General features: G+C 38.4%; 4 protein-coding genes across 5 annotated transcripts in view; 3 read left to right on the top strand and 1 right to left on the bottom strand.

Annotated features, from left to right (window-relative positions):
• The first annotated feature begins 540 nt into the window (after positions 1-540).
• gabrb4 (gamma-aminobutyric acid type A receptor subunit beta4) lies at positions 541-53,376 on the top strand. The gene is made up of 10 exons (XM_072375363.1): positions 541-1,512; positions 3,010-3,104; positions 34,758-34,825; positions 36,273-36,493; positions 43,505-43,587; positions 46,513-46,650; positions 48,849-49,001; positions 51,358-51,614; positions 52,255-52,344; positions 52,653-53,376. Exons 1-10 carry the CDS (start codon positions 1,433-1,435, stop codon positions 53,004-53,006), a joined length of 1,539 nt encoding a protein of 512 aa, XP_072231464.1. The 5' UTR covers positions 541-1,432; the 3' UTR covers positions 53,007-53,376.
• A 20,264-nt stretch (positions 53,377-73,640) lies between these two features.
• tmlhe (trimethyllysine hydroxylase, epsilon) lies at positions 73,641-78,756 on the bottom strand. Its single transcript, XM_072375671.1, has 7 exons — positions 78,352-78,756; positions 78,083-78,259; positions 75,177-75,456; positions 74,944-75,063; positions 74,609-74,845; positions 74,173-74,311; positions 73,641-73,983 (listed from the first exon to the last, which is right to left on the bottom strand). Exons 1-7 carry the CDS (start codon positions 78,506-78,508, stop codon positions 73,852-73,854), a joined length of 1,242 nt encoding a protein of 413 aa, XP_072231772.1. The 5' UTR covers positions 78,509-78,756; the 3' UTR covers positions 73,641-73,851.
• mpp1 (MAGUK p55 scaffold protein 1) lies at positions 78,152-91,768 on the top strand. Of its 2 annotated transcripts, none has more exons than XM_072375669.1 (12): positions 78,152-78,288; positions 85,114-85,242; positions 85,334-85,412; positions 85,520-85,605; positions 85,695-85,763; positions 88,340-88,536; positions 88,647-88,750; positions 88,842-88,922; positions 89,140-89,220; positions 89,303-89,505; positions 90,344-90,418; positions 90,499-91,768. In XM_072375669.1, exons 2-12 carry the CDS (start codon positions 85,120-85,122, stop codon positions 90,673-90,675), a joined length of 1,275 nt encoding a protein of 424 aa, XP_072231770.1. In that variant the 5' UTR covers positions 78,152-78,288; positions 85,114-85,119; the 3' UTR covers positions 90,676-91,768. The 2 variants fall into 2 exon arrangements, with proteins under 2 accessions (XP_072231770.1, XP_072231769.1); XM_072375668.1 differs by lacking the exon at positions 78,152-78,288 and adding an exon at positions 82,120-82,484.
• Positions 91,769-94,095: 2,327 nt separating this feature from the next.
• Positions 94,096-102,020, top strand: part of vamp2 (vesicle-associated membrane protein 2) — a 10,790-nt gene continuing 2,865 nt past the window's right edge. Inside the window, exons 1-5 of the mRNA XM_072375122.1 lie at positions 94,096-94,458; positions 98,776-98,881; positions 99,115-99,273; positions 99,670-99,721; positions 99,896-102,020. The exon at positions 99,896-102,020 is cut by the window's right edge and continues 2,865 nt beyond it. Coding sequence (XP_072231223.1) covers positions 94,457-94,458; positions 98,776-98,881; positions 99,115-99,273; positions 99,670-99,721; positions 99,896-99,912 — 336 coding nt within the window. The 5' untranslated portion in view covers positions 94,096-94,456 and the 3' untranslated portion in view covers positions 99,913-102,020. The remainder of the gene's footprint in view (positions 94,459-98,775; positions 98,882-99,114; positions 99,274-99,669; positions 99,722-99,895) is intronic.

Consider the following 102,020-nt stretch of genomic DNA (forward strand, 5'->3'; position numbering starts at 1 on the left):
TCACCACAACTGCATCAATGCTGGCTGGGTTGCTTAGCAACTGGACAGCACAGAGATCCCTGAAGAAAACCTCCTCCTCTGTATAAAACAAGCTTGTGCGATTCTTGGATTGTGATGTGCGCGTGTTGGCAATCTCCAGAAAGGATGTTTATGTTTCCAATAGCCTACAAAAGAGCGAGTCCTGTTCAGTGATAAGGAATTAAGTGAATTAAATAAAAAGATTGTTCTTGCCCTGTGTGAGCGCCCTCGTGTCTGAATGTATAAGTGGGTGCGTAGGTGCGTGCCTCCATGTGTGTGTGTTTGTTTGTTTTAAAAGATGTGGCAAAGTGAAAGAAATGCTTGAAAACGCACCGGCACACACTCACAGAATCCTAATGGTTACAAAGAGAATACATAGACAATTCAGCGCATGAACAGCCTGTCGCTAAGGAATTCACCTTAGGTGTCCCCCCTTCTCCCCCCTCTGTGGGGCATTATTTTAATTTAAACTAAGACAGATCGAAAGGGGGGGGGAAAGAACACGAGGTCCCCTCATCATATCTCTTTGGACACTCGTTCAGTGATGTATGGAGAGAAAGACCGGAGCATATTAACGTGTCCAAACGCCATTTAACGTTGGGCAGCGGAGGCAGGAGTACTTTACAAACAGCCGAGCTTTGCATCTTTGACATGTAATCCGACGTGTTGCTACATGCTTTGGCATATCAGGGGCCATCCATATTTCTCGGCATCTAATTTTTTTCACCAGAGGAGTGATATAGCCTGCTCTGACGTCTGCATCAGATATTACCCAGTGCTTTTTCAATGTGCATTTTCCCCTCAGTGACTTTGCGCTGATCTACATCATCATCAGAAGAAGCAACGGGGAAAAATAGGGAATGAAGACTTCATTTTTATTTTTTTTTTAAACCCACCTCTCCCCTTCAGCCGACCAGCGTTTCCAGCTCAAACAAATATCTGTTAACAACATCACGTTGTGGAATAGACTGGCGCCAGGGCATCGCTGGAACCATGCCTCTTCTGCAGATTTGGACTGGGAAATTTCATCCACCAATTTGATCGTCGGGAGGCTGCTGCTCAGTCATTCATGCCAGTGTTTGTTTTTTTTAAGGAGAAGAATACTTGTCATCACTTTGAAAAGTATTGTGTGCGCTATTTTTTGAGCAAGATGTCTGATCTTCTGGTGTTGGTCGAGGGGCTCTGTGACCTGCACGGATTTCCATAGCTGGGGAAAACAGCGGGGGCCAAATACCAGATTTTTAAAATCGAGAAGCCCATTAAAATGAAGACATCGCATGCGTAGATGTAGACTATTTTATTCGACATTTTTAAAAGGCAATTATTTTTTGATTGCCAGTTTTTACTTTGTGTATTTTCCGGAGGACCACTGGACTGGTTGGATTATAGAAACTATATATAAGGATTTGTGGAGATGTTGGGTCGTCAAGAAGATAAATTATGTGGAATTTTCTCTGCTCTGGCGGCTTTGTTCCTCGCATGCTTTGTTCAAAGGTAAGAAAATGGCCCTTGGGAGAAAAAAAAAACTTTCACACCAATAGACGTGATTACCAATCAGTACAAGGCGGAGATGAAGCAAATCGCATTAACGGGGTACCCAGGCCCTACTTATTAGGGGCATTGCTGCCGATATATGCTCTATTAGAGGGTGCTGTGGCGTGCGCCAGCGTGAAACACGCGCGCCCACAAGCCTATTGTAACATATAACCTTTTCACAAAAATAAAAATAGAGATACACTTCTTGGACATGGAGACTTATATCACGCCCCCATATCAAATAACTACCCTCAGTATGGAACAGCAGACTTAAGCAGATATTAGATGATAAGATCAATCAGCCGATCATCAATTGATTACGCTATGATATGCAGTTAGATTTATACTCGGCGTACAAGTAATATATTTATTCCGATAATCATCTTAATTGCCCAGTTTATTGACCGGAACCAAATCAATCAAAATCGGAAAAATCATCCCTGCAAATCTTTCTCTGTTGCTCCCCAGATGGAAGGCAGACTAGATTTTAATAAATAAGCTTGTGTCAAGGCCTTTTACTGTTTACAGACTGCATTTCTGCACAAGCCCTCACTAACATCGTTGCAACCACAATCTCCTGTTCAGTTCCGTTATTGTTTTGATGTTGAAGACGCTGATGTACATCCCTTGTGGCCTACTCCTTGTCTGCAGCAACCTCCAGTGTCAGTTATGAGATTTAAGTGCTCAGTGACCCAGGCTGCACTTTTACACATTTTGAGTCCAATATACCTGACCAGCAAACGAAAGGGACATAATCTAGTGCGTGTTTGAGGTTGTGTTATTCATATTCCCTCTCACTGATGGTCTCAGGTGTCAGATCCACAGGTCCTGTAACTGGCCAGCTTGATGAACAGCTGCACTAACTATGAGTTAACTGAGGAGTGCTTCCCTGACAGAGCAGAGGGCTGGTGCTCTCTCCTTTTTCTCCCTTTTCTTTCCCCTGCATTCAGTCTGCATCCTTACTGTTGCAAGGAAGCTCGGGAGAGCTGGTCCAGCTCAACAAAATACAAAAGCTATATAGAAGCACATTTTGAACATTTCTCATTAAACTACATGACTCAGAATGCTTTTTGCGAGTTATTTGGAGTGTGATCACGCAGTTTTTTTTCTGGAAACTTTGTTCATGCCGTTGTGGGAAAGAATAAATCTAAAACTGACTAATACTGGGCGAGATTCTTGATGAATTAGTTTGTTCATGAGATATTGTTTAAAGCATTCCAAGTCCCATCTCCCTCTGTTAAAGCCTCATCATGTAGACATAATGGTTTCTCTCCTCAAAGGCTGCTCTTGTGGCATTAATGTTGAGAACACAGGGCACACGCAGAAATACTTTTCAAACTTAATCATACAGCAGGTGTGCAGGCAAAAAAAAACGTCTGTGACAAAAATATAATAAGTCTCATTTTGTTTCATTTGTTTGAAAATGGCCCCTGTGCTTATGCTTTCTGCCCTTAGCTCATCCACCGGAAGCACCGGAATGTCTGTGGCCAAGACTACCGTGGACAAGTTGCTGAAGGGATATGACATCCGATTAAGGCCTGATTTTGGAGGTATGTGTTGTGACTACATCTGGTTTTTGGTCTCAGGCTCCCTGTTGAGGGTATTAACGGGTCAAGGCTTCGATATGCCGATTGTAGGAGCCAATATTAAGTTAAAGAAAGTTGAGATTTTATTGTAGATAAGAGCATGTTTTCTAGTAGTTTGGTCGTTATGACATTATTGTATAAGTTTCAAATTTATATTGTGTTCGGTGCTGCGCGTGCGCTTTGCATGATTCTGAAGAACTTTGGAAAAGGTAAAAACATGGATTAGCAGTGTGCTAATAGGTACACGGAAAAAAAGTTTTTTTGACCGTCAAATTCAGATGTTACCGTTACTTTAAATATGTTGTGAACCGTTGTGAAAACCAATAAAAGCTTGGATGTGTATTAGTGGAAATACCTGGATTCATCAACGAGAAATAAAACAGCGAAACCACGACATGAATATGGTGGTTTGTGAGTAGTTTAAGGAACACAAAACAGTAATATAGTGTCGAGCCGGCTGTACCAGCCTACTGCTAATAAATAAAGTGGCTTTGGAGTAAATATTGAAGTTTGCCACTACATCAATACAAAAAACCTTTGTCTGACATCCACCTGGATTACGTCACGGGTTTTCAGGAATTAGACGGGCCCATCGGGTTGATATTGCCACGGAGGACAAGACGCGGGAATATAGAAAGGCTCTCATCTGTCAGCTGCGTGAAGATGACTTGGATAAACTTGGAATTATCCCCATGTGAAAGCTGAGCGGTTAATTTGCTGTCTCCCACGCTGCACATCATCACGTTATTATTATTGACACGTCATTATTAAACGGCTATGGCGGAGTCTCAAAGCGGTGACGAGAAAACTGCAGTTACCAAAGAGGATCACAAGGCGATCGTGCGTACAGAAAAAAGCTAAAATTAAAGCAATTAACTGCAAAATCAAACCAAATAGAGCGTCTTATGGAAGATTAGAATAATATGACACATATTGGTCAGAAGGAAATGAGGAGCTACGACAAGTTGTTTCAGGCGTTCATTGAACTTAACCAGTCAGTGACATTTTGTTAGAATGAAGAAAAAAGTGAATCTGATCAAACCTTTTGGTTTGAGCCCAAAATATCTAACTTTATATTAAAAGTGGAGAGCTGGATTGCTGAAGTAAAACTATGTGAAGACTTGATAGAGACAAGTGGAAAAAACATAACTCACATGGACAGTGTTTCAAATGTGTCTGCAAAGCGAAAGAGTGGCAAATCATCCAGAAGCAGCAGTCATACAAGCTCAACAGCATCGTCGGCTACTACAATACGCCTGAAAGAGGAGGCTAACAGAGCAGCACTCATTGCAAAAGCATCATCATTAAAGGAGAAACGGGCACTTGATCTGAAAGAAGCCCAGCTGAAGGCAGATAAAGAACAACTGGAGATTGAAACAGAGCTGGCAGCTTCTGCTGCACGGCTCAAAATGTATGCAGATTATGAATCACCTCAACAACAGTGTGGTGCCATTGCAACATCGCAGGCAGTTCAACAGGATGATGCTGATGGTCAATCCAGGTATGAAACATCACCACCCAGACTGAAATACAGAGACAGAATAGTGATGTCAACTAGTCTACCTGCAACTAGACCAAAGGTACGTGATGATCAAAGACAAAGCTTTGCACCTGCAGCTGAGCCACAGCAGCAGAATACTGACACGAACGACTTGTACAGCGTGATGAAACGACAAACTCATATTACAGAGTTGCTTGTGAAAAACCAACGGTTGTCATGCTTGCCTCAAAGAGACATTCCTTTGTTCCGTGGTGATCCACTTGAATTTCGATCCTTCATAAAGGCGTTCGATCATGCTATTGACTCCAGAACTGACAACGATGCAGAGAAGTTGTATCTTTTGGAGCAGTATACAAGGGGTGAACCAAGAGATTCGGTAAAGAGTTGCCAGCATATGCCAGCAAGTCGTGGATATGATCAAGCTCTGAGACTCCTGCATGAGCTTTATGGAAAAGATGTTAAAATTGCTTCTGCTTTAATGTAAAAAAGCATTCAAGTGGCCTAAAATCAAGTCAGAAGATGGCAAAGCGCTCAGTGCTTGGTCATTGTTTCTCTTGAGCTGTCGCAACACTATGGAGGATGTTGAATACATGGATGAGCTGGACAATCCCACTAACTTGAGGGTTGTGGCATCAAAGTTGCCATACAAGCTCATGGAGAGGTGGCGAGGCCAGGCATACGAGATACAAGAGCAGCGGAGGAGCAGAGCCAAATTTGCTGATCTGGTCAAGTTTGTGGAGAAACAAGCTAAAGTCACCACAGATCCACTGTTCGGCAGTCTGCTAGAGGGAACAGTGGATGACAAGAAGGACAAAGGAAAGCTTGACATCAAGCGATGCACAGAACCAGAAGGAAGAAAAGGAAGTAGCTTTGTCACTAATGCTACTCCAGTTACAACTGAGGAAGTTACTGTGCAGAAGACAAAGGCTGAAACGACTCCCAACAGTGCCTTCAGTGAACCATGTTTATTCTGCGAAAGACATCACACACTGGAGGAGTGTCAAAAGATGAAAGGAAGTCCACATAAGGAGAAAATTGACTTTCTCAGGAAAGCAGGATTATGCTTTGGATGCTTAACTAAAGGACATGTGAGTAAAAACTGTAAAAGAAAAATGATGTTTGTGCTTTGAAGCACCCTAGTATGTTACATTTTGAAAAGCAAGAGAGTTCCAGCAAGGTAAATGTATCAGAGGCAAAGGTGCAAGATGGTGCTGTCACACACTCTGCAGCTTCAAGCATGTCAGTGGCAGCCAACGTCGAAACAAGTGCGTATACTGGGGCCGGAGACGACTGCATTCTCTCTATTGTACCAGTGCGGGTGAAATCAAAGAAAGGCAGCATGGTAGTGGAGACCTATGCTTTTATGGACCAAGGTAGCTCTGCAACATTTTGCGCTGACACACTTGCCAGACAGTTGAACCTTCAGGGCCGACGTACTGAACTGGAGCTGAAAACCACGAGCTCTAAGCATCAGGTGGAAAGCTATCTGCTCACAGATTTGGAAGTCAGCAGCATCGATGGCAACAACTTCATTGTTTTACCCAAAGTCTGTACACAGAAAAGCATCCCAGTATCAACAGAAAACATTCTAACTCAACAAGACATAGAAAAATGGCATTATATCAGCGAGGTCAGAATACCCAGTATTAACACAGATGTTGGACTTCGCATTGGGAGCAACGTGCACAAAGCATTAGAGCAACGGCATGTGATCAACAGTAGAGGCAATGGGCCATATGCTTAAAAAATGTTCTCGGGTGGACAGTCAATGGTCCACTGAGAGCTCACACAAGCACTGACACAGAGAACTGTGGATATTCACAAGCTTCAGTAAACCGCATATCAGTGGAGAATGTGGAGCAACTGTTGTTGCAGCAATACAATCAGGATTTTCCAGAACGCATGTGTGACGACAAGGTGGAAATGTCACGGGAGGATCAACAGTTCATGAGCTGCGTAAGAAACTACATACCATGCTGATGGTCATTATGTCATAGGTCTACCAAAGAAGAAGGCTGTTGTCACAATGCCCAACAGTCACAGTGTTGCAGTACAAAGAGCTCTTGCACTGAAAAGGAAATTCAAAAGGAATTCTGTCTTCCATCAAGACTACTGTGACTTCACGAAGGATATGATTAAAAAGGGTTACGCCGTCAGAGTCCCACAAAACCAGCTAAGCCGTCAGGATGGTAAATTATGGTACGTCCCACATCATGGCGTTTATCATCCTCAAAAGAAAAAGCTACGTGTGGTTTTTGACTGCGGTGCTAGTTTTAAAGGCATCTCACTGAACAATGAGCTTCTGCAGGGCCCACATCTTGCAAACTCCCTGATAGGAGTGTCAACACGCTTCAGGAAGGAGGAAGTTGCTCCTTACAGGATAAGCGATGTGTTACCAGGTAAAAGTCCCCGAAGAAGACCTCATGCGCTTCCTGTGGTGGCCTGAGGGAGATATTGAACAGGACAGGGAGGAATTTAAAATGACTGCATTTATTTGGTGCTACTTCTTCCCCAACTATGCTCCAAGAAGGAGGACACAAGACAACTGCATCAAAGCATCATCAGAGGCTGTGGATACAATCCTCAACAATTTCTACGACAAACAAAATGTAGGGAAGAGCTTTGGAGTGCCCGCAACCACGTTATTAATTAAGTATTAACTTCTTGAAATGGACATTTATGGAGAAGAGAAATGAATCTAGCGTGATAAATGCACTTTTTTTTCAAACATGTTCTAAGTAGAAGTGTTTCAGGGCTACTTTGTGAAATTGCCCCATACATATTCCCCTATAACCTTCATTTAAAAGTGTACATTTGCTCAGTGAAATGTGTGATTTGACAACTGCTGAAAACAGACAGAATGGGCAACACGTTGCATGTGTATGCTGCGGTTAGTGCAGTCAGAAGCCATTTAACCACAGTTGATGTTGAGCAGTACAAAGTGCATCTGGTGCTATTTGTGTAGAATATAACTAATTAATAGGAAACTTCAATGTAAAATAACAGGTTGAGAAATTGACCATTTTTTTCTAAAATTCATAATCATCCCAGGTGCATTCCACAGTTGATTCAAGTCGGTATTGTTGTCCTGTACGAGTTTGTCAGATACTTCAGTGCAAAGACTCTTTTTACCGACTACATTTACTGATTCTGTGTACAATTAGAAACTGCGTGCTGTTGACCGTATGTTTTAGGTTGTGCTTGGCAACGATAACTCCATCAATGACTTACTGGCCTTTAACCACTGTTTTTGAAGAACAAAACATTTTTATGTTAGTTTTTTTAAAATTTGATTCTTTCATATAAGTCTGGCCGTGTTTTTTGTCCATAACACCAGAATATTTGATCCGTGACATGATCAGTTATGTATCAATCGTGTAAGGTAAATGTTTTTCTTGTGAAAATTGATCTAGAAAAGATGTTGCTCGCTCTCCCTGACATATGTTCACATTTTACTGAAAAATGTAAAGAAACAGAGTGGAAAACTTTTCAGTTCTAAAAGAGATATTTTTTTTGAATACCGTGCACACAAAAGAACCAAATTATGGCATGACCATCCCATAATGATCTTTTCATGAACTCAGGTATTTTTAAAAAATTTAACAAAGCTCTCAGTTAAGTCTGGCGTTTCTCCATTATATTGGCTTCATTTGTCTAATTATTGTCATATTTACAGATGCAAACTAGACTGTGTTCATTAATTCCACATAATTTGCAGTAGTTTTTAAATTTGCCGCAGGCAGCATGCTTGTCGGTCCTGCCACTACAGCACACTTGATGATGATGAGATCAAGCAGTGAAAAACGTATAGCAGGTGCACCTCCTCATATAACCTTCCTCTGGTCATGTGCTCTGCCAAAAGCAGATGCTCTGATCAAGGCTTATGTGCCAAGACGCGTTAGCCTGATGTTAGCCATTGTGAAAATATGTTCTGGTTGAGCTTACGTCTTAGTTGAGTGTTTTGGGGTGCTGCCATTCCAGAGCTGTTTCATATATTCAGTTTAAGGAAATTAGCGCCAACAGGAAGAATGAAGTGTCTTTTTTCACCAAGTGTTGAAACAAGCTGTTAATGCTCAACATAAGTTTTGGACATTTCACATTCAGTTATGCATTTTGCACCAGTTTTATTAGCTGTTAATTTAGTTTTAAACTCAGTGTTTTCTAACAGATTCGCATGTTCCTTTGTCCCATTTATGTAGCTCCATAGCTCTGTAGTGGGCGCTTTTAGGAATCTATTCAATTTCTTTTCGCTGTTTCAGTTGTGGGGGCATAACTTTTATACAGACTCATTTAAAAGTGCATGAAATAGGTTTTCTGGTGCGAAGCCATGTTCATCTTGCTCCTCACCAGCAACCCTTAAATAACTCACTATCCTTACAAGTCAGTAGCGACAAAACAGCTAAAGATCACCAAGATATTCTGAAAGTTTGGTGATTTTATTGATATTGTACTTTAAAATGAAAGATTCAACTTTTTAACAAACTGCTGAAAGAAAATTTTCACAATAACTCAAAACAGTGTTTCAGGACAGAATAATTGACTTCAGTGAATAAGAGACAATACATTTCTCATTGCTGTATATTCCTGTTGTATATTTTAGTTTGAAAACAAAGTGACGCATTTGTTTAGTTGCCTTTTTACTTTAGTGAACAAATACATGGAATCTTTCTAAATTCTCAGTTTAAACAAATCATTTTCAGCTTTGGTTGTATGTATGCGAATGAGCAGATAGGATCGAGGAAAGAGTCTCTTTTGTGGTTTCAGATTAGATGAGATTAGATTGTTATCTATGTTGGTCTTGGTTGCTTAAAGATTTCTTGGTTATTGTTTAGCAGGCTGTGAACATGCAGGAGTCAGCAGAGCAAGTTTTAAAGAGTGAGAATCCCAGACAGAGAGTTGCTGTGGTTGTAGTAGCCTCAGGCCGGGGAGCGGTAGTCCATCATGTCTTGATATTTCCAACATCAGTCAGCTACTTCTGCCGTGACACAACTGCTGACCACCCGCAGCAATCCAGATTCAACACAGAGGGTTTTAATTTTGGCACAGTGCTGGACACTGACTTTATCTCCCAACAGCCTGACCTACACCCATATTTGGAATAAAATCTTGTGGTTTAAGTGGTCCAGCAGGATGGCTCCTAGAAGTGATGCCATTTGGTTTGATGTGTGGTGGCCATACAGCCAGTATATCCAAGATGAAAAGCCCACTCTGTCTTTGTTCAGACACTGCACTCTTCTCCCCACTGATCTGTGAGCCAAAATGGAATACAAGGGAAGAGCTCTCAATTGCTCGAGTGACCTAAATGACATCTTTACTATCTTTCTGGATTACTCAGGATACACTTTGGGAATTTATGGTGGGGAAAACCAATTTACAGACAAGACTGACTCAAGATTTAAAATGCATGGTTGATGTTGTCATCAGTCAAGCAGCATCTGTCTGCAGTACATCCTTGCTGTAACCATGTTGACAAAATTGATCATCTCCCTTTTACTATTAAACCATTATGAAATAAGAACGAAACCCAGTTTCTCCCAGTTTCGCTTTCTCACTCACCAGTGCCTCTTGCACAAAATGCCACTCCTGCTGATCTATTTCTAATGAAATTCTTATCGACCTAAACAAGGCAGAAAATGTGAGAATGTATTTTAAAGAAATTGTGAGCATATGTAACCATCAAGACATTATTAACATTGTGAAAATCTGACATGACTTAAAATGGAAGGGAAAAAAGATCGATTCGAGAGGATGTGTGAGAATTACTTTAATGGATGGAAAAACAGACATTGTGGCAATGTGCCCAGTTGTGGGGAATCACTAAATTTATGGACAGAACTAAATCTTTGACATCGGATAAGAAGTAACTGGGCCACAGTGTTCTTCTTAATGGAGAGCGCCATTGTCTGATGTGCTTTGGTAGTCCAGCACCCTGTGATCAGGAAGCCCAATATTAAAAGGATAAGAATTTACTCAGACGCATCTAGTTGGTGCAGAGCCAGTCAATCGTGTGCCACAAAAAGCCAACAATCTGCAAGTTTTCCAGCAGATGAAGAAATCTTCCCACTGATCAGCACCCTGCGTTTTGCACAGTGAAAGAACTTATCGGTGAAATCGCCTGCAGAGGAAAATTAATTGCTGGCCTTCTGTGTGTGGCGTACAGTTGGCCACAGTTAGCAAAGTGTTTGCGGCGGTGGACTGTCTGCTGTCTGCCTCCTGTGCACCTTTACAGTATTGTGATTGTGATTTTGATGGCGAAGCACATTTGCAAACCTGCACCAGTGGCTGAAAAGTCTTTTAGATACTGCTCTGTGCCTGAAAAAGCAAGTAAACAAGGAGTTTGACTGGAAATACACAATCATCATATTAGGCTTGAGCCCAGTGTAGGATCACCGTTGAGAACTACAGCCATCAAAAAGCCAATTTATATCAATACCCTATTGAGCTCAGGTTATTTCTGCTCATAGTAAAGAACAGTTAAATTTTTATTATGTATGGATCTTTGTCACAGGAGACTTGGAGAGTATATCTGGTTCACAGTGTTGTGAAGTATAAGAAAGACTCTTCTCTGGAAACACGTGAAAAAGTGACGGTCATCCATTCAGCCCAACAGTGGCTTGGTTGTTGCTGTATGATGCAGACTTCTTACTTACTAAGAGATGCAGCCTCCAGTGGCATCAGTTCAATACATGTGACCGTACTCAGTTACACCCCGAGTTTGTTTCTTTTAACTAACTTACAAAACGTGAAGAGAAGAGAGCCACGTGGATTGCTCCAATACACTGAGAAAGCTGCACTCAAAGCTTGGACATGTGGATTTGCAGTAACTCGTTTAGTTCAGTATGTTAGATTTTTGAGTAAAAACCATAATTGACAAACCTAGATAAGCTCTTTAGTATTTCCCATTTAAAGTCCATGTAGCTTCAGCGATTTGGATCTGATGAAAAAAAGCATCAGATCACGTTCCTTTTGGTCATCATTGTGGATGAGGGTTCGACGGTAGTCATGAGAACTTAAGTATCCTAATGTCATGCCAGATGTTAATTTCTGTTGTTGCCAAGTTCCCCAAATCCAGAAGATTCCAGTCGAGACAAACCACTTTCAGTTGAGAGAATATTCACTTAATGTACTCCCAATCCCACGACTGGTGACATATTGAAACGTTTACCACTCTGGGGGTTTGTCTAGATGGGACAATGACATAGGTGCAAACCTTGTATAATGTGTATTAGATGGTTGCCGCCTATGGGAGACCAGAATGACTGTACCTCATCTGTGAATCATGGTGGACATACATAAGAGTAATCTGGATACCTATCATCATAAATCCATATCTCTCTTGTGATCCATGTCTGGTGGCCCAGCAAAAACACAGAGGTAGGAAAACTAAATGAAATCCAGAGTTCAGCACATCAAAGTCTGACTGCTCCCCATCTTTACACAATAAGACAGACTTGCATTTAAAATTGATTAGGAAGATGTTTCCTGACCATGGAATTGTAGATTCTCTCTCAAAGTGAATTACCATCACAGCAAGTTTTGCAGTCCATTTCTTGGATGATATTACAGCAACATTCCCATATCAAATATCAAATGTGACCAACGTAAGTTAATGGAAAAAAGTGGCATATGTCTTGTGGCACGTCTCTAAAGGTTTAGCTGAACATGCAGCTCAAATGGTGATGCCTGGCTTTTAGAATAATTATTATAACCATTACCAGAAGTTTAATGCTTGTGCTACAGTTGGGTCTCACATTAGTCAGGAAATGTGTGCTATATGTGACACCATGTATGCAAACTAATAGTTGATTAATCGGAAAACCCAAGGTGTACTGTATCTTTCAGCAGGAAATGTTCGTTTGTTCATATTATCATAGTCTTGCATCTTAAGTTTTTCTTATATTGCTCCTCTCATTTAGACACGCATGAAGACATACTTGAGTGCTTGAGACCATGCACATCTCTGCCAAGCTGACTTTCTCTTCTACAAACTTGATTAGAAAGTGCATCCAGAATAACACAGGCTACCATGGAGTCTCCAAATCCTTTGAAACACATGGACTCAACATGCTTTATGATTAAGTGGTTTTCATAAAAGCGATGATCCATAAAACGTATCTGAATACATTTATAAAGTAGAGTAATGAAATACATGACCTAGCTAAATCAGTTTCATAAGAGCTCTGTTTAATTATTAACCAGTCTCTCAAAAAATGTACAAATATGCTATTACCTTGATGCAGCTATATTATTTAAGCATTTATTGTAAATTGCAGCTATATGAAGGAAAACTGCTTTCAGTCTTATTTCGTTTAGATAGTGATTAAGACAGACATGCATACTAAGTGCCTAACAATCAGATATACAGCATGTTTAGTGTAACCAATGACAAGCTTAAGTATTTAAGTTCTTTATGATAAACTGCATTCATCCTACTTGCTGTACTCAGCCATTTCTTCTTCAATTGTTTGGAAGAAAAAGAAACTTACTCAACATTACGTACTTGGCCTTTTGCCAGAATTAAGAAAATGCTGCATATGGTTCTAAACAATTTATTTGCCACAACAGCAGTGATTGTTACGTATTCCTTATTGTAAAAACATTTTTTAATTAGCATGCAGTGATGTGTTTATCAGTTTCTGAATGTGATGTTGTAAGACTGTGTGTATCACTACCAGCAGGCGTCACGGACTGTGTAATTATAGGTTTGTAGAGTCGGTCGGAAGAAGAGCAGTCTGTGGCCATTATTGATGTATACACGGGGAGGGGAATCATGTCACAAACTGTGCCACCAGTGTGCAATCTCTGCTCAAGATTAATTTCATTACATTAATAGCAATATGTTATATCAAAAAGAACAATTAAAAATCAAGTTGATGTTCTGTCTGTTGGATGAGATGCTGTAAGAGCCCAAAGCTCAGCTCTTACCTCATTCACACATTTGTCCTTCTCGGGGACATATTTCAAATGAAGCTGTCGTGAAGGGAGTTTTATGATCTCAGCCTCCACCATTAACAAAGCACGAAGAGTGGCATATCATATGCTTAAAACATACTATTCTTCCAGCTGAGGTTTTTCCAAGTGCAGAACATTTCTGGACAACAAAGGGCCGAATTTGTTAAAACTGATTATCTTCACCTAACACTGCATAGCCAATGAGTGCGGGATTAAATATGTTGGGATCGAATGATGGACATTTATTATTTATTTCAAGTAGGCTGCATAAGGTCGGTGCAAAGCATGATGAAGCATGTGTGGAAATACACTTAGTGGGAGCATTCAAAGTTCAGCCACTTGTGACTCGAGATGTAGACATACATCTCTATGACAAAGCATGTCATAGAAAGCATCTAAAATATATACAGTATGAAACAAAAACAGTTTTATTATTTCTCTTTAGTTAAAATATTTAAATAGTTAATTAAGTTTGTACATAATCAGTTTAAAGTAAAAATGAAAGTATCTGATATGGCTTCATGGATGAAATTTGCAACTTGCATGACCGACAACTTTAAAGAGCAAATCACTCAGCAACGGGTTGAAGCTCCCTAACTGATTGAAGCACAATTTTGCTGTGCTCTCTTTACAGTGAAAATCAAAGTGTAACTGTTTGGTGTCTTATCAGTCAGCACAATTACGGATGCAGCTCGACTTGACCATTTAACTGGACCTTGCCTCATCAAACATAGACAGGAGGGGAATTGAGTTATTGACTGAAGTGTGTCTGAAACTGCAACACTGGACACTGTACGAGAAAATGTTCTGCCGTTTTTAACATTCTCTGTGGGAGATCATACATTTAAGTGTAGCAGAATTCACTGCACAGATGTTGTCTTTGAATTACTTGATAGTGATTTTATCAGATGAAGCTCAATTTATAAAATCTGGATTTTATTATAGCAGAATGACATTCTGGAAATGTTTTAAGTGACCATGAGTTGGCACACAGGCTACGTTCACAAAGCAGGTCTTAATGGTCAATTCCAATTTTTTTAATTTATTTATTTATTTTTTTTGCTGAGATCTGATTCTTTTTGGGTGGTTGTTGTTCACATTACAGTTTAAATGCGACCGCCATCAGACTCCAGTGTGTCTCCAGTCTCTGCCCCTGAATTGACCCACATGTGCAGAAGACGACATGACGGCACACTAGCACTGTGTTTATGGAAGTAAATGTGGATGCTACACGTGTCAACGTGTGTGTATCAGTTCTGAAGTTGTTGTGTAATTGCAGCCGACAATTATGAAGGTTTTCATTTGCTAAAACTTGATTTTCTTTCCACTGCCTAACTCCATCAAAGGGTGTCTGCCATGCTTGTTTCGTCCATTGTTTCCATTTGATCTTTCCAGCCTCCTGTCGTGTCTGTCTCAGTTCGGTGATGTAAAAGTTGGATGAAATGCAACATGACCATTCACACTGAGGTCACTTTGAAAAACATCAGCTATGTATCCAAATTAGGACCACACATGTAATGGCCGGGGTCTGGTTTGAAAAAATTGGATTTGTGCTGTTCAGACTGTCATAAGTAAATCAGACGTGGGTCACAAATGGGCAAAAAAGCTGGATTTGAGACACTTTTGCCTGCAGTGTGAACGTAGCCATAGTCTTAATGAGCTGCGGGACAAAAGAAACAAAAATGTGTAAAAGTTGTTCTTGAAAAACAGCAAAAGAAAAATTAGCATTTATAAATACACACACATAACATTTTCTTACAGGCACTGCCTGCTTCAAATCCCCAACATGTCAGTGGGTGTTAAATGTTGTTCAGGCCCTTCTATAAACCTCCATTTCTTACGCCTAAGCAATTTCTTCTCGGATTTGTTTCTGTAGATCTCATCAAGAGTTCTACTTCCAATTCATTTCCAGCTATTAGACAAATCACATCACGTTATCTTCAAATACTATTTCATGATGCAGATTTAATAGTTGAATCAGCCACTGCAAGTTGACCAATCTTTGAGACATTGAAGTAAATAATACTTCCATCACCATGATTCATAACTGAAAATCACAATGCTCAGAACCTTAGAGGACAAAGTTTTAAATGAGTAAAGTAAAAAAATAACAATCCACCAGACAGCCTATGAGGTGCTAATCACTGTCAAAACCACTGATTCTAGGTTTAGGGATTTAAAGGCGTGCTACGTGTGTAGGAGCTTTTATTTTTTCCGTCTGATGGATGTTTTTCCATTGAATTGATCCTTATCATGAAAATGACTATAAGTCTCTTTTGTTTGAGTGAATCACCTCTGTGCAGTGTTAATACATCACTTATCACAGTAAGTAATGAAATGATGGCAAATAAGATATGTTTTTCTTAATATTCCCTCATTAAGAATAAAGACAATTAATGGAATGGCACAGTGTCATATTTATAGGTCACCAGAATAGCGGTCATGAGCACCAGAAATTCCATATATTGAGCAGTAGAGTTAATACTGCTCTGGGATACATATTTGTAGTATACAATGTGTGATGCAGTGTAGTGAGTCTGTTTCATACTATTCAGCTTCTTTGCAGTAGTGGTTGATTATGTCAGCATTTTACATTGTCTTTCTGTCCTTTCTATACTGTACATGGAAAATAATTTAGATTATCAGCACAAATACAATCCTACGATGCTTTTCTAGCTTGTTTATTTGTCCTTGTCTGGTGTAATAAACTGTGATATGGGCTTAGTTTGTCTTGGATGTTTTTTTTTATTTATTTTTTTTGTCAGTTGTGCAGAACAGAGAAAATGAATCTCACTGAGCATACTTTAGATGTGCATAAACAGGCTGACAAAGAACCTAGAGAATCTATCAGCAGGTGCTGTACTGGGGTAATTTATTAAGGGTTGGCCCACTGGTGTAAATAACCCTGGAAATCTATTTTATGGATGAAAATTGCAGGTAATGATCCCCACTGTAATTATTTAAAATTTTCTACAAGTAATGTAATCTAATGTAGCTCATAAGGAACATGTTGTTAGTGTTTGAGATGTATTAACCAAAGCTGACTAATGTTCCTTTTGGGGAGAAAAGACAGAAAGAACACACCTTGTCCTAGGACTGTACTGTCACAGCAACATATAGCCTTCCTGGGAATAAATCAGAAAGCATTAAAAAGGTGACTGTGAGGGTCCCTGGGAGATTCTCTGGAGATTGTGGAGAATTTTATGTTTCACAGTGGTTATCACTGCTAAATGAAGAATATTTGGGTTGAAAAACTCTATGGAATCATTCCCCCACAATGTCTTGTGGTTGAGTTGTCAGTTTATTACCTCTTTATTTTACATAAAAACATTAGACATTGACTTATCTTTAAAGACAGCAGTTTGCTTACCAACAGTGAGAAAATTAAATTACCAAAGGTTTGACTATCATGGAGAGCATGGCCCAAAACACGCAGTGCCGTTCTTTTAAATGAACAGTTATTTTTAAAAGTTTCCGGCTATCAGTGGGATTTTGGATATTGTCCTTTTCCTGCTTTTCAGCTGGGGTTTTCTGGTGGGACAGAAAAGTCTGGCATTTTGGATTTTGGGGTGTAAACTAGTTGTTATCACAGTCACAAGGGTGTTTGAGGCTATGTTTGCTGGCTTGGAAAGAAGCAGCAAGATACACACTTTAGGAATAGATCAGTGAAACATTAATTTATTCATTCATTCTCCATACCTGCTTTATCCTGTTCAGAGTTATGGAGGAGCTGAAGCCTATGCCATCTGCTATCAGGCGAGAGGTGCGGTACACCCTGGGTCATTCAGCAGTCCATCACATAGTCAACATGGAGACAAACAGAACAAACAATGTTTATTTATATCGCATTTTTTCTAGCAAAATGCAACAAACCACTGCCCATGCTCACTCTAATACCTGCATTCAATTTAGAATCACCAATAAAGCTAATATGCATGTTCTGGTACTGTGGGAGGAAGCTGGAATATCCAGAGAAAACCCACGCAGGCTCAGTGTGAGCTGAAAAATATACCATCTAAAAATGTCTAATCCATATTATTGTAGGTCTTATATCTCCAGCTTATTGGGTCATGACTCCCACCTTATATGCAAAAGACACAAATATAATGTAGGCAATAAAAACTGTACATAAAGTATATACCTTTGGCAACTGCTGGGTCCATTTGTGTCCATCTTTAGGGCCAAAATGATTTGAATTTTTAGCAAGTTTCCTAATTAACAATGAGAGTGGGTTGAATGCAGAACTTTCTCACTTTGAGTTATAAGTGATAAACACTTAGTGCCCTTCTTAAGTCTGTTTTGTATGTCGACATCAACAAAACATGTTGCTTTTAAGAGGTAAGAGAAAACCTAATGTCATTATTGCAAACAATTAGCATACATAAACTAAATCTTTTACCTGTTTTTGTACATACTGGATACCTCAGTTTTGGACTGTTTATTTAATGTCAGCTTACTTCCATAGCTGCGCATAATTCTGTCAAGATTCACCACAAGAACACAGCTGTCTTTCAAAGCTCTTCACTGTAATTCTTGATATTGGTATTTATTACATGTAATGTAAAGGAAATTGACATGAGCCTTCACTTCCAAAATATTGTAAAACAGATTACATTCATGAGTTTAATGATCATGATCCTTAAAAGGTTAGAATAGGTGCCCAGGATCTCATGGGTTGTGAGAACTAGACTTTGTGCAGCAGCTTGTGTTCAGAGCTGTAAACACCTGATCTCTGTCTATATGCTGCTTTCATTTAACCAGTCCAACACAGCTAGGTGCCAGTTCAGCCTGTGGCCATGTTATCAAAGCATGGTTGCCTGTCCCTGTCTGCCATATGCAGCCTGGGTGTTTACAGATCTGATTTCCCATTGACCTAAATGAGACCCAGCTGCAGCTTTATCTTGTTTGTAATAGAGAAGCAGTAAATGTAGCCATGAAACTGCAGCTCAGTTGTAGCCAGACTGGTGAAAAGGACAGACACTTAACTGACAGAATATGAAAAAGAGCCAGTGCTTGCAAGTAACAGAAGGGGCTGCAGTCCTTTATAGCCACTTTGTAATGTACTTTACTGAAAGGTAAGGGTAATTGATCTGAAGCTGTCTTATGAGATAACTGCGTAAGTAGTGTACACATATGTGTCCAGGTATTTTCTGAGATTACTTCCCCCACCATTATTTTGCCCTGTGAGAACATGACTGCTGATTGATGTATACAGGACATAAGTAGCAACCTGCATTTTGGTAGCTGCAGCCATTAAATGATATATGGAAACAGTTTTATCAAGGCCACCGGACACGTTTGCAATACTGAGGACAATCTCTTAGTCTGTCTGTTGCCTCATGTTAAATGGAGGTCTGCTTTGCATACGGCTGATAGGAGAGGCCATCGTAATTCAGTCTCAAGGTAATGCCTATTCAGCGCAAAACAGGAGTGTGTTGTCACAATCGCAGGATGGATGTGGGGGCATGTACAAGTGATATCTATCCTGATGAGGAGAGAATGCCCAGTGATTTATTGCAGGAGAAAACACGGGAAAAATGCTCAAGCTGGGCGCTTTTTCCTTTTCCCTTCACTTAGATTTTCTATTTGAATTAAATGAGGTGTGTATGTAGGCAGGCAGAGGGGGAGTAAAGGTGGTGAGAGATAGCATACAGGAGAAAGGACATACTTCATCTTCCCATTCAAAGTGTTGTTTTCAGCAACTTTGAAATGAAGGAGAAAAATGCTGATAGAATTGCACCAGAATGCATCACAGAACAAGTACAAAAACCCCAGGTCAGGCACTGGTGAGGCATCCTGCATGCAGGGCATTTTTATCCCCTTTTTGATTCTCCACTTAAGGTCCCCAGTGATTCACTTTTTGAACCTGTAGTGACTGATGGGGGGTGTACCCTTGACAAGGCCAGGATGAGCTGGCCAAGGGCAAGATGCAGCTATCCAATTGTTTCACAGAGATAAACAAGGGGAGGGGGAAATGTCATTTACAGCATCTGGAGATAGATGCTGTCATCCTCACTACCAGGAACCACACTTAAGATCCCATCTCATTATTGAATTCCAACAGCCAGTCGTATAAAACGGGTTTACGCTGAAAAAATGTGTATCATACAGGGAAAACCAAGATAAGAGAGGATAGCATTGAAATATGTGAAATAGCTATTACATGGAAGGCTAATGATGTGATAATTGTTACAGTTTCCATTATATTTGGCCTTGTCACATTTTATTCAAGGAATTTCTATTGGGGTGGGAATAAATTGTGTCTTTATGACGGGTCAGCATAAATAATAACATTTTTCAAAATAGAAAAAAGTAGATGTAGTGTTTGTTCTAGTACTTCTATGATTTCAGTTCAGATGCAGTGTCATGTTGAAATAAAAGGTGGAACCTTCTTTGAATATTGCTCTTTCCAAAATATGGATGATGTCTGTCTATTGAAGTCATTTCTGTGCCTCAAACAAGTGGTAGCTCCGAACTGTGCTCAAATTTCACTTTTTTGTACACTGCATTTGCAATCTGGTATTCTGTTTGAGTATGTTCTGTATATTGTCCTCAAAATTGTTCTTTTAATGCAACAAAAACGTGGTGCCCACACACTGTCTGTTGTAAATCCCAGTGGGTACTCAGCCACATTTTGCACGTTTTCTAACATTATGGTTATGGTGCAACATGATGAGGATAAGCGAGTGAATTACTCAGCAGTAAATAGAGCTGTGATTTTCAGTTTCTGTACATTAATTAGAATGTTGTTCATGTCCCAGCAGTTTTAGTTGTCAAAACTTTAATACACTGCATATTTAAAGTTTAACTGACCTTTTGATTACGGTAAGTTGCAGGGAGACTGTTTACTCCTTCACAAATAATTAAAATATATTATTGAGACACCTTCAGGGCAGTCTTGTTGATCTTTTTTCTTAAATATGTTTGATCCCGTCCTGTGACAGACTGTTGACTTATCCAGGGTATACCCGCCCAGTGACAGTTGGGATAGGCTCCAGCCACCCCCCACCTCATTCAGAGCAACCATTATCTAGTTTGTGTCTGACCAAGGTCTTTCATCTCTCATGTAAGAAGTCTGTTGGTGGCATCAATGATGGAGGTTACTGTGCCTCAGGGCACTTTAAATATTGCAAAAACTCTCTTGTATGTTTCCTCAGATCCATGCCTGGACACAATTGTTAATTCTTTCTGCATTGTGGTTTGGTTTTCAATCATCCAGTGCATCCAGTAATTTATGTAGACAGGTGTGTAACTTCTAAATCATGTCCAAGTAATTCAGTGTTACACAGGTGGATTCCAGTCAAGTTGTAGGAGCATCTCAAAGACCACAGATAGCGTTATGATTCATGAAAGCTCAGGATCTGAGTACTTATGTAAATGTAACATTTACATCTTTTATTGTTCATAAGTTACCAGAAGAATCCATATGATTAGTTTGCTCTGATGTTGTGTGCTTTTGGAGCAAAAAGGTAGAAGGAATGTGAAAACCTTCCGCTGGAATATCATATCTTATAACAGCCCTGCAATAACAGCTGTGTTAGAAAATTAACCTAAAGAAAACTTGTGTAGATTGGTGTTTGCCTGCACCGATTTAGTCAATTCATATTCAAATGTGCGAGATTTTTGTGTCCGTTGTGGTTTTCACACAATATCTTCAGTTTTAGCTGCTCTTATAAATTCATCAATCAAATTTTTTCCATGGATATATGTGTTTATCTTTGTCAGGCTGGTCACAAACTGTTTTTAATAAATTGTTCTGCTATGATTTCCTGCCCCTTGAGGTAAAGTATAGACTTATGTATCAGCTGACCAATAAGCTAAACAGTTTTTAAATTAATTGAATTTGAATTTGACAATTCCCTTGTGTTGCCGTATGCCTTTTCGGTTTGTCTTCATCTCCCTTATTTTTCAGTGGAATCATGTATGTACATATCGTCGATCTCCCGTTTCAGTTTAGTTTATTACATTTATGCGGTGTGTTTTTGATTTGCCCCTTGTTTTTCAGTTATCATTCAAAGCAGGTTAGCCATCGCCGCAAGCTTTTGTTTGTCACATTTTTTGTGTCTCAGTTTTGTTTTTGATGTTTTGCTGAGTGTCCTCTTTGTTTAATCTCACCTTCACTGCTCTTTGGTAGTGCATCATTTCATGCACAAATCAATGAACTTTAAACTCTAGATGGCACTGCTGGAAAAGCAAAGAGTAGTGGTCGGATTCACTTGGCTGAAAAACACGTCCGATAAGAGAAAACACATGTTTCTCTGCCTCACACACAACTCTTTCATAAATCATATATCATTTGCAGGCCATATTTATGTAAAAAAAGACCCAAAACAAACTAACTTCAAAATATATTTTTTTTGTTTGTACAATGTTGGCATGCTCCCAGCTCTGTATTTTACATAAGGTCTGTGATTGTCTTTACTCCTTAAAAATGCTTTGTTTGCTGTAATAGTTTTCTTAGCAGCTTCACTAATACAGCAAAAAAGTCCCTTTTTAAAAACCTATTTGTGGAATTATTCATTTATTTATCAATTCACATATGCACACTAGCATTAGTGTGAGGACAGGGTTGCAAATTAATATGATATTAATAAAGAACAAAGTCATGATTCCAGATCTCTTGAGACATATTAGCCATGATCGGTGGGGAGGATCTACACATAATTACAGCAGGTTAATGTAATTACGCAGACAGCTTCAGCAGACCTTACTGATACATGGCATGCGACTGAGGCAATGGGATTTAGTGCACATGTAGGGTTAGTCATGAAATTAGCTGTGGGGCGCTACATCAGTTGAAACAGACAAAGACAGATGTCCTTTCCAGAAAAAAATGTGAAATAGCATACATAACCTACATACTGTACCATACCCCTCCATTTTGTTCACTTCAAGAAAACAACATAGGAATAATGGCATTGATTGTGATGTGCTTAATAAATCAGGCCTATGAGTAAATGAATAATAAGTTGGACCACAGTGAACTTTTAAATGAATGATACAGTTCTAGAGCCAATAGTATGCCGATGGCCTCGGGGAAGAAAAATCCTGCAGTGCACATACTTTGTCCTCAAGTACATGTAAATTTTCATGATGGAGAATTAAATTAACCCTGAAGTATATATGTTTACCCTTCTTTTTACAAACATTTATTTCAGATACAGTCAGGTCTTACATCTTTGTCTGTAGCTGTTGTTTGTTGAATAAATTTGGGTTAAACCAAACCTAAACAGTTATTAAATGATTTACTGCCATGATTAGATATTTTCAAAATATGTACAGAAAATGAATCAACTGTCCCAACACCATAACAATAACTTCAAGTACCTAAACAGTTTTTAACTCCACAGTCAAACTGGTTAAGCTAAAGTCTACTAAAGAAAATTAAATTAAATTTTCTAATTCAGTCTTGATCTGTCTGGAGCGCTTGAACAAATATCCTTATGGGACTGTAATTTATGTGTTAGAAATTCCATGTGTAAGACATCCAGTGGATCACAATTCACTGATTTAAATCTGTGCATGTAGGAAGTAGGAAGCATTGTCCCTTCTGATTTTTAGTGTGGAATCCATTTAGGTTTCATATATCAGGTGCAAGGTCTGTGACAGGATAGGACGATAAGAGAATGCCACCTTTACTTATCCTCTATATCGCTGACTTCCTGTGATGTACTGCCTCCGCTCTCCTGCTCTTCCTCATCATTTTCTTTAGTCCCCAGCTCTGTCTTTTTACAATCCTTGTGCCAAAGCTGTTTTAATGATTTCCCTTGATTCAACAGCAATCAGCAAGCTTCCAGTGCTCTCTCTTTTTCTTCAGTCGTCTTAAAAGTAAACTTGTGTAGTCTACACTTTCCATCAGTGTCAGAGCTGGCAATGCAAGACATTGTCTTTCACGACAATGATGAATCCTGCTGTGATATGAAATAACTTATTTTTTAGAAAATGGCCCAAGTATCAAGACAGAATACTCGTTTGACAACATAGTGATTATTTTCACGATAAAGCCTAGTTTGAATTTCAAACATGGCATGGAAAATGAAAAAATAACAGTGATTCTTGAATGAATCCAAGACTTTTCACTGGTCAAACTGATTTTGATACAACTATTTCTGGGTTTCAGGCCTACAATACTTTCCATAAAAATTTGAGTTTGTAGCAACTTAAAGTGAATAATAATGATGATAATAAAATGGTTTGAATCCCATCTGGGGCCTTTCTGTGGAGAGTTTGCATGTTCTCCCCCGTGTATGCATGGGTTCTCTCCGGGTACTTCTGCTTCCTCCCACTGCACAAAAACATGCTGTTAGGTCAATTGGTGACTCCTAACTGAGCCTAGGAGGGAGTGTAAGCGTGGATGGTTGTTTGTCTCGTTTGTCCCTGTGTGGCCCTGTGATGGACTGGTGACCTGTCCAGCGTGTTCCCTGTTTCGCCCAATGGTAGCTGAGATTGGCTCCAGCTCCCCCCCTTGACCCTGAGTTGGATTAAGCAATTCATAGACAATGGATGGATGATAATGTTATTTCAAAAAGGTGATTGGAATTATGATTTGGTATGAAAGCAGCATTCATCAGAGGCTGATTCTTAAAGGAGCAACAGTCGGCAGAGAATTTCCAATCTATCAAGGAATGTGTAAGAAAAGTATTCAACTTTTTCAAAAAATAAAGGTTCCTCAATGAAAGTGGATTAGCATGTTTTGCCTCGGTACAGTACAGAATATCATTGAACAAGTCAAGGAATCCGGAGGAATTTCAGTTCCAAGGGCAAGGGTGCAAGCTTAAATTGAACACCTGTGAACTTGGATCCTTCAAATAGCACTGTATCCATCCATCCCTCTCCCCAGAAACATCCTCCAGCTGCTCCTGTGGGATCCCGAGGTGTTTCAAGGCCAGAAGGGTTTATGATCTTCCAGTATGATCTGGGTCTGCCCTGGTGTCACCTTCCAGTTAGGTGTAACTGAAAAGATACCCAAACTATTGCATCTTACTTCGATGCGAGAGAAGCAGTGACTCTACTCTGAGCTTCCTTCAGATGGCTGAGCTCCTCATGATATCTTTTAGGCTGAGCCAAGTCACCCTCCAAAACCGGTTGTTTTTACGATCTCATTTTTGCGGCCAGTACCTAATTCTTGTGACCGTAGGTCAGAGTTGGTGCAAAGATCGACCTATAAGTGGATAGCTTTTGGCTGAGCTCCCTCTTCACATCAAAGTAATGATTATTAAAAAATGACATTGTGCCAAAAATATGCATTTGCTTGGAAAGCTTAGACTGAAAGATTAAAGTTGAGTATCTGACACAACTGAGTTAGGAATCAACATGAAGACATCAAGCAGGACTCCTGAATTAACTGTCTCATGTTTGTCTGTTTAGCGATTAAATCAGTAAAAGTGAGAGAATTCAGCATTTCCATCAATAATCACTAAGCTATAAGAGCTTCGGTTTGTTTATATCTAGATTAAAAAGTAAAAACTGAAACGCATTCCTTCCTTTTCAATTTAGTTTTGACTCTGTAAACAAGTAACATCAGCACTTCATCCACTCTATGCCTTACATCTCAGCTCAGTCACCTTCATTTTTGTTAACATCACGGCCTCATCAGTCACACAGATGCCTTAATTTGACAGTTTTAGATTAGGACGCACCTTCTGCAGGCCTTAAATACCACTGGCAAAAAATATCACCCAATTAATCAACATCTCTGTTTTTAGGGAGAGGAGGGAGAATAGTTCTAAGCCTCAGTAAATTTAGCATCAGAAGAGTTATGTGAGGAGTTTACATGTTCTCTCTATGTCTGTGCTGGTTTCAAAATGAAAGTTTACTCCTAGAGCCCTGAGAGATCAGCTGAAAAATCCAAGTTGCCTGTAGGTGGAAATGTGCAGGTCAGTCCGTGTGTGTTTTGTCTCTGTGACAGACTGCCGTCCCATCTGAGGTTTACCCACACATCTCTTCATGCTTGGATGTAGACTCCAGCTACTAGCAATCCCAAAGCTTATTTAGAAAATGGAAGGATGTTTTTTTTCAAGGAGTTGTTTACAGGGGTGTCTGCTTGTGCCGACCATTTCATCACTACTGGAACAATTAAATTTAGATTTCCTTATCGAACTACTTGTAATCACTGAGCCTAATTAATTTTTGTGTTCCCATTTTGTGAGGTTGTGACGATATTTAGGATGAATACATTCATCAACACAAGCCGTTATAGATCCCTGTTCATAAAGAACATTCAGCATTTACAACCTCATGGACTGATGGCAAGTTATCAAAACTGTAGAGTGAAGTCTTTCTCATGTTATTCTTTACTCAATGGCCGCTGGGATAGGCTTCAGCCCCCCTCTGACTTTGAACAGGATACAGCAGATAGCTGGATCACACAATAAAGAGAAATTTTCCTGACTGATCAGGCGAAAATCACCTCCTGATACGCAGTGGTCAAATAAGAAGCAGTACTACAGTGAGTTGAATTAAACATACCTCTTATAAACAAAGCTGATTTATCAAATTTGAAGGTGTTTTTGTTATTTTTTGATCTCCTTTTGATCACAGATTATGCTTCTCAAGACACCCTTTGGCTTTATGAGCAAAGGTGTGTGCTCTGCCGTTGTGGTTCATCTTTATACTGATCGAAAATAATCAAGGCCCCTTTATTGAATACAGGAAAAGCCTGGTGCGGGGCATCATATTGTTAGTTTCTCAAGGAAAAGGTTTCTGAATGAATCTGAATATTCAAACTCTCCATGTTCATGTGAAATGAAGACATCATTAGTGATTTATCTGGTGAACATTGGAAAATCAGTTTTTCTCTTTTTTATATAGGCCATTAAGAACCATCTCAAGCAAATAAAATAGGTTTAATCATACATTTAGCTCTGCAAGCAGAATTATATCAGCATTTTCAAACATAATGTCCTGAGTCAAATGTGCTCATTCAGGTCTTGTTTCATAAAGGCGGCTGTACAATGAGCTCCATGCTCATAGTAATTTGAACCAGAAATACAATATGTGGATCTATGCTATTATTACAGCAGTGCAGCATTGTAGTTTGTTAAGGTGAACTGTAGTTTGAGACTGTATTTTTAGCCATATGCAGTAATTAGATATGTAATCAAATAGACTTTTTATACACTCAGTCTTTCTTTTATAATGCTGATGGTATTTGGGCAGATTAGGGTTACATGATGATTTTTATACACTGTTAGAAATCCTTTGGAGTTCTCAAGTCTGCTGTCCATAAACATCATCATGACATCATACAGCAGCTGTCATGGTAATGCTTCCATTCAGTTTGCATTTCAAAGTGTTGTATTTTAAGAGAAGTCGGAAGCAAATCTGTCTGTCAGTTCTGGTCAAAGAGAGAAAAGGGCTGTTTGTGAATTTCAGCAGCACATCCATCAGCAGGACCTGCAAGTGAATCGCCTGGTAGTCACTTTGTCCCAGAAACAGATGTCTGTAGCTGTATGTCCCTTTATAAAGAATCATTTTCTTAACAATAAGACATGAAAATGATATAAATATTGTTCTGCACTTGATTGATATCATCTTCTTTCTGGCTGTTAATTTCCAATATGTGACACTGGATAGGATCTAGATATAAAGCAACAGAGGGAAAGGGTTCTGGAAAAATGGAACAGGAAAAGCAGCAATAAACATGCGCAGCAATGCCGTCACATAGCCAGTGCGCTTTTTCATTTACGTTGAGGTTTATGGCTTGGATTCTTTTTTAAGTGTGCTGATATATGTGATAACCTATACTGCAGTACAGCTGTATCTGTGTTGTTTATGATTCATAAGAAAATTCAGATTCCACTATAAAACCAAAGAACATTATCAGAATATACTGATTCAGCTTTGCCTCATGAATCAGTCACTTGTGTGTTTTCTGTTTTCAAAGTCAGCAATTCGTATTTTGCAGCCTGATGAAGCAAAGTAAAAGTAACAGTGGAAGTAAAGAAGAAAGGAATGGGGAAAGGTGTTCAGAAATACTGTATGCATGGGAAGAAACAGAAATTATTTGTAATAATAAAACACTGAGAATCAGTGGCAAACAAATATGTTCACTCCCTAAAGGCAGTTGTTTTAATTTCAGTAGTGGGTGTCAGGCATCAAGGAAAGTTTCTGCAAATATCTTTATTAGTGAGTCTCAGTTGTGGTTGTGCTGTAATTCCAAAGTTTGTGTGTATAAAACTCAGTCTTGAAAGAGCTGACATGAACAAAATAAATAGACTGTATGTAAGCAAGGTGCAGGCACCTTGGACATAGTATGTGGCAGTTTATCATCACAGTTATTTACAGTGATAAGGCAGCGTTTTATCCTCTATTTCCAAAATTCTTAAACTTGTGAGGGTGTAGTATGCAGGCATATTTGTGGGTTTGTGTTAAACATCATACACAACACAGTCATAAAGTGGTTGTAGTCCCTGGCTGTTGGTTACATGAGAGCAGTAGCCATTGAAAACAAAGGCAAACACAGATTTGACTGGATAAATCATCACGCTTCTCTTGCAACACTGTAGAGAAAATGCTGCACAGTTGCTATGGAACCCTCTGTTGCTAAGCAATGGGTTGATTATCAGAGTTTTTTTTATATAAGAGGCGGTGTTTTCTTTGCTGTCCAGCAAATTTTTTTTCAGAAGGCTTTACAACTGACAGGGTATGTGGAATAACACTGTCTTCATTTAAAATGAAATGTATTCAGTTTGAAATGTTTACTCTGAACTGAATATTCAAACACTATATCACATGTTCATGTGAAATGAACTCATCATTAGGGGTTTCTCTGGTGAACGTTGGTCTTAGAGAAAATCAATTTTTCTCTTTTCTGTATAGAACTACCTCTGTGCCTGTTCTCCTGAAGGAGAATTTTGATGGATTGTGATGGAGTGAGCTGAGATGACAATCTTTTCACATTTACCCTTTTTGAAAAGTTTATTTGTGTAATAATCTTTATTTCTGACAAAATTACAAAGTCCACCCTCATATGTGAGAAGAGTTATTTAAAATAAACCTAACATTTCCCATGTTCTTGCTATTTATGCTGCTTTGTTTACTATTTCGTAAGCAGTGGAGATGAGGAAGGGAAAGGGCAAAATTCAACCCTAACAGCTTCCAGAATAAATTAAGGCCTGATGTTCTTTCAGCTGTGGTTAACATCCAAAGTATAAATATAATCTCAAAGTTTAATTTAAAAGACTTATATTACACATAACCATATATTTCAGCATTTCATTTAGTAAAAGTATACTATTTTACAAACTGTTACAGTCTGAATTACAGTGACATGTTTTATACAAACTGGTAATTCTTTAACAGCCAATAAAGAAATTCTTGGATTTGAATCCGATGAGTAGCTAGGTTCACATCACATAAGGAAACTAGATTACCAGGTTGGAGATTTTTCGGCACACACTTCCGCGCTGCTGTCAGTGAAAGTCACGGTACGCTGCTTTTCATTCTTACAACCACTTCCCTGCAGTTAACTTGCACTGTTTTGATATGAACTGCCATTACCATGGAAAAACATTAAATAGGGCAGCCTCACTGCCCACTACATCAGTTGAGCTTGTCTGCCCCGGGGCAATATGAGACTGTTAGACTGGAAGCTAAATGTGGCAACACATTGTTGTAGTTAGGAGAGCAGCATACATAGATAATAGGCAAAGAAGAGAACAGAGCGGGCTAAAGAAAGAAAAAAAACTGTTGGCAAGGAGTGGAAACATGTTAAGTGAAACAGTAAGCATGGATGGTTTGTTTTTTTAATTAATTTTGTAATCTTCAGGACATCATGGTTGAATTGATTAATTTCGCAACCATGTTAATAATCCTATCAACTTTCTACAAAGCAAATAAGCTTCCTGTATACTTTACAGAACTGTGTTTCAGTTGAATGAATCATAGATCCGGAAATCTTTTTATTATGCTGCACACATATTTGTATTTTAGTAATGCTTAGTCAAGGAAATTTACCTCAGAAAATGCCACAATTTATAAATGATCCAGTTATTGCTGTTGGAAGTGATCTAGGCTTACTACGAATGAATATGAATGATGTCTATGTAGTTAGAAAAAAAAAGTGAAATATTTTCCCAACAGAAATCATGTGGGTTTCTGGAATAACATTTTAACAAGTGCATTTTTTGAAGGACCTAATTACCTCCAACAATGAGATATATAGATGAACCTTAAACTAGAAATGCTCCAATTTAAAAAAAAAAAAAAAAAAAAATTGACTTTATTTATCTTGTCTATAATTAGTGCTTTGGTGCTTTCCTACCATTAACTTTTTGCACCCTTTATAATCACATGGAAATGTTCATGCTGGTATAACAAGTGGCCAACACACTGCCATCCTTGTAGTCATCAAAAACCTCATTGAACACCTTTAATTTGGTTAAATTGAAATTCCTCTGAGTGCTGCTCCTGTTCCCAGTTTTGTAGGAAGCCACACATGACAAAGCTGGAAGTCAATTAAAGATGAGTCTATTTGTTTTTTTCCTCTGTTGTGTTTTAATGCAACACATCTATATCCAACCTTTCATCTGACATCTGCTGAAAGCTGTTCCTGCTGTGATGTTGGCCAACATCCTTCAGAAAACAAGGGCAGGTTGACACATTCAGTGTCTTCCTAGAAATGTTGTGCAGAAATGGTTTACACACTAGCTCGGTAATTGTTCACAGACAATATGCTTTGCCTCGGGACATTATGATGTCTTTCTATCAGTTGCTCCTTTATTTTGTTTAAAATGTGACTCCTGAAAAATCTGCATGAAGACATGGCTTCAATTTATGCTATGTTCATGAGTTATTTGTATTATTTCAAGAGAATTCCCAACTATACAGTGATGAGGAAAACATGTTTTTTCTCTGCAAATGTTGGGGGAAATGAACCAGAATCAGATTATTTAAAGGTCTAAAGGTCTTTTTTAGTTGAGGTATTGTTCTTCTTCCAACTTGCGAGGTACAAGTTCAAGTAATGATTTTAATTTGTGAAAGCAGTGGCAAAGTGATCGGCTCTTTGTGACTGAAGCAAGGTCAAAATATGCAGAGACACTTAGGTTGGTGCTTTCTGTTTTCATCTTGTGAATCTATTTACTTTGACATCTCTGGGGAAAACTGTTAGTGGTTGCTTTCACAAAGTGCGATGAAAAATGGTGCTGCCAGACCCCCCACTCTTCCATCCCACTTTTTTTTTCTTTTGCTGAGAGGGGTCAGGGAATATGACAAAGCTTCAGCGTATTTACCACAGTGGGGCAGGTCAGAGAAGAACAAATTATCACAGAGTATAGGAGCCAGGAGATGGGTCTCTTCAGTCAAGTGGTTTGCAGGTTAATATTTTAGAGCCAGCCTTGGAAAAGAACCATTATGTGCAGGAAGGGACCCGTTAAACGAAGGGATCTTTTAGCCATTTACCGTTGATGGGTCAGGTTACAGTAGATGGATTGGGATGCATAGAACAGCATCTGATTTTGAGACAGTGTTGTTTTTCTTTTAATTGTCTGGTGGTGATCAATTGAAGCAGTTTTACAACAGTTTTCATAAATCTATATAGTCAGGAACATTTCCTGATCCTAAAATCTTAAGAATGTGATTATATCAGAGGATATCACTGAAAAGTTCAATGTTTTGTTTGGAGTAGAACTCATAAACATTTAGCCTCCTCTGCATTTGTGGAGATCTTAGCGAAACTTCCAATGCAGTTAAGGTTTACTTTTACCAAATATGTAACTAATCCATGAAGAAGGCTGATATTTTTAAGTTCACTACAGTGTCTGTGTGCCATGCCAGAATGCTTGTATGAAATTAGTAAAATTATTGTAGTTTCCTTTGTGTGCAGGAATTAAAAACAACTAATGGTGAAGGAACAAAAGGATTTACCTGGAATAGGTCCATCAGTGTCTGTAACAAGAGTGTGCATAGTGGTGTGCAGTTCCCTTTGCAACCACCTGTTGATGCAGCAGTATCAGAGCCAGTAACTCAAACAAGCTGAACAAACTGATAAAGAAGGCTGGCTCTATGCTGGGCACATCTCTAGAGCTCCTGGAGCTGATAACATAAAGAAGAAAGATGCAGAATTTACTAAACACAGTGGACAACACTGCACAACCTCTACATAATATCTTGATCAAACAATAGTCGGTGTCTTCAGTCAGAGGCTTCTTCAGCTCTGCTGAAGTAGGGAGTTGGACAGGAGTTCATTCTTGCCCTCAGCTATAGTCTTACATTATGATTTTATATTCTGAATACTTGTTCATCTGCTTATTTATTTATTTAGTTATTTGTTTGTTTTATTGAAATAATCAATCATTTATTAAGCAGCAATAACACGACTTCCCTTCTGGGATCAATAAAGTATCATTCTAATCCAAAGCGAACAATCCTCGTGGCCTGAGCTGAGTTGGATCCTGGCTCTGTGCCCTGCAGGAGGTTGTCTGAGCCTGTCCAAGCATGCAAACAACTGCGTGTTAAGCTATTTTTGTGAGCCATATTCAACAGTGGTCTTGGCTTTCCGATCGCCCTGGGTCAGTGAACACTCGGTTCTAAATTGCCTTGGGTGCTTGGACCCTATACTTTTTTTCCGTTCTACTTTTTATTATTTTCTGGAGTGCGGGGATAGACTCAGATGTCCAAGTACTGTAAACAACTGAATATTTGATGAATGAAAAAAATAAAATAAAAAACACTGATAATTTATTCCATCAGTGCATTGCAATGTGATTTAAGCAAATTAAGTTTATCATACATCTAGCACTGCAAGTAGAATTTTATTAGTATTTTCACACATAATGTCCTGAGTCAAATGTGCTCATTCAGGTCTTGTTTCATACAGGGGGCTGTACAATGAGCTCCATGCTCATAGTAATTTAATAATTTAGTAATAAACCAGAAATACAATATGTGGATCTATGCTATTATTACAGCAGCGCAGCATTGTAATTTGTTATGGTGAACTGTAGTTTGGGACTGTATTTTTAGCCATATGCAGTAATTAGATATGTAATCAAATATACTTTTTATACACTCAGTCTTTCTTTTATAATGCTGATGGTATTTGGACAGATTAGGGTTACATGATGATTTTTATACACTGTTAGAAATCCTTTGGAGTTCTCAAGTCTGCTGTCCATAAACATCATCATGACATCATACAGCAGCTGTCATGGTAATGCTTCCATTCAGTTTGCATTTCAAAGTGTTGTATTTTAAGAGAAGTCGGAAGCAAATCTGTCTGTCAGTTCTGGTCAAAGAGAGAAAAGGGCTGTTTGTGAATTTCAGCAGCACATCCATCAGCAGGACCTGCAAGTGGATCGTCTGGTAGTTTGTGAGTCACATTGTCACACAAATGTGTTTACCTTATTCTGAAATATTCAAATTAGATCATTCTATTGCTAAAGAAAAAATAAAGAAAAACGAGGTGCTCACTAAAGACCCCACCTGCTAGTTGAACTTCAAAAATATTAAGGTTTTTGTCTCTTTCAGTAAATATAGTTTACAGATGTCTGTAGATGTATGTATGTCTATAAATGTATGTATATAAAGAATCATTTTCTTAACAATAAGACATTAGAATGTTGAAAGAGTGAGTAAAGCCATTTGATTCTGATCAAAATGATATAAATATTGTTCTGCACTTGATTGATATCATCTTCTTTCTGGCTGTTAATTTCCAATATGTGACACTGGATAGGATCTAGATATAAAGCAACAGAGGGAAAGGGTTCTGGAAAAATGGAACAGGAAAAGCAGCAATAAACATGCGCAGCAATGCCGTCACATAGCCAGTGCGCTTTTTCATTTACGTTGAGGTTTATGGCTTGGATTCTTTTTTAAGTGTGCTGATATATGTGATAACCTATACTGCAGTACAGCTGTATCTGTGTTGTTTATGATTCATAAGAAAATTCAGATTCCACTATAAAACCAAAGAACATTATCAGAATATACTGATTCAGCTTTGCCTCATGAATCAGTCACTTGTGTGTTTTCTGTTTTCAAAGTCAGCAATTCGTATTTTGCAGCCTGATCAAGCAAAGTAAAGGTGACAGTGGAAGTAAAGAAGAAAGGAATGGGGAAAGGTGTTCAGAAATACTGTATGCATGGGAAGAAACAGAAATAATTTGTAATAATAAAACACTGAGAATCAGTGGCAAACAAATATGTTCACTCCCTAAAGGCAGTTGTTCTAATTTCAGTAGTGGGTGTCAGGCATCAAGGAAAGTTTCTGCAAATATCTTTATTAGTGAGTCTCAGTTGTGGTTGTGCTGTAATTCCAAAGTTTGTGTGTATAAAACTCAGTCTTGAAAGAGCTGACATGAACAAAATAAATAGACTGTATGTAAGCAAGGTGCAGGCACCTTGGACATAGTATGTGGCAGTTTATCATCACAGTTATTTACAGTGATAAGGCAGCGTTTTATCCTCTGCATATTTCCAAAATTCTTAAACTTGTGATGGTGTAGTATGCAGGCATATTTGTGGGTTTGTGTTAAACATCATACACAACACAGTCATAAAGTGGTTGTAGTCCCTGGCTGTTGGTTACATGGGTACTGTGAATGGATTATCCTTGAAAGCCTATGGTCTGAATATTGAAGAGGGCTGAGTGTTGTTTTACAAGTAAGGAAGAAATTGTGCATAGCTGCTTGCATGTTGACAACATGTACTGTAATCATGTAAATGAGGCATAGTTTGCTCTTCCTCTTCCTTTACATGGGTTGCTACCCTAGAAATTAGTATGGATGAGTGCATTCTCTCTGTGTTGAGGGTAAGCTTCTGAGAGTAACTGATCTTTGCGCTGTTTTTCCTACACTCTCTCTGGCATACTATATACTTTAGTATCTGAGTCGTAATTGGCTTAAAATGTCATTTTATATACATGCAGTCGAAGCTAAATATTCTATCTAATGCTCATTTTTTAAAGAGTACTATTGGTGGGACGATGAATGAATTGACTCTGAATTGCAAGACAGTGCATTTCAAAGGGAAAACAGTTGCTCTCGTATACAGAATCTAGAGTTAATGGGTACATGGTAATGGTTTTATATATTTTTAATGTACGAAATTCAACTCAAAAATGGAAGAATGAGATAAAGAACAAGCTGGACCTAATAAAAGAAATGGGTTTTGTTTTTTTTGTGACATTTTTGGTGATATCAAGCTTTCCTTTGCTCCCTCAGGTCCTCCAGTCATCGTAGGAATGAGCATAAACATAGCCAGTATTGACTCCATCTCAGAAGTAAACATGGTGAGTTCAATATTTTTGGTTCTAAGTTGTTGTCATGTTTTCGTCCACCATCCAAAGATCACCCCCAGCCTTCATTTTTTGCCTCTGTTCTGTTTATTTCTGTTGTGGGGAGGGACTGTTCACAGGGGGCCTCTGCTGCACAGGATCAGTGGGACAGTAACACACAGGGTAACATTTATCCACACAGGCACCACAAAGTGCTGATGCCGACTAACTACAGGGAGTTATTAGTGCATCAGCAAAGACACGGTCACTCAATGGTTTCCTGAATAAAACTGTCACAGCTGATAGTCATAGTGAATATAACATAGCAGATTTTTTTTCTTTTTTTAGAAATGACTTTGCACTATCCAAATGCTCTTCTGCACCTCATGCAGCGATCCACAGATTCAGCCTCCTCTTACCTTTCTACAAAGTTTAAGCAATATTTTATAATAATGAATAGGAGCAGATGCAGTCTGAATATACATTATAATTTCTCTGTGTATGACCCCCCCCCCATCTTTAACATGTGATGATTAAATTACAGTACAATGGCTTTGACTTGAGAAATACAGGCTAAGCTGAGAAAAACGCAGTTTGGCTGATGTGTGAGCAATGACGTCAGTCTTAGCTCTTTCTTTATTTCACTCAGCATGACAGTCGCTCACAGTGCAGTTCAGTCCTGCATGCAGCAGCTTTCTCATTTTATGTTTACTTACTTTTTTCTTTCTTTCTGTTTAACTTTTGCTTCTGAAGTGTTCAGTGATTGTTTGTTTATTAGCATCATCATTAGGAATAAATCAAAATGCACAGGACATTTGTCTTTATATGCACTGTGCTTAAATGTGAAGTGTGGCTGGATTTGTTATTTATTTTCAATAATCTGGAATGTTTGTGTTTTGGATTCTATTTTTCTTTTTCATGACATTATTAAATGTGCAACACTTTGACTACAGGGAGAATTATCCATTAGCTAAAAAAACAGCATACTGTATCTCTACTTGAGTGCATTTGTAGATGGATACAGTGTTATATGTAGGTAGTAGCACAACCGCAGTGTCTTCATCTTATTCTGTCATGCTGTACATTGCTAAGCTGTCACAAACACTAAACAGTCTTACTGATCCATAGATCATTTAGGATTCATTAATAGATAATATAGTCAGATCAAAGTGGCCTTTTAGTCTGTCACTAGTTGTTTTCTTTTTGTTTTTTTTTACATCATTTGTTCACTCATGCCTACTGAAATCTGAAGAGGTCACTTGATTCTGAAAAGACCTTCACTTCTCTCCCTATGTATAGATTTTTTTGGTACAGAAAGTTGCAGAAAACACTGAATTAAATGGAAAACAGACAGCATCTTAACAGAAAGATACACACCGATTAGCATAGCTGACAACTTTACAGGTGCATATGTTTTTTTGGTAAGTGATTTCATGTTACTTTTCTCTGTCATTCTTCCCAGGACTACACCATCACAATGTATTTTCAGCAGAGCTGGCGAGATAAGCGTTTGGCCTATGGTGAGCTGAACCTAAACCTGACTCTGGACAACCGTGTAGCAGACCAGCTTTGGCTCCCTGACACCTACTTCCTTAATGACAAAAAGTCCTTTCTTCATGGCGTGACAGTTAAAAACCGTATGATCCGACTGCATCCCGATGGCACCGTCTTGTATGGACTAAGGTAAGAGCAGAAGGAATGCTGTTTCACACTTAACTGTTTGGCAGATGGTTTTACATTTTATTTTCTCCATTTCAATAAGTATCCACTTGTAGCAACTGACCTACTTGTACAAGTGTTACCATTTGTTTCAAAAGGAAATAATATGGCTGTTTATATTCTACACAGCCAATACATTCCTAATGCACATAAACTGAAGCAGATGATCAGCGTTAAATGTAAGTGCATGGCAGCAGTTTTATAGTACAATACTGAGGTGATGTAGTGTATAATTCTTTAAAGACAAGCTCACACATTGTTTCTCTCAGAGGTTTAGGTGAAAATGAATTCATAAGCAATCAAAAACATTGCTCACCTCATTACTTTTGGGATTTTTTGCTACCCCAGCCTGACATGTTCTGGTATGAACAGTAAGTAATGGCAGCATTAAAACAGCAAGAGCATATAAAGCTCACTTAAGATCACCTGTGGCTCTATAAAAGCAAGATTATTTCTTTGTATATTGGATTTTGTCCTGGGACACGATAAAGGACGACAGTTTTATTTTTGGCAACAAAACAATAAAAAAAGACTAAAGTTTCATTATCAAAGTAAAAGGTCTTCAAACGTGACTGAAGACTTGCAGTCAATATTTTGGAATAACAGAGAGGTACATTCAAGCTAAGGTTCAAGGACCCTGGGAGGCTAAAAAAAGATTTAGAAATATTCTCCACTTCCCTTGTCCCAGATCACTGTGACAAGCCAGACAATTCAGTCAAGAGTAAAAGTGCACCAAGGGACACATCTAAAATCCCCTGGGTCCTGCTAAAAGTGAGAGCGTATTTGTTCAAACTCAGAATGGATTATTCCATTTTTAAACACATACTTTTAAAAAAGTGGTATGATTGGAGGCAAAGACGCTTGTGGCATGTTTTGTTCCATGAATAAACCAAAATAGTACTGACAAAGTTTAGATCACATGAGGTAACAAATACTTAATGTGGCAATCAGCATTCAGAAACTCTGAATTACTGAATTGGTGCTGACAGAAAAGGTGATCGGGATGCTTTAGAAGTGGTGAATAACTATCTGAGAGACATGGCTTTATCTTTATATTTACTGACAATTGCTTAATTGGTGTGGCAAACGCTGGTTACCAGACAAGTTCAATCCATACTTGTACATAACAAATATTACTAAGAGGAATATATCATAAAATGGTAGAATTGGACGCCTCCCTCTGGCATTTGTGTGGTTGAAAAGTTGATACATGCTTCAAGCTGTTGTGGAAAGAAAGGTGCCAATTCTGCTTTGATTTAATGAAAAATGTTGCTTTTAAATGTGTGTCGTGTTTAAAGGTGAGTTTTAGATGTGTTCAAAATGAAAAGCTTTGCCACTGCCAATTAAAGCAGGTAGAGACTTTAATGCCAAAGTGGTGCTAAAATACACTGCACCATCTGATCTGAATAAACATTCCCAGCTGTCCCACTTGGCGCACATCAGCAGATGCAGGTTCCTCTGGAGCTGGAGAAGTACAAGCAAAGTAAAGTAGTATTACACTACACCTCTATTTGCATCTGCACTGGCTCAGTGTATGCATGAAACAGAGGTCTGCGAGGAACGGCAGCATCGACCATTTCTACACGTCATATTCAAACATAGAAGAGTTCATTGTTTTCAAGATCCGATTAGAAGAGATTACAGTTATATTAATTTGATTTTACTCCCAAAAACTCAAATGAACAAACAAAAGAACAATAGTCAAGTATCAGTGAATAAATAACTAAGTCGTATAAATAGAACTATTTTTTCTGGTGATCATTACCCACTGCAGTAATAGTATATGGCAGATGGCATCAAGCCCTTGAAACTGTCCTAGAGACCATTTTTTTCAGCAGTATACTGTAATTAGAGGAAGCACATAATCTGCATCCAGTGGTGATTCCAGGACCTTTACAAGCCTCCTTCAAGCATATAATTAAACTGCTTTGTTGAAATGTTTGACTTTGCCTGAGGGTTGTGTGGACATTTTTATCTTTTATTTTTTTACCCCAGAACAAAAGACACGACTAACAATAGATGTTTATATTTTCAGTTCAGCTCATTCCAGTGTTGTGGCATTGAAGTCTGACTGCTGGAGGTTTTTGTAGTATTAGAGGCATTTTAAGACTGGCTGTTTGAATCTGTCCCCTGTGCGTCTCGCATGCACAGCTGAACATAAACTGAGCTCAATCACTTTACACAGAATAATGCACCTTGTGCCGCACTCTGTCCACGCACTGTGAAATGTTCTGTTGTCTGTCTTTATTTTTAGCCTTGATTCATCTCACTGCTTACTGTGATTTTACCGATCAACCAGTTATATTTTTACATTTTGTTTAAGTAGAAGCTGACAGTCTTCTTGCGCTGATGTGTTTATCCTGTGAGATTAATATTCAGATTGTACTAACTGTATCAGATTTCATTGACTGTTATATAAACTGAAACTAAAAAATACAATCAGAATCTTTGACAAGAAACAAAACGCACTGCTTTTACTAACATGCTGATAACCAAAATTTAATCTAATTATCTAAAGTAACAGATCAAGTTTTATGACTGCCCGTATTTCTAAAATCTTTATATTTTAACTAATTGATTGTAAATGAAGGTGACAGATGGTACAATGATCAGCACTATGCAAATGAAGGAAAAGGCTCTGTGGTTTAGATTTTAATGCATTTCTTCCAAGGTGACTGTAGATTCCAGTGCCTTACATTGGTCTCAGTCAAATGACCAACAATTGGATTTTTACTTTTCGTATTTTTATGTTATGCCACTTTATACGCAGATGTCTTTGTGGCAAATGACAAGAAAGAGTGATATCTCAGTAAACTGTGTAAACATATCATTTGAAAACAGTATTTACTGCCAAAGTGGCAAAAAAGAAGTGAAAAAAGGGGGAAATGCCCCTGGAAGCCAGCATGTTTGAGTCAGAACCTTCTTGCTATGAGATAGCAGTGCAAACCACTGAGCCCCATTCCAATTAAGTACATATAAATTAAGAACGTAATCATTCTAATTGTGCTTGTATATTACTAATATCACTTTTGAACTCTTACTTTGGATTCTGAAGACAGGGCCTCTCCGTTAAAGTTTCCATCAAAGTCATACATAGAGAAATTATAATGTATATTCAGACTACATCTGCTCCTATTCATTATTATAAAATATTGCTTAAACTTTGTAGAAAGGTAAGAAGAGGCTGAATCTGGAGAGTGGTGCATGAGGTGCAGAAGAGCATTTGGATGTTGCAAAGTCATTTCTAAACATCAATCTTACAGTCAGTTAAAGAAGTCAGACTCAGTGAAAAAAATGTGGAGCAGGTTTTTCTAACTTGCCAGTAAAATGAGAAGCTGAATCATCACTAGCTGTCTGACAAGCTGGTTTGATAGTGTACTGGGTCCTGTGAGCATTGAGGGCTTTGTTGAGCTAAGCTCTCGCCAGATTGTGTTCTCTCTCTTCCAATTGCTGTGACTTCGCTTTCTCTTGTTCCTCTGTTTATTAAGCCAAGTGCTGTGATAGTACAGTGATCTTCTTTAGTAAGCGAGCTAACACAGAGAGGGATGCAGGAGTAGACTGCGTAGGCGTCAAAAGTATTGCTCACGAATCTAAAAGCCCCCGTGTCTGTAGTGGCGAGCCTCTGGGATCCACCTCCATATTGCTTTAGTTGTTGTCTTTGTTGGCATGATGCTTGGTCAGAAATGCAAATTGTTATTTCTGTTCAAAGAGTCCTGTGATGTTGTTTTTAATTGGCACTAGATTGATGAAACTGAATTGAACTGAATTAAATTAAATACGGTGACTGTAACTAATTGTCCTTTTACAACCTTGAGTTTGAGGGCTGCCAATCAGTTCATGTTCTGTTTACGTATTTTCTTCCTATTGCAAAGACTTGGATTTCACACACACCCAAAACATCAATAGATCCACAAAGAATACAGACTGCTGATTGATGGACTACTGTGCCTACTCAGGTCCGAGGCTGCTGATCATCTCTGGTGGGACTGTTGAAGTTGCTGACCTACATCTGCTGACATTTTCAAATCCCTCGCTATGAGCCGTCCCTGCCCGTGCCTACTCAAGTGATGACTCTCTCATGACTTGTTAACTGCCAAATATAAAGTCAATTTTATTTCAAGTGTGCTTTTTGCCAAAGGGGGTCAAGAATTAATTTCTGTCCATTACTCAAAGCTGCTGCTGCTGCTGCTGCTGCTGCCCGGCTTTCACTGTCACAGAGTGCGAGTGTACCTGAGATATTGTTTTTAAAAAACTCTTCACAGTTTCTTGTCTGGATCTAACGACCAGTTTATGATCATAGAGGACACATAACTTTGCTTTAGCGAGAGGTTTGAGACAGCACTTGATAGGTTCTTCCATATTTTAGTTTGGTTCCATTTTTCACTCCCTGAACTTTTCCACACCTTTTCAGTCTTTGGTGATGCATTTGTGGAGAGGAAAAGTGTGGAAGTGGGTGACGCTATCTTTTGTTTTGTGTTTTGTATTCCCCTCTGGGCTCTATAAGATAAGTAGATTATTTTCACACACTGACATAACATGGTGAACGACAAATGTAGAGCAATGCTTAGTGGATCTGGTGAGTTTCCAGATGCCCTTTGAATCTGCTGACAATTGTACTTGAAATTTCTTTAAAAGAAGAACCATTGCAAAGAAAAAATGCTTGTTGAATGAACATAGAAATACATGGAGCACATTTCCATACTATTATATGGCCTTCTTAAGGTATTTTTTTTAGGTAATTCTGCTGTGTCCACCTAATATGTATAGGTTAGGTCTAGTCTTGCTGTGTGAATAACAATGTTCTCTATGTTACTTTTGTCAGTCTTGTTAAATGGATGAAAACAGATTAAAGTGAAATAACAAGATCGATGTGAATAAACCCCATAAAACTCACACTTGTTCATTAAACAACTAATGTAACATTTGTTCAACTCACCATGACCCAGCATTAGTAAATTCATTTAATCACCCCTAATAGATTATGTTGACCCAACCCAAACATATTAATTTTATACAACTGCTTAATGTTGAAAGCATGAGAGAAAACCATATAATTGTGGGGATATTAGTTCCGTCTTTTTTTGACAGTGTTTATTCAACATGTTATTATTTTAAGTGATAGATTTACTTACAACCAACAAGAATTGATGCAAGCATTTAGTCAATGAAACACATGCCTTTGTTGATTGATTGATTGATCTATTTTAAATGTAGCTAATGGTAAATTCAGCCAAACTGACAAACCTTTGCAGCTTTTTTTCCATTACCACATCTAAATGATGTCATGATGTTATAGCACAGAACAGCTGCCTTTTTCACCGGAGGGTAAAGTTCCCGCTCACTGCTCTTCCATGACTTGGCTTTAACTTTGGGTTTCTGAAGTCACTTTGAGGCTCGAAAAGGTTTGACCAGATAGTTATTTTGTATACAACTACCCTTAGTGAGCACTAGGTTTTCTTTCAGCTTTAAGCACTTATGTAATGTCAAAACAATATGTTTGGGTTGGGTCAAGATTAAACGTATTAATCGTATTAGTCAAAACTTATATTGAGAGCTAAGACTCAAATCTGATTGGGTGATTTGAACTAATATAGGTTTTAATGGGTTTACATATCAGCCTTTATTTCAGTTTGGTATGTTTTCATTAATTCAATAAGACTTGTTCATACAACAAGATTTAATTTAGTTTCAGTGAAAAATGACCCAATCCATTTATATTAAGTGTACACAACAAAATTAGCTGATGTTGAGAGAAAGACATATAATTGTGGGGAGATTTGTTCCATTTAAATTTGTTAAGATGTTATCTCTTCACAGCGTGTAACAGTAGTAGCCTTGCTATTGCCTCTTGGCAGAGCTGTTCTTCAAGACAACAGGGAGGTGCAGTACAGTAGAGCAGAACATAATGAAGCTTGCGCAGCACAATGCAGCTCAGTAAACTCATACCAGCCACGGTTTCTGTTCATGTGTAATTGTCTTTATTCCTCATGGAGCCCTCTGCCATCATGGACACAGAAGCCCTTTATGCTTTTGTGTTAATCTGACAAAATCAGCTTCAGCAGAGCACATTTTGTTTCACAATTACACTCCAACATACCTCTGTTCACACCACCGTGACCAATTTAAAGACTCTGCATTCAAGGAATACATTTCCAGCACAAACAGCTTATTACCTACTGTATTACTAAAATATATGTCTTGCAGATGGGTGCGTACTCAATTAAAAAAAAACACTGTGGTGCCATTTGTGGTACACTGATAATGCACTCAAAATGTGTTGCATCCTTTAAAGGGTTAAACTTCATTTGCCTTTCATTATATTCTAACAGTCAACAAAGATGTGCTCTTGCCTGTGAACATGCAGGTGGCTTCGGTCACAAAGACAATGAGTTAAAAATTAATTTTTCTATTCAATTTACACAGAAGGACAGTAAAAGCATAAGATTGCTGGTACGATGCACACATACCGACAACAGCAGAAGGTAGATTTGTAAATGTGCTACACCAGTAAACATTTCAGTTAAATGCAAAAGATGTTTGCTATTGCATTTATAATTTCTTTTTTCCTGAGCTGCTGGATTTATTGACATTAATAAACTGCTTTACATACATTTTTTTCAAAGTTACCTGGCAGAAAGTCATATCCCAGCAGTTGAAATGAATAAGACACATCAACTAAATCTAAGGCCACGCAATAAATGGTCCAAATAAAGAGAATGAGCTTTCCTGGACTCTTCATTAGCAAAAAAATATAAATCATATTTAACATTATGTGAAAATGTGGAAAATGTTTTTCTTTTACAACTAAATAATTATTCCTGAGTACTGTATGTGCTGATGTTGCTGGGAGTTCATTGTGCAACATGCTGAATTGTGGCCTCTAACTTAATCTTTTCCATTGTTTGTTCTAAAAATGACATAATTGTCTATGTTTTTAATAATACAGGTCTTTTTTTATCTCACCTCTGTCCTCAGAATAACAACTACTGCTGCTTGCATGATGGACTTAAGGAGGTACCCCCTTGATGAGCAGAACTGCACCCTGGAAATTGAAAGCTGTAAGATTATTTCATCATTACAGCAAAGACAACCCTACTTACATCAACCCTTCAAAGTGTAGAGCATGATCACCATACAACTGTTCTCACTGGTTATTCATCTTTTACATCAGGAGTTGACATTGCCTTGAGTAATGGGCAAAAAAATAGCAGTGCTTGGAGAAGAGCTTTGATTATTATTCCCTCAGGGTGACAGATGCCACCCTTGGATCTCTCAGTTGTGGAAGCCAAATAATAGCATTAATATCCATCTTGCTGAGTTAGTTAAAAATATCTTGGGCCATTTTCACAATAATTTGGCTGCAGTGCTAGATCTGTCTAAATTCTTAAAGTCTAATAGTTTTGTAGTGTGCTTTAACAGAAATTACACTGTGTTCTACAGGCTGTGTTGGATCACAGTCTCTGGTATTCACGACTCTGAGATAATCGTGCTAGTTAACTACTTTTGACTGTACCATGAACATCACTCCCTCACTGCGGGACAGGGAATAAACTTTCAGATGTCTTGATGACAAGTCAACAAAATAATGAGAAGAAAATTAAAAAATATTGATCGATCTCATCTCTTTTTGTCCGCGACTTGCTGCTGTCAGTTTCAGAGCCTCCATTTGAGACATTCCAGTCAGTAGATGTGTATTTCTGTCAAGAAAATGTGAGCTGTGCCCATTTTTGTCTCTCAGACCACAGGAGCCTATACGTGTTAACATGTATACCACAGTGTTTTTATTCTTATTGATGTGGAGCTGAGCTGGAGCCGATAAAAACCCACCTCTACTGTAGGGCTATCTGAAATGGGCTGATTCCTGATGAAACAATTTTACACTGTGCTTAAGAGCCAGAAGTTAACATCCGAGCTGCAGCCTGCGCACTGAAATACAACATTTGCTGTCTAATATGGAAGTTCTTGTATGTTTGTTCACTGCTTCCACCGAAGCAAGCTCTCTGGATGCGTTTGTACAGGGCCACTGCTGGAAATGAATTAAATAAATTCCTATTCAAACTAGCAGAATTACAGTAACTAGATATTCTAAATTCATGTTATAGTGTGAAACATTGGCGTATGACTCTTAGTTGAACATTAGCTTAAACTTTGCTAGGTGAAAAATAACTTTTTAAGCAAGGAATCCCACTTTTATCTTCCTTCAAAATAATCTAATCATAGTATAATGTAAGCAACGGTTAATTCAGCTTCTTTCCATAAAGGAGGACGTATGGTTCAAGAATGCCTCAAGAAATCAAAGCAGCAGATACTTTCATTCTCTTTAGTTATCATTACCAGAAGAAAAATGTGCTTGTTGTTTAATTAGAAACTGTATTTGCTTGATCATTTTCATTGACTACACCATTAATCAAACTGACTTGCTCGATATATTAGATATTTTGTGGTTCTTGTTGTTCAAGGAAAAACAGCAGAGTGTTTACCCCCGGGCACTGAAGTAAACAAAGAAATATGGAAAGGCCACGAATTAAAAAGCTGCAAGAAAATCTGCTGTTTATGGTCATGGAATGCTATGCACTAGTGACTTGTGCACATTAACCATCAGTTTGATGGATTAGGCAGGCAGTTGTTTCAATTTCATGGACAATGTCACATTTCCTTACCCTATAACCTTAGAGAGAGATTTAATGGTAATGAATCCAGGTCCCTTAGTAAGATTAAAGCCATCCAGGTCTGGACATGGGGTAGTAGAATGTGAAATGTGGTAACACTTCCCGGACTGAGAAATAGCTCTGCAGTGAATGCATGCAAGCCTATAAACATAAATCTGCTCCTGTGGTCACTTTCAATTGCACTGCCGGTTGAGAATGTGTGGTCATGTCATAGCATGTGACACATGTTAATGAATATTCATGCTGATAGTAATACATGCAGTAATATAGCATCATGGGAGTCTGGAGAGTGGAGCATGTGATTGTGGGTTGACAGATTTAAGTCTTAATCAGAAATGGTTTTGGAAATTAACACTTTAATTTTTTTCTCACTCTGATGTTGTGTGGTCCTGATGGACTACTACTGTCGGGCAACAATGACATGTTTACTTGAATAAAAAATATATATAACGTGAATCAATACATAATTTGCTAAAAATGTGGAGATGGCGTTAAAGTTATAATAAAGGAATGAATTTTTTCAAGTTTGTAGTGAAAATGTATCAGACGCTGCGATTACCTCTGGAAAAGTTACCTAATTCGTCTTGACAAATCTAATGCAAGCACTCGAATGCATGCAAAAAATACGATTAAAAATAATAAAACAAAAAAACTAGTTAAGTTACAATTTTACAGGATTTTTCAGCACCAGAATAAGTCACATCACAGAAAAGATCGTTATTAACCACCCAGCCAAGCATAAATGATTACAATAACCAAGTAAATGAAATTAGATTTACCGATCATGAGAAAATAAGCAGTATTCTCTGCCTGCGACGTGTCCGCTCAGGACACTGACTGACAGAACTCAGATCAGCTCAAATGAACCACATAAACAGGTCAAAGAGGGCAGGGTTTCTCTTTCTATGTGAAATCACAAAATGCACACAGTAGATATCTGATATTTCAGTCACCTCTCTGCTTTGGATTAAGTTTCCAACATTGTTAAATTGTGCAACTTCTATTCCCTTGACTGGTATGACTTGCCAAGGATTCAGCTAAAATACTATTGGAAAAATTAGTGTGCCAGTGTGGAAGACACTCAAAACAGTGGCTGCACTGGTGTATCGATTTATCCATGTATCCAAGTCGTCTCTGGTAAAAGTCTGTAAATCAACCAGGTGAAACATGAAGTAGTGTTGGCGATGGTTCTCCACTCACTATCACTGTGGTGCTGAGCTTCCACTGACCAGTTACTCCATGATGGAATTCTGGTTGTTACTTTTTCACATGTATTTCCTCCCTCTTCTCCCCTTTGCTCTGATCTCAACACAGATGGATACACCACAGATGACATTGTATTTTTCTGGCAAGGAGACGACAACGCTGTGACAGGCGTTGACAAGTTAGAGTTACCTCAGTTCTCCATCGTGGACATCCGTTTGGTGTCCAGGGAGGTCAGGTTTACTACAGGTAAGATGGCTTTGGATCTAATTTGACTTTAAGTCTGCATATGCAACAATGATTTGACCGCAATCCAGAAACCCTTCTGAATCCATAAGAAAAGCTCTCATTGTAACTGTGGAGGATTGCCTTTTCACTCCAGTCAGTTATATGTCACCATTTCACACATTACTAAAATGGTAGCAGACCTGCAAAAAAATGATATATGCAACGCTTATTATAGTTACTTCACAATTCACAGATAAGTTTTATTGTTAGTGTTTCTTTTAGAATTCAATACCACCACATAATTGAAAATAAAGCATAGAAATGTACAGAAAATATATTTTTTGGTACTTTATAGTTCATGTACTCATAGAGGCATGCTGTTATTACTTACAGTTGTAGGCAATGAACCGAGGTTTCATTTGCTAAACATATTATACACTCAAATACTGTCATGCAATACCTGATTAAAGCAATAAATATTCCAAAAATCTTTACTTTTCTAGATGGAGGTATAGTACTTTGACATCACCTGAAATGACTGTTTCTTTCCTCATTTTTTTAGCGACTTGTATGTTGACATTGAGTTAAAATGTATTTTCTTTGGGAAGCTTGTAATTTGAGTCAGATGAGAGATGTCATGCTTTTGGTACAGCAGCTTCCAAAAAGATTCTCCAAAGCAGATGATCATTTCTAAATAAATGCAGATGTGGTTTAGGAAAAGATTTTTAGGCCGAGCAGTGTTCACCGTGTTTCGGTTAAATGTGATACAACGGTAAGAGATTCAAAGTTCTGCATGCATCAGAAAGAGTTTTGGAAAAAAAAACAATAACTCGTGCATACTCTGGTCCTATCTTAGAGGAAAACATGAAATTACAGATATTTATTTATTTTAAAGGTTCAAAGGTAAACAGCACATCTAAATCATTCAAGATAGATTTTATCTAATTCTTTTTTTGATAAAATCAGGTATCCAGCAAACTCCAGACATAAGATAAGACATGCTAGTTAGGAGCTTTCGAGCAATATTTTGCTATTTTAAGAATATATCATATCCGTGTTTCTGGTCTTAATGAAAGACCCTGAAACACTTTACAGGCTCTATGATTTTTATTTAATGTACAAGCATACACATTTTCTCATCTAACTTTCAGCAACAAAGTACAAAACGTTCAGCTTAATAGTGACAACGATGTGAAAGTGACTACAGATCTGCTACATTGGGGAAGATGTTTGTCGAAGTCCAACTATGACAGATGTGTTATCAATTGTTGTGTGATTGCATTACTAGTTTAATTGCATTTGACCCCACATGCCCCTAAGCAAATGGACAATTCTAAATTAAGGAAAATATTAAACATATGTATAATTCTCATGTATAGGTTTAAAGAAATTCAAGAACATTAGTTTGGCATTCACCTGGGTCATCAAAGGTGTTTATCTCAGACTCGATGAAGTATGTATGCTAAGCTATTGATTGAAAAGGTTTATAAGAACCTTGAAATGATGAGTTCATTTTTCATTGTGTTCCTATTTCCCAAAGTCAGGGGATGTTTAGATGAAATAGTTTAGGTTTATATAAACACTGAAAATAAAACTGTTGTTTTTTTCCAACAGCATATTTCCAGCCTTATAAACATCATCCTATATGTGGCACAAAGATTTAGCTTTGACATTTGTACTGTATTTTGCATCACCGGTGTATTGTCATGGTGGGTAGATCAAAGTGTAATCAAAAGACCAATTAATGTTCTGGCACAAACAGCTGCGATGTTTCCAGCAGAGTTTCCAATGGATGACTTACTGAGTAAACTTTTTTTCAGCGTATAGGCATGAGTAGCAATTATCCGCTTTTAAAATGCCCTTTTGGAATGTTTAGAGGACAGACAAAGTGCAAAAGAAAAGCAATGCAACTCACTGGGACAATTCTCAGAGGGATACTGGAGCTGCCTGCCGAGATAGGAGGTTGCAGAAAAATGTGCCGTGTTTGCGACTTTCTGCCATGTTTAATTGGAATCGAACTTGTCCCTGGAAAGGAATCCATCGCTTTGGGGAAATTAAGTGCTCCACCAGAACAAATGGAGAAATGACTACCCTGCACGTTGTCAAAGTGCAGAGTTTGAAAGTCTGAAGTTGTGCCCCTTCTTTCCTTTTTACACTGATATGTTTTTACCTGTGCACTTCACTTTTCCAAACTATCACTCCATCTTCTCTCTATACAGGTTCATATCCAAGGCTCTCGCTGAGTTTCAGGATTAAGAGGAACATTGGCTATTTCATCTTGCAGACATATATGCCCTCCATTTTGATCACCATCCTCTCCTGGGTCTCCTTCTGGATCAATTACGATGCCTCTGCAGCTCGGGTGGCCCTGGGTAAGACACAGCCATTGCTGCATTATTAAACTTCTAACTGGCCCATAAGAGTCTGCTCATTATCCCAGGAATGACAAACATGTAGCTGTGACACATTTACATGCAGAAAATAAACAACTACACAATCACAAACCTGCAGGTTACAAGCAACATTGGCTGTTTTCATTCAGGCGTATTTCTCCAACTGAATTTGTTTAGCTGCCATTTGTCTAGAGAAGAAAATAAGAGCAACAGTGTAAGAATGTAATTACAAATCATACAACCCAAATTAGAAAAATAAAATATAAAAAAAGAAAAAAACTGCAAGATTTCCAAATCTCACAAACCAATATTTTATCCACAATAGAACAAGGAAGACATATCTGATGGTTAAATTGACACATTTCACCAAATATACTAGCTCATCCTGAATTTGATGGCAGTAACACATCTTTTAAAAAGTTGGTAAGGGGGCAACAAAAGGCTGAAAAGTATTATAAAGAACATGTTGCAACTAATGTCATTTACTTAACTGGCAACAGCTCAGAATCGTAACTGAGCAGTTCAGCACTCGGTCTCTTCTACTATGAAGCCATGCTGTCATAATAGATGCAGCATGTGGTTTAGCACTGTCTTGCTAAAATATGCAAGCCCTCCTTTAAAAACACGATATCTGTATGGGCGCATATGTTGCTTGAACCCCTGTATAAATATTTCAGTATTAATGGGGCTTTTCCAGATGTGGCAGTTCCACAGGCACTAATGCACCCCCGTACCATCAGAGGTGCAGACTTTTGAGCTGAGTGCTTATAAACTGAGACAGTAGTTTCTTGAAGTGTTCCTGAGCCCATGTAGTGATTTCCATGACAGAATCAGGCTTATTTCCAATGCAGTGCTGTCTGAGGGCTCTAGGATCACAGGCATCCAATGTTGATTTTCTGCTATGTCCCCTGTGCATAGAGATGTCTCCAGGTTGTCTGTATCTTTTGAGAATATAATGTACTATAGACAAAGGAATATCTAAAGTCTTTGCAGTTTTACATTGAGGAACATTATTCTGGAAGGGTTTCAGTTTCTGCACATCTGTACTTCTGGGAGACTCTGCTTCTCTAAAGTGTTACTAACCTGTTGCCAATTAACATAGTTAGCTGCAACATGTTCCTCCGGCTATTTCTTTTTGGGTATCACTTGCTTTTCCATACTTTTTGTTGCCTCTGTTTGAGTGTTTTTTGCTTTTTTAGATGAGCTGCATCAGTCAGTTTCAAGATTGCATTCTGTAAATACTTACATTTCATACAGTGTCCCAATTTTTTTTGTAATTGGATTTGTATTATATAGAGTAAAGTAAAAAGCCCAAGGTCCATGGTGTGATCATCTTTTTCGCGTTCCATTTATTTTCTGAAGTATTGTGTCTGGACAATAACTCTAATCTGACAGATGCACTTATATTTCTGTCCCAGAGGAACCACATTAAAAGAGTGTTTAATGACCTTTAAGACTATCATACTTCTCAATAACATTACATTAAACATAGTCACATTCTCTTACCTAATAGTTCACTATTGCCTAAAACTGTTATTATATGTAACTGTATTTTACATGAGAAACTGAAGTAGCATACTGTGTAAGAAAAAAAAGATAGAAGAAAAATTTTTTTTTTTTTAATTTCCTTCGTCTTTGTAGTGAGATGCAAACAGTTTTGAAGGAACAGCTTTTTTTGGAGTGCATACTCTCAGTTTGGGACAGTGACACTGGAGTTCAAGAAGCTTTGGGTTCATAGCAGGTCTGTGTCACAGTGGGTCTTGGGTTATCCCAGACGATCTGAACCAAAGTCCTCTCAGCTGAGAGTGATCATTTAGGGTATTTCCCCTGACATTGGCCCACACAGTTCACTTCTCAATGACTTGGACCTGTTGGAGCTTCTTGTACTGTTTGTTGGCGAATGAGTGCCAAGCAAACCCTTTGTTTGTTTCACACATACGAGCTACCAGCTGCTGTCAATCATAATCGCTATTAGAATAGCTAAAGGCCAGAGCAGCTGCACATGTTTTTGTCCTGGTAATGGACTTTATTGTTGACTCTTTGTTGGCCATAAACCTTGTGCTCTAAATTCTTCTTAAGATGAGCTGTACAATCATTCTGCCCAAGAAAAAGAATAATTTAAAGATATTTTTAAAAATGCAACAATGCCATGGCATTCCTGTCCAATATCATTGTAATACACTTCCAACCATTCCAAGTAAGCTCTTTCTTTGATTTATTCTTTTTTTAAATAATTCATGGTAAATGTGAAATATGAGTAAGTAAATGTGAAAAGAAAATGAAATTCAGTGTCTGATGGAAAATTCTTCCTTTCTCTCTGTGCTACTGTACTCAGGTGTGACAACGGTGCTTACAATGACCACAATTAACACCCACCTTAGGGAGACTCTCCCAAAGATTCCGTATGTGAAAGCCATCGACGTCTACCTCATGGGCTGTTTTGTGTTTGTGTTCCTGGCCCTGCTTGAATATGCCTTTGTAAATTATGTGTTCTTTGGCCGGGGCCCTGCGCAACAGAAGAAAATCAATGAGAGGCTGAACAAAGTCAACAACGAGCGCACAAGATACGAAGAAAAACGCCTGAGGGAACAGGTTTGCATCTCCTTCTTCTGCCTCCCTTTAACTTAACGTCTCTGTGTCAGTCAGAGTTCAAGTAGAAAACAACTATGTTCTGCACATAAGATTCCTGTCCGTAGTCATTTTATTCAAAAACACATAAACACTAGTCCCCGAAGTAATCTTCGATAAGCACACTGATGCCAGAACAGCCCAATAGGCATTCACCCACCATCATCCATTGCTTCTCCCTCAAGCACTGACTGCTTTTTATCGAGCATAGCCTTTTTCATTGAGATACCTATTCATCTAATTCAACAGTGGTGTAAACATTCTCATTTCTTATTTAGATTGTTGTCAATGTTGATGCTGTAGGCTTTATTCACTCTCACTCTGCTACCTTGTATTTTAAGACATGTTTTAACAATAAATCAACCAAAACATGTAAGTGCAAGATAATGAATAAGTGGCAATTCAATATTTTTAGCAAAGACAGGTCAGACTGAATGAAGCCACCTCTGTTTTATGTATGAAGTACTAAATGCTATGCTGAATCAAAACTTATTCCTGTTAACTCCTTGTCTCATGCACTGTGTAATTTTGATAAAAATGTGCTTATCTGCCTGTATTTTAGAGTCGTTTTAATGTTCTTTTCATTTTTCTTTCACATTGCAAGGACTCCATTTCCGTGCCGTTTCAAACCAACACCTTCAGGTCATTTACACAGCGAAGAAATCTGTATCTCGAGGAACAAAGAAAAGTTGGGGTACATGTATTTAGCAATTATATCAGCTGAAGGCTAGCCCTCACTGTAAAGTCAGATGATTAATGCAATTCAAAATTACCTGTCACTTTTTTGCAAATTAAAATAATAGATGTATTTATAAAAAAGCTCATGTTAACTATTTCTTTTGCATGCAAGAAATTACATTCCATATCATTCTTGCATTTAGCTTAAGCTTGACAGCTTAAGGGATGGAAGGGGGTTAGAATATCAATTTTAAGTGGATTTGGGGCTGCTGTTTGGCATTTCAGCTTTTCCTGACTCTCCTTGTCTTTCCCTTTTCCTCATAGGTGGATGCTTATGGAAATATCCTCCTCACCACTCTGGACATGAACAATGAGGTGATGCCCTCTGACGTGGGGAGCAGCGTCAGTGACTCTCGGAATTCAGTCATGTCCTTTGACAGCTCCGGGGTCCAATTCAGGAAGCCCATGGCACCCCGAGATGGCTACAGCCACCACTCGCTGGACAGGAGTGCCATGCGGAGTCGGGCCAACTGTCGGCTAAGACGGCGCTCCTCCAAGCTCAAGTTGAAAATCCCAAACCTGTCAGATGTTAGCACCATTGACAAGTGGTCCCGGGTCATTTTTCCTATCACCTTTGGATTTTTCAACCTAATCTACTGGTTGTATTATGTGAATTGATGTGCATCCCACTAGGAATCATGGGCCATATTTTGAGAGCACATTAAATTGGCTTTGATACAGTTCCAAAATATGTATACACATATACAAGTTGAACATATGTATATGCATATTTCTATATATTTCTATATACACATGTGAAATCTGAAGGACCTTTCTGCTGTACAAAGTATTACCAGGATGACTTGAATGTTTAAGAATACTTGTGCGAGAAGAATTTCAAGGCTTTGATTTTCTTTTTTTCTCCTGAAACAAACAAACAAGCAAACATGAGATCCCACCAGGGGTTTTTGGAACTAAAGACTGCATGATATTTTTGCTAAAAAAAAACAAAACAAAAAAAGAAAAACAGAAAAGAACAAGAACAGAAGAGAAAGTGAAAGCTCCTGAGAGAGAAAAGATGTCCGAGTGCCATTGACTTTTTATTGATACTTATTGTTCTAAAAAAAAATTCCTCTTCTGCAGCTCATGAATTAGTGGTGGCTTGTCTGTTCAGGCATCAGCTGAGTGAGATCCTTGGCACCCCCCCTCCCTAGACCCCCCCCAGCCCTGCTGACCTCACCTATTAACACACCCACCCCACCCCATCCCCACAACCCACCCCCTGCCATTACTCATGGATAACATGCACGGAAACCTCCGGTTCTACTATGTACAGCAACCTTGTTTGGATTATGTGTTGTTCCTTGGGTTTTTTGAAGTGATATCGTTCTCTTTATCAGACATCAGCTCTGGCCTAATGGTCAGATTGGAAGGCTGTGTGGATGGGATGTTTGACCGCTGCATTCCTGACCAGAGTCAACGCAAACTTATATTCCTTTCTCTTCTCGTGTTATTTTTAGAAACACATCCTTGGGGAGGAGCCGGGGTGGGAGTGGGTGGGGGATCTTTTTCATTATGGTTAAAAACAAATACTGATTATTGTAGATATGATTTTGTCTTGAAAAATACTGTGATTTCAGAGAGTGTCAGAACATGTTCTAGAGCTAGGGCATTATAAGATAAAAGAGTCAAAGGTATGCATTGCTCATTTTGATTGAAAAAAAGAAGACATTTTCTGTACTCTTATCATTCAGTATTCTCATGGAAGTATACTTGTGCTGTTTCTTTCCTCCTAATGGTTGCTTCACATTCTCTTTAGGTGCAAAGTTCATTGACGTCATGTCCTGCTTTGTGTTTGCTAAACAGAAATGAGGGATTGCTTTTGTTATCTGTTTGAAATGATTCCACAGTGAAGATGTAAGAACATGTATATTCAAAAAGACCCGCCCACAGTTTGAACAGTTGTCACTCAGTATACAGTATTTCTTTGTTTGTTAAGCATTTCTTCTGTGTTGGCGTCGCAGTTTCTGAAGGCAAGATTATTTGATTTTGATAGTACCGGGCAGCCTGGGCAGAAAGTGTAGGGTGCAAAGGTTCAATATTTCTCACTCAAATGTAGCTGAAGGAACACAAAACTGTTCCGTGAGGATCAGAAAAGACAGCCTGATCAGCAGTGAAACAGTAATCCTTGGGGAGAAAAATGTCTGAGAAATAGCCATGAATTGAATGAAATGACGACCAATAGGAATATAATCCATATGTGTTATTGTTTGCTCTCAGATCCACACACACACACACACATATATATAAACACACACATTACAATTGCAGTCCTCTGGTTAGTTTACAAATGAAAACAAATTACTTTAGTACATTAAAATTGTATTTCTTTCAAAAAAATTTAATGATCAATTTGCATAGTCCTCACATATTTCAGGGCTTCAGATGACTGAGACAGATGGATAATGGATATTGTGAGAAAAATAGAAAATAACAAAAAATCCTTCTTTGTTTATATTGCTTGAACTATGGAGAATTTCAGCATCTTCCTCAGTGTCATCTCTACTGTAGGTACAAACAGTCAAAGAACAAAAACTCTCACAAGCAAATAACCATTCTGAGCTGCGTGGTCCCTGGCATTGGAAGGGAAGAATGATCTTCTACACAGTCACGAGGAAACAAGAAGATGATGGACAGACAGCAGAGTAGAGGAAGTATCAATTAATCATCAGAAAATCTACTCTCCACACGAGCATGTCTTTAAAAAGGAATACTGATCAGAAACCAGTGTGTCACCTTAAGTCATGAAGTTTGTACGGTATTGTAGTCTGGGCTGTCAGTTGAGTTCAGTGTGTCTTATTGTTTCAAATTCATGCGGTGGAGCCAAAGAAGAAGTAAGAAAAATCATTCCAAAATATCCAGTAATACATAAAGAGACTGTATATTAGATACTTTTAAGACTGTGAGTGCAAGGAGATGTTTTTACGTTTGTACCTGCAGCTGAGTTGTCTGAAGTCGCAGTCATCTGAGAGTCCAAACATGTTTGCAAAACCAAGCTTTCAGGCAGATTCTGATTTAGTTGGTGGGATGCATTCTCAGCACTGTGCTATAAAAAGTATTCAGAGTTGTCAACTGGAAAAGAGTTAAGAATTAAATGCAGTGAACTTGAAAACACACGACCATCTTTGACACGTAAAAAAATGAATAAACAAAAAAAAAAAAGGCCCTGTGCGAGTTGTCCAAGCACTATGCTGATTTAACAGTCCATTAACATCACCGGACACTTACCGGAGATCTTATAGCTAGGAAAAAAATTTATTCTATTTTATTATTTTATTAATTTCATCCTTCCTGTCTTTTAAAATCTAGCGCCTATTCCACCCTGCCATCAGTTGAGGCACAGAAGCTTTATACCTCTTCTTTCACATATGCAGTAGATCTCCCTGAACCCAGTGAACTGACTTCGATGTTGCCGTTCCCCTTTAATGCATTATTGACATCCCTGTGATACATATGCTGCAAATCTAACTTCTAACTGCAGAAGTTTTCTCATGTGATATGCTCTAATGACGTCATTAGTAGATGTGATTCTCTTTTTGACAGTTGGTTGTTGCGATCAGATGAAGAGTAGAATTTAATTGCGTTATCAGACTATTAATCATTTCATGATTGGTGAAATATTTATGATGTTAGATGTGGATAGTAGTCTCTGAGTGAGGGTTAGTTCAGATGTGCACACTTACATTTATGTTAAAGTATTTTATTCCAAGTAACATGAAGTTAGACAGCAATGAATGAAAATTCATGCAAATAATGCAATTTACTTTTTCTATTGTTTTGCATTATTTTAGTATGCCCGGCACACTAACAGCTTGTCAAACTGTTCAAATATAATATGATGGATCTTTATGAAGAGTTTAGTCAGACTCAGACTATAAGGCCAGAGGATATTTTTTGTTCCACTGCAAAGCAAGCACATTCTATTGTGTTAGACTAAAAAGAAGCCTAATCCGCCTACTGTGTGGTCTCATTGAGATGCACTTACAGTAAATGCTTTGTAATCTAAACTAACTCAAGTATAAAATTCTCCCTCAGGTTTACTTAATTCCAGAAATGAATACAAACATGCCTATTTAGATATCATTCTTTAGAGATGCATATCTTTAATGAACTCCAAACACACATGGAGGGAAAACATTAGCCGCCCTTGCATGCTCACAGTAACTATTTCCACCACTCATTTCAGACACAACATGTATTGCCTGCTTTCTGGACATGAAATCGGCACATTCACCCCAAAAGCTGTGAGGATCTTCTGTTTGAAGCTTTTTCTTTAGGATATTTGCTTATTAAAGAGCGAAAATACATTTCTTTTGACACATATGTTCAAAGAGTAGAAAAGGAGGGGAAAAAGTGTTTTGAACTGATTTCAATGTGAATTTTCTTGCCTCTAGTGTATATGTGTAATTACATGTGAATTGTACTGTAAATATGATATCTTTCACTTAATAGTTCTTAATGCATGAACAAAAACATGGCAGTTCGTAATACCAGCTAGCCTCACTGCTAATGGCATGGACAGCTTCTCTAGCATTGGCATACTTCTGCAAACGAAACCTAAAAAATGAAACACAAGAAATACACGGTGTGGACAAAATAATGGAGAAAACAAAGCAAAGTCCTCTCACAGTGATGGAGCTTCTGGTGCCTCTGAGCTTTTATTGGTTCACCTGTACACTCCAGATCAAGGCTAATGCTAATGCTGACAAAGATGCCTAGAAATTGCAGTATGCCTTGGTGCGCTGTCGGCGAATGAGAATGTGAATTTCTGTGGTTGAGCTTTCCCCTTTTATCTGTGTGATCTGACCCTAGGCTTTGCTGGAGATTTCAGCACAGCGCTGCATTTACCTCAGCCATCGACAAATCAGTCATCCACCAGTCCACTCAGAACATAAAGGGCATGATAGGCTAGCTGGCTTATAGAGGCTAGAGGAGCAGGGTTGCCTTAAGAGGGCGAGTGGGATGTTTTTTTCCTGTTCCTCAATAAGACAGTCACAAGTGCCCTTGAGCAAGGCACTTAGCCCATTGCCCAAGCACAGATGCTCTGTTGCAGAAGTCCTAAGTCTGTGCTGGATTGTAGCAAACATTTTTGGTTATGTGAGGATATGGTTAGCAAACTGCATCCTGCATAGGTAAAGAAAGAAATGTTCCACAAAAGTCACTTGATTCTGTTAAAGAAACTCAATAGTGGTGTGGGATTTAACTCTTTCTGTTAATTAAAGGGGGTCATGATGCTCTTTTTAATGCTTAGAAAGCACTATGTTAAATGCCATTTCACATTTCGTCATATATATACCCGCTGCTATCCAATATAGAATATTGTATATATTATGTCAATTTCTGTTGACACTAGTCTTCACATTTCATATGATCGACAAAAAAGATTGAACGTCAATCATACAAGAAGATCTCATCCACAAAAACAAGGCCGTACAGACTCCTCACTGCTGGAAGAACTTTTGTTGGTGTCTTTATTATTTTGTATGTACCTTGTAGGTTTTGTTTTGCATGACCTGAGTTTGAAAAGGTTTTATTTTCATATATTTTTACTCCACACCATCCGGTTCATCTCCACAGCCAGGAAAAGAAAGATCCAGTGTTTACATGCTCAAATTGCACTTGTTTTCCAGCCAGCTCTATAAATCTTGTGAAATAAACTGTTCGTAAAGCTGGAGGACACATGTAACAATGTACATCATGTGATTCATGGGAATCACAATTATGTACTTCTACAAAATGTATTTACTGTAAATCACGCAATTTGGGATAGATGTACCAAGTGCATGCTGTAGTTTTATCAGGTTCAGCATAAGCATTAACATCAAACGCCCTTCTACTACAAAGGATGTAAAGGATGCTCGTCAGTAGCATCTGAACGTATAAGCCATGTGATTGCACACTGAGTGGGTGTTCCCTGTACTCTCTCTTTGATAAGTTGCCTCTGGTTATAGCCTGTTGTCAATTACTGTGCGAGGGTAACTTGCAAGACGCTGTGCTGATTCCCAGTTACACATCAGTATACTGTACCTCCCTCTTTGTAAGACCCTACCAGAGAGACTATCTCATGTTTAACCAGTAGGAAAAAAAAGAAAAGAAAAAAAAAAGATTTTTCAACACTTTGAATTATTTGGCAATGAAAAGAAAGAAGCCCACACGATCAACAGCTCATTAATTTTTCAGTAAGAATTAGTAAATGATTTGATTCATTTCTGTGTTCATTTCTGAGTTATTGTATATGTTGCATTTGTTATTGATTGTTATTCTTACTCTTGTTGTTGTTTTATCATAGGAAGGAAATGTAAATCATCTGAATTACTGGCACTGGAAGAAAAATGCATTTGGTTTTTGTACTGTAATTGTTTTGTTCACATTGGGCGCTTCTTTGATTCAGTTGTTTAATAAGGTGTTTGATTTCATTTGGAGTATCAGTACTCATGAAATCAACATTTGTGTAGTATGAAGTTGTATTTTTTTTGTCAGTGCAATTTAATGTTATAGTGTCAATCAGCTTTTTTAGGTGTTTGAACAAAATGTGTTTTTTACAAATACAAAGTGTTCAAGTATGTGGTATAAAAAGGGTTATCATTCAAACAACCGACTTTTTACAAATAAAGGCTTATACAGTAAAGAAAGCTAATGTCTTTTCATTTGCCCTTTGTGGACTAATATACAGCCTTTTTTTATTTTCTCTTTTTATTCATTTAGTTTCATATATTAGTCCCCAAAAGGTAAATAGCATAAAATGTTGCAAAATAAAATGAAATCAGGTATTTATTTACCATTGCTATTCCAGGTTGTTGTCAGAGCTCTCACCCTTTAGTTGGTGTCTTGCTTTTGATATGGACGTTTGGACATGAAAACAGTCCGAAAACAAAATTAAAGAAGAGTCAAGACTGTCTTCTTTTAATTTGATTACAAAACATTGCGCGTTTATGAAAATATACCTCCTTTCATACCCAATTTCCTGAATAAAGACGCAAAGTGACTCCTGCTGAGAGTGTTATAATTGCCCCTTTTTCAATTCAGGAACCTGTTTTGTATGCTGTGGTGCAGGAAGGCCTGTTTGGGGCAGTTTGACTTCTACATCTTCAAAGCACTTGATAATTAATTGGTTAGGTCAGGCAGCTGAAACTCTTTGCTGGGAGTTTTTGTCCACTGGCAGAGGACATGATGCTATATATGGGTGCACATATGGACTTTTTTTTTTATCTGTCTGGGGCTCACTGTGCATGAACTATAGCAAATATTTAGAAGGTGAAAGTGGAGAGAATCTCCTCTAAATTGAACTGCGCCAGGATCAGAGAGAAATTGAATAATATTATCTATGTTAATTATGATCTGCTTACAGATTTCATCGATTAACAAGCTTGAAAGCTTTGAAGAGTCTATGGGTGCCACTTCATCCACACTTTTAAGGCAAGATCCTCATAAACATGCAGTGTGGACTAAATATTACAATCTCCAAATGAACTAACATGGCTTTTTATACACAGACAAATTACAATGTTGTTCATGCTCTCTAATGCTGTTTAAGGTAGGAAGCCCATCTTATAGGTTGAAGGTTTTCCGTGTGTTTGTATGGTCGCTAGTGCATGTTGGGATGAATTCCGGCACCCTTTGACTCTGTACAGGCTAAACCACTCAGAAAGTGAACAGTTGTTCTTTACAACTCTTTGGTTATGTGTGGACTTGTAATTGATGTGATCAGAAAACATACGGCTCTACTCATGAAGTCTTTTTCCAGTATCAACATTGATGGCTCTGAACAGTTCTCACATCCGCGCCCATCCCCAGACACTTGCAATTAAGTGTAGTCAGAAACAGAACATGACCCCCTCTGTGTAAGTGGTGCACATGCATACAAATTACGTGCACACAGCTTGGTGTGGATTAATGCCATAAAATGTTGTAGTAATGCAATGAGACTAAAGTCTACAGTTGTTCCCACAAGCTGATAGAGACAGTTCTTACAAAGAGCAGTGCTTCGGGCTAAAAGTTAACATTTTCACAGTGACAATGTTAACATGCAGATGTTTTGCAAGTATAATTTTTCCCATAATCACAATTTTAATTTAGAGTGTTATCCTCCTACCACCAGCTATTTAGCATTAAACACAATATCGAGCTGAGATTGAAAGACAGGGTTTTACCATGCGACAGATTTATAGGTATTGTGACCTATCCAACAAGTGTATGTAAGATTTTTCACAGCATACATGAACACTTGAGCTGGTATCGTTTAATCGGTTTTTGTGTGTTAAAATCAGAGCATTTGAAAAGACTGATTCACTACTGAGTTTGATGTCACTAAATATTGATAATCTTGTTCAGTATTGGATCTCATCTTCTTGCATCTGTCAAGGAATGATGAAATGTTAACCATACAGTCTGCCAACAGGCCTTCATACACAGAAGACATTATAGTGTCACGATATGAAGCTGTTCCAATGGGCTTTGGAATAAGGATACTCAGTCATTCAATTTTCACAATGCGATCCTATGAGTAATTAGGTCTGAAACTTATTTTTTGACATGAAAAGCAAAGTCTTGACTTGATGAGAGTTGTTTTCTTGTTGGTTACGTTGGGATGTTCCAGCGGGGTTTTGCATAAGCGTGCCAGGACCCCCTTCAGGAGTCATAATGCTACGGTTCCGATTTTCCCTTATATTTAAGGTCAGGCTTTTTAATATCACCCACAGTTCTTTATTTCTGCCTCACCTCATGCACTGTAATGTTGTCACATTGCGTGTTTGGCTCTCTACATAAATTATTGTTGCCTGCCTTCAGCCCTCTACCATCACTGCAGGCTCAGCCTCCGAACTTTCCTTTTTTATTCCGTGCTTATTCCTGACCAAATTCTCACTTTTGCAGGACTTTATTCAGAGAAAATCACAAATCAGGCAATGTTAAAAATGCTTTGAAATGTAGTTCACATATATATATCTTAAAAATTGCACTCCTACAACCCAATTTTACAGATTTTATTTTATTGTGTAGAAGTTGGGATGATGAAAAAAAAATATTTTAAAGATATGAAAAAATATATAATGATAAAATAGTTTACTAATAATTTTATCTATTTATTTAGTTGTTTATTCTATCCATATTTGTAAAGATAGCATTTTTTCATTGGAAAATACATGGTTACTATTGATGATCCTTTTGATTTTGAAATGAATGTCTGTAACACATTTCAGAGAAGTTGGGGATATCTCAAATCTTGCTAAGTTAATTGGAAACACATTAGCAATATGATGGGATAGAAGAAGATTCTGACAAAATCTAAGAATGTTTCTCAGAGTAAATTTCAACATGGTTTGTGGATTGCATAATCCTTAATGATATTAGAGACAAAGAATGACAGGAAACATCAGTGTGCGAGGGGGAAAGTGAAAAATTAAGACTGACCAGCCGTAAACTTCAGATCCTCAGGTAGCACTGCCTTAAAAATAGAGCAAACTGTAAATGGACTGCATTTATAAAGTATTTTTCACGTCTTGTTGGCCAGTTAAAATGCGTTTACACAACGAGTCATATTCACAGACTCATGCAGCACTTCTTGGTCCATGTATCTCACACAATGTTGAATGCATCACAGGCAATGTGGGGTTCAGTGTGGACATGTGGACTGAGGAAGTCAGTTGAACCACCAACCTGTTGGCAGACAACTGCTCTGCTCAGTTCATGTTACATATAAACCCTTCTGATAACTATTATCAGTGAACACAGGCTGCACTGTATCTACAATTGCAAGTTAAAACTTTTACCATGCAAAGAAAAACTATATGTTAATAATGTGCAGGAGCACTGCTGTCTTTTCTGGGTCTAGCTCAATTAAGATGTACTACGACAAAGTTGAGAACTGTCTTGTGGTCAGGTAATTTAATCTTTTATATATCTTTTAAATCTTTTTGGGCACCATGAATGCCACTTTCTTTGTGTTGAAACAAAAAAAAACCATGCAGTCAGTTATCAGGACATAATTCAAAAGCCTGCATCTGTGAGGGTATAGGGTTGCTCAGCAGGAGGCCTCTGACCTGTTCAGCAGCTGATATTCTAAATCAAGTAAGAATGAGTAAACAATTACCTTTCAAACTACAATCATTTTAGGAATGAAAAATATGATCATAAGATTACTGAAGTCTAATAATCTTTTTTTCTTCCACCTGTGGAAATCATGCCCTTTAAATTTATTCTATATCTCATTGTTAAAGTCACCTCAAATATTAGATTTTTAGTTCAGACTTGAATAAACAATCCAACAACAGTATCTATCTAAGTTTTGTAGTTTGGTATTTTAACAAGCTTTCAGCTCACAAGTCAAACAGCAGCTTTAAGCCTAACTTGAAAGATGCAAAACAGGCTCCTACCAGCCATTAAAATAATAGCTGAAGTCTATCTCATGCTTGTTTTCCCCTTTCCCCTTTTTTTCTTCTGTACTTGTTCTTTTTTTTAGATGTAGCTGTTTTACTCTAAATAATGCAAAGGGACACAAAAAGGCTTGCAACAGCACTGTAAAAAGGAGAGAGAATCTTTTTCAACATTTTTACTGTATACAGTTCATACTCAAACCAGTGGATTTCACACATAATATTTAGTCAGAAAATGTAGCCTGTAATATAATATTCCATGTTTTTTGTTTAGTACCACTGTAGTTGAGGCATTGATAAATCAGACAATAGATATGTTAAATATCTAAATGACATGTTAAGAAAGCAGCAGCATATATACATATTTAGTATATTTACTATATATATAGTTAACTGAGTCAGTTAAATATTAGCACATATGATTTACCATGTTAGCAAAGCATGAAAAGAAGTGACCTCCAACTATCACATTCTCACAATTGATCGGACTATTTCAGTGACAGTTAATTTCTCCCAACTGGTTTGTCAGAGTTGTTGATGTGCGTGTGTGTTGTATTTCATAGTTCTTGCACTCCTCTTCTTGCCACGACCTGTGTAATGATCCTCTGCTGACTTGTCCTCCCTCAATACGAAACAGGTTTGTCTTTCCTAATTGATTTATTCTAATTTACTCTCAGTCATCTCTGCAGCTACTTCAGCTGCTGATTACACTACTAAATGAGTTCACCTTGAGAGGAATATAATGTCCAACATGCAGTGGTGTAGAGAGATCACCTCTATTAAATCTCGATTAATATGTAACCTGTTCCAGCTCCAGGAAAAACAACAAAAAAGTGATTGTTGTTTGGTTTGGATAAACTATGAGATGAACAGTCTCTGTAGGTCAGATGTATCAGAATTTGCCTTTATATTAACTGTTCTTTCAATGCATAGGCTCCACCTGCATTGAGGAGCATAGCTCTGCTGAGAGGACAGTATTAGATCGGGTAAAGCAGCTCAGCAAAATATGCCTTCAATTTTCTCGTTCTATTGTCAGCACTCCATATAAAAACATGAAATATTGAAAGGGTGCATTAACATGGGTCAGGAAATGATGGCTGCTCCGGTGTGTACGTGTGGGGACGGGGGGTTAAGAAAGTGGTCAAAAAGCAGTGAATGCTTCAGCCTCATGGTGTGGAATGCCAGCTTGTAGCTGCTGTCAAAACAATATTTGTCAAAAGTTTCTGAACAAAGCAAATAATGGTGAGCTTTTGATGTTATTATTTAGTATGTACACACTGTACTTAAAGCACTATTTTAAAGGGAAGCTTGTGTTGAAGTTCCTATGAAACTGCAAGTACAGTACTTTTTATTTTCCACATATTTATGTGTGTTGTGTGGAAACAGAAGCTTTCCAAAATGCCCACTCTGCTCTAGCTGGTCAGCTCCCACCCACCATTCTGCATAATTTCTGATTAAATCTGAAGTTCAAAAAGACCATTTAATTAGGCTCAAAGTTAATATGCACCTCTGAGTGCAGCGTGAGTGAACAACATTTTTAATAATTTTCCAGGGAATGACAAACTCTACAACACCATTAAGAATACAAACAAAGAAACTTCTTTTTTTCATAGTTAACCAAGATACTGGTGTGCCGGTTACATACAGTACGATACACATCCGCATAATAACATTTAAACATGAAGTTTGAATTCCTGGGGACTTAAACAAAAAAAAATCAATGTAGACTTGATGCCTCTGCAGTGCTACTGATTAAGCGAAAAGATGAGGGATTTACTGCCACTGATTGTTATTTTCTGGGATTTTCAGGATCTATAATGTCCCCGAAAATCATCAGCTTTCAGTCAATAAACAGCTACTATAAATCATTAAGCAGTTTACATGAAATGAGAGTCACAAATGCTGAAAGCATCATGTCTTATAGGATCTTTTAACTTCTACAGCATGCTTAATAGTGTAGCATTGGAGTTCTTGTTTCAGGGCTTTTAAAAGAGAGTCGAGAGATGAAGAAGAGTGGAACCATAATGTGTCTGATAAAATATTAATACATATCTCTTTTATGCAGTCCAGCCATGACTGAATCACTAAATCCAACCCATTTACAATCATTGCTTATAGGAAAAAAGGTTGATGTAAAGGTGGGGTGACTGTAGGTGAGATCATAGGTACAATTCAAACCTTGCATATTGTGTGGTGAGTATATCTAACAAAGGACATAAACATGACATCTGTGCCAAAGTCAATTTTCGGTTGATTGAAACTGTTTGAATAATGTCAGCTGAGTTTGAGCTTGTGATTGCCCTCTAACATTAGCATTAATCCAGTAATAACTGCCAACTCTCAACAAGATGTCCTCTTGATATGTTTTGATCTCTCTGTCCAGTTTTTTATATTAGACATTCAAAACACACTATGAGAACCCTCTGAAACATTAGTATAAAAACCCCACAAACATCATCTTGCCGAGTGAGATCTTAGATCTAAAATATTAGAATGATCACAAGTCAAACATACGAAATTATACTTCTCTGTTAAATCTCCACAGCCTGCTTTTCAGTTTATTTTGGAATCTCTCCTGTAGTTAAAGGACAGATTTGATATGGGAGAAGGTACCCTTAGACAAAATGGACATGGGAGCGTAATGTGACGGAGGAAAACACAATGTTACTCTGTGCCAGCCAGGGTCATCTGTGTGATTGCTCCCTTTTTTTTTACTGCCAGCACTTTGTGAAAGTTATAGCCTAAGTGCAACACTGACAGGCCGTCGATGAAACTGTAAACTAAAGTAGATGCACTCTCGTCCTGGGCCCCTTGTTTCTTTTCCTTAGACGATTCCTGATAGGTCGTATTCTGCTGTGACACATTCTGAAATGCAAGTAAGACTAAATTAGAAAACTTCAGTAAAAAAGAAGATCTTGCCTCTGACTGCTTGTGTCCCATTTCCCTTAGGTTAGTTTGCACAGTTGTGTCTATCTTTGTGAAAGCAGTGTCTCATGCTTGCATTTTGATGCCAATGTAAGGTGATTGGTCAGTGTCACTGCGTTTGGCTTTTAGTGCAAGGAAAAACAAATGCAATGCAAAGGAGACCTTTTTCTCCAGTAGTAGTCAGATGATGTTTCATACAATAGTGTTTTTGCAGTTGTGTGCTCTGTTCTTGTATGTGATTTGGTTTTTGTACCATCACTATTTTTATAAGTGCCATGTTTGCTTAGTAGCTGTAGGGACATTGTGTGAAGTCATGCTAAATGCCTGGCCTATATATTTTTTTTCCAAGAGGGAGAGGAGGGTGAGGAGGAGGGGGACTGAATCTGGAGTGTGGCACTCATGGCTCTGTTGCTATCGGCTGCATCCAACTCCCTGCACCCCCTAACACGCAGAGGAATCCTCAGTATTTAACAGACTGGCCTGCCATCTGCTGACGAATGTCTGAGCTGCATCTCTCCCTAACAGGAGAAACAAACAGAAAATTATTATCCAGCCGTACAGTCAAACCAGATACTCTAGTAAATACATTACAAAACAGACAGTTGGTGTAATGTAACAGCTATATCCAGACAGATAAGTCAAAAAGCAAAACACTTCAAATGTGTATTCACTCTTCCTAAGCTTTGCTTTATTTGCTCTCTCAGTCTGCAAGCAGGGAAACACTAGTCATGGTGGGCGGATGAACAACTCTGTATGGAGGAATGACACCTGTTAGAGTTCCAATTTTATATTCATTTTTAATTAATGCTGTGGATTCATCTTAATCCCTCTGCTCACATTCAAAGAAACTGAAGAGTCATTAACGTGATTGGAATATGACTAAGAGTGCAATATAGTATACTAAGAGGTGACTCAGTCAGAGGTTGGGAACAAACAGATGTACAAATCGCACATTTATGTAACAGCATCTCTGTACTACTTCGTTGGGACAGGCATTCATGAACCCCAAATGATACAACCATTGGCGGTTATTGGGAAATTAGTCAATATCTGATGGGTGGCTTATCTTCAAAAGAGGAATAAATATTGTTCAGCAGATGCTGAATTGCTGGTGTTAGCATGTAGCTTAAAGCAATTCTGTGCACCCTCACAGCATTGTCGACACTTCAGTATCGTTACCATAAATAAAGCCCTACAAACATTTTGCCTTTGTTTCACTGTTTTATATACAATTATATACAATGCATGAGCATAGAAACTGGTTGCACAAAAATTAGATATCAAACAATGCACAGGACATGCAATAAATGAAGCAGGTTATTTTTAATGCTGCCTCTTAGTGCATAAGAATATATATTTCATAAAGAATATGATGGTTTCAAAATGTCGGGCTTTTTCAGTTCTAAAAATCTTTTTTCTTGGACTGTTTTTTGGAATATGATAATGTTTAAGTATTTCTTTTGTCGAGTCTATTATTAATCTCAGTTTATATCAGAATCGTCTAGCTAAATGTAACTAGATGCATACATTTTTGTACTGTTAATTTTTTTGTGGTTTTCCCATCTGACTTTAGGGAACTGTTACATCTGGTAACTGAGTCACACTGTTGCATTTATTTAAAGACTGGCCCTCTTGTTGTGTCAGTGTACAGTTTCAAAGACACAACTGCCAACACATGTTGTTTTGATCAGACAAAGTCTGGAGACACTGACGTCGTCTCACTTCCCAACCTACAAGTATCTTCTGGATAATGAGCTCTACACGTCTCCCTCCACTTCCCACACAGTCCCACTCCTCCCTTCGTCCCTCCCGAGCTTTCCAGTCACCCCTGATCAACATTTTTCACAGTGTTAATCACCTTTGTCAGCTTCTGGTAATCACAGACAGTTAATCATGTGTGATTCACTGCCTCTCTCCCTGTCCGTCTCTCTGTCAGAGTTGTGCTTGATGCTGTATAAGCGAAAGCAACAAAGGTGAAACAGCCTTTACTAGGTGCGAGGCAGCACCAGGGAGTGAACTCCCCTGTGATAGGCTGCATGTTGCAATGCTTTGGCTTACATTTTCTTCAGGCGAGGGATAAAGGCCAGGTGGAGATTAAATAGAATTAATTCCTTTACCAGAAGCTCTGACCCCGAATGACTTACAAGACAAGAAGGATGTGCCGTTGTGCCAAACTAATGCTAAAATACTGGAAAATAAATTAACTGTCAGTGTCACAACACATTATGGTCTAACAATACCCTGCCATGCAAAGTTGACAAACTACAAAGCAAATACGAGTACACAAACTATAACTCCAATTGCTGACACTAAATATTGAATCTGTGTTCACATAGGACAATTCTTTTTTCATATATTGTAACTTTATCTTCTGCCATAAAAAAAAAATTACGGCTGAAGCAGCAGTTTTTGAAAAATAACTGTCAACACACCCACTTTCCACTCCCAGTCTGGTAAACATGGATGTGCAACCATGCCCAAACCAACAGAGAATGCATTGATATTGTCCAAGATACTGTAATGCACTAATTCTTGCTCCTGTGCTGCTTGTGAGAATCAGCAGTACATCAGCAGTGAGACAGTCACGCAAAAAGACTCCTACCTTTTATGAAGATGTACGCTTTAAAAGCATAACAGGTAACTATCAACTTCTTGCTCTCCTTATCACATATGTTAGCATTTGAATCTTTAAATAGCATGGAAATGATTTACAACCTGATGAACTTTTTCACAACCCCACAGAAATGCTCTAGTGTGAGTTTGTTACAACTGAGTCGACAACTGGCCTCATCATCCAGCGGACGTTGTTTCATCAACGTCTGTGACTCCACAACAGATACACGTACGCACACCAAACAAAGCAAATTTCATGTGTCACAATGTGCCAACACTGTACTGAGCTGGTAAAATACTATTATCTCCAGGTTCAGCGAATGTCCTTAAGTGATTAAAAAAAAAATAATGTATAGATATTATTATAAGATATTTCAAAACACATATTTTGAATGTAAATGTAATTTTCAAAGTATATATAGCTATCCAGAGTTTCACCATTTGTCTACACAGTTTTGATTCTGAACATTTCTATATTTTGAAATTGCTCATCTTATGCACCACAGATACATGCTGGTTGTGCTCACCTTCACACAAATTGCCTTTGCTCAACATGTCACTTTATCTTGACTGACTGTAGGGAGACACACCGCACTTGGATAACAAATCTTGTGACCGAGATTTAGAATCAACAAATCTCCTCTCTGCCATCACTAGTTTCACACCACTGACCAACAAATGTCCAGCTTTATACAAGTTTAAAACATGCTTTTATATCTAACATCATAATCTGAATAAAACTTAACTACAGTGTACATGCCTTGGACCATTATTGAACCACAATGAATCATATTCATTGAAGTGTTTGTTTGGATCACAGTGGCCACAGGATACAGCCACCAATATTACTGTATCATTCTGATTTGTTGCCATTTACATTCAGATCTGTTGCTATCAGTCAGGAAAGGTTGCCACTACAAGCTTGTATGAGGGCCAGATTTAGCCGCCCTCTGCACCTGACACCACCATGAACTCTTCACTAATAATAAGCAACATGCAACCATCAGACAGTGGAGTCTGCGAAGTTCACAACTTTCCCGATGTGGAGGGATGGACTCAGGCCAGTGTAATAGCCAGTGCTCTCGGTGAGTTGAATCCAGGAAGGGAAGTTTGTGGGCCATGCTCTAAGTCCTTTTTCATTAAGGTGTCATTACTCTTGGTGATCTTATGACTTTCTTAATCTTCATTATAAAGTTCATTATAAAACAGAATTTCAGGAGCTTTACATATTGTTTGTGCACTCATAGGTCAGTTTTGAAAATAAACCAAAGGTATTGCAGAAAAAGAAATTATTACCCCAAAGCCAATAAATCAATAGACATTGGTACACATTCACATAGGATGGAAACATTTTTTTTGAGGTACTGGACCACACCCATTAGCATTATTAATTGAATGTTTGTATTCTGATTGTAAGCAGCCTGTCAGCCTGAGTGTAGTCTGCAGTTAGAGCTGCTGCTTTTACAGCTATTATAGCACAAAAAAGGAAAAATAATCTAAACCTTATTTTCATTTTTTAGCAATTGTTCTTTTACTAGTAAGGACGCGTGTGACAACCTTAAAAGGTCTCCTAAGTTTCTGCTCTTTGGCCATACAAATAGCTTCTTTGATTAAAAATTGGGATTTCAGTGAAACGCTTCAGAGATGTTTCCACACCTGCGATTCAACATCAGTGTTGTAACATTAACAAACCTATTAAGATAGTGGCCCTGAATAATGTGAAAAGGGAATTACATTCAGCTGGAATCATCTCATTCACTCAGTTACCAGGACAACCTGCTAGGCAGGCCTCAGTATCCTCAGTAGTTTCCATGGTTACTGCAGCAGTCTCCTCATTGTCAGTGTTGGAAATTAGAAGAGGACTGTGACTGCATCCTTGTACTGCATACAGAATATATATCAGTGTCTGCAGCATGCGAACCTCGTCCTTTATGAAAATGTTTGGGAGACTCACTGAATGTGCTTCATGCTGTGAATGAGCATGGCTGATCTTATGTTGATTAACATGGGATCAAGGATCACCTTATTCTTGCATACAATTATGATAATATTTTAGAAAATGTGTATATAAACTCCCTGCAGAATGATCAATATTGTTTGAATGAGGAAATACCGTTGGTGCAAAAGAAGTGCAGAAATTTGCTCTCAACTCAGAGGCTGAGTTGTGAGGCCATTCCCAAAATGTCCTGTCTCTCAATGACTAATGGACACTATATGTGAAGGTTTTGCTATTACAACAAATTTATATCTGTTAAGTGTCTTTGTTGTACAAGCCTTGAAGATACATGCATACCACGTTATTTATTTCTTCTTTGATTTTTTCCTTTTTCATACATAGTTTACACAGAAACAGAACTGCAATACCTCATGTGCACAGGGCACCCCACAAAGACTTTACAGTAGGGAAACAAAAAGATCTGGAGAGTCTCACATATGTTTCCTATGTGAGTATAAAGGTACAGGGTACCCCAGGGAACCTCCCACTCTTTACTTTGTGTATTCTATAATATGTCTCTGAAGAACCAGCACAGCGACAACAGATCATATAGACTGAACAGAGGGGGGAGAGGAGCCTTATAGACCTGCTCTTCTGTACATGTTTGTGGTTGGTGATTTGTTCAATCAGATTAGAATCAGCCAGTGAGGTGTTGGGCAGACACTTAGTGGTGGGAGACAGTTATTGATGGCACCTGGAGGGAGAAATAGAAAGCAATAGGAAAAATAAATGGACACACAAATCCACACCAACTCTGACTGGAAAATAGCTGAACGTTACTGTACAACATTTGCTGTAGGGCCAAAGACATTTTAGAGATATCAATACCTAATTATTTTCATTTTCTTTTATTTCAAAATGCATACATGTTCAGATAGAAAATTAATTTATTGTTATACATTTATCTGACAAATATAGCCGTTGTTACTTTTCAAGTTAAGACATGTATTAAACTTTAAAAAGAAAAATCCAATGCATTGCCGAAGAAGTATCCAGTGTTTGCCATCTCTTTTGTTTGTGATCCTTTCTATAATTAGTTTGAAGGGCCATCAAAGAGGGAATTATCCTTTGAACTGCAAAAAATGTCTTATTGAAATGATAATTAAGCTTTAGTGTTGTAAAATTTTCTAAAAAAGAAATTCAAATGAAAAATGTGCAACAGCTTGTGCACTCACACACACAAGGCCGGGCTGCATAAAAAAATCACAGTCATTTACGAATGTTTATGTTTTTGGCAGACGCTTTTATCCGAAGCGACTTACACTCATATTTACACACATTTACAGGACTATGTGTACATGTACCGAATAAAGCCGGTTTATCCTCTTAAGTGTTTGTCTGAGAAGCCCTCTGTTCCTTACTGTTCCGTCAACTGGGATGTAGAAGCAGGTCACCTGGTCACTCTGACCTGCCACAGCGAAAATGGGAGCCCAACCCTGACATACACTTGGATCAGTCTAAGACAAGGATGCCTTTATGAGGAAGGAGGGAGTTTGTAAAAGTTATCAAAGTCACCTTCTCATAAAGATATATGCTCTTGGTTTCATCAGCAACTACAACTTAAATATTAGATTTTAGAAACGTCTACATATGCAATAGGATCCTCAACGTGCAGCATTGAGCCGAGTCCCGGTATCTTCACTTTTATTTGTGATGTGCAGAAATGTAAATTAAGTAAAACACAAAAATGATAATGAAAAAAAATAGAAGTGGGGGATGGAGTTATCGCTGGTGCAGTGATTGGAGCACTGCTCGTGTGTATGCTGATCCTGATTGTGTCCTGGTTGTGTGGTTCATCATCCACACAGTGAAGAAACACGAATACAAAGCTGTGGAACCAGCGGATGCCAATGACAGGAGGTGAGATTAGCTGCATTTTACTGTGCAATTTATTTGAAGTATGTAGTAAGGTCTTCTCTTTGTCCACTAGAGGGAGCCATCCTCAGGTCCCAGAAGCTCCAGATAGTGTTCCCATGGCAACTACATGCTAACAAATATGAGCCACAAGCCTAAACAAAAGGCTGGTTGAAAATAACTGGACTATCTCTAATCTGAGTAACAGGATGTCCAGGATGTTCAATCAGTTATATAAATCACTCTTAAGTTTAGTCAGTATGATGAAGCTCAAATTCAGATTCAATTTTTTTCTAAATGTTATTTAAACTTTTTCCAGAGAAAAGAGGCACACCTTCCTGTAACAAGACTTTTTTTTTTTTATTTAAGGTCAATGTTTTTTCATTTTTTGATTGTCATGATTTTCAAGACCATGAAAGAAATCATGCAAATTCTACAATGAATTAGCAAGAGCAAAGTCAGTAAAATGACCTGCAATATGTTTCTTTAAGTGAGCACTATAAAGGAGCTGCTGGGTTGTGCGCAGAAACGTACAGAAATGAAGGCAAAATACCGACCACATTTAAAAAAAAATGACACATTCATAAAGTATCGAGTCAACTTTTTATCAACCAAGCTAATGATAAATCATTAAGATTGTAACTAAGTCGTCAGCAAACACAACTTCAAGCTGTAGACGGTGATTCATAAAAATATCATGTGACAAAGCAATTTGCAGCTCAGCACACACAGGTGCTGTGTGCAAACTCTAAAATGAAGTCACTTTGCAGCTTTCTGTTTTATTAAATGCTACTCAGGGTCAGTCCACCACTCTGGAGCAAAAATACATATATTAATGAAATGAACTTCTGTATAATATTGTTTCTCTTCTCACTAACAACAGCCTGCAAAGATGGACTGTATCTTTTGAGCGCCTTGAGATGACATTTGTTGTGAATTGAAATAATGGATAGAACCACCATGATGTCACTAATTTGTTTGAAACCTCAACCATGGCATATGGTCGTCGCCAAGAAACTCAAATGAAAAATGTGCAACAGCTTGTTCACTCACACACACAATAGGCCTGAGTTGCAAGAGACCACAGTGGAGTTGGACAGCGATACCTGAAAGCTGAAAGGTCCACAACTTGTCCAGATACTTTAGAAAAACTATTAATCTTCCCATCATCACCAGCTGTATTTTCTGTTCTAATCAACATGATTACAAGCACAAAAACTACATTTAAAGTGCTAAGCTGTAATTCAACATGTGAAGTGTTTTCATCATGCTAATATTAGCTTTTAGCTCAAAGCAAAACTTTGCCTATAGGCATAATGAAGCTATTTTATAGTGACTTAGCTTAGTGTATATCTACTAGAGTGACTATAGACTATTTCTTATTGAACATTGTGTCCCACAATTGTGTTACTGTCTTGCCTGTGCTGGCAACCAGTCTGTCAATAAGGATTGTCTAGAAACCTGAGATTTGGTATCACGATAATGTTCAAAGGGTAATATTCCTACTTTTTGTGCATTTAATTGTTTCAAGTGTAATTCAAGACACATTCACACATTTTTCTTTTCTATTTCAAAAACCAACAAAATATCAATTACAAAATACAGACGAGAAAAATAAAACACGCTTGAGCAATCAGAGAACTCTCTTATTAAACCTATATTATAGGCAGACTGATAAGGCGTAGAAGGGAAAGGACCCACATGCTCAGGCCTGCAGACTGAAGCAACGAGCAGTGCTGAGGACATCGTCTCTGGTCAGATAACATCCACAGAGCTGCCTCAAGCCGGTGAAAGACTCCCTCCCATGCAGTACCCTCCAATTGTCGATAAAAATAACCTAGAGGAGGAATAGGGGGGTAAACTCCTTAGATTCACTGAATTATGTTAACATTCAAAAATGTCTTAGTTTTAATTATTAAAGCTGCCATTTACAGAGGTTTCAGAGGATTTGTTCTTTAAATTTCTGTCCTTGATGCATTTGAGTTCTCTTATTTCATGGCACTTTGTTTGAATTTAACTGTCTTACTTTTCCTGGATTCAGTTTCACCCACAGCTCGTTCTCTGGACGCCTTAGTTCCGTCGTCAGCTCTCGATGTGCACCATACCATCGTTGGACGGTGTCATGAGAGATTGTGTTTATCACTGATCGGTCATAGTTGTTATATCTGCAGGGGACAAAAACAACAATCTTGCTGTTGATTAAGAGCTTTTGAAGTTTTCCATCAGTAAACGATATATAAGTAAATCTCCAAAACTCATATTGTTTAGCCTGATGATGCACAAGATACAAATTTAGAAAAGGAATACAAATGTCAGGGAGAAAAAAAGTTACAGAGATAGGGGGAATTAAGTAATTAAGTAATACGAAATCTTTTTAAAAAAAAAAGAAAAAACAACTGTGGAGCTAATAAGGTTTCATTTTGAGATGATCACTGAAACTTTGACCAACGGCATCAACATACCGCATCAGGTACAGTTCATTGTTCCAAGGATAGACACTGAGCACAGGGCCGATGCCTGTCATGTGGTTTCGGTGGCTGTCCGTGTTTTCAATGTACTCGTGGCTGATGGGCACACGGCTGAGCAGTTCAAAGTTTTCAGGTGACCGTTGGCGCAATTTCTCTGCTGCATAGAACCCATCCACAAGCAGTGTTCTCCCTCCTGTCCCCTCATGCTTGAGACAGTGGAAAACCTGGATTCTGCAACAGCAAAGTTGTACCGAACAGATAGTGTCATATCAATCAGGTCTTTACAGAGATAAATCATTTGCTAAAACTATTAGAAACAGATCACCTACCCACATGGTTCCTGAAAGTATGAGGTGTCAGTATGGCGGTCCAGGGCCAACTGACTGTAGGCAGTGTCTCCTCTGGAAAAATCCGACGTGAAGCACCACATTCTCCCATATGTAGTCTCCCTGGTAAGCAAAACAAAAAAGAATACAGGAGCAATTTAGAATATCAACACAAGAATTCCATTTATGGCAGATACTGCCGGACTGATAAAATAGGCCAAGAGAAGAAGCAATACCTGATAAGACTGACCCTCTGGGTAACTGCCTCAGTGGCTTCCACTGTAGTCGGGACATCGTCCACAAAAGCAATCCCATACAGAAGGTAGTTCTGAAGAAACCTTCTTAGCTCGTCATCACAGCTCATAAACTTGCTCCATTTGGCTGATGGTATGTTGGCATTTTCATAGATGTCTGAGTTCCACAGGACACGTGGCTGTATGATGCCTCGCTTGTTTCTTTCATAGCTGTTCTCAGCCAACCAGCTGAGGCTGTACTTTGACACATGACCACCAGGCCCTATAAAGCGGACATGAAATATATTGTTATAGAGTTAAGTAGTACATATAACGCTACGTTAGAAGTCATTTTGAGTGCAAATTCTTTATGAGAGGTTAAAGCATTTCTGACAATGAGCCAACTTACACTATCAAAAGTTAATTCACACTGTGTTGGTCAGTGTGAGTTAAACACACACCGAGAAAGAACGGTAACATAAATGAGACAGTAACCTCTCAACTGCAGTCCATACAGTTATAAAGTATTAAAAGACAGCCTATAACACCATGCCAATCTGTAATCACGTCATAAATGAGGCTCAGATCTGCTTGCAGATAAAATGCTGTAAGACTCAGCTGACCTTGAATGTGCTCGACTGGCAGGAGGTGGCACTTGTGTGTATGCCTTCAGGAGCATGTGCATCATCATCTGTCTTAGGGCTAGAAGATCCCCATTTGTCACTTTATGTGAGATAGAGTGCCACTCTTATGTGTGCATAATAACACTGGGACAGATCATCTTTTGCACAGAGGATGCTGGAGCCCAGCAGGCCACAGGGAGGCATCAGTTAGTCTTTAGGACAGAAATATAGCCTGTAATCTAGACAGATGGAGTCTTTGACTGCACTGCTGGAGTATTAAAAGATTCCAGCTATGGTGCTTTTCCCTGTACATATGTTGCTTTATGTTTTTAAAATGTAATGACCTGAAAATGAAACTTACCCAAGGGTCACACCGATTAAAATTGTAGGCTAACAGCAGCAGATGTGTGAAGATGCATGTGTAGGTAGCATCTGTTCCCACACCTGGTTACTGTGGGACTATTCATTCCTCTTGAGAAAAAAGTAGGCATTTGCATACTACATGGATTTTTTTTCTTTGCAGAAGCAGAACTAAGTTGTACAGTTGAAGAGACCCAAGAGTCTCAGAACCAGTTGTCTATAAACATATATTACAGTAGCTCCTGTAAGTTTTGACTAAAGATGCAAAATGCCATATTCTTGCCAATTTATGATATTCTCATGCTTCCCACGCACTATTTTGGATTACTACTGATGCCCAATAGTAAACTTAAAAGTTTTCTTTTTCATTGTGCTGATCCACTGCTGGCTTTTAGATTACAACAGAACAAATTAAATGGGCAGCATATATAGCAGAGTTGCTGATATGGGTTGATAACTTTAACTCGGTTCCACAATCTTCTTTTCTAAATGTGAATATCTTTTTTATTATTAATTCTACACCAGACTACACCCAAAGAATAACCTGACAGCAAAGTCAACCTTTACACATTTAAGCATCATCATGACAGACGGCAAAGACCGTTCTACCCTTTCCCACGGAAAGACCTGCTAATGCGCAATGACTGATATTATGTAACTAATAGTGACACATTTGGATCGCAAACAAAACCCACAACATATAGCAAAATGAATTACATGACAATAATCAGGGGGTATATTAGGCTGGGACTCTCTGGGGCTCAGAACAACACAGTCATTTGGAAAGAAAGAAGACCTTATTTCCCAGAGGACTCTCAGAGCCCTTTAAATCACATACGAACACGTTCACATCTCTGTTTACCTCCACATGAACCCTTTCTCTGTTAATGGCTTAACCATACAGCTCAATGGCAACCAACTATTAATTCTTAAAATACTGTTACATCTGTTCTACTTTTATTACTTTATGTCATTATTTTCCTTTGGTGGCAACAACCCCACTGCTACAGTTGATACAGATACACAAGAGATTGCTCTGACAGAGAGATTCTGTTGTTATCAGCTTTACATACTGACTAGAACGACTCTCATCGGATTGGTGTGCAAACCAAAGGGATGTGTCACTTTGTTTTATTAGAGTTATGTCAGTCATATTTTGTCATCTATTTAAGACAATGTCACCATTTAAAACAATGGATTATTGTTATTGTATAATCCAAGTTAGCTAACATTGTGCTTGATCCTGAACTGGAGTTAATCTTTTACTAGTAAAGCTTTGAGATAACGTCCCTGACTCATCACTGAGTCATAATAATGTATATAAGGAATGATCCCCATTCAGAGACGCAGTAAATATGACTCGTCTCCTAATATGAAGGACTGAAACGGACAAAATCAAAAACAAGCACAGAAATACATAAAGGGCTAAATAAAGAAAATTATTCATCCATTTTCTATACCAACTTTATCCAATGCAGGGGGCATTGGGAAAGAAATATATAATAATAATAAAATATATATATATATATCAAAATGCATTTAATGATTGACACAAGAAATGTGAAAAGAAATGACATTTTAGCTTTCATTTTCAGCTGTAAGTATTAAATGTTAATACGCTTATGTATTGTCTTTGTCATTCAATTTTCCAATTCTATTTACTGATTTTATCATGTTATTTAATCAAAATAAGAAGACATATGTATGAATGAATAATTGAAAATGAATGAATGAAATGTTGTACATTAACCATTGGACTGACTTTTCTCATTTATTGTAGGAGCATTTATTGACATAATGACACATTTAATGAGCAGTTTCTGTATTTTTGTATTTATTTTTGATGTTACCAGTTTCAGTCCTTCATATCCTCACAGTCTGTGTTTCCACACATTCAGGTAATCTGTGCTGCATTTACCGACTCACACGTAAGAACGAGATCGCCATTTTCCACCGTTGTGCGGTCGGGACGGATGTCCAGGGCTATACTACCCGTGTCATGGTTCCTCTGGTTTGTGGAGGAGTTGAATGAAGAGGCAGAGCGGCAATGATCCCGCAGCCACACGTAGTTCAAATGCAGCAGGGTCCCTCCGCAGTTGAGCTCTGGTGATTTTACATGCATAGGGTTAACGGTGAGTTTTGTAAATAGGTAAATTACAAGTATGCATTAAAGCACAGGGTACCATTACACTCACCAAGGCAGTCGTGTAATAACCGAAAAGTTGCAGAAGTTGCGGAACACGCGCGAACCGGCACCATGCGTGCCCATGATATCTGCGCGTCTGTGAGAGCAGACAGCAGCTGAGTCCTCCTCAGCACGGGCCGCAGTGTCGTGTTTAACAAACCCAACATCCCTGGGGTAAACACAACTCAAATTTAGAACGATAAAACAGTAAATCCAACACGGAACGGAACACCTAGTTCAGTCGGTTTCCAGACGAGTCACAGTTCGACTTCTCTCTGGCGCTTCGGTCTGATATAGGTGAGTCTTTAATCTCATAAAATATCTTAATTTGACGAGAAAGTCTGACATTAATCATTAAGCACCCCATACTCCCCCCTGGAATTTGTTTTTAGTATTGTAAAACGTCGTAATTTGAGTTCACGCATGCGCACTTACTTTGACGCCCGGATGTGAGGAACAATTTTTGTGGCCAAACGTTTTAAACTGACATAGTAAACTTTACCAGTTAGGGTCAGATGTTTATAAATAACAAGGTTATGCTTAGTCCAAGAAATATAAATAAATAAATGATTTTATAAAGATGGGTATACATTTTTTTTTTTGTATTCAGACTTTCTTCGTATATCCCTAAGTTTTTTCCTCAGTTCAATTTGGGGGTATTTTTTGTGTGTGTTATCTTATAAAGAGGAATACATAGATCTAATTATCCAAAATAAATTGATGCACTTGCCAATATTAGCAGAGGCAACAGTCCCATTCAAATTTAGGGGTGCATGTCAAATCTAACTTTTTGAAATCGTCATGAAGTGAGGGACAGAAGGTGCTTTTCAGTTCTTCCGTTGGTACAAACCAGGGTCTGCAGATTTTGTCATTATTTTTTCTTTCCTTTTTATGTTTACATTTGATCAGGTTGGGCTTGGTCACGGACTGCCATTATGCAACTAAAACTCGTTCTACATGACATGTCCTATTGGCATTACTTACATTGCCTGTCTTGCATACCTAAATGTGATTTCTTCGTGGGCACGAGGAAATGTGATATTTTCGGTGCTGTCAGTTCCGGTCGCCTTTTGAATGAATGAAAAATAAATAGATTGATTTAAGTTGTCATTCATCATTTCATTGCTACTTGCTGCATCAACCCAAAGTACAGTAAACACCATGAGATTGGAGTTTTACATGCATTTTTCCAGTTAACTTTTGATAACATTTGATAACATAACGCATTTTCAGACATGCAATCAAATGTTTTCATTCTTAAACTGAACTGAAATATGATTCAGATTGGTTTTCCCGGCGCTTGACCTTCTTCACACTAAATTACCCACGATGCATTGCACACACTAGCATAACAAACCAGCAGCGCTTCGCGGCAGTCCTGCTCGAAAATGGCAAGTGAAGGTGAAAGGAGCGAAGCTACAGACGCAGCGTTGCACATCGGATGTCTCATGTGCTGTTGGTCAACTGCGGGAATTTCACGTACTGTCTGCAAAAGATCCCAACAGCAACAATCTAACATTTTTGTGCAAATTATGTCCGCCTGCGCTTTAAAAACAAGTCAGAATGTCAGCCTCGTCAACTTCTAATTTGAAAAGACATGTGGAGGTGATACATCCGTCCAGAGTGAGATAATATCTGCATGCCATTGACAGTCAAAAAGGTCATTAGGAAAAGGCAAGGCCCCCTGTCAACAACCCCAAACGATGCCAGATCTCACTGCCTGCAGACTTCAGGGGTGTGATTTCCGAGCAACAGACAGGCAGATTAATAAAGGACTACAATGATTTCAGAGGAAATTATTCAGACAAATAAGAAAAAAATACAAACAATTTCTGTCCTTTGTCTTCACATCCAGCTGCTGTGCATATCCATTTTGTGTGATAGAGTTTAAGTTCTAGTATAACTGATTTCACTGCAAGACACAACACTAATTTCTTCTCTTTTTCGAGTTCCGTCTTTCATTCTCACTTATATCCTAAAAAAAATGTAATAAACGGAACTGAACTAGTTCAAAATTGAAATAAGGAAATATGAACGTGAACTATTAATTTTTAACCTGTGGGAACTGAACTTTTAACTAGTTTACGAGGAGCATGAACATGCACAACACTGTCAACATCAGATTTTTCTTTACGGAGCAGAGGAGTTTGACTTGTCAGAGTAGAAAAACTGGTGTTAAGTTTCCAAATAAGTCAGGAATGAGTGACAGTGAGTCAGCATGAATGATGCCATGATCTTGAAATAACATTGTTAGATGTTTATTAGAGATGAACACATGGTAAAATCCTGGGCTGTTATGACATGGATGTTAAGAAATATAATGTTATTTTTCACTTTGATCCCAGATGATATTAACCACTGGCATCGGTTGGTGTTATCCTTTTTGCCAATGGGCCGATTGGACTCAAAAAGATGAATATAGGCCGATATATTTGTGCATGTTTAGATTATTTATTTATTTAGTTTATTTATTTTCCTTGTAGATAGAAAATACCAAAACCATTTCCAATGGTGCAAACTGAATTAGGAGATTTTTTTTGTACCGGTGAACATTTCACGGTTATCTGCATGTAAAACAGAGATTAAGTCCAAATATTAGCTTGCAGATCCTCCTCAAGAGGTGCAGCTGTCACATTACTGGTGGATTACTGAGCCAAACTTGCTCAGTGTCACCATCTGGAGTTCCCTGTAGAAACCAACAGCTTAAAGGAACTTTCACTCATCAGCTGGCTGAGTACCTCTTTCCTTACCTTCCTGATTACTATTCTGTTTTGTTGTACACATGCAATCAAAGCATGTATGTGTGTGGAAATTAAAATTGAAACATGTGAAAGGTATTCTGTGTCCTAGGTGTTGTGTTTTTGGGTTATGCATATTTCAGTAGGGGTACAGAAACAATATGAGGAAACAACCAGATCTGCAGATAAAAGTGTGCTTTAGTAGATTACAATACTGAATGGAATTTTAAAGCCACACCCAGATCGTTAAAGTTAAAATGTGTGCACATATATGGGAGTCAACTATGGTCTCCATGGCTCATTTCAAAAGGAGTAAGACCTAGTATCTGTTTGAAGGGGCGTTGTCCCCTGTACAAACTCTGTGAACTCCAGTGTTGCGCTTCATTAACAATATAAACCAACAAAACCGTGCATTTTGCAACGCTGTTACGATTCGATTGTTCTGCCTGTCGGATCGTGCATCTGTACTGTAGTCCCTCTGCTTCTTGTAATCCTGTTTCTGGGAGCACACTCATGATGACTCCGCGTCTGGGTGCGTTATAACACGCGTCTCAGCTCGCGAGCAGCTGGGATCACAGTGTTCTGGAACTGTGTTCTTTTGCCTTGTACACTGACAGGGCAGCTCTTAAGAAAACGCTGCGGTAATGACGCATTTATGAACTGTCGGATATTTAGACGCTTGTGTGGATCATCCATGAAAGGCTTCGATGTGAAGTCATGTATTCGTGCAAACTGATCGCCCTCTTTAATAATGACATTGATATTTAATCAGTTTTGAACCGTTTGTGCAGATATTTTGTACTACACTCTCATTCCCTGTTAGATGTTATATTTTAATCAAAATCACATAGTAGTTAGTAGGAATTGCGATCGAAATAGTAGCAATATTAATAATTTGTATATGTGCAATAAATACGACTGTACAGAAAAAGCAGGCAAACACAGAAAAAAAATCTCACGTTTTGGGGATTTTTTATTTAAATTGTTGTAAACGATTTGAGTGCTCAGCTTTGGGAGCTTACAGAGAGCACTCGAACGCACCGTGAGTCTGCTCGTCAGAACAGCAGCAATCAGTTGCGTGTTTACTTGCTTTGTCAGCGGTGTCCCCACAGTAGTTATCTCATGCTCCTCACCTGCCGCTGATCAAAACCTTGGACTTTTGTCTCACGGAGTGACTTATCTTGTCGTCACGACTCCTTATCAGCGGTTTCATCAAGCGTCTTGCGGACCTTGGACGGGGGCAAATCGGGTTCACTTTTTTTTTTCAAGCCATCAGGGGAAGATGACGTTGAAATCCAATAAAAACGAACCCGCGATCATACTAGAGCCGGTCAGCAGCGTCCGAACAGCCCTTTCCGACCTCTACCTGGAGCAGCTCCTTCAAAACAAACCAAAGTCTGACAAGGTAGGGGTGTCGTTTTGATCATATTTTTCCTTTATATTTCACTGGGCATTTTGCTTCCGGGAAGCTGTTTCGGGGGACACATCATTGTTTGTAACTCGACAAGATCTCTAAAAATAGACCCGGATAAGTTTTCATTGCACAGCTTGCAGCAGCTGAGTGTGTTGATCTCCTAAAAAAAAATAGCACAACAGTTAAATCTGCTGTCTCAAATCAGCAGGTCTGTTTTAGCAACCCCTGCATTGCTCAGTATTAACCAGACATTACATTGACAATTTCACTTCTGCATTTGTTCCCAAACTGCGTCTGGAAGTCATTTGACAACGTGGGGAACCAAAGCTCCTTCACGTGCATGAAGATGTATATTTATAGTTTTAATCACAAGACAAGCATCCTCTCAGTTAATGTTACAGAAATAATGAATGGGTTTAAATCATAAGCAGTGGGCTTGCTTATTTTCTTTGAGTTTTTTTTTTTTAAATGGGTGAAGGATTGAAGAGCGGCATTGTAACAGTGTTATGTTCAGTTCTAAACGGTGTTGTGTAACTTTGCCCACAGACCTTTGGCTCAAGAATAGGTTTTAACAGTCATGTGAAGACAGGCCAGTTGTTTACTGCATCACTCAGGATCGTTTTAAAACAAGACTGGATCTTGTGGTATGACACACATTACATAAATGACCAGAGGCTCTTTTTAAAAAGGAGGAATTGGAAAGAAACGGGTAGAGCAAAGCCAGATTTTGGCTCTTTGTGCTGAGTATCTTTTCTGAATTTGAAAAGTCAGCACTGAGATAGTGAGGGAAAAGAGGAAGGGAGGAAACTTCTTTCCTGATATCAGCAGTTTGCAGTTCAGTAGCCTTGAGTAACAATCACATCAGTGTGTTTTTTTTTGCTCTGAGCTGATTTGTTAAATTGCCTCAAAGTGAGGTCACACTATCTAACTGTGGAAACTAGGTTTGTTTAGAGCCTGTTAATAAATGGCAAACCCTTTATCTGGGTTTTGATATTGGAGATGGGTCACGTTCCAGGAGAGTTTTGTTTACAGCCTTGAGCTGAGTGTTGCTCTGGATGCAGCTGCAAATACTTCAGGCCTGAGCTGTACTTTGCTGTGCAAAAACAGACACACATTTGAACTAACTAGGATACAACTCGTTACTTGTCTAAACAGCCCTTCAGGCTATTTCATCGATAGCTGCTCAAATTCCTCTAGCCTGCGTTCTAAGAAACTGTAATTACTTTAGACACATTATCATTGATTAGATCAGGAAAGTATGTTGAAAAGCTAATAGAAAAGTAAGTGCAACTCTTTTGAAGGGTTTGATTTAATCCAGAGATGGTGCTCTGAAATGCAAACATAGTAAAACCTCAAGAAGATATGTGCTGCTTTCCTGAGCCTCTTTTAACTCAATTGTTTTGTTTATCCTGTTGCTCCTCCACACCCCAAAACCGCCATTCAAGTTCCTAAAAAGGATTTCCTGACCCCACTTACTATAACATTTGTTATCAGTAACTGGAACACAGTTCTTGTGTGTGTGTTTTTGAAAAACTAAAGAAATCCTTTTAATCAAGTCTATCTCCTCTTCACTCACTGATAGTGAAAGTGCTGATAGAGTGCTGATATCACCGTCTTTCCTTCTGTCTTTGTAAATTAGAAAAATCAAATGTATGTGACTCTTCAGGATGTTCACTGGGTCTGCAAGGTCAATATTGGACCTTAGCTAAATGCCTCCTGTGGTCCTGCACCGTCCTGACATGGCTGCACAAGGCTGGTAAAAAAAGAAAGAAAAAGTAATACTAGAAATCCCACTTTGCATTTTGTGCCACGCTGCATTTATGAATACTGTACAGCTGAGGTTATAGCCGAGGAGGAGGGCGGCGATAATGATATTTATTGGTTTATTGTTGTGCTGAACATAGAAGACAGATAATACACTTTTGCTGAGGCAGTGCTGATGTGTCATTTTAATCCAGAAAGTTTGTGCTGATGCAGGTGTTTCAGATGATGGTTCAGTGATCATTTATAAACTTTTTTGATACCATGCAATCTTTGTTCTCCACGGAACTGCACTTTACTCAGTATGAGTCATGAACGTTTATCTTATCTTGTAGCGAAGACATCAGATGTAATTCCTCAGTCTTCCTTTTAGGGCTTTTAAAAGAAGGCGCTCTCTTCTCTGACAGTGATGTGGACTCTGTTTGTTGAGGTTTTCCTCCTCTAAGACTCTCTTAGGTTCCTTTAAATGTAAGAGCATAGTGTGAATCCACTTCATTGTTTTTTATGCAAAACTTTTAATTAGTTTTTGTACATCAGTGCTTTTGTCCACTTGATGGTGGTATCCATGACCACATGAGCCTGGTGGACCAGGTGACTGGACATGGTTAATGAGGTGTTAAATAGCTGGGTTAATTTTCAACCTTGAACATACATTGAAGCTGCAAATGAAACCCAGCTGTTGGGACACATGAGCAAAAAAGTTATTTTACTTTATTAGAAATACAAGTGTCATAATGATCTGATCTGTCCATATTGACCAAATTGTGACATCACTCGCATAACGGAAGGCTTAAACCTGATGTGTGAGAGGAAATAATATACATGTAATTTGTTTATTTTCTTGTCTGTATTCTAACAGGTGGCTATGCAAACCTATGACAATAAAGGAGCTGAGTTTTACACCAACGGTTGTGCTGGACACATGAATGGTACAGAGCTGACCAGGATGAAAGAAGTAGAATTTGAGAAAAATCCCTCAGAGCCAATGGTATGCTATCCACCTCTGCAGGTGCACAGTCTGTATAGTTTTACATATGAGTTGTGGATTCCTTCTCATTGTCTGTGGTGTTTTTCTACAGGGTGTCACTCTGAAGCTGAACGACAAACAACGGTGCACGGTGGCCCGAATATTGCACGGGGGCATGATCCACAGACAAGGTAACTGATCACAATGATCATAATGAGTGTTAGTGATGACTTACCAAAGGGTAATATGATTAATAACAGATACTGAGAACTCTGAAGAGTGTATTATATCTTTGCAGGGTCCTTAAATGAAGGAGATGAAATAGCAGAAATCAATGGAAAAAGTGTGGTGAACCACACTGTAGATCAGCTACAAAAAATTCTGGTAAACTATAACCGTATAACCTATTATAGTTAATTAATCACTTAATATGGCTAGATGAATATTAAAAACTGTGTCATCTTCACACACAGAGAGAAACCAATGGAGTAGTCACAATGAAGATCATTCCCAAGATGCAGAATCGATCCCGAGTCTGTGAGGTAACGATGTGACCAGAACATTTTTTGCACAGCTTTGGCCTTGGCCTGCTTATACCTTCTGCTCTGAGTAAATTTTCCATTCAGATTCAGGTTAAATTCAGAGAAGAGGTTGATTGCTTTTCTACCGGCCTCCTTCTTTTTCTCCAACTTACCTGTTTGAAATGATTTTGTTTAGGTGAATCATCTGTTAGTCAGTGAACAACCCAGGTGAATATGAAACTAGTTGAAATTTAAAAGCCATCACTCACATTAGTTTTGATCGTTTGGCTTGAAACACATTGCTCGTGTGTTTCATGCTGCCATCCACTGGCCTCAACATGCATATCCAGCCGTTCTCATGCTTCATCTGGCATGAAAAGGGCTGCACTTAATTTAAAACATGCATGTGATATGCAATGAACAATGAACTTAAAAGAGCTTTTTGATGATCAAAAAGAAAAGTATATTTATTCAGAGACGTCACCCCTCTGCATTAACTTCTGTCTTTGCTGTGGTCAGTGATGGCAACGTACTTCATAGCTTGTAGTCCATTAATATTGTGTGTAGGTTTTAATTTAAGATGCTTTAAAAATGCTCAAAGAACATCACTGTGGTGACCCAGGCTACTCCATCGCATGCACATTTTGTACACATTTTGGGTATCCAGTCCTGTCTGTGTACTGCAGTAACTACCACTGGAGTGTCTTGGGAAAGCTACAAATGTTCATGTTACTTAATAGCCCAAGCCCATTTCAAATATGTTGGGACACTGTATAAAATGAGGAGAAAAACAGAATGCAATTATTTGCAGTTATTTAAACCCTATGTTTAATTGAAAATACCACAAAATACAATATAGACAGCATATTAAATGTTGAAACAGAGCAATGTTGCTGTTGTTTTTAGAAATGTATTCTCAGCAATACATTTTTTTTTTCAAAACTGGGACAGGGGCAGTCAAAAAGTTGTGTGATGCAGTAAAGGAAACCTGGAACTTCTCACAACATTCAAGTTAATAAGTCACGAACACAGTTGCATCCTCGAGAGATATAGTCTTTTGAAAGTGAAAAAGGGGAGGGGTCCCCCACATTGGGGAAACATTTATTAACATAACAAGAGAAAGAAAGAATCAGTGTCTTTAATCATCTGCAGTGCATTTTATCCCAGGATATACCTGTGTGAAAGTCTCAAGATTGAAGACCTACACTAAATGGCTGTTCTGCTTGGATCCTGAGAAAGCGCTGCGTTGAAAAGAGACACAATTCTGTAGCGGAAATCCCTGAATGGGCTCAGGAAGACTTCTGAAAGCCACTGTGAGAGAACACAGTGTGTTGCTGCATCCACACACGCAAGTTAAAACTACCACCCAGAGTTGCTGCCACATTTGCTGAGGTAGAGCTCATTTAAGCCGGACTGAGGTGAAATGGGGACAAATAAAAGTTTAAAAATCCTTTATGGAAATCATCACACAGTATTCCCTGGGCTATCTATCGGGGCACAGTTCATGTTGCTTAGGTAACCTTCACATCTGTGCAGGTACTACTAATAATGAATGACATATACATCTACATTTTGTTCACAGAAGGCCTTGAATATTTCAGGAACATGATATTAAACCGTGCTGTGTATTTATTACAACAGCATGACACCATACTTAAAGTCCAGGTTCCGAACTGAACCGTCCTGCCTGCACTGGGAAACAATCTCTGACTCAGTTTATTTTAAAACGTGTTGCTGTCACCAATTTCAAATAAAGCTTATATTTTTCAAAAAGCAGTTGGGGTTCTCAGTTTTAACATTCAGTATGCTGTGTTTGTACTCACTTTCAGTTAATTTTATGGTTTAAATGACTTCCGACTTAATTTGTTTGGGGTGATTTGTCCCAGTGTTTTTGAAATCGTAAAATTAGCTTACCCTGATCAGAATTTACATGTGTTCAAAACGTGATCTTTGACAGATCAGTCAAGGTTTGTACTTAAACTGTTAGATGTAAACGTGTGACATGCTGGTTAGTGGTTCACATAGCTGGAGGAGAAATTATGCTATTTTTAAAAAAATCTGAATGAAGCTGTCAAGATCAATATCACAACTCTGAATTCTGGTTAAGGGTAAATTTAATTTAACATTAGTAGAATACAAATATACAGTTTGTGTTAGAAGTCATGTTTTGGGTTTTTTTTCACACAAGGATGCTGCAGGATCAGGTCCTGCAGGCCTTCAGGTCTTCGATGTGCAGTCTTTGCTGATACATAGGACATTAGCATTAGCACCATAGCACTCTGTTCTCATTACAGCAATATGTTTTGTAGTTGCCAGCAAGCAGACAGAAGATTTTGTACTTGACTCCCTTTTTTCCCTCTTCTGTATTAGAGAAAATTAAAATGCTTGTTATTTTAGCTCAAGGTTTAAAATGGAATCTTTTAAAGTCAGGAGTTAAGTCAAGTTTGTGCTCAGGAACAATTATGTTGGTAACTGGACTTTCTGCTGATTACTAAACAGAATTCTGATAAAACATGTTATCGATAATGTCCAGTTACATATATATTTTTTTGTTTTCTGCACTGATGGGATTGTCTTTGATTGATCTCAATCTGCAGATGTATATGAGGGCCCAGTTTGACTATGATCCAACCAAGGATGACCTCATCCCTTGCAAAGAGGCCGGCCTAAAGTTTCAGACTGGTGACATCATCCAGATCATCAATAAGCAGGATCCAAACTGGTGGCAGGGCAGAGTGGAGAGCAGTGCTGTTGACTTTGCTGGACTGATTCCCTCCCCAGAGCTCCAAGAATGGTAAACAATTCATTCACATGCGTCTTAACTGATCATTGATCCTGCAGAATGTGACTGCACATACCATCACACGACACAGAAGTTACACAAATATATTTTTTCCTTTGCAGGAGAGTGGCCAGTAAAAGCAAGGCCAGAGAGGGCACTCAGTCCTGCAGCCCATTTGGAAAGAAAAAGAAGTGCAAAGACAAATACCTAGCCAAACACAGCTCTAGTGAGTATATTACTAGATTTGTTATTCCTGCACTTTCACTCAGTTGCACTCTAGGATAATGTTATCTAAACCAAAATCTTTTCTTTTGTAGTTTTTGATCAGCTGGATGTGATTTCTTATGAGGAAGTTGTGAAGTTGCCTGCGTTCAAAAGGAAAACGCTGGTGCTTATTGGTAAGCTTCCTCACTTAGGTACATCAGAAGACATTTACAGTCATCAAAGCTGATTCACATTTTTGGACAAGTCCAATACAACCTCAATGTATGCATGTCACACTCTAGAATAGACTTATTAGGGCACCTTGTTTAGTTTGAGGACTTATCTTCTAGTCAATCTTTGATGAAAATGTCCTTTAACAGTGCCTTATTTAGGAAATGTTCCTTTTTTTAGGTGCACCTGGTGTAGGAAGGAGCCACATCAAAAGTGCACTGCTTACAAAATACCCTGAGAAATTTTCCTACCCTGCACCACGTAAGTAAACACAGCTTTTTTCCCCCTTATAGAGCATTTAAGACTGTTTGTGGGGTAATTATTTAACTATCATTTTCCACAGACACAACCAGACTCCAAAGAAAGGACGAGGAGAATGGACATGAATATTTTTTCATCTCAAATGAAGTCATGACCAAGTGCATCTCTGGAAATGAGCTACTTGAGTATGGCAGCTTCCAGGGATGCATGTTTGGTACCAAATTTGACACCATCCACAAGATCCACGATCAGGGCAAAATTGCTGTGCTGGATGTAGAACCACAGGTGAGTACTGACAGGTTTTTCTGGACCTGTAACAGAAGAGTCATAGACATATTTAAAGACAATCATGGCTGTTATTCCACCTGTATTGCTATTCAAATGCAGTCACAAAGTGGTCATCCACTTTTCAGAGAGTTGGTTATTATGCAGCTTCTCCATTTTTTTTTTTAACCTTTATTATTAAACCTTTATTTAACCAGGAGGTTAAATAAACCAAAGGTGGGTAGGATACCATTGAGATTAAAAATCCATTTTACAAGGTTGTCACAGTGTTATTGGGCAAGGTACTGAATCCCACAAATGTCACCTGCATTAAGTGGTGCATTAATGTGCTTAAAAAATGTGCCTTTTTGGTGACTGTGGTTTGTACTGTAGAGGGCTTTGGGTGACCAGCAATGTAAGAAAAACCCTATATAAGTTCACTGCATTTACTATTTCCCTACATTTAGCCCTTTATTGTTCCTATGCACACACTAAAACATGGCTGTTGGATAAATAAGTGCTTGATAAGTAAAGTGTAAGTAAGTATATTTGAAGCCAACTTCGACCTGATTTTGACCTCCGCTACACACCTGTAAAGTATCCGACTGCACCTGGGGTGTTTATGTTGCTGTTGTGTTGACTTAGTCTATTGACAGACTGTCAGCCACATAAATACCTACATAAATATTCAAAACTGCCTTTGTGCTGGTTCCTTCCACAGTAGGTGGCTGCTGATGAAAATCCCTATTCCAAAACCCTTTTTTAACCCATCTGAAAATCAATTATCTTGTTGGGATTGTATTTTGCTTGATCTCTCAGATCTAAGAGCAGTTGATTCAACACTTGTTCCTTCTTGCAGATCCTGAAACTCGTGCGGACTGCTGATTTTGCTCCTCTGGTGGTGTTCATCGCTCCTACCAACACAGCTCCACAGGTGCTACATCTAAATAATACTTTTTTTAAAACGCCAAACTCCATGAACTACAAACTGCTAATCTGTGTCTTCTCTCATAGACTGAAAATTTGCAGATGATCCAAAAAGAGTCGGACGCAATTTTGACCACATTTGGACACTTCTTTGATGTGGTCCTCATCAACAACGACGTGGATGAAAGTGTTAAAGGGGTTGAAGAGGCCATGGAGCGTGCCACATCCACCCCACAGTGGGTTCCCATATCGTGGGTGTACTGAAAAAAGCCTGGCACCAGTTTTGATGGCTTTGTGTTTGTTGAAAAGCAGTGCAATATCACTCCTTACTCCAAACCTCAGAGTTAGTGATGTCCCAGGTGTTTACTTCTTGTTAAATGTCACTGAGTTTTTTTGCACTAATGCAGTAAAAAAAGAAAAAAGCAATACGTGGAAAGGTTTATCTCAGAAGGTTGAGAACCTCACCAGGGATGTTTTACTTAGTTGTTCAAGCTTTTCTGCTTCAGGCTTTTGTCAACCCAATCTCACAACAGAACCTGTAATAGCTACATTGGTCCACAGTGCAATAGTTGCAGTTTCACAATAAAAAAACCTAAAGTTTTATAAAGTCTTTGCCTCAGTGTTCAGCGTAAAAAATAAATGGTCTTGCTACACTATGTTCATGCTTCCTATTGAAATTCATTAGCAGTGTTCATTTGGCCACAAACTCTCTTGAAGAGAAGGGAGGAACGGATGCCAAAACTTTGAGACCCGTACTACACAAACTTTTACAGTCCTTTCACTTTTCTCCTTCCTTCTCATTAGTTAAATGGTGAAAACACATGCTTAGGTTTTGATGTTACTTAGTGCATGGTTTGGGTTTTCCACCTTCTATTCATGGGTTGCTATACCAGTCATGTCATGTGGACAATTTACAACTCCGAACTGTGACAGTACTTTGTTTTGTTGATGTGGACAAACATACCCATTGCACCTTTTTCTGGTGAGATTGGGCTTTTTTTGCAGGGATAACAGTTAAGCTTTAGTTAAGATTGTTGGAATGTTAACAAATGCAAAGTAGGACCACAACTGTGAATGAAATCATCACTTTAACGCAACAGAAATTCATCATGTGAAGCATTGATTCTGTCTTCATCATTTATCTGTTCCCATCACACTGACCTATGAAATGAAGATTCTGAGGCTCTTTGCTCATGCTGTGTAAAACTCCATACAAAGTCCTCCACACAGAACATTTCAGTTGACCAATGACAACCTCATAGGACTTGACACTGGATTTAATCAAAATTGTATACCTCATGAGGGTACTGTAAAAGCACTTTTAAACAAAAAATAAAATAAATGTCCTAGTTCTGTTGCACCTGTGTCTTTGACAGTTTTTTCTCTCGAAACTGTTACAGCAGGAAAACACATGAAAAATCCATTATACTTCTCTGAAATATTAAGATTAGTTAAAAATCTTATCGAGACCAGTCTATTTTGTGTTTGCCACCTGATTTGGTTAATTTAGTCTGTGAAGCATATTCCATACTTCAAATATCATGACTTGTGCAAGCCTTGTAGACCTTGAATAGAGGAGAAGCACTGTGGGGGCAGGATTTGATCTTTGAATGTTTCAGAAGTACAAATTTATTTGATAAATTAATTTCATGTGGGTTGTATGATAAAAGTAATTTACCTTGATCTGCTACCTTGTAATTCTTCCCTCATCCACAGTGCAGGAGAAACAGTTACAGGTTATTCATTACAATAATTATGTTAATTGCTAGCATCCAAGACAGCTTTGCATAGTTTCCCAATTACATTATCTCCATGTAATAAATGTGTAAAATGTCATACAAACAAATAATATTGTTGAATTTAAATAGATTTGATACAGGGAATGTATATTTGAAAAGAAGACATCAAAATGAGAGAAAAATCAACTACAGAACAGCCATATGTTGCACTGGAAATGGAGATTTTAGAGCAACCATACATTTCAGGCGATATTCCCTGATATTCCTGAGACTTAAGCGAGATGCCAAGGAAGATTTGATGGCTTGTCTTAATGGTGCCATAAAACTGTAAAAACAAAGCTCACCTTGCATTAATGAACAGATTCTTTACAATGACTGTTGGAGATGGAGCAAAACCAGCTTAATAAGCAAACAAGTGCAACCCAAGTTAGAAAGATGATGTAATTTCTCTTGTCATCACCACCAGTGTAGCCTGTTACATCTTCTCTTCAGGTTTCAGTATTCTGGCAAAACCAAAAGTAAGAAAGAAAAATGGATCCAAACATCATGGCACAGTTGAAGGAGATGGCAACTTGTAGCGTGCCTTTTATTCTAGGGACCTGAAAAGTTAACAAAGCTGTCCTTTAGTGCCACCATGTGGTTGAGACTGAACCGATACAGTAGTTTTCTTATGCTGTGGGCGACATTTTGCCTGTATGGTTTGGGTGACTACAAATCATCACAAAGTCGTTCCAAGCGATCACCTTTATCCTACCATGGAAGATTTCTGTTATGGTGGGGGTGGTATCTCCCAGGATGCTAAGGTACACTGAAGCTCTTCTGGGAGCACCACACCTGACTAACACTCCTAATACTGGTTTATCCTGTAATGGTTGTCTCTCGTCTGTAAGAGAACAGCTAGTCAATTCAAATGTATGCACACCTGTGTAACTTCAAGTGCAACGACAATAGATAAATTATAAGTGAGATATATCCTGTCAAGATATTTGAGCATTAAATAAGCTGATTATGAACACCACAATCAGCAGCTGAAGATGTTGTCAGAAACCTAATTATCAAATACTTTGACTCGCTTTTCCTGAAATGCCTCTGAAAATAATATATTTGTAGTAGCAGCTATCAAAAGCTCTGGCAAGGAAAAACACTTAAACATGCATATATATTTAAGTTGTATTTATTGATTGGCTTTTTTTTGTAGAGGTTGAACAATGCAGTTTGTATTTCTTATTCTCCAGTCTTTCTTATTCTTCTTGATCAAGACTATAAGCTTAATGCCATATATATATATAGATCTTTATACAAATATATTCTTTAACTCCCCCTTTTTAAACAAATTGTGAAAGAAGTTAGTCAATAAATGTGAATTGTTATTATTATTCTGTTGTTTCTGTGATTGATATGAACAGGGTTTGTGTTGTTTTTCTGGGAAAATTCATGAAAGCACCTCTGAGGAAGAAAGAAACGTCCCCTAGGCCTCAAGGGCTAAACTCAAAAGAGACTCTTTTCATTCATTACAAGTTAATAAAGTTGTGCCATGCTGATTAAAACCAGCCTGAAGTAATAACAACACCTTGACCATCAACAGTGGTCAATGGTTTGTGAATAGCTCTTTTGAGAGTAATTTAGGTTTACTCTCCACCAAATCAACATCTATAATTACTATGAATGACAACAGACACCTACTGTGAGGCTCGCCACACCCCCTTTCGAGGAACGCCATTTTGTTGACTAATAGTCTTGCAATCAACATAAGCTCCTTTTAGAGGAGCTGTAAACCCAAACGTTTCCATTACATGTAATGCAAGTGAAGGAAACATGTGTAAACCCCCAGTTGCGGCATCCACGCATAGAAACAGTGGTATCCCGAGCTGTGAAAAGCTGAGTTTGAAGTGTCTGACCACCCATTTCAACATGAAACTCGTCGCTGTTGACGTCACCGAGCCATCTTTGTCCACCTAATCCAGGCGGCTGTTTATTACACCTTCATTACCGCACAGACTCGGACAGTGCCAGGCTCTAGTAAAAGCCTGCAGGTGCTGCATCTTCAGACAAAAAGAGGAGAGTAAACGAAAAACAAAAAGACAAAAAAGCTTTTGTAGTGAGGGGACACAGCTCAGTGGCAGACACAAACCAGTGCTCCTCCTAGGATATATAGGCAGGGAAACGCCACAATAACCACCCAAAGGCTGCCAGAGAGTAGAGAGGAGCGCAGAAGGCAATCCACATCCATCTGCCAGCCACTTAGTGCGCGCTAACATTTCCAGTCCGGATTTCAGCGCAGCTGTCTAGCTAATACCACCAGGAAAATGTAAGTACAATGTCGTTTTAATGCTCTTTAAAATCCCGATTTATGACAATTTTGACATCACGACTGATATTGGCAGGCTGTTTGAGATTTGCAGCTTGTCTTCTGAATTTCTCAGCCATCAAGTACAACAGGAATTTTTTTCTTCAGGTGTGATGTTAATAATCGTTAAATGATGTTGTTGAATGCAATTTCACATCATTGTCTGATAACGTGACCCAAACGTGTAGAGAGGCTAACTCGTCGGCCTAACCTTGGAGCAGACGGAGGCATCGGCTTTACCTGTCATTAAAAATAAAATTTGCCTTATTTCTGTTTATTTTATTTATTTATTTTATTAACGAGCTTGGTGTTTATCGCCCAGCTCTTTCATTTTGTCATCAGGTGGGTCTCACTTTGAGGCAGCACGCCCGCACGCATTTTTTTTTTAAGTTTCCAGTTTGAACTGGTTTGAACTGAAAAGGACACCGTCTGTGTGATTACCCACAGGCTAATTAAAACTACAATAAGAAAACATCGTACGAAATAGAGTATTTTTTTCCCAGCCATTCAACATGTTCTGGGGTTAATTTTAGTGTCACTGAACCGTAGGTGACGATTAGGCTAATTCTAGAGACAGCAAGGACATAATGTTAAACAAATCACACAAGCTGTTTCAGCAGCATCGGTTCGTTTAAATAAGCCGTCGAACAAGTGGAGCTTCGACACTATTCGACAAATGTTTAACAGACCTTGTTATTTACGATAATTTTATTAGCTGTGAATTAGGCTTAGGCCTAGTTTACGTGATATTTGCAACCTACAGCGGGGGGGTGGGGATAGCCTAGCCTCATACAGTATGTCGTCGATTGGCGGAAAACAGTACATTTCAGGCTGGATGCGTCCTCTTGGTCAAATGATCCATATGAAATATATACAATCGTGTATTTTCTTTTCTTCTCCATTATTTCGACTGCACGTGATGCAGATATATAAAGGGCTGGCTACGAGAAGGTAGCCGTGACAGCCCAGTCTGTCAGTCCTCTCATGTAGCAAGCAGCTATGACGTGGAAATACCCTGGTGCTGACACACATGTCACTCAAGCGTGGCATCACGCCTGTTAACATTTCTTCTGTAGGCTGTAAGGTAAATTTGTTACCAAATTTGGTGTTGAGTCCATTCAAGTGCCCAGAATCCATCCCTCAAAAAGGAATCTCCACGCCCTCAGTTAGGTAGGCTCTAGGTGTTTTTACAGGCCCGTCGTGCTCGTTGTTCGCCGGTAGGTTTGAAGGGGACACCACTTAGACCTGGTGTGCCTTAGTGGGTGGTCAAATGCGTGAAACATCAAACCGAATGGGACAGAGAGGCTTGGATTTGGTCTGGGCTGCTTAAGCGCTGTCCAGTGCTGAAATGTCGCTCTCCAGTGCTGAAATGTCGCTCTCCAGTGAAAATCAAATTCATAACAGACACCAAAGTAATACTTAAGAGCCTGCCTATCTATCTATCTATCTATCTATCTATCTATCTATCTATCTATCTATCTATCTATCTATCTATCTATCTATCTATCTATCTATCTATCTATCTATCTATCTATCTATCTATCTATCTATCTATCTATCTATCTATCTATCTATCTATCTATCTATCTATCTCTATCTATCTATCTATCTATCTGGTTGTCTTTGTCTGCCTCCTTTGAGGACACTCAAGATAAACGTTGAGAATCTTCCTCATTGAATTTGAGGCCCCTTGAAAATCTTAAATAGAGCTGTCAATGTTGCAGCAGCCCCCTTTGGAAACCACAGGGAAACACTATTTTAATAAAGACTTTCTTGTAAGAAGGTTGAATATATTTAGCTTTCATAGCAAATCTCATATTAGCAGTGGACTGTTGAGAGATTGATGTCAGACCTCACATTCCCAGTGGTATATTTCCACTGCCTGTGCCAGACAGGATTTTCTTTTGCAGTCTGTTGTGTTTAAATGTATTAGAATAAAGAAAATGGGATGAAACGGGAATAATGGGATATAAATTTGTGAACAGACAGAGATATTTTGGCCAACTGTGCCCTTCTTCTGTTGATATTGACTACAGCAGAAGGCAAGATTGCTATCCATTGCGCGACAACAAGGAAAACCTGTAAAAACTCAGTATAATTGATAATTTTCTAAAAGAGCAAGGATTATGTCGTGGAAGTAGCAAAGATCAGAAATATTTGATTTACCTCTCCGTACGGTTTTCACAGGAAGGTGATGAGAAACCTTGCCACGGCATTAGCAACTCTTTCTGGTGTTAGTTGAGAGGTGATGATGGCGTGAAACTCTGCACACATTGCACCTTTGTCATGGTACTCACCAATTGCAACTAAAAAGAACCACACAGCAATGACACTGATGCAATATAGTTCATTGTTATCCAGTGAATAAACAATTTCTATTGCAACTGATTTCTAATGTCTAAACACACAGCAGATCTAATAAGTCTAATCTAATGAGAGGAAACATTCTTGTATATATTTTCTAAACATATACAGATTTTAATAAAGATAGTAATATGAATTCCTCAAGTAGCCTTGGGTGCTGTGATATTGCTCTTTTCTCCTCTGACTGATTGGCATCTGATAGTGACCAGCAGCAGCAGGTCAGCTACTGTAAAGGATTTGTTGTTGTTAGAGGATTACTTATCTGTGACCACGTAAGGATGACCTTTATACAGAGCTTCTTTCCTACTGGAAGAGTTGTTTAGTTACAACCAATGTATGTTTGTCATTATATGCCACAGTCCTGAAATGATCAAAAGTCCAAGTTTGATCAGTGTACAATATAGCATGTTAGGTTGAGCATGCTGAGCAACTCAGCAAAACATGAAAAATCTAAGTATTTTGAGCCTTTTAATAATTTTCACTTTTTACTTCTGCTACATAAAGTTGTGATATTTCAGTTTTATTTGATATAGCCATATATAGTGTTTGAAGCAAAATGTGTTGGCTGAAGTCATCAAATATTGGGTAAAATTTAACCCCAACCCTAACCCTTTCATGATTTATTAACAATGCATATCTTTGGGCTAGCTCTGTGTGGTTGTGCTCATACATGCTGTTCATTCTGGATCTTTGGCTCAAATTTTTACTTTACTGTAGATGGGCCTCTTTCCTCAAATTACTTTGTTACCACTAATTGACATGAAAAACAACCAAAAACTATGCTGATTAGGCAGAAGTGCACATAAGGCACGTTCAAGTCAGAATACAGATTAGGTATGTTTGGAAACAAAATCTTGTCCTCCAATAGCATCTGATAGTGAGATATTATCTGGAAAATGTCCCAGCTGGTGTATAAATGCCATGAAAGACAATTTCATTGATACCCTCCTGTGATGAGCTTCAAAACCTCTTTGCAACTCTTTTACGTGTATTTTAAACCTGGTTTCTGCACTTCAAAGACACAAAACAAAAGAAAAGAGTTAGGAATTAGGTGTATAATGTTGTTTGGCCTGTAAACTGTTATATGATGATATGATTTATATGTTTGGATCATTTTGTCGATCTTCTATTCTTCATCATTCATGAATGATTTATGCATTGCAGTTTAAAAAATCCTTGGTGGCATATCATTTGACATCCAGAGGAAATCAAAATTCTGATGATAAGATTTTAAAAAGGAAATTGACAAATAACTCTATGAATCCTTGATATCTCTGGTGTTTTTGTTTCTCTAGCAAACTGAAGAAGGTGCCTGTACACTACAAGTTAACATGGCAGCATTTTTAATGAAGCTTTCACTTTGCAGTGATACAATGACACTCTCACATAATCTCTCTGTCACTTACTGTGGTCATCATCTGTGCACAGTTCATCCTAAAGAAACGGTCACTCTAAGTCATGATACAACAAGGCATGACAAATCGTCTTGACTTTTGCGAAGCCAAGGTGATACTTTTTATGATGGAGGGTAACTATGCCTCCTTCTAACCTTTCTGACCCTTCTAGCCCAAACCAAATTTGATGTGAATTGGTCTTAGATCGCAATGTCTGGTTAAAAATGTGTGAATTTTTCCATCCTTTCCATACACCTGTTTGGCTTTAATATCTCAGTTACAGTAAAGCTCCCTGTACTGTTTGTTTCACAACAAAATCCCACACTCTGAAAACCCAAAATGGTCCAAATACTGTGTTTCTGGACTACCATGAGTTTTATTTGAAGATTTCCTTAACCTTTTCCTCAATCACATGCGGTGCGGTGACGTGCATATAACCTGAACTGATGAGATGTAACATGAGCATTGTGTTATCATGTTGGTGTATATTATATATGTGTATTTGTGGTTTCCTTGTCAGGTCTGCCCCAGCCGCTGGAGCCCCTGCAGCAGAGGGAGGGAGTCAGGGCCCTCCCAACCTCACCAGCAATCGCCGTCTGCAGCAGACACAGGCACAAGTGGATGAGGTGAGTGCATCTGACTTTATCAGCACAACACTCCATAAAATTAATATCTTAATTTTAGAATCCTATATAGAATATAGAATTCCATTCTATCTTATGGTATAGTGATAATAATTCATACGTTTTGGTCATAATTCATATCTTGCAAACTTGCTACACCATATTGAACCTTTCATATTCACTCATCCTGTCTAGAAAGCTGTTTATGAAACACTGCTTTGGGTTTCTTTCCCCAGGTGGTGGATATCATGCGTGTTAATGTGGACAAGGTTCTGGAGCGTGATCAGAAGCTGTCAGAACTGGACGATAGGGCTGACGCCTTGCAGGCTGGAGCTTCTCAGTTTGAGACCAGTGCTGCAAAACTGAAGAATAAATACTGGTGGAAGAATGCCAAGGTGAGGACATGTGAACTTTTATTTTTCATTTAATTTAATTTAATTTTTTATTTTATTCAGTTAGCAAGGCTGTCTCCTTGGAGTCTCCAACTGCAGTATTAATGTTTCAGTTGATCTTTTGGGGGATAGAAATACTATATATGTTATGTATATTATATAGTAGCATATTGTCTTTAGAATCATCATAATGCTAATTCATGCCATGCAGCTATACAACAGAACAGGTCAGAGAAATTATTTATATTCTTCCATTATGAGCATAGATAATAAGAGCCACCTGAATGACTACATATACAGCCTTATATTGCCTTTGATATTCACGGCCCTATCAAGAATTTATTTCAGTTTTTAATAAGTTTATCATAACCAAATTTACTGCTTTTCTGTTGACTACAGATGATGATTATCCTGGGTGTGATATGTGTGATTGTCCTCATTGTCATTATTGGTAAGAAGCCTTTCAACTTTTTTGTGCACATTGAAAATGGTCTTCTCATATATGTTTTTTTTCTGTAACTTTCCAGAGCTTTAGACAATGTGTTTCTTCTGATACATGCAGCAAAGTTCAGTATTATGAATGTGGCTCCATCATCTCTTTTTTTCTTTTCTTTTTTTTCTACAGTGTACTTCAGTACCTAAGAAGAATCGCTCCTACCCCAGTCTGATCCCAGCTTCCTTGCTACAGAAAAAGAAACCCTCTAATTGATGACTAAATTAACCACAGATAATTAATTTATTATATGTATGTATATCTCCCCATTTAGCCTCGATATAACACCCCTAAACCCTTCAGGGCCCCATGGCTCCCCCACTTCCACCACCTCGCCTCTGGACCCCTGTCAATATTTGTCCTGTGAGTGTGTGGCCCTTTCTCCTTTCTGGGTACTCTTGGCTTTTCTAACCTGCCATACTGAGAACCAAACACTTGTGACGATGCAACAACAGAAAAGGAAACAACAATTGGCGATAATTGTTACATAACTTATATATAGTTCTTTGTAGAGTTTTATTCTGATATATATATATACTGTTTTGTAGGTGTGTGTGCGTGTGTGTGTGCATTTTGTACTTTTTATTTTTTGTATTAATTTTACGTATGCGTCAGCGTTAACTACTGCCTATTAATCAAATTGTGTATCTTGCATGTTCACATCATCTGTCAATCCCCTGCTTGTCCTGCATCTTTTTGGTGTAGTTTTGCACAGTGGAGTTAATCTCCATGTAACTATCGGCATACAGATTCTTTTACTGTCTCTGCGTTACTCATGTCCACCAGGACAGTTCAAGACAAGCCTGGAGAAGTAAAACATGTATGAAAAGGTACGCTTCGTGGTTATAGAAATTGGAGCTATTCCACAAAGGGGAAAACACACACAAATTCACCAGGTTTCTCCTAGTTTAGCTCCGAATTACTATATGTTGACACCATCAAAAGTTTTAGCTTCTTGTGTGGCTTTTTGCGAGAGTTACTGCTCACTGACGTGGATCAAACATACAAATAATGCATGACTTGTGAAACTAATCTCTAGTGATCATCACATCCAACCGTGTCCATCTTATCTTCCCTTCATCTAAGTGTGAATTCTCTTTTGATTCTCTCTTTAATAACTACCATCTCAAGTGTCTTTAATTCCCAATTCGTCCTCTGTCGCCCGGCATGCTTGGACACCTCAGCTTCCTCTGATAATTTAAACTGCCATAGTAAAGTTGGACCAATGTCTGTAGATGTTTCTTTTTTATTTTAATATTACGTAGTGTCTTATTTCGAAAACATTCCTTCATTGCAGTTTAGTGCAAATGCTCTTACTGTAGCACATGTAAGTGTAAGTACCTTGAAAAAATACATGCAATGAAACTTGTGACGCAAAAGTAACGCAAACCATAGGAGAAAATAGTTCTAGTAAATAGCTGTAAGGGTACATTTTTGGATAGACAGGATTAGACCTTCAATCCAATTTATTTTCTTTTGTAAAATTTGTGTGTCACACTTGCACACAGTATACTGTGGAGATTCATATGAAGTGGTGTTATGGGCTTGGAAATCAGCTATAATGCCAAGGGATTGGATGGTTCCATTCTGAAAGTTGATGATATATTAATTTCCATAAAGCAAAGGATATACTGGTCCATTCCCTGAGTGGACACTGCAAAGCCTTAGTCCTCACACACTTATGTTAGTTTCCAGTCAAGCTCACCCTCACACTCTATGTTTGTGTTGGAGGAGTGACTGACTGTAGAAAGGGGATCTGTTTAAAATGCACAAACAACCTTGTTTTTGATGGCGCTGTCTGGCTCCATAGCCTGGCAAAAAGAATACGCTGGTGCAGCAAAACTTCTCCACATGAAGAGCACATAAAAGAATTTTTTTTAAAAATCAAACAGAAGAGACAATTCTGCCTTGGAGATCCAGGAACAGGGACAGAGGCTAATGAGGAGAATATTTCTCAGCAAGTTCATTTACTTTGGGGCAGATTGAGAAATTTACGGTCTATGTTAGCGATGAAAAAAAAGAAATCGTAGCATTCCTAGGAAGAGTGTTTTGCTAGCGCAGTGGTTCTGTCTCAGTGTTTCTCCCCATAGTTAAGGCCTTTTTCTTTTTTAAATATAATAGATTCTATTTTTATTATAGTATATTTTTGTGTGAATCTGACAGGTAAAGAGGAGGTGTGCAATCACGACCACTTGCTGCCAACAGCAGTGAGCTCCTCTTCACCTCTGTCTGGTGTGTTTTTTGTAATTCAGCTCTG

Source organism: Leuresthes tenuis, unplaced genomic scaffold, assembly GCF_036924035.1.
Source record: "Leuresthes tenuis unplaced genomic scaffold, fLeuTen1.0.hap1 SCAF_21, whole genome shotgun sequence".
NCBI lineage: Eukaryota > Metazoa > Chordata > Actinopteri > Atheriniformes > Atherinopsidae > Leuresthes > Leuresthes tenuis.

What these genes read in the sequence shown, in the direction of transcription:
- gabrb4 (XM_072375363.1), top strand. Translation starts at nt 1,433, where the DNA reads ATGTTGGGTCGTCAAGAAGATAAATTATGTGGAATTTTCTCTGCTCTG. An exon ending in CTCGCATGCTTTGTTCAAAG is followed by an intron (nt 1,513 to 3,009) that starts GTAAGAAAATGG and finishes TTCTGCCCTTAG; the next exon opens with CTCATCCACCGGAAGCACCG. An exon ending in CCATCTCAGAAGTAAACATG is followed by an intron (nt 34,826 to 36,272) that starts GTGAGTTCAATA and finishes CATTCTTCCCAG; the next exon opens with GACTACACCATCACAATGTA.
- tmlhe (XM_072375671.1), bottom strand. Translation starts at nt 78,508, where the DNA reads ATGTTGGGTTTGTTAAACACGACACTGCGGCCCGTGCTGAGGAGGACT. An exon ending in TGGCGATCTCGTTCTTACGT is followed by an intron (nt 75,457 to 78,082) that starts GTGAGTCGGTAA and finishes TCCGCTTTATAG; the next exon opens with GGCCTGGTGGTCATGTGTCA. An exon ending in AATGAACTGTACCTGATGCG is followed by an intron (nt 74,312 to 74,608) that starts GTATGTTGATGC and finishes TGTCCCCTGCAG; the next exon opens with ATATAACAACTATGACCGAT.
- mpp1 (XM_072375668.1), top strand. Translation starts at nt 82,362, where the DNA reads ATGACGTTGAAATCCAATAAAAACGAACCCGCGATCATACTAGAGCCG. An exon ending in AAAATCCCTCAGAGCCAATG is followed by an intron (nt 85,243 to 85,333) that starts GTATGCTATCCA and finishes GTTTTTCTACAG; the next exon opens with GGTGTCACTCTGAAGCTGAA. An exon ending in ATCGATCCCGAGTCTGTGAG is followed by an intron (nt 85,764 to 88,339) that starts GTAACGATGTGA and finishes CTCAATCTGCAG; the next exon opens with ATGTATATGAGGGCCCAGTT.